We start from the raw sequence: 108,595 nt of genomic DNA on the forward strand, positions 1-108,595 counted from the left end.
TATAGCCTCCCTATACTCACAAGACGCATCTGAACCTAGAAAAAGGGACAGGCTCCCTCACACCCGTGAACATGTTACAGTCTTTCACAGCAGTCTAGCCGGGACTATATAGCATAATGCTATAACTGGTGGTCTATCGTTTGTCGACAAGCTTTAGGGCAGTTGATTTCCTGTATTTGGCCTTCCCTAGTTTTGTTTCAATTCATAAAATGCAACCCCCTAATACCTTGACCCCTGGGAAGCTCTAAACTAGGGTAGCATTTAAAGAGACCATAGTCAAGTGGCTAGGCCCATAAATGAAAAGGTTTCTTCCACTTTCCTGCTTGGATAACACACTAGATTTTATACCCTCTTAGAAACAAGACTAAACAAGGGAAGTCGGGAACCTACAACCAGTGGGCACAAAGGGAGTCACTAAACAACTAGCACTAGATAGCAGTTACTAGATTAACTCTTCAGGGCCATTTTCTTCAGGTTTTTTTTTTTAATTCCACCTTTCAATAAAATCAATGTGCTTTCTTAAATCAGTCAGCACACATTGAGACTATTTGCCAGCAATGGATAGTCCCGGTGTTTGGAAAACATAAGGGCATGTTCAGTCTAACTTTCTGGTAGATCGCAGATCACCACTTCGTCAAGCAATATTTAAGGTAGAAAAAGTTCTGAAGCAGACCGCGGAATCTGTGAAAATGTTTGCGAACCAGTCAGCTGCAAAGAATTAAACTAAAGCTAAAGACCTCTTTAGGATGCACAACACACACAGACTGGGTAATGTCATTCCTAGCACATTTTAATGGGTTACATGTTCATGGGATGACAATAAGGCACTGCTAATATTATAACTGAGAAACTAACAAATTAGGAGTTTTTTTTCATTGTAGGAGGATTTTTTTTTTGGTAACCAACCACATTACAGAAATGAGCTATTATGGCAGACAAAATCAGAGGATGTGATGCCTGTGCATTATAATGTAAACGGTTTGGACATTGAAAAAAGTTTACATTTTAATCAGAGTCATTTGACAACAGAAGGAATTACACAACTATGCCTGACAAGGGCAATAATCCAGCCGAGGCATCAAGTCCACGAGTCAATTATTGCAGTGTGTACATCTGCATAGATATTTTATTTTTTTGTACTGGATCAAGTGGGGAATGGCAAAAAAAAAAAAAAGATTTGGCTTTGACTTATTGTGCTTAAGTCTGTGGCATCTTCTGCCATCCAAAAAGAGTAAAATAAAATGTATATATAATTTAAATTTCATTAGTTCCTGTTTTCTTTTTATTTACCATAGCCACTTTCATATATAAATATATATAAAAGCATGTGTGAGATAGATGTGTGTACATATAATATTCTACATATATATATGCACATGCATACACAAACACATATATGCTGTTAACTTTTCAGTGCAAAAAAAAAATAGTATTGTTTGTCTCTTGCTTTCACAATCTTCTTCTATACAATGGATTACAACGGATTCTGGATTCAGTTATGAAATGTCTTATACTTGTACAGAGACAGAGGCTTGGTCTTTTTGTCCGGGTTTAAAATCCAAAAGTATATCGAATGCAGATCTTTGGATGTACAGTCATCTATTTCTGATGCCACATTAGGGGACAATGTTTACCTAGAAAAATAGGAAATAAATAAAAGAGATAAGTGTTTGTCACTGGGTCCTGGGTTGTTGACACTGTCGGCAGAATGGGTAAGACTGGCCGCTTGTAAACTTTTTATTGCATCCGGCACACAGTTCTATTATGCAACGATGGCCCCCAGTGCCGGCTGCCTGGTGGAATCTTCGAGACGAAGATATGTCACAAGGAAGGAGGAAAAACAGACACCTAATGGGCAACCAACATGGTCACAAGGAAGAGTGACCCCTGGAGAAAGCTGCACCTATTAAAAAAATAAATAAGTGACCCCTTAGAAAAACAACAGATAATCAGTCCTAAGGCTGGCCTACCAGACCCCCGGTGCCGTGTACCACTTGGCAGAAGACTGAAGAGGCTGAAGAAACTATGAATAAATGGCTCCTGGAGAATGACCAAGGACTGTCGCTGGCACCCAGAGTCTGGCGGAGAGAAAAATGTGGGAAAAGAAAAGGACTGTCCGTTCATGAGACCCTGCTGTGGAACAGCCACCCTGCTCCTGAGCCCACCTCCATAAGAGAGACTTCATGCAGTATGCAAATAAAGGGATGCTGGCTGATAAAGCTGCCGCCATCAGGTGACAGCTAGGGTTGTGGCGTGTCACGTGTGTAGTGGAAACTGTGGACTAGCGCTGATGCAAACAGAGGAATGGAGTAGAAGAATCCGGTCTACAGTGCTGAAGTGATGAGCACCAGTATGGCGCACCATGGCACTTGTTTTTTCGCTGCGAAAATGGGAAGAAAATGGCTGACATGCCATTGGTGCAGCATATTCCCCAAGGTATGTCCCAACGAAAGCCCAATACCATGGCCACCCACCATGCCATATAAACATATGTAAGTGTATTTAGAAGTTGTGTGGATAACAAATGAGCAGGCCTACAGGGAACGTTTGAAGGGATTCACTAACGGTTTCAATACTTGTAAACTAATTTTCTATTACTAGCCTTGACCCAAGAAAATGACCTAGGTACAAAATCTTAGTCATTACTTAACTCTAAGTAGCCATGAAAAAAGTTTAGCAGAGACCTCGGAGATGCATGCATTTTTACCGCGCTCAGGACACTTTAACACCAGAAAAAGAGGTCAGATGAACTGCAGTATTAGATTTCTTACCGGATTTCTGTCTGGTTTTCATTAGGGTTCTTATCTAAAGTGTCATTTGTTAATTCCAAGCTCTGTTTAGACTCTGCAATGCTATCCATCTGTGAGGTAGACGGGGCTCTATCTTCCACCCTACATAATAAGAAGGAAACATGAGGAGTGCAAACATGTCGGGATTTCAAGGACTTTTCTCACATATTACGACAGATTTATTAGTATTGTCTTAAATTCAGACAGCTTAGAATTGGACTAGAAGTGCAAAATTTATCACAGTGGCTCATGCTGGATAGATTTGGTGCACCTTTTAGACACTTCTGTTTATCGTAACACCACCTCTTGGTTTGATCATTTTAGTCCAAACTTTTTGTGCAATTTGAAGCATCTTAAGACGTGGCCCCTTTTCAGGCGAGTTGCAAACATTTATACTTTTTTGCGCATTTAATTGATAAATTCGTCTAAAATGATCTGCGCCAAAAAATAAAGGTGCAACGAGCCCCGAATTCCAGTGCAATACCAATTTTAGATCTGCCCCATTCGGTCACTGAATATCTGATCTGCCTCCTGTGTAATATAGAATGGATATAGTTTGTACACCCCTTTCTCACACACTAGATCCCATGCCAGTGAGTAATCAAGAGGGCTAGTCCACAGATCGAGTACGATTGCTGAGAAAACAGCAGTGTAAATGCATAACAGGTGGTTTATTAACCCCTTCCCGACATATGACATACAGTTACGTCATAGCCGGGAAGGGGAAATATGTTACAGCCGACACTTCAGAGTAACTAGCGGCATCGCGCTCGAGCACGATCCCGCTAGTTTAACTCAATACCAACCGCAGAATTTAAATAGTGAGAGAGAGGGGGACGACCCCCTCTGACAGTTCATCGCGCCCCCCGCAACGCAATCGCAGGGAGGTGATGGTTGTTACGGCTGCCTGGGGGCCTAATGAAGACCCCCAGGTCCGCCATCTTTGTACACCTATTAAGCCTTGCCTCTGACAGGGCTTAATAGATGCCTGTCAGAATCACAATATACTGCAATACATTAGTATTGCAGTATATCGTGCAAGCGATCTAACGATCGCTGGTTGAAGTCTCCTAGGTAGACTAATAAAAACAGTAAAAATGAGTTAAAGTTTTTTTTTGTGTAAAAAGACTATTAAAAGTTCAAAAAACTCCCCTTTTCCTATTTTCCCTCTAGAGCATAGTAAATAAATAAACATAATTGGTATCGCCGTGTCTGTAAAAGGCTGAACTATTACAATATATCATTATTTAACCCGCACGGTGAACGCCGTAAAAAAAAATAAAAAATTGTAAACGCCAGAATCTCTATTTTTTTGGTCACCTCATCTCCCACAAAAAATGAAATAAAAAGTGATCAAACCGTCGCATGTACCCCAAAATTTTATTACAGCTTATCCCGCAAAAAACAAGCCCTCATACCACTTAATAGACGGAAAAATAAAAAAGTTGTGGCTCTCGGAATTTGGCGACACAAAATAAATTTTCTTTTTTTTTTACACTTAGGTTTTTACTTGTAAGGGGATGTTCACACGGAGTATTTTGCCGAGTTTTTTGACGCGGAAACCGCGTCGCAAAACTCGGCAAAAACGGCCCGAGAATGCCTCCCATTGAAAAAGAAGCGACATGCCCTATCTTCGGGCGTTTCCGCCTCTGACCTCCCATTGACTTCAATGGGAGGCAGAGAAAGCGTATTTCGCGCTGTTTTATGCCCGCGGCGCTCAATGGCCGCGGGCGAAAAACGGTGCGAAAATCGGTGTGCAGGGAGAGGAAAATCTGCCTCAAAGTTCCAAACGGAATTTTGAGGCAGATATTCCTTCCCCAAAATACTCCGTGTGAACATAGCCTAAAAGTAGTAAAATATAGAAAAACCTATATATATTTGGTATCACCGTAATCGTATTGACCCACAGAATAAAGTTAACATGTTGTTTTAATTGCACAGTGAATTCCGTAAAAACGGTGCGCAAAAAACCATGGAGGAATCGCAGTTTTTTTCATTTTCTACCCCACAAATATTTTTTCCCCTGTTTCCTAGTACATTATACGGCAAAATAAATGGTGGTGCAAAAAACGACAACTCGTCCCCCAAAAATCAAGCCCTCATAGTACTATATCGACGGAAAAATAAAGACGTTATGGCTTCTGGAATGTGTGGAGGAAAAAACAAAAATGAAAATCTGAAAATTGTTTACGACGGGAGGGAGTTAAAATCAATGCAGTCCTGCAATCACCGAAATCCAGGTTCTCTCTTTATTACCTAGGTAAGCTCTAGTGGGGCATATGAAAGCAGACAAAGAAGGGAAACAATACTTTGAGACTGCACAAACAACCCCATCCCTTTTCAAAAGGAGACAAGAAGTCAGTGGCTAAAAATGTTTTCACCGTACCTGTTATCTTCTGTCACAGTTTCACCTTGCATAACAGGCTCAGCAGTTTCACCATTTAAAGCCAACCTGCAGATGGTTTCAACCCCAGGTTCACTGGAAGATGGTGTGATCGTACCCGTTTCTGCAGCTGAACATTGTGGGGCTGCTATACTTTCCTGGGAGTTAACCAGTGTGGCTGAGGTGTTCATGGTTTCTAGTTGTTTGGAGTGAGGGGGAGATTTGAGAAAAACAACAAAAAAAAACCACAATGACATGCAGGAAAATACCAGTTTATAATAATGTATATGAGCAGTATGAGCACTTTTTTCTGCAGGTCAAACCCCCATGCAAACAATATATCACAGCAGTATACACTCACCTTCTGTTATAGATGTATCAGATGAATCACCATTATTTACTTCCTGAGCTGAACAATTTTCTGATTCTATAGGTGCCTCGGCAGGGGATGTTGATTGGAAACTTGTGAAAAACAAGAGAGAACGTTCTATAATGACCAATAATAATAATAAAAAACAACAACATATCCTGACTGTCAACTAAACAGACAAAAAGGGTTAAAGAAGATATCCAGAGAACAAAACTTCCTGACCATTAATTTTAGGATATGAATTCAACTCACTTAACAATGTACTTTAATTTCCAATTCTGTGCAGAATCCACAGGTAAAAACCCTGTCACGCTATGCAGTCTCCTCCTACGTGACGTGAATTAGGGCTGCCTCCCATCCTGTATGTTTTGGCGCTTCGTCAATCAGGTGCCTGCAGGGGGTTGGCACTGTGACTACTCCATTCTTAAGCCAGCCCCCTTATTGGTACTAGCTCTTTTAGCAAGTTACATACAGAAGTAAGGGGTGGCAGATTCTTCCATGTAAACCCATTTTATTTAACTAGTAAGGAGATATAATATTATGTCATATGGGATACTGCTCAGGTCTGTCTGAATCCTATATAGTCGAAGGCAAACAGAAATACCCTTCCGTATAGTGAGAAACTAGACATGGACCTCCACAATATATACGTTGATCTGAGCCGCTAGGCATAATTTATAAACATGTTTGCTAACATCTTGATCAAACTGTATAAGCCCACTTGCCACTTTAAAGAGGCTCGGTCACCGGATTATAAGTGCCCTGTCTCCTACACAATCTGATCGCGCTGTAATGTAGATAACAACAGTGGTTTTTATTTTGAAAAACTCTAATTTTTGAGAAAGTTCTGAACAATTTTAGATTTATGCTAATTAGTTTCTTAATGCCCAACTGGCCCAATCAGCGTCATACACTTCTCTTCATTCATGGCTAGCTTCTTTCACTGCACAGCGTGATCACGCTGTGTTGTCACATACACCCACATCAACTGTACTGTAGTGCCTTGACAGTGAATAGACATCACCTCTAGCCAGGATGCAATGTCTATTCACACTTCAGTAAAGTTAATGTGGGTGTATGATCATGCTGTGCTGTGAGTACAAATGGACATGAATGGAGAGAAGTGTATGACGGTGATTCGTCAGCGTCATACACTCCTCTTTACAATGTCCACTTGTTCAAAAGTTTAAAAAAAACCCAGTTGGGCATTAAGAAACTAATTAGCATAAATCTAAAATTGTTCATAACTTGCTCAAAAATGATCATTTTTCAAAATAAAAACCACTGTTATCTACATTACAGCGCCGATAAGATTATGTAGGAGACAGGACACTTATAATCTGGTGACAGAGCCTCTTTAAGGCTGCCTCTTTCGAAGTGGGTCCCTAGTCTATCGGTTGCAGCACCGCATGGCGGCCACAGCCACCGCTCCAGCAGAGGGAGCAACCCAGAGGCCCAAAAGCACCCATGCTATCAGGCTGTGCCAAGCCTTCTTGGCTCTGGGCCACGTCCCCCACAAGTGCAGCTCTACAGCAACAGATACCACCACACAGCCCCACAACATGTGAACAGATGGAAAAAGCTCACCTTACCATGCGCTCCCACTGACCAACAGAGCACAAGCAAGAGCAGAAACGCTTATGAGGTCATTCCTAAATTAAAATCAGCTGGGTCAAATGTGTGGAGTGCTGGTGCCAAGTAAAACAAAAGAAATTGAGGACAATACACTATATAATATCAGTATAGTGATATCTGGGACCCACTTTAACCCCTTAATGACCGGGCAATTTTGCACGTTAATGACCAAGGATTGTTTTTTCACGGTCGCATTCCAAGAGTCGTAACTTTTTTTTTATTCCGTCGACATAGCCGTATAAGGGCTTGTTTTTTGTGGGATGAGTTGTATTTTGTAATTGTACCATTTTTAGATGCTTACAATATATGGATTACCTTTTCTTAACTTTATTTTTGGAGAGAATTGAAAATAAGCAGCTATTCCAGCATTAATTTTCACGTTATAAATTTACGCCGTTTACTATGGAGTGTAAATAACATGTTAACGTTATTCTATGGGTCGGCACGATTACGGGGATACCAAATATGTAAAGGTTTTATATGTTTTCCTATGTTTGCACAATAAAAAGCCTTTTAGAAAAAAATTACTTGTTTTTGCATCGCCGCATTCCAAGAGCCGTCATTTTTTTAATTTTCTGTCGATGTGGCCGTATGTGGGCTTGATTTTTGCGGGCCAATGTGTAGTTTTAATTAGTACTATTTTGGGGTACATAGAGAATTTTGCCGTTGTTTTTTGCGGTTTTTTTGGACGCCGTTCATCCGGCGGTTTAATTAATGTGTTAATTTTATTGGTCAAGTTCTTACGATCGCGGGGATACCATATATGTGTATGTGTTATTTGTTTTGACACTTTTACTGAATAAAGTTTTATTTGATTTTGACTGTAATTATTTTATTTTTTTTCCACAAACTTTATTTAACTGATTGACACAGGGGACTTCACTATGCGATGTGCCGATCACATATATAATGCTTTGGTATACTTCGTATACCAAAGCATTATTGCCTGTCAGTGTAAAACTGACAGGCAACCTGTTAGGTCATGCCTCCGGCATCGCCTAACAGGCAGTTGCTGAAGACAGACCTGGGGGTCCTTGTTAGACCCCGGCTGTCATGGAAACCCAACGGCGACCCTCGATTTGTTTGCGGGGGCGCCGATCGGGTGACAGAGGGAGCTCCCTCACTCTGTCAAACACATTAGATGCCGCTGTCACTATTGACAGTGGCATTTAATGAGTTAAACTGCCGGAATCGGAGCGCGCTTCGATTCCGTCAGTTGCAGCAGGAGCCAGGCTGAGTAGAACAGCCGTGCTCCTGCCGCTGATCGCGTGGGTACAGTGACAGTACCCACGCCATCACAGGACGGATATATCCGTCCTCCTGCGCCAACTAGCAGCTGCTGAGGACGGCTATATCCGTCCTTCGGCGTTAAGGAGTTGAGAGGTTGCCTTGAAGCGGCAAGTGGGTTCATACAGTTTGATCAAAATGTTAACAAAGAACCTCATGTTCACGTTTATAAATAATGCCTATCAGCTCAGATCAACGTATATACTGTGGATGTGCGGTCCATGTCTAGTTTCGCACAATACAGAAATACCCTTCAGTTAGCCCAAACCATTTAGAACATGCTGAAATACATGGACAATCAAGGCCTTTTGCATACGGCAGCATTACGGATCCGAGGGGTGCAAATCTGTAATGAGGTGCCCATATATTTGTGTGTGTGCCGCTTTGATTTTAAAGGAGACTGTTTTTTTTTCTCTCAGGAATTCCCATGAGAACGTGTGAGGAAAGTAAAAGTCACACGTAACATTAAAGAAATGCCACTAAGGGAGAGTACAGTGCCTCAAGAAGGGACCACTCGGCTCCCCCATGCATTGTGACGTAAAGGGTTCATGCACAAGACATTGTGAACCTGAGGACTTAAACCCAAAACAGCCATATACTGGTAAAGCTGGACTGCTGTATGTTTCATGCGTTTTCTTTATTTGACGTTACATTAAAGTTTATATAGTCAAACAGCGTTTTGGCTTGTGGCTTTATTCTTTAGTCTTTTTTTTTTTTAAAAACAAGGCATTCTCTGGGTGTGCTTTTTTATAGGACTTCAGAAACCCCAGAAAAAAAAAAAAAGGATGTACAAAATAACACAAACACAAAAGTTAGAAGTTTTCCTAAATCAGAATACGTAAAATTAGGTAATTATTTACTTATTTGGACAACGCATTTTCACTGGAAAATAGACAAAAGTATTCTACTTTATGAACATTCCCAGGATATATAATCTTCTGACAACACTTTGTTACTAAGGCGCAAAAGATAAAATCTACAATACCTGGTCTGTTTACCGGGATCTGTAAAGGCTGCCCAGTTGGCTTCACTACCGTTATTAGGTGCATTCTCTGCCCACACCGACGAACCAGTATCTTCGGACGTAACCGACGGGGAGATTGAGGCATCTGTAGATGTGGAATCAAATGTTGCTGTCCAGCCAGGGGCTGAAGAGGGGGAAAACAAATGATCTTCTCAAACCTTCTTCTTACAGAGTAATTACGCCAATATAATACAGTGTACATTAATAATTAAGATCTTCTTTTAGGTGGACACTCGAAGTCACCCACCTTCTGATGTTTCTGGTGCTGGATCGGTTGTTGAAGGATTAGTACTAGTACCACCCCCAGAATCCTCCTCCTCTTCATCAGAATCTCGACTATCTTCACTATCTGTGCTCCCACAACTCCTAAAAAGAACACAAAAAGCCCATACTTTTGCAAGGCAGAATGGATGCTATAAAAGCTAAATTAAAGCAATTACGTGTAGACCAATTTTGCTTGGACTTTAGATACAGGAACTTTTCTTCATGCCATCTCTTTAACCAACAAGAGAGGATACACTAAGTTTTTTTTCTACCAAAGGAGTAAGAAGATGAGCAATTGCACGTCATTAAAAGGAAATTCCCAGAATCGACTATTTTCCGCTATACACAGGATTGGTGAGAATTTTCTGATTGCTGGAGGCCCCACTACTGGCACCCCACAGATCGCGAGAACGGGGATGTCAAAGCCCCCAGTCCTCCTCATTGCACCTCCCGCAGTGAGAAGGAGCTTGAATGGAGTGTCGATCCAGCCTGCACCCGCCAATCTAATGAGCTGTGCTTGGCTATCAGTCACTCCTTTAGGCTTGGAATGAAGTGGCAGCGAGTGTACTCAACCGCCACTCCATTCAATGTCCTCCACGCTGCGGTCGAGCAGAGAGGAGTAACGGGGTGGAGGCGTAACCAGGTGGGGGAACTGGGGTTTCAGGATTCCCGTTCTCACGATTGGTGGGGATTCCAGTTGTGGGGTCCCCAGCAATCAGACAAGATAATTGTCGGTACTAAGAATACACTTAACTATTCAGTTCTGATGATAATGTGAATATATTTACATGAAGATATAGGCAAAAGTGAAATATATGAACTCTGCATATCTTGAACTTCTATTTTTAGGAGTTGTTGTGTGTCTCAGAATCTGCTTGGGTCACACATTTAGCCACAAACAAAGCAGAATGTTTTTTTTTGTTTTTTTACACACCGTGCTAGATTGTGATATAAAATTGAATAAAAGGCGCCCATGAGTGTAAAGTGCTGGGTGGCATTTTCACAATGTGCCAAGTATTTACTTTCCTAAAACATATGGGTATGGGGGTAAAATCAGATTTTTTTTAAATTCAGGTTTTATTCGTGTATGTCAAAAGTGTAAAAAATGGGGTGGGAATGGAAGCGTCTTTGCAGTCACAACCATCTCTATGTAACTTTTTATGGTGCCAGGCTCTATCCTCTATAACATCTGTTAGTATGAGTGGTACAATCTCTTCCAGTGTTGCCCTGTGGAGAAGATAGACTCCCACTCGCCAGTTACCTCCCCTGAAATTCAACAAGATTCCCATTTTGGCATTGCAAGTAATGATCCCGAGCACTGACTTAGGTTCCTCGGTGCCACTGGGGATGTATACTTTGAATACAGTCACAGTTTATTTGAGGTACCGAACAGAGACTTCTATAAATATGCCATTTAGTGCAATCCTTGAACTTTGAACCAGAGTCACCCGACACCCCATTTTTTTCGAACTCCCATTATATGACCAAGGGTATTTTGAAGGCATAACAAGCTAGGATTGTCCTCTGATTGGACGACCCATTACCCTTTATCCTTAGATGGGAAGCAGATCTCAAACGTATATTCCCTTCGGAGCAGTAGCAGTTTATCTTCTCCATTTCTAAAAAAAAACCTCTAGGTGCATCAACCCCTTGGAAGTTGCTAGGAAACCGCTCTATCATTGATATTATACGCCGTACAGATTGTCCAGGTTTTACCCAGGAGCTTCTAATAGGTGTTGGAGATACCATACAGAAATTGGCTCCCTGTTACATGTATGGTGTGACTGTGTTGCGATTCGGGATTTTTGGGAACAAATTAAGATTTTATTGGGCAGTTTATTACGAACCCCCTTCCCTTGGTACCCTAAACTTTGGAGGAATTACCTAGGGCAACCTAATGGTCATCTCCCATACGCTTACTGTAGCTAGATCCGCAGTGGCGCGTAACTGGAAGAGTAGATTAGTTCCGACTATTTCAAAAATAATAAATAAAGTAAAGTGTAACTTTAATATGGAAAGACAGATAGCGATTCGGATGGGTAACACCTCTAAATGTCTCTTTGATTGGGACGAATGGGTCCGATTTACAGCCGATTATTGGAAGACTGCATGACGTGAAGTGGACAATTTTTATTGTAATTGCTCTGTGACATACATCTGCTCATGAACAATAGGAGTTGATTTACTCTCAATATAGGAGTACTCAATCTTCTTATGATTACCATTTATATGTAGGCTGCAAGTTTTGATTGTTTTGTTGTATTTGACTTGTTTTTTTCATCTGTCTTGCCTTAGTTACCTAGCTCTTCAATTGCTTACTTTGTGAGTGTTCTAATATGCCATACATCACATGTAATGTCTTATTATTGGTACACTTGGCTGTTCATCTTTTGTATTGCTACAGTTTATAAATGTAATAAAAAATTGTAAGTTTAAAAAAATAATAATAATTGTACAAATGGTCATGGCTGCAAAATTGATCCATATTTTGAAATGGTTTTGCTGCAGTTTCGGGAGTACAATCTCGTTTCTGGCACTATATATATATATATATATATATATATATATATATATATATAGGTTCTGGATTTATAGATATTAAAGGGGTTTTCTCATATGGATGTCATGGAAAGGGGGATTCTCAGCTTGGGACGTCCCAGTGTCAGAGCAGAGAGATGCTAACAAATAATTTCCATGAATAGCTGCCATGTTGGCGGTTACTCAGCTATTTGCCATGTGTCATATGTCGAACCAGCAGCAATCAGCTAATAAGGAGCCTTTTTATGATTTGTGGCCTTGATCAATTTATTACCCCTTTTCTTTATGACCTATTTACACAATCAAGCTTAAGTGATACACATTACACTACCTGGTGCCAGTACTCTGCATTGTGCCTGAAGAAAATCGGATCTCTTTCTCCTGCCAGATATCTTCTCCATCTGAGCCTTCATCTTCATCGTCATCAAATTGCTGAATGCGCTCTTTGTAGCAAATTTCAAACAAATTGGAATTCGGCTGAATATATAGAAAGAGACCAATTGAATTCTTCTACCACAAATTGAATTTTTCTGTTTTTAAATTTTAAAAAAAACAAAACAAAAAAAAAAAAAAAAAACACGAAAAAAACCCAAAACAACTTACACTTTCCTCATCTGCATTCAGGGAGAATGTGATGTTGGCAGTTTTATCAAAGGGAGCACTAGAAAAACAAAACATTAGAAAATTAATCACAGTTACAGGACTTTTTGTTTTGTTTCGTTTTGCTTGTTGCCCAGCACACATTTCACTTTTTCATAATGCGTTTTAAAATAAAACAAAAATTGGTTAAAGAAAGAAAGAAAGAGGAATTGGCAGAAATGCTATTCTCTCATGCAGTGTCACTGATACCACCACCTCCTTAATATCTATGTAGTAAGTGTGAAACGCGTGTCAGAGCCAACGTCATGCAAAAACATCCATATCGTGCAAACGTGACAACTATTACCTCGCAGCAGCTGTTTTGGACTTCCAACAACAAAAGTAAGAGAGACAAAGATTTGCACCATGGAGATAATGCATACATTATATCACTAGATAAACCTGTAGAACGGACGTATTTGAGCTTTAAACGGTATAACGTTCTGTTACGCATACTATTAAAATTTAAACAAGGTTACATAAAAATACGAATACTAAAAAAAGATTAGAGGAACGCTTCTCTTTGTGCACTGGGAAAGAGATGTTGTTGGAAGGTCCATGAACGCTTTAATAGTATCAACACAAAATACAATGTGGCAATGAGAATGAATTAGGCTGTCTGAAGCCAAACATCAAGCAACAGATCAATGCTTGCCATAAAAAATAAAAAAAAGTGCAATAAACTAAAATCCATAAATTGGAGGCTGAAGGGTACATGTCACCGTGTAATGCCCTACCATAACTGTGTAAGCATGTTTTACCTCTTCAGCTGTCGAAAGTGAGCACTGCAGGTTAGAGAGAAAGAGAAAGAAATAGCAAACACATCAAACAAAGGTGGGGAAAAAAAAGTGGCAAAGCAACTCAACTACAGAGCCAACAGGTCAACGACAAAAATCTGGGCGCAAAGTGAGAGCGCAGTGTAAGGCATTCATTAATGTGCAAAAACTATTTTTATCAAATGTAATAATAAGAAAGATACAAAGTGATATAAGATTATTGACCACACATAGAGGTTTGATTTTAACAGGTGAGACATGTTTTCGTGAACCTACACAAATACATATGAATCTGGTAATTTAGCACTGGGAGATATGTCAGAAATAATGTTTTGTACAGCCTGTAAACAGGAGTCTATTGACCGATTTTTATATTCCTAACCCCTCTAATGTTATAGACACTAAATAAAACTTTGCATAGTAGAAAAACAGCAAAAACATTTTCTGACAAACTAAACCCAACTGATTTAACTATCATAGCACCATTTTTACTCAGCTATGAATGTCTCCAAAAGTGTTCAAAGGGCATGTCTTGTGTATGTTATTATAGTTTTTATTAACTATTTCAAACACACTTTTATCCTGTATTATCTGTATAGACCGTGTAGAAGGGTGCGTGGGCTTTAAAGCCCCATGCACACGACCGTATTTTTTCCCTCCCGTAAAAACTGGCGTAAATACGGGTCCTTTGTCACCCGTATTTAAGGGTCCGTAGTCACCCGTATTCCACCTGTTTTCTCTGCTTCTCTTTACACGTAGAGAGAGATATTGCACTGCAATAATCGGCAGCCTCTTCTCTCTATCAGTGCTGCATAGAGAGAAGGGGCAGCCCTTTCGGGCAGAGTTTCCGCAACGGAATTCAGCGATAAAAAGAAAAAGAAGTTCATACGTACCCCAACCGTTGTCTTGGTGACGCGTCCCTCTTTTGACATCCAGTCCGACCTCCCTGGATGACTCGGCAGTCCATGTAATAGCTGCAGCCTGTGATTGGTTGCAGCGGTCACATGGGATGAAACATTATCCCAGGAGGCCGGACTGGAGGAAGAAGCAGGGAGTTCTGGGTAAGTATGAACTTTTTTTTGCTGCAGGTTTTTGAAGGAAACATTAGAAATCTATATTGTGAGCGGCGCGCATGGTACCCACTGTCCAGCGTGCTGAAAGAGTTACTGCCTATCAGTGCAGCCCCTATGCCCTATCCAGCACTGATCGTTTAACTCTTTCAGCACCCTGGACAGTGACTACCGCTGGACAGCGAGTAGAATGCGTAGCAACGCTCCCGTAATTACGGGTGCACACACGTAGCCACCTGTATTTACGGGAGCCCCATAGACTTCTATGGGCCTGCCCGTGCCGTAATTACGGCCTGAAATAAGACATGTTCTATATTTTTCAACAGCCCAGGCATAAGCAAACGGGAAGGTACCTGTGGCCAATAGAAGTCTATGGGCCCATAATTACGGGCGTTTTTACGCTCGTGTGCATTGGGCCTAAAGCAGCTGCAATAAATAGAAGTAAATTGACAAATAAACTTCATAGATTATTAGTCTTCAGGAAGTGATGGAGTAAAGCCCCTTCCCCAGGGAACAGAAAAGTGACAGGAGCCTTATTGGTGTGTGTGTATAGAGTTACTATTTTGCCTTATCCAATACAGTTTATTAACTTGCCCGTCCTCTTAATAATGAGACTACTCTGCTCATACTGTCCAAATTTACACAGCAAAGTTGAGGTAAGCTACAGTAATATACAGCATCAGCCTATTGCACCTGCACCAGTGGTTAGTGTAAAAAAAATTAAAATACTCTTTTTGCTATTTTGATGTAAATGGGGGTTCCCAGTTAAGGACCCTCATCTATTAACTCCAGCAGAAAAAAAGCTACAAAGAGCGTCTTGCTATGGAGGACTTGGCACATTCATACATTACAAAGACAGGCCGTTGATTTGAATGGGAATTGTGTAATGCATCATTTCATTGCAAGGAAGTTTAAGACTTCCTGCTGGATTATCCCACAGATTACAGATGATCGGCGGTGGCCCAGGACCTAGACACCTTGTGATCAGCATATCATTGGTTTTTTTGAACGTCCTTTTAGGTTTCTAAAACGTTACAAGGCTTAGAAATTTAGCAGCAATTTCTCCCATTTTCAAGAAAATGTCCAAAACCTATTTTTTCAGGGACCAGTTCAGTTCCAAAATGGATTTAAGAGCCTTATATATTAGAAAGACCCCATAAGTCACCCTATTTTAAAAACGGCACCCCTCGAAATGTTCAAAACAGCATTTAGAAAGTTTCTTAACCCTTTAGGTGTTTCACAGGAATTATAGCAACGTGGAGGTGAAATTTATAAATCATTTCTTTTTTTTTTAGAAAATCCATTTTAATCCGTTCTTTTCTGTAACACTGAATGTTTTACCAGAGAAACGCAACTCAATATTTATTGCCCAGATTCTGCAGTTTTTAGAATTATCCCACACATTGCCCTAGTGCGGTAATGGACTGAAGCACCGGCCTCCGAAGCAAAGAAGCCCCGAGTGGATTTCAGGGCCTCCTTTTTATTAGAATATATTTTAGGCACCATGTCAGGTTTGAAGAGGTCTTGTGGGACCAAAAAAGTGGAAATCCCCCAAAAGACACCACTTGGCAAACTACACCCCTCAAGGAATTTATAGAGGGGTATAGTGAGCATTTTTACCCCACAGGTTTTTTGCTGAACTTAGTGGCATTAGATTGTGAAAATCTAAATTTTTTCCAATAAAACTTGTAAAAATTGATAATTTCTAAGGCATAAAGAAGAAAAAGCACCCCAACATTTGAAAATCAGTTTCTCCTGATTACAGCAGTACCCCATGTGTGGTAATAAACTGCTGTTTGGACCCACGGCAGAGCTCAGAAGGGAAGGAGCGCCTTTTGGAGCTCAACGTTTGCTGGAATGGTTTTCAGATGCCATGTCCCATTTGCAAAGCCCTGAGATACCAAAACAGTGGAAATGCCCCCAAAAGTGACCCCATTAGGGAGACTACAGACCTAAAATAATTTATCTAGGAGTATAGTGAGTAATTTGAACCCCCAGTTTTTTTTGCTGAATTTAGTGGCATTAGGCCATGTAAACTTCTATTGTCTTTTATTCTTTTTTTTTCACGGCATTCACCGTGCGCAATAAACTACATATTTCATTTATTCTGCGGGTCAATGCAATTACGGGGATACCATATGTATATAGGCCATGTATGTTTTACGGTGTTTGCACAATAAAATCGCGGTTTAGAAAAAGAAAAAAATTCGTTTTTGTGTCTCCATATTCTAAGAGCCACAACTTTATTTATTTTTCCATCAAGAAATCTGTGTGAGGGCTTGTTTTTTGAGGAACAAACTCGTTTTTGGTACCATTTTTGGGTACATGCGACTTTTTGATCCTTATTTATTCCATTTTTGGGAGGCTGAAGTGACTAAATATAGCGATTCTGGTATTGTTTTCTTATAAAAAAATAAATAAAATTACGACGTTCACCGTGCGGGATAAATAACAATATTTTCATAGTTCAGACAGTTACAGACGTGGCTATGCCAATTATGCATAGTTTATTTTATTTTTTTTCTAATAATAAAGGACTTTATAGGGGGAAAAGGGGCGATTTTTAATTGTATTACTTTTGCAACTTGTACTTTTTTTAGATTTATAAAAAATAAAAATAAATTCTCTATTGACCTCCGCATTTAGGGGGTTAATTGGCAGGGGTAACAGCTGTGATCCCACCCGATGCCTTCTGTCAGTGCTAAGGCTGCTAGTAGCAACCAGTACTGACAGATGCCGGGCTGCAAGGAATACCTGTGTGCTCCGTCAGGAGAACATGTAGATTAACGGGCTGCAGGCACAAGGACCAAAGCTGCAGCAAGATAATCTATGTGGGGTGGTGAGGAAGAGGTTAAAGCAATTTTTAGTGCGGTTATTGACTAAAAAACTTTACGCATCAATAAAAGCGTAAAAAAAAACCATGGCATTTCAAATTCTGCCTCAAATATCCTGAAGGAATTTTGAGGCAGATTTTTTTTCTGCCTGACAAAAAAACAGTGGTGTAAAAACAAGACTTCTTTAACAAAACCAGAGGTTTGCTATAAAGATAAACTAGTAGATGTAAATAAACTGCATCAAATGTATATCCTGCATATAAACTCATAAGTGATATGTATGGCTATATTAAGAATACTAACTTGACACTCTCTTCTTGCTCTCCAAACTCCTCATCGTTGAACCCAAAATGATCTATAAAAGCAGAAGTCATCTGCTGCATTTGGTAGTCAACAAAAGCCTGGAGACAAAGACAAATGCACATTATAAATGCATAGAAATTGGACATTCGGTGGCAATTACTTTATATCCAAATATTTAACTAGAAAAATTATTAAAAGTAAACTCAATAAATAAACTATGAAGCTTTGCATCGGAGCCTTAAACGATTTGTCCAAGATTAGAAAAAAAAAAGGTCTATTTTTTTAAATAATTTTTTTTAGCAGAAACGGCACCACTCCATGGGGTATGTTTGCTATTGCATCTCACAAAGAAATTGATACTAGGCAGGTCATAAGAATAGATAGGCAGCACTCACAATCCATGATCCATTTATTCAACCATTGCAAATATGAGAAAAACTGCAGTGTGAGCTGAAAATGTTTATTTTTATTACTCACAGTAAAATACTTTTCTCGTCATGTTCATTGGTGGCCATAGAAATTACCTGGGATACTAAAGAGGCTCTGTCACCACATTATAAGTGCCCTATCTCCTACATAATGTGATCGGCGCTGTAATGTAGATAACAACAGTGGTTTTTATTTTGAAAACCTATCATTTTTTAGCAAGTTATGAGCAACTTTAGATTTATGCTAATTAGTTTCTTAGACAACTGGGCGTGTTTTTACTTTTTACCAACTCGGAGTTGTTAAGAGAAGTGTATGACGCTGACCAATCAGTGACCAATCAGCGTCATACACTTCTCATTGTCTCAGCCCAGCTTCTTTCACTGCACGATCACGCTGGAACAATGAGAAGTGTATGACGCAGATTGGTCACTGATTGGTCAGAATCATACACTTCTCTGTACAACGCCCAGTTGGTAAAAAGTATAAACACGCCCAGTTGACAATTAAGAAACTAATTAGCATAAATCTAAAGTTGCTCATAACTTGCTCAAAAATGATTGGTTTTCAAAATAAAAACCACTACGGTTATCTACATTACAGCACCGATCACATTATGTAGAAGATAGTGCACTTATAATCTGGTGACAGAGCCTCTTAAAGAGGCTGTCACCACATTATAAGTGGCCTATCTTGTACATGATGTGATCGGTTCTGTAATGTAGATTACAGCAGTGTTTTTTATTTAGAAAAACTATCATTTTTGATGGTTATGACCTATTTTAGCTTTATGGTAATGAGTTTCTTAATGGACAACTGGGCGTGTTTTACTTTTTGACCAAGTGGGCGTTGTGGAGAGAAGTGTATGACGGTGACCAATCAGTGACCAATCAGCGTCATACACTTCTCCCCATTCATTTACACAGCACATAGCGATATAGCTATATCGCTATGTGCAGACACATAAACACACTATAACGTTACTCAAGTGTCCTGACCGTGAATATACATTACCTCCAGCCAGAACGTGATGTCTATTCAGAATCCTGATACTTCTGTAGCGTCTGTGTGATATTTACAGCATGGCAAGCGTAATCTCGTTTTAAATGACAGGTTACATCGTAATCTCGCGAGATTACGCTTGCCTTGCTGTAAATATCACACAGACGGTGTGGGGGAGTACTGCATCGGTTGAAACTGCCTCTTTACACCAATTGAAAAAGCTTTACCAGTGTTGTAGGAAATTCGGGATGATAAAGGCTTCCTAGCTTTCAGCTTTGTTAGGATAACCCACTCAGACAAATTGGGAGTGAGAGAGGTACCAGTAAGCCTTCCTCTTTGAGCTTCTTGATTGTATGGGAAGCTAAAATAGTCAGCTATCCAGTTGTCCATTCTGTTGACAGAGCTGGCACGTGCTTCTGCCCACCTCAGGATGCTAATAGTCTCTTAGTCTCGGACATGGTTGCAGGACTGCGGGTCCCACCATAATGTTTCACCCCCGTTGCATTGTCCCTCTGAACCCGCACGGTAGTGCCCATCAGAAGAGTCCAGCTTCAGAGGGACAGTAAGGATGGCTCGAAGTTCCAGGATGTTGATTAAAAGAGATGACCTCCTGGAGGGGACCATACACCTTGGAACTGTCCGAGACTTAAAGTAACTCTCCCCAGCTATCAAGACCTTCCACTTGAGTGGAAGGAAGGAGCATCCCAGGGTCAGATGGGAAAGAGCAGCCACAACCGGTGTGATTGTCTGACTGACAGGAGAGAAGAATTAAGCGAAGTTGTGGTCTTCTCCTATTGAGCCAGTACAGCCTATTAAACAGGAAGAGTGTGAAACTGGGCGTATGGAAGTTTCCATGGAGTAGACCATCAGGCCCAGCACCCTCATGCAGTGACAAATGGAGACCGGATGGAGGCCTTGGAGAGACCCAGGAATTCCCCTTACTTTACCAATCCAATGACTGACCTCAAGGAAACCACAGAAGCGTTACTGGCAAGGAACTGGTAAAATCACTCCCCTCCCTGGATGGCACGGAAGGTGATGTCGGTGGTACGGATGGGAACAAACTATTTGGTGGTAAAGAAACAAATTCTATTTTGTATCTTGTGGAGATGACACAGATGGGCACGGTCTCATATGCAGCGCTAGGTGCATGGTCTGAATGAAGGCATCTACTGGTATTCAGAGTCCTGCTTCTAGTAAGTAGGCCAAGGGATCAAGCAGAAGCGAAAGGAGTGAAATAGAGTGCCTTCCCTTTTATGGATGGGCTGAGTAAGAAGAACTGGGGAAGGTGGGAGCTCCTTCTGCCTATGTCCTCAGAAATAATCTTGTTTGGACAGGCACCATATAGGAGAGATCCTACGAAAGGAAGAGATGTCAGAGACTTTGTGTCCGCTGACCAGCATTTCATCCATCAAGTCAAAAGTATGGCTACAGAAAGTACAGAAGAACGGTCCATCAATCTGGCTGCAAATAAAATATGCCTTGCAGATGTACTTTCCTGCATTATAGGTTTGCAAGGCTATCTCGGCTAATTGCTCAGCAGACTCACCTAAAAAAATACCCTTATGGAGCCGTTTTGCCCATTCTGTTGTGGCCTTGCTAACCCAAAGAGGAGGCAAACATCGGCCGCAGGGCTGAGCCAGCAGCCCCAAAAGAGGACTTTGCAAAGGACTCCATCCTTCTGTCTTTGTGATTCTAGAAGGAGAATGTGTCTGCCATGCGGAAGGTGGCATTTTTTGCCAGATGGGTGGGTCAACTGCAAGAGAAGACGACCACTTCTTTAGACCCCATGCACACGGCCGTAATTTAGATCGGTGAGATGCTGGATCGAATCTTCTCATATTTGGAGGTCCTGTGCTGCTTCCTTCTATTGGTATTGCAGCCCAGGCCTATTCACTTCAAAACAAGCAGATCATTTTTTTCTAATGCTGGACAACATCTTCATATCTTTGGTGTTCAGATACACAAGATAATATTTTAAATTCAAAAGACTTTCAATGTCCAAAAAGATTCTTTGAAACTAGTAGAGGGCAGCAGAAACGATTACAATTCTCTGCAGTTGACCCTGAATTTCATGAAAAAGTTATAGACCATTTTTTACAGCAGTCAAATGTTTGCCTAGTCATAAAAACTGTCTGTAGTAATTTGATAGTCTGGAGATAAAGCACATAGCTTTTTATCTCTTTTTTTCATTTTATTTGGAGCAAAGTATATTAAAGAGGCTCTGTCACCACATTATAAGTGTCCTATCTCCTACATAAGGAGATCAGTGCTATAATGTAGGTGACAGCAGTGCCTTTTATTTAGAAAAACAATCTATTTTCACCACGTTAGGAGCGATTTTAGCTTTATGCTAATGACTTTCTTAATGCCCAACTGGGCGTGTTTTTACTTTAGACCAACTGGGCGTTGTACAGAGGAGTGTATGACGCTGACCAATCAGTTACTAATCAGTGTCATTCACTTCTCTCCATTCATTTAGTCAGCGCATAGTGACTGCGTTGTTCACTATGTACTGTCTTATACTGACACATTAACGTTACTCAAGTGTTTAGACAGTGAATAGACATTCCTTCCAGCCAGGACGGGATGTCTATTCACAATCCCTGCACTTCGTTAACGTTTGTTTGGTACTTACAGCAGAGCAAAGCGTAATCTCGCTGTAACCTGTTATTTACAGCGATATCTCGCGAGATTACGCTTGCTCTGCTGTAAGTACCACACAAACGTTACCAAAGTGTCAGGATTGTGAATAGACATCCCCTCCTGGCTGGAAGGAATGTCTATTCACTGTCTAAACACTTCGGCAACGTTAATATGTCAGTATAAGACAGCACATAGTGAACAACGCAGTGTAACTATGAGCTGACTAAATGAATGGAGAGAAGTGTATGACACTGATTAGTCAGCGTCATACACTTCTCTCCACAACGCCCACTTAGTCTAAAGTAAAAACACGCCCAGTAGGGCATTAAGAAACTAATTAGCATAAAGCTAAAAGCGCTCCTAACGTGGTAAAAATAGATTGTTTTTCTAAATAAAAAAGCACTGCTGTCACCTACATTACAGCACCCATCTCCTTATGTAGGAGATAGGGCACTTAATGTGGTGACAGCCTCTAAGTAAATACTTGGCAAAGTTTATTAAGAAACTGCAGATACTTGGCAAAGACTTTGCCTCCGGCATCTTGCACACGGAGGCGCCGTATGTTGGAGAATACCTTCATATGTCACTTAATGGCACATACGATTATTTTGCTATTAGATTCCGTACGCATGGTCGCTTAGCACATGGGAAGTTATTATGCATTCCATGCAGTGATTATGGTTTGCCTTATATATAAGGAAAATGTCTGTCACCTGCTGGAGAACTGCCTCTTGTGGAAAATTAAATTCCTTTAGGTCACTGTCTTCATCATCACTGGAGGAGTGCATATTTCTTGTGTTTACCTGTAGAAAAGAAAAGCACTTTTATATAAAACGGGGAAAAAGGCAAAAAAAAGTAATTAAGGGCCAAAATAGGACGAATAATAAAGCTTTAAAAAGAGAACACAAATAATCCATTAAATCTGACAATCAGTATCATACAGCTATAATGTTAGTCACTTTATCATGATAGATTAAAGCGCCACTGTCACTTTAAGGGTATGTTCACACTCCGTGGATTAGATGCGGATTATCCACAACGGCACACGAGCGTGACAGTTACATGCGTAAATACCGCACGTACATCTGCCCGTTTGCGTTGCGTTATTGTATCAGTGTGCTCTCCAAATGGCATATGTTTTTAAACGCATTCGCAAAGCACTTTTTTGTTAATGGAATTGATGCACAAATCACGCATCCGTGCACCCGTGTGCTGTGCTTGGTTTTCACGTACAACAGACACTGGCTATAATGGGCGCGTAGGTGCGGGAAAACGCACCAATATAGGACACGCTATAAGTTTCAGGCAACGGACTCTTGGCGCGTGAAAACTCACGCATGTGTGAACAGCCTCACTGAAATTAATCACAGGCTACAGCAAGATGGGAGGGACAAGTTGCCAGGGCATTGCCTGGGGGTTAATTATTGCCTTTTTTTTTTGTTGCCAACTCTGTTTTCCACAGCGGAGACTCACCATTGCATCACAATTTAGTACGCTTTTTTTCAGACAGAATTCTCTGCAGGCTCTAGGATGGATACGCTGCAAACTTTTACGCAGCGAATCCGCCCTATGTGCACATACCCCAAGGCTCGCTGCAAATTTTGTTGCAGAAATTTCTGTGACTAAAAATCTGTTCCATTGATCTGAATGGGTGGTTTGTGCAGCAAGCACAAAATATGCAGCGTGTCCAGGGACTAAATATGAATATTTACAATAGGTTAAATCTGTACACATATCAAGGAGAGGAGCCATGTCAGTCAGGATATCTTTCAATCAGTTTTGCAAAGCTCTTTTATAGGGACTACAGACAGGTGTGCAGCACTTCTACAGTGGGGACTTGCACAGCCACTTGTTTAACCCTTAATGGGCCACCATGGCAAGTGTACCTGCATTCTTTGAATTACAACACAAGTAAAAATACAAAAACTTACAAGGTCAACCGTGTTCTTCTTGTTCGTCTCTGTAAGCGATCCTGAGATAAAGTTTTCCCACCGCTCCTGCTGTTCATCCGGGAACTCTGAATATAAAGGTCTGCATTAAACTCAATTTTACTGTAAAATGAAAAAAATATATGAATATTTCAATAAAAAACTTGCAGTCACCTTTAATTAGCTGGCTAATGAGAGAGGTGTTGGGACCTTTTTCTGAACTTTGTACCAGTGCATTTGCGATTTTGGTTAGATGACCCATAAAACCTTTCCTCCGACCGCCTTCGGACCTGAAATATTAGTAAGTGTAAAGAAAATCAGCAATGAGTATATTTAATCAGTCCAGGGAATTGGAGATACTTAATGGGAAATCCACAATGAGGGTGCGGTTAGAACCACGTAAAAAAAAAAAAAAAATAAAAAAAAAAAACACTGCGCATCTACCGCGATTTCATACAATCGGCAATTGCGGTAAAACCACATGCGTTTTTTGGAGTTCTCTTTTCAACGCATTTCTGACTGCACCGCAACGTGCGAATGGGCCATAAATCCTATGTTACCAGTGGACTATGCAAGCATCGTTCGCGTTTAGCACAATTTCTATGTTATTGAGCGAAGTTTCGGTTGTTTTATAGAGCTCTGTGCCATTTTAAGCTTGGGATTAAGCTCATGGTTCCCTCTGCGACATGTAATTAGATTTTATGGGAATTTCACTATTAACCCCTTCTTGCAAAGTCACGTACAGTTACGTGATGGGCGCTAGTGTGTTAGCGGATCCCCACTTAACTGTACGCAATGGTGATCGAGATGGCTCAGAAGCTGCATGGTGTTGGCTGTAAAATACAGCCGACACCCCGCTGTATTGGCCAGGATCTAGCCTCCGATCCAGCCAATTAACCCCTTAGATGCAGCGATCAAAAGCTATCGCTGCATCTATGTGGTTTCTAGCGCATCGGCACCCGAGCCGTAGTCTCGGGGATGCCGATGGCTGCCATCACAAATCGGAGCCTTAACAATGGCTTCCGGTATGCCAAGTACACAAGTCTTTTAAGGCCACGCCCGGAGGCGGGGCCGAAAAGGCTTGCTATCCGGGCCAAGAAAATGGCGCAGGCTCACAACCTGAGCCTGCGCCATTAACCACGGGTGTCCGCTGTTTGTCACAGCTGGGCTCTGATCTGGCCGATTAACCACTTTGATGCAGCGATCAAAAGCTATTGTGGATAGAGCGAACCAGATTATTGCGAATGGCAACGATTGGCACCCACGGGGTTGCCGATGGTTGCTATGGCAACTGGGGGCCTAACAATGGCCTCCTAGTACAGAAGCCTAATAGGCTTGCTGTCAGTGAATAGCTGACAGCTCTAATACACTGCACTATGTAGGTAGTGCAGTGTATTAGAATAGCGATCAGGGTTTCACGCCTTCAAGTCTCCTGGTTGGATAAAAAAAAAAAAAAAAAGTTAGTTAATAAAAATATTGTAAAAAAATAAAAAAAAAAGTTTAAAAATAAATAATAACCGCCTTTTTCCCATAAGAAAAGTCTTATAATATGAAAAAACTGAAATTAAAAAAAAAAAAAAAAAAGCACACATTTGAACCAGGCAGCATCGAGCGGGACGATGAAAGCGGAGAGATGAAGACATCGCACCCCCTGCATAAAAAAAAAAGAAAAGAAGACCGAATGACTGTTCCCTTGCCAGTGATGCCAATTGTATCCGCGTCCCTTGGACGCGGCTACAATAGATTCCAGGGGCCTTCAATTTTGTCGTGGTTTTTGCTACGATTCGCCGCAAAAAGGCGACAAAACTAAGATGGTTGTCTTTGGGCGGCCATGGGCACCTTGGTAGCCTTGGGCCCTAGGTGGCCGCCAATAACAGACCTACGGGGATCCGCCACTGCATACATACCATTTATTCCTATGTCTAAATGCACATATCAACATAATTTTAGAGACCAAAAATCTGGTTTTAAGGTGAAAATTTTAAAAAGTTAACCTATAAAATACACTAATTAAACCCCTCAAAAAAGCAGTGCACCCCTAAACCCTATACATTTCCTGAAAGCAGACAACCTGACCATTGCAATGGTCTTAAAATATTGTTGGCGGCCATGTCCTCATTCACTTAACTTCGTGATAGACCGGAATATTTTTTTTTAAAAAGGACACATTAAAACATACATGCCTAAAACTCACAAACAGCAGAGGTTTACACAGAAAAACAATGTAAAAATAATAGTTGAAGGTGTGTAAAGTTCACACCACAAGCACCCACATCACCAAGACACCATGCAATATTTAGCCAACATCCACAGATGTATTAAAAATATATACTGCACATGGCAAACAGCTACTAAAATTGTCATTTTTTGAGAATGCACAAAATACCACGTATATAATTTAATACACACAAACATCTTTGCGCAACTTTGCATAAGCAATAAGCAAAAACTGCACAAAAATCCAACTTGGCAACTAAAATGCGTACCGCTTATGTAAAGAAAATATACTCTGCAAAAAACTAATATGTGAGTACATACATACCACCCATCTATGTTCACAAGTGCATGAAAATGAAATTGTGGATTTTATAGAAATATACATCAACCTATAAAAACCCAAAGGCTGTTTTTCACATATATATCGCTGTCGTTTTGACGCAATTTAAATAAAAATTATGCGAAAATGCTCTAATTAAAAAATTGCAGCACAAAAACACACAAATTGACCACAACGTGTGAACACGGCCGAACCCTAATCAATGATCGCAAATCCCTAAACCTAAATCGAATGCGTTAACAAATACTGATACATTTTTTAACCGGTAATAGTTGGAAAGGATTGTTTTACAGCGACCGCCAGTGGAAATGTCTTTTCTGACTGACCTCCGTCTTTTCCATCCATCAGAAATGTATTAGACATTCCTCTCTACGGATAATCATTATAGCTATGACCGTAGCGTGTACCGGGTGTTGCTAAAGAAGCAGGCAAATTTTACGCTGAAGATCACGTACAGACAGGATAGGGACAGTGTAAAGTGTACAAGCTTTATTGAGGTTTGTGAGTAGTGCAAATTATTTGACGCCGTGATCAGACTCTTGCGGACAGAGTCGTATAGTCAATAAACGGCCTAATTAGGCATGCAGGGGTGATTAGATGAGCTTCTGCTTTTTTTTTTTTTTCCCCCCCAGAAAAGGACTTCCCATATGTGGCAATCCGAGAGCAAGCACACCCTCTAATTGAGAAGGGGGGAGATAAAGTGAACAAAAACGTCATGTTACCCCCTGCCCTGTGGTCATCTACAGCCATAGAGGGAGAGAAGGAGAATCACAGATCCTCCTCCTCTCTCTGCATGCTGGTCCCCCTCTACTCCTCAATACATGCTGAACCAGGAGCTGCAACCATATGCAGCTCTCACTTCAGCCAGCTCTAGCTTAGTGTAGACCATGACTAGTGGCACATTCTTGGTCTTATTTTATAGCCGCACTAGAGCAGTTTGTAGCAAGGACTTATCAGATACATCCAAGGGTTCTAAACAGTTGGTTGTTTTTTTTAACCCTGAAATAAAATGGATTTAGTTGTTGTGATAATTCAAACACTTACTGTTCTCTCTCATTATCTTCCCATGCCGAAAGTATCCTCTGTAAAAGCAGGCATTTCTGTAGAAGCTGACATTGACATAAGTACATTATTAATAAATATGTCTGCATATCTATCCATGTGCTACACACACATATATAGATATATATATATATATATATATGCACATACACATTACATTCCTTTATAGATTCTCTCATACTAGGTACCAATTCTGCTGGGAAATGAAGCAATACACATCTGCTGAAATCTATAGATAATGGGGTCTTTCAGAGCAAGAGACACTCTTCACACCACCACTCTACCCCCATTATGTCAAAATACCTTAATCAGGCAAATGGGTTATCTATACTTAAACGTAAAACTCGGGGAAATTTTTAATAATTTGTCAAATTGCGCTACTAGGGTAATGTCATACCAGGGTCTTTAATTCTTTCACATTAGTCCATTAAACGCAAGTTTCCAAAATTGTTCGTACACTATCGGTCCCTAAAAAGGGGATTTCCATTTACCACAAATGTCCTTAAAGTGATGAGATCGATAGATAGAGATAGATCCCAAATTATTTGGACAGTGAAACAAGTTGTCATTTTAGCCATTTACCAAAACATATTAAATATACAGTTATATAATCAATATGGGCTTAAAGTGCAGACTCAGCTTTTTGTGTGTTTGAGGGTATTCACATCCTAATTTAAAGAAGGGTTTAGGAATTACAGCTCTTTAATATGAAGCGGCCTCTTTTTTTTTTTAAGGGACCAAAGGTAATTGGACAATTATCTCAAAAGCTATTTATTGGGCTGCATGGGCTATTTCCTAGTTAATCCATCATCAATTAAGCAAGTAAAAGGTCTGGAGTGGATTCCAGGTGTGGCATTTGCATTTGGAAGCTGTTGCTGTGAACCCACAACATGAGGTCAAAGGAGATCTCAATGCAAGTGAAACAGATCATAGTTGGACTGAAAAAAATAAAGAAATCCATCAGAGAGATAGCACAAATGTTAGGAGTGGCCAAAACAAGTTTGGTACATTCTTGAAAAAAAAAAAAAGAAGCGCACTGGTGATCTCGTGAACTCCAAAAGGCCTGGACGTCCACGGAAGACAACAGTAGCGGAAGATCGCAGAATCCTTTTCATGGTGAAGGACACTCTCCTAGAACTAGGTGTATCAGTATCTAAGTCTACCATAAAGAGAAGACTTCATGAGAGCAAATACAGAGGGTTCACCGCAAGGGGCAAACCATTAATCAGCCTCAAAAATAGAAAGGCAAGATTAGACTTTGCCAAACATCTAAACAAAACCTATATCGAGGACAACCAAAATCCCCCACCCCATCATCATCAGAGTCATATTTGTAATGTATAGTGTATGTTGGGGGGCGGGCATACATGGCCCAATCTACACATGCTGTGAATGGTGGAAACTCACCAAAATATAACTAAAAACCTACAAGAAGAAGGAGTCTATGAACGAATTGCATATATACTGACACATGTGACATAGTACCATACCAAAGTCTGTATAGCTTACTTACTGCCGGACATCCACTTTTCCATTCAGTGGCAATCATCTGTTTTTAATGAGTTTTTTTTATATTGTATTCAATAAATGTATATATTTTACATTGACACTGGTGGTTCATAAACTCCTTTTTCTTGTAGGTTTTTAGTTCAAACATCTAAAGAAGCCAGCCCAGTTCTAGTACAGCACTCTGTGTGAAAACCCCTTTAAAAGATATGGAAACCTTTGACATGGGGAAAAAAAAATCATTATTAGAATATATATATATATATATATATATATATATATATATATATATATATATATATATCTATCTATCTATCTATCTGCACTAAGTTTCAGGCTGCATTTTTAAGACCCCATTAAAGTCAGTTTGCAGCCTGCTGCTAGTTTCAGACTTTTATGTGGTTGTGTCCCTCCTAGTAATACATGCTGTCTATGACTCCCAGATGCAGCTACCTTTACTACCGTGTTTCCCCGAAAGTAAGACAGTGTCTTACTTTCTTTTTATCCCCAAAAGCCCCACTATGTCTTACTTTCGGGGTATGTCTTATATTGGAATAAAATTGTCGAATTATTTTTTTTCACAAACTTTATTTAACTGTTTTACTTTTTTTTTTTTAGTCCCACCAGGGGACTTCACTATGCGATGTGCCGATCGCATATATAATGCTTTGGTATACTTAGTATACCGAAGCATTATTGCCTGTCAGTGTAAAACTGACAGGCAACCTGTTAGGTCATGCCTCCGGCATCGCCTAACAGGCAGATGCTGAAGGCAGACCTGGGGGTCTTTGTTAGACCCCCGGCTGTCATGGAAACCCGACGGCGACCCGCGATTTGTTTGCGGGGGCGCCGATCGGGTGACAGAGGGAGCTCCCCCCTCTGTCAAACACATTAAATGACGCTGTCACTATTGACAGCGGCATTTAATGGGTTAAACTGCCGGAATCGGCGCGCGCTTCGATTCCGGCAGTTGCAGCAGGAGCCAGGCTGTGTATAACAGCCGTGCTCCTGCCGCTGATCGCATGGGTACGCTGTCAGTACCCGCGCCATCACAGGACGGATATATCCGTCCTCCTGCGCGAACTAGCAGCTGCTGAGGACGGATATATCCGGGGGCGGCGCGGAAGTGGGCAGGAGGCGGCAATACCCCCGTGTTTCCCCGAAAGTAAGACATATGTCTTACTTTCGGGGTACGGCTTATATTAGCCGACCCCCCTGAAACCCCCGATACGTCTTACAATCGGGGGTGTCTTACTATCGGGGAAACACGGTAGCTCTCATCAGCACAGCTTCATTCCTTTACTGCGTTCTCTCTACACTATAATTCCCCATCTGCTTTCCTCCCTGTCTAATCTGTGTGATCTGCCCTCACAAAACACTTGTATGTTTCCCCCGCTCTCCTCACTCTGATCTGCCAAGTACAACACCTTCCCCTCCCTGCTCCTATTTCCAAACAGAGGAGGGAGGGGAGAGCAGATGAGTTCGCCCCGACAGACACAGTTCTGCCGATTTATGTCAGGCAACCAGCTAGGTGAAGGAGTTACACAGGCACTCTACAGGAGGTAAAATAGTAGGACATTTGAAATGATTTAGAAAGTTGCTTAAAAGGGGTTGAACTACCAGAGCAATTTATCATTTATCCACAGGATAGGTGATATGTGTTTGATTGCTGGGACCCCCACCGCTCAAGAGAACAGGGATCCCGAATCCCCCTGTATGAACGGAGCGCGCGCAGGTCACTCATGCGCACTGCCGAGTGCTGTATTCGACTATCTCCGGCACTTATCACCTATCATGTGGATAGGTAATAAGTTGTTGTGGTGGGATAACCCCTTTAACTTTGCATTTAGGAAGCAATTGAGCAAAAAAAAAAAAAAAGGTTTCAGTGCAATTGTGTACATAACCTTTAACACCATAGACAATAAACTACTAAATGTTACAGGCTGTAACTGAGTCGTTTCCAAAAACGAACCCCCACCCCCCCCCCTCAGAGTTCTTTACTTATTAGTTGAAGCTGGACCTCAGACTTCCTGCTCTGCCCAAAACACTTCATATGGAGATCCCTCTGCTCTCTTTTATATCATTTTTCCTGCTTTCTGGCCCAAACACAGGATGAAGTAGATAAAATGGAGCAGAGAGCTCCCACTATTCCTTCTATTTGCAGAATGTATGCAGGGGGCAGGCAGAGCAGGGGACATTTGAGGGGCCGCCTCAGCCAATAGCTGCAGAGGAAACGTTATTTTGGTGACTTCTCCTGTACAGCCCAGTATCATGAAGCAGTTATTTTTGCATGTGGTTTTAAGGACCTGTAGTGTACAGGTCGAGTGGGGGCCTATTTGAATGCTCTTTTCAATACAAAAACGATTCTCCAAACGATTTTGAGATAGGATTTTTTTTTCGCTGAGATATTTAACGTTAAAGTTAGGATTACCCAAAATGTACCACGCGGAGGTCGCACAGTTGGATTTACATCTCATCGGGGTGCGAGATTAATGTGGGTCCCCTTGCCTCTCACTTTTGTGCGTGTGTGCGTGTGTTCCAGCCAACCAAAGCAAGACCGAGGACATGTATTATGTGTATAAAAAAAAAAAAAGAAGGAATAAAGCATTTACATTACTAGCCGCTTTACAAGTCAACATTTTTTGACATTCTTACATATTTGACAAGCAAGTTCTCCTCCACGTTGCTCTCGTTGGAATCTTCGATTGAACTTGCATTCAAAATTGTGGCGATACAAGCCTCAACTTGAGTGTGTAAAAAATTGTTGTACATGTACTTGAAGTACAGATTCTGAAAAAGAAAAACAATTTAACAAGGTGACAAAAAAACAAAGTCTGATTTCCTTATACATAGTCCGTTACACAGCACCAAGTGAGGTTCTAATAAGAGTAACTTACCAGCATGGTGTTGATGGAATCTAGTTCGATCAGTTCTTGGTTTAAAGCCCTGTTGTTTGCATTAACCGTGCTGGCAAGCAATTTCACCACATGGAGTCGAGTATTTCCTAATGGTGGATCGAGCACACCCCAAGTGGTCTGCAAGCTTTCCTTCTGGGGGAAAAAATATATATATAAAATTATATGGCGCAAGTTTAAATAGAGAAAAACTGGCATAAAGTTGGAAATTGCATCTAGGACAGGGATCCCCCCCCCCTCCCCCAGCCATGGTCCCGCCAGCTCTTAAGAAACTACAGCATGCAGCGGGCAGTACCACTGTTCTAGGATATTGCGGGTAAATCCACTTATACCGTATGTTTGGTATAGAAGTAATAACTTTGCAATAACGACAATATTGTTGTTTTTTTTCCTGTAGAATAAATACTTTCAGTTCCTGCTCACATGTAAAACTTAGTTTGAGTGATCATAGCGATAATCACCCAGGGTAAATGCTAAAAAATATGGTTTACGGTTGATGAAAATGGATCGGTATGCAAATATCACTTGTCAATGTAAATGGTATTTTAAGACTTTTCCTATTTAACTGCATTGCTAGAGTTATTGAATTTGCGTTTGAAAACGATCCTTGTATATAAAATAGTAGAAACGGGGTAACATGTAAATCTTCCACATGTAAAGAACTTGAGGCAGCAGGGGATCGGTAATCAGCGGTTAATAAAACCGGATGTGTGAAGCCCTTTTCAGTTTTGTGTTTAATTTAATAATCTGGAGTTAAAGGGCATGTGCATTTCTGTAAACAATTTTTTAATTTTTTATTGCTTCAATGCATCCAATTTGCAAATGGAATTAAATTACAGATAGTCTTGATTAAAATGAGCCTACCGTTATGTGGATACAGCACCTATGCAGGCCTGGGTGTCTCATGGCTACAAACTACAAATAAGGCTTGCGTACAATCAGATCCCCTGCAGTCATGTTTAAATCCTTGACGTAAGGGGCAGGAGGAGGGGAGGAATATATGGCTGCAGGATCAGGCTACACATTATATTTGAAATATGCAGAACATATAACCATTGTTAAATGGACACAAGACAAATAGTGAAGTAGAAGAACGGGGGGCATGTAATCTTCCATTTACAAAAGGTCAAATAATAAAATAATTTGTTTGACGAGTTTTAATTTCCAGTTAAAGGGGTTTTCCAGTCCTAAAAAATGGATGGCCTATCCTCAGGATATGTGATCGGTCTAGGTCCAACTTCCGGAAACCCCGCCGATCAGTTGTTTTGAAGGGGCCGCAGCGCTTGTACGAGGGCCGATTCCCCTTGATTTGTTGTACTTGCTCACTGTGAATCCTCGACACACTTGTAGCGGCGGTTCACAGTATTACAGTCTTTTCCCATTCAAATGGAGTAGGCATTTGCTTCCAGTTTTACCTTAGGAGGATCAATGAGAAGCTGATGAAAGTCCTTTAAACTCTGCTTGATGGCCAACAATGTGCCTAAGCTGGCTTGGGTATTGGAAGAAGAATCTATACCAGTAGGATTAATCTCCAGCTGACCCTCTAAATTACAGTAGAAAGCATTCAACCCTCCGAGTTCAGCTCTGCAAGAGAAACCACACATTTATTCACATGAAATACATTACTGTGAATAGAGACATTTAAATTACTACGGTTATTTCTCTATTGCATTAGGGCCTTTAAGAGGAGAAGGTGTTATTTTTTTCTGTTCTCTATGTGATACACACGGATTTCAGCGGTCTGTCACTTATTTGGCAATGTGCCGTAGTTTGAGTATTTAATAGTCATACTTGCGGCGCGTGGCCAATGATGCAAGCCACATATATTCATACCGCCGTTGCGAATTTACACTTTTTTCCCTATCACTGTGCATAGGATAAATAACTTTATATTTCAATCGTTTGAATCACTACACGGTTACCAATTCTGGTTTTTTTTATCGCATGTAAAAAAAAAATTGCGAGTGTATAGATTTATATTGTTTCAAACTTTATATTTTATCATTTTTAGACCCACTAGGGGACTTGAGCATGCGATGTACAACACCCTGCAAAACGTATGTATATTACTTATTTATAGAACACACCGTGTTGTCTTTGTAACATCATATTAAAGGCTATGTACACCTTTAAAAGTTTTTTTTATTAAAATGTATTGTGATTTTAAGCACTTTTTGAATTTACTTTTATTTTTTACGATACAGCTTCTATGTTTCCTGTATACAAAGAAGCTGTAGTATTCTCTCCTAGCCGATTCTGTCTTTCCATCTGAACTGACGGCTGTGTGTGTATCTGTCACGCTTGATCCACCTAATATTGATGACATCTAACGTAATGAACTTAGATGTGATAGATAAATAGGTGGACCTCGTGTGTCAGACACAGGATAAGCTCTCAGCCGAGTCATCAGTAAAGCGGAACTGATGAAACCTGCCGAGAAAGAAAAATACGGCTTCTATGTATACAGGATAGGGTGATAGATGCCACGATAAATTGCGACCGCAGCATCTAAGTGGTTATGCAGGGGTGGGGCTCCAAGTGGTTAAACGGCTGGAATCGGAGATATCTCCGTCCGTGGTCAGAGTAGCGTACCCGGCTCCATACATACACCGGTGACATCCGCTATACATATATGGCAGATGTCATCAAGGGGTTAAGGGCTAGCGTTTAAAACCAAAACATGATGCAGATAATGACAAAATTTACCTTGGCCTTCGAGGTTCCAATAAAGTCAGAAGTACTAGGATACCATTGACAATCACAGACTCGTTCCGATCGCCTTCAAACATGTTGCTCAGAAGCTGCTGAATAGTCTCCTGTCTGTGTAAAGAAATGAAGACCCTTAAAATGATCTATAAAAAAGGATGGTGAACATGATCTACAAGATATGTAAATCAGCTAAGAAAGAAAATCCTGCACGTAAATTATGACCGAAGACAAATATGCAAATTAGAATAGAGGGAGCAAACATAAGAGTGGCCCATATCTCTGGAATGGGGGGTCCAGGAAAAGAGAAAAACCGTGCTGGAATCAGGGGGACAGTGCTATTAACCCCTTAACGACATCCAACGTAATAGTACGTCGTTGTCGTTAAGGACTTAAAGAGGCTCTGTCACCAGATTTTGCAGCCCCTATCTGCTATTGCAGCAGATCGGCGCTGCAATGTAGATTACAGTAACGTTTTTATTTTTAAAAAACGAGCATTTTTGGCCACGTTATGACCATTTTTGTATTTATGCAAATGAGGCTTGCAAAAGTACAACTGGGCGTGTTTAAAAGTAAAAGTCCAACTGGGCGTGTATTATGTGCGTACATCGGGGCGTGTTTACTACTTTTACTAGCTGGGCGTTCTGACGAGAAGTATCATCCACTTCTCTTCACAACGCCCAGCTTCTGGCAGTGCAGACACAGCCGTGTTCTCGAGAGATCACTCTGTGACGTCACTCACTTCCTGCCCCAAGTCCTGCATCGTGTCGCACGAGCGAGGACACATCGGCACCAGAGGCTACAGTTGATTCTGCAGCAGCATCGGCGTTTGCAGGTAAGTAGCTACATCGACTTACCTGCAAACGCTGATGCTGCTGCAGAATCAACTGCAGCCTCTGGTGCCGATGTGGCCGACACGATGCAGGACCTGGGGCAGGAATTAAGTGACGACACAGCGTGATCTCTCGAGAACACGCTGTGTCTGCACTGCCAGAAGCTGGGCATTCTGAAGAGAAGTGGATGATACTTCTCGTTAGAACGCCCAGCTAGTAAAAGAAGTAAACACGCCCCGATGTACGCACATAATACACGCCCACTTGGACTTTTGCAAGCCTCATTTGCATAAATACAAAAATGGTCATAACTTGGCCAAAAATGCTCATTTTTTTAAAATAAAAACGATACTGTAATCTACATTGCAGCGCCGATCTGCTGCAATAGCAGATAGGGGTTGCAAAATCTGGTGACAGAGCCTCTTTAACGCAACACAGCGTACTGATACAATGTGCTGTTGATGCGGGCTCAGAAGCTGAGCCCGCACCATCGCCAGTTGGTTTCAGGTATATATTACAGCAGACACCCTGCTGCATGGCCAGGACTGGAGCTAGGCTCCGATCCGGCCGATTAACCCCTTAGATGCAGCGCTCAAAAGCGAGCACTGCATCTATTGTGTTACCTAGCAGATCAGAACCCCGCAGTGAAAATCACAAGGCTTCCAGCCACAAAAGAAAGATTGCGCAGGCTCAGAAGCGGAGCCTGCGACATCAGCCGCCGGTGTCAGCTGTATGTTACAGCTGACACGTGCTGTAAGGGAAGGGAGCTAGCGCTGATCCCTGTCATTAACCCCTTAGATCAAAAGCGATCGCAGCATCTAATGGTTTGTAGCGATCTGCAGACACGTTTGATCGTGAAGCTGCTGATCGTTACTATGGCAACCGGAGGCCTAACAATGGCCTCCTGGTCTGCCATGTACGATAGGTCCTGTCCCTGGGTGAGGCCTAGTAGGCTAACAGGCTTACTGTCAGTGAATGACTGACAGCTCTAATGCATTGCACCTCCCTTCTAAGCCCTGCTGTGGGTCCAAACAGCAGTTTATTACCACATATGAGGTATTGCCGTAATCGGGAGAAATTGCTTTTCAAATGTTGGGGCCTTTTTTGTCCTTTATGCCTTGTAAATATTGAAGCTTTCTATATTTTATTGGAAAAAATGATTTTTTATTTTTACATCCTAATTCCCTTAAAGAGGCTCTGTCACCACATTATAAGTTCCCTATCTTGTACATAATGTAATTGGTGCTGTAATGTAGATAACAGCAGTATTTTTTTATTAAGAAAAACAATCATTTTTAACGGAGTTATGACCTATTTTAGCTTTATGCGAATGACTTTCTTAAAAGACAACTGGGCGCGTTTTACTTTGTGACATTGTCAGACTATGGTTGGATTTCCTACAAATCCAGAACTTTTGCCAAACATAAGAGAATTCGAAATTTTAGACCATCGAGTGACTAACCCTTTCACTGCCAAGAACATATACATCAGGAATTAAAAAAGGTTCTTGCGACTAGGTTATTAGGGCAAAAGCTTAGATCTTGTTACTCATTAAAGCCCAATATATTTGGAGCACGGCACTCGTTTGAAGTCGGGGAGCAAGATGAAAAGCTTTATGTCTCTGTAGGGTTGGCGGGGGTTAGAAGAGCAGGTAGATCTCAGCCTGTTACCGTCATTTCTGCTTGTAGAGCCACCAGGTGGATACAGGAACTTTTCTTCATGTTATTCCCCCTGACCATCAGAGACCACATGTGCCTCATGGTTGTGACTTTTGGGGGGGGGGGGGGTTCTACTACAAGGGTGAGAATATGGGCAGTTACACATAAGATTGCCCGATATGCCTAATCAGGACCCGTGACTCGGGTGATTGCAGAGAATTATTTTGGTCTATTCCGATCTGGAGAATTTGTTCAAAAAGGTGCATGTACACAGAGGTATAAATGGCGTGTATGAACTCTGCACATCTCAGACTTTTACCCACAAACATGGAATTTTTTTATGCATTTCTTACACAATGTTACGCTTTGACGCAAAATTGAATGAAGGCGTCCCCTGCGTGTAAAGTGCTGGGTGGCATGTTTACAAAGCATAAGGTTTCTACTATGAGAAAATATAAAATGGTATGGGGGAGAGGGGGAAATCAGCTTTTTTTTTATTTTATAACTCAAGTTTTATTAGTGTAGGTCAAAAGTGTAAAAATTGTTGCGGCAGTGAAAGGGTTAAAGTATTTCTTTCAGCAGGTGGGCTGAAAAGTTTTATAAATAATAAATGGGTAAAAGACAACCTGTATCAGAAACAAACGACCCAATGCATATAAAGATATACAAAACATGTATGAAAAAGTAAAAGGAACTATAATATTCTATGGCCGCATAGGTTTCGTTTCCCGGGTATGATATGAGAAATAATAACAAGCAAACAAACGTGTGGAAAAAGAAAACACATTTCTAGCTTGGTAATGAATGATCGTTATTAGATGATGTATATATTGGGCTAGATCTAAAATTGCATGCCTTACTTCTCCAGGGTAGCCAGTAACTGGTCAGGCTCAGGGCTATCCTGAATCTGGATCATCTGCTCACGGCTCAGACGAATAATATCACACAGGGACTGTGAAGCATTGGAATGTTGCTGAAACAATAAAAACAATCATTATACAAGGAAACACGTACTTGCATGACACGATCTGAAGATGGCGCTACAAACACAAAATGCTGAGGCTCTGCTCACATTTCTTCTTTAGGTGCCCCACATATGCTGGGAAAGTGTGATGTATGCAACTGTATCGCTATAAACTTCCATGTCGAAAAATGTGTAGCGCACAGTACACATAGGTTTGCTTTTTTGTGGGATAGCTCTGCATTATAACGCATAGGTGTCTACAATTTTCAATAGCCTGAACTTAGAAAGACACTTTTGCTGTGCGCTGGGATAATTGGAGCCAAAAGATGCAGGAGAAGTGCCAGGGCCAGTCCCAGCCGAACATATACCAAAAAACGGAATCTGAAGCTTTCAAACTACACACAGATTCACATTAGAAACACATTTCTGATTTGGTTAGGATTTAATGAGAAACACAGTAGTGGTAAATATATATATATATATATATATATATATATAAAAAGATATCAATTATAAGAGATTTTTTGCCAAAACCTTCACTCCTCAAACTTTCTTTTACCCATAATGGCTCTCCCTGCACCTATAATCCATTTCACAGCAGATCAGACCTAGACACAATCTACAGAGCTTTCCCATATTTGAGTAGACGTCAAACTTTTAATCATAAAATCATTCTGTTGTGGCCTGCTACAACTTCAAGTGTGTGTGCGCACGCGCATATGTAAATCTCTGGGATAGATGGGTATATTCCAACCTTGTTGGAACAGTTTAGGGTTAAGCCCTTTTCTGTTCCAGCATGACTGTGCTCCAGTGTACAAAGCAAGGTCCATAAGGCCGGGTTCCCACATAAAGTAAGCGCTGCGGAATTTCCGCCACAGAATCCTAGTAGAGGAAATTTAGAAAATCCCATTCAAGCTGCGGGGGAAAAAAACCCAGTGTAAAGTTTAATAAATTCACCTGCAGTGCGGAATTTAAACCTGCAGCTGGTCCATTTATGCGGATTTCCTTTTACAGGTTTTCCCCAATGAATTAAATGGGGGTGAAAAGCCCGCAACAGAAAGCCAAGTGCTGCAGAATCACAGCGATTCCGCCGCTAAGATCGCAAATCAGGAAAATAAAAAAAATAAAATCATACTTACCCAGAATTCTCTCCTGCTTGCTACAAGCCGGCCTCCTGGGAGAACGGTTCATCCCACATGACTGATGCAGCCAATCACTGGCTGCAACGTCATCTTAGGAGGCCGGACCACACAGAGAAGAGAGGGAGGTGTTAAGTATGAAAGTTTGTTTTTTCCAGCACTGCTTTCCGCAGCAGGATATTCCGTCCGAAAAAACCACACCACATGGAAGGTGCTGCGGGTTCCAGGTCGGATACATAGCGTATCCGACCCGTGGGAACCCAGCCTAAAAAGGCATGGTTGGGTTGCGTTTGCTGTGGAAAAACTTGACTGGCCAGCACAGGACCCTGACCTCAACTCCATCCAACACGTTTGTGATGAACTAGAATGGAGATTGTGGGCCAGGCCTCTCATCCAACATCAGTGTCTGACCTCACAAATGTTTTTCTATATGAACGGGCTAAAATTCCCCAGATACACTCCAAAATCTTATAGAAAACCTTCCCGGAAGAGTGGAAACTGTTTAAGCTGCAGAGGAGGGACCAACTCCATATTAAATGTCTATGGATTTAGAATGGGATGTCAGAAAAGCTCCTCTTGGTGTAATGTCTAGGTGTCCCAATACTTTTGATCATATAGTGTATATTGCAATACGTAATGTGCAATAGACTAGGCATGAGGCCCAGCACCTCTAACTTAATCAAATATGGTCAGAGGTCACTGCCTCCCCCACCACACAGTGCCCCCACGCAGTCACTGCCTCATCCACACCAGTGCCTCCACACCACACAGTGCCCCCATGCCGTCACTGCCTCATCCACACCAGTGCCTCCACACCACACAGTGCCCCCATGCCGTCACTGCCTCCCCCACCACACAGTGCCCCCACGCAGTCACTGCCTCCCCACCACAGTGCCCCCACACAGTCACTGCCTCCCCCACCACAGTGCCCCCACGCCGTCACTGCCTCCCCACCACACAGTGCCCCCACGCCGTCACTGCCTCCCCACCACACAGTGCCCCCACGCCATCAGTGCCCCCACGCCATCACTGCCTCCCCCACAGTGCTCCCACGCCGTCACTGCCTCCCCCACCACACAGTGCTCCCACGCCGTCACTGCCTCCCCCACCACACAGTGCTCCCACGCCGTCACTGCCTCCCCCACCACACAGTGCTCCCACGCCGTCACTGCCTCCCCCATCACAGTGCCCCCACGCCGTCACTGCCTCCCCCATCACAGTGCCCTCACGCCATCACTGCCTCCCCCACCACACAGTGCCCCCACTCCGTCACTGCCACCCACACCACACAGTGCCCCCACGCCGTCACTGCCTCCCCCACCACACAGTGCTCCCACGCCGTCACTGCCTCCCCCACCACACAGTGCCCCCACGCAGTCACTGCCTCCCCCACCAGTGCCCCCACGCCATCACTGCCTCCCCACCACACAGTGCCCCCACGCCGTCACTGCCTCCCCCACCACACAGTGCTCCCATGCCGTCACTGCCTCCCCCACCACACAGTGCTCCCACGCCGTCACTGCCTCCCACACCACACACGCAGTCGCTTCCTTGGTCGCAGGCAGTTGTCGCACTAAATATGTATATATGGGGAGCGGTTTCTTATGTGCTTCTATTAACTCGCATACTTGGCTACCAACGTGGGACCTCTGATTGGCTTCAGTACACGTCAGAGTGGTGACACAGAGCTCAATTGCCAGCGTCTGATGTAATTTTGGGAGTTTAAAAGGAAGGTGTCATGAAATTTTTTTTTTTATCATATTGCTTTTAGTATGATATGAACATAAATTTGATTTAATGGTGTTCTTGTGTTCTACTTTTTTCTTACTTTTACTTCTCTATGGGGGCTGCCATTTTTTTTTCCTCTCTGTATGTGTTGATTAACGACACATACAGAGATGCAATACGGCACACACATCCCCATAGAGAATGCAAACGAAGCTAGTTAGCAAAGCAAAATCCAGCGCCATTTTCATGTGGACCGGAAGCCGCTGCCGGACAGTAAGATGGCGACTTCCGGCCATATGTTCAAGGAAGCAAAGATGCAAGGAATAGGAGCGGAGGCGGCGGCAGGAGCAGGTCATTTCGGTTTGTGTATGTGATGTGTGTATTATGTTCGTGTGATACTGTCTGATTATCACTGTATCTAATCCTCCTACACTGTGCAGTCTCTCAGAAAACGGCAGCACACAGCGTAGGAGGTTTGAAGATTCAACCCCCTCCTTCTCCTGGCACTAGCCAGAATAAGGGAGGGGGGATTGTGTGAGGACACCAGAGCGAGTGTGTCTACCCCAAGTTTGCAGCATAAAGCAATGAGGTTGCTTTACCACATTGACCATGCTGCAATCTTGGGAACTGCTCCCTCTAGTGACCAGCACATGGAAATGTATAAATTAGAATCGAATTTATAATATTTCCTGACTTGTAAAAAAAAATAAAACATTGTGTAATCACTTAAATAATAATTGTTTAACTAAAAAAAAATAAAAAATTCTAGCGACACATTGCCTTTAAAGACATAAAAAAGAGAACTTTTTCTTATGTACGGTTATTTAACTTTGGTACAGAGTCACCTTGAAATAAAATTCTCTCATGAAACGTGCGCGGATGCCTTTACAGGCCTCAATGACAACTGGAGGGGTGTTCTTGCACACTTTGGTTTGAGGTTGTTCTATCCTTAACCACTTTGAACTGGAGGCATTAACAGAAAGGTAATAAAACGCTCAAATGCTTGTCTCCTGAGGAATTTGAGTTTCAAGGTAATGGTTGATCTGGTGGAAAGGGGGGGGGGGGATGCTCTTTAAACGATTCATCTTTGATCCTCCAAACAGTTTATATAATTTAAGAAGACAAAAGCTGCGTAACTTGAAGGACCTTATTTTACATTTCATATCTAGTATCGGTCCAGAGTTACAACATATTTTCTATTCAGGAGCTCACGTCCCCATCATGTACTATTCTTTTATACTAGTTGTTACTGGAATCAGTCAACAGTGATGACAGATGCAAACTAACATCTTACCTGAGCTATCAAATGGTGTCTGCTGCAATGCATTTGGGCTGACATATCCACATCACACTACTGTACATGACTGCAGAGTATTCTCTGAACAAGACAGTAACCCAGCAGGGGCTGCTGAGAGCTCTGCATAAGAATAGACTGTAAAACATGGTCTGACTAAAGTACAAGGTAAGTAAAGTTCAAATGTTACTTTAGCTGCTTGCTTCTCACTAAAATATTATAGCGGAATGGTTATCTAAACTGCAAGGCTCATGCACACAAACTTATTACAGTTCTGTACAACCCGTCAATTGTATGGAGCTGCGATACGGTTCCATATCCTCCTATAGTCCATACTATACCTCTGTATGCCCCAGATTACACATGGAGGCTTTTTCTGTCATATTCACAAGTCCTAAGCCTGAGTGGCTTGAGCCCAAGTCTTGGCTGCAACACTACAAAGGTCTATGGTGCACATAATTCAGAAGTTGACGTGTCTAGGCACTAAAACTAGTTATGGATTTAATGTTGAGATGAGAAATGCACAAGAATAAGGGAGGGAGAGAATATACTTACATTATCATCTTTTGAAGTCTGGATCATTTCAATCAGCCTCTGAACTATTTTTTCTTCATTAAGCCACTGAGTATAAAAAAATGGGAGGAAATAAGTAACACTATAGTAACAAGGTATAAGAATTTCATCCAATAAAATACGCATTAAGGCTCTAAGCGCACATTGCGCATGAAAATGGTCACAAACGGAGGAGAGAAAAAGCCTGAGCTATACTCTCTCTTAGATTAAACATTTTTCTATACAAATCTTTTACCACATTGTCATTCAAGAGCTCTTCAGCTTAAGAGCTCGGTGGTTTCCCTAACTCCCATAGGAATCAATAGGGAGCGCCGCGTGGCCACCTCTCCATTCATTGCCGACCTGGATGCGGAGGATGCCTCACCACTCAGAGCCTAGACCCGCGTCTATCAGACATTTATGGCATATCCGGTGGCTATGCCATAAATGTCTTAAGTGGGAATACCCCTTCAACACCGACTTAAAATGAAGTTCCACCATTAACACTACCTGTGTTGGAAATACAGAATCTTGTGTCAGTCATGTATCTTCACTGTCTATTTTTTGCCCAGGTTCCTGCAGCTGATAAGTCTATTCTGCAATTTTGGCTTCCGCGGAGTAGAGGAAGTGAAGCTCATTAACACATTAATACCTGGTGCTATTTGATACAGAAGATTCCAAATTAATTAGCCTCATTAACACATGACACAAGGCCTTATGAGCCAAGCAGCACAGGTATAATGGTGGACATACACCATCATTAATATGCCATAAACATGCAAGCTTAGCGAATTGGTCCTGTTTATACCAGTAGGGATAGGGGAAGAAGTGGATTATGTCAGATTTCTCTGACCACTGGACTGCCTCCAAACAATAGATTGGCAGGTTCGGTCAAATTAAAGGAATTGTCCAGAATTAGAAAAACTCCAGCACTGCTGCTGTCACTGTCCATATAAGGACTGACATCGGCAGCAGTACTGGATCCAGCGGATGCTCTGCTGGGGAACTCCAGTGATAGGAAACCCATGAAGTCACTGACCAAATGTCGGGAGCAGTGCTGGTGTCCCGAGCAAAGCGCTAGCTGATTCTCTGCTCGGGGACTCCAGCAATAGGCAATGTGACAGCCAGTTGCGGTCATGCCATTGATAACACGCCGTCACGAACAGCACAGGAAGCAAGTCCTCAACGCAAGAGTGTCAGCGTGTCATCAATATTAGAAACGCTACAGGAATTCCGGGAACAATTCACCGGGTTTGACCTGCACCATTAAGTACCGAATTTTAAATGAAAGTACATTACTAAGTGAGTTCTTTTTACGTAAGAATATTAATGCAATGCAATTTTCGGATAACCTTTTTAATCTAAGGTGGAAACGTAAATAATTAGGATAAATGAACGTTACGGAGACCCATCTAATAGCCAGTGCAAAGACCCACTGATAAGGGTGAGTCTAGATCTAGAGGACTTCTTATAAAGCGGAAAATATGTAACTTTTTTGGGTTCGTACTTACATTAAACACATCCTGCCTCAGCTGAGGTTGTTCCACACATGTCAGAAGCCTCAGTAACAGATCCATGATCGCCGATGTGCCAATGTGCCGCAGCAAAAGGTTTACAAAGTCATCCTTTTTACGTAGAAAGGCTATAATCTGAAAAATAAAATATACTATGATTCACCCAAAAAGACAAACGAGCATGGCTATAAACAATGTGCAAACAGCTTACTTATGCAGTTTCACCAACTAGCTGTATTTGGAGGGCAAAGCAAAGGTACATTCCCAGGTAAGCTTGTGAAATGTAAAACACTTAATGAGGCGTATGCACATGTCAAAGTAGATTTTACACAACCACGTAAACAAGCAATCCTGTACCCAACCCTGGTATAAGGCTACAATAAAATAAAACATCTCAAGAACCTAAGACTAGATTAAACAGTTCACCTCAATTTGATGCGTTTTTTTTAGCATGAATTCCCTGCAGGTTCTAGGATGGATACGCGGTGTACTTTTAGGCAGCGTATCGGCCCTGTGTGAACATACCCTAAGGCCTTATTCACACGGACGTGTCCGTTTTGCACGCGCAAAAGCTCCTTGTGTCATCAGCGTACGGTGCGTGGCTGCGTGATTTTCATACAGCCGGCATCATGATGCTTTGTTTTTATGTTTACAAACAGAAAAGCACGAGGTGCTTTTCTGTTTTCATTCATTTATTTTACTAATGTAGCGCGCAGCACCCGGAAGTGCTTCCGTGTCCGATTTGCACGCACCCATTGACTTCAATGGGTGCGTGCTGCACGAAACACAGGCAAGTATAGGACATGTCGTGTGTTTCACGCAGCGCACATATGCTGCGTGAAATTCACTGACAGTCTGAACAGCCCCATTCGCTAACATAGGTCCGTGCGACGCGCGTGGTAGCACGGAGGAATAACACGTTCGTGTGAAGGCCTAAAGGGGCACATACAAGAGATGAAACTCTACTAAACCTGCAAATTTTGGTGGGATCAACCGACAATCTAATGCGGGCGCCTTCTCACTCTCCTCCCCTAAGAGAAGATGACGAATCCTTTGTTCCCATCGGAGATCAGCCACTGACAGAGGCGTCTGGCAGCAGCTTATTCCCCTTTCCCCAATTAAATAAACCTGAACACTTCAGACCATGCATGTAGGGTTGTCACGATACCAGAACTTGGACTTAGATACCGATACTTCGTGTAGTATTGCGATTGGAGATACCAAAACGATACTTTGCCAACAATAATGAAAAAAAAGAGCATGGCCCCTGCGCAAGGATGACACGCAAATTTGTGAAGCGTTCCATATTTTTGCATGTGGTGGACCTGACGGTCTGTGCTCTTGGGGTCCTGGAGTATGTGGGACGGGCTGACACAACCAAAGGCCTGATCTCAATGGCGTACAGGAGCTTACTGTCCAAACACTTGGGAAACCCAATGGTGCTGGTAAAAGCGAAATGGGAACAGGATGTCGGTCCATTAACAGAGGAGGAGTGGGAGGAGATATTAGCGTCCACATGTCACTTATCACTCAGTCACGCGCAGAGGCGATCACAACTCTTCCTAATACACAGAGTGTACCGCACCCCGTGGGTATTAAAACAGATGGGTATTAGAGCGGACGCTAAATGTCCTAGGTGCACGGAGGAGAAGGCGGACATATTGCATATGTTTTGGTCATGTGAGCCCATAGGGCCCTATGGGGGGAAATATTGGACCTGATTAAGCAGGTGTATGGTCGGGAATTGGCGGCAGACCCTAAAGTTATGTTGTTGGGAGCGGTGGGAGAATTGGAGAGTGACAGAATGGCAAGCCTGGCAATTGCCAAGATATTATATCAAACGAGGAAATGCATTGCTAAACACTGGCTGGACGCGGAGCCACCAAGGATGAGGGAAATTGTAGGAATGTTGAACTATAATATCCTGATGGAGCAGAAGATATTTTCTAAAAGGGGTACGGGAAAAAAAATTGAGAAACAATGGAGCAGATGGTTGGCCTGTCCTGAGGTGCTGTCACCTGACCTGAGCAGACTAAGGGCGAGAGTCGTCTGAGGACCTGGAGGTGACAGAGTCTGGAGCAAAGAAGGGGTGGTGGGGAAACTTGATAAGAGAAATGTGCTCTGACCAGGAATGGTACTAGAAACAAAGGGCGGAGATATAGTGGGGGGCTGTGCGGGGATTTCCTGATATGCTGTCACTATTGTATACGATGTTGGAAAATTGTAATGTGAATGTTAATGTGTTATTTCATTTCTGTGTTCGTATCAATAAAATTGGATTGATTTAAAAAAAAAAAAAAAAATGAAAAAAAAAAAAAGGTTCTTCCATTTCCTTATGTGGGGCACGAGGTGTGATGAATTTTGAACCTCCATGTGCCTCACATTAATAGTAATTAACCCCATCGTGTTTCTCACAGTCATAAGGGACAACATTGGGTTAAAGTGTGAGGTACATGGAGGTTCTCACATTAAGTGAAAGAAAGCGGTTTTTATTTTTTTTAATAGCGTAAACCTCATAAATGACGCTCTAAATGTGTTATTACGGTCGCGACGATACCAAATATGTGTATAGTTTATGCATTGAGACTTTTATTTTAATATTTATTGTAAAAAATGTTTAACATTGCTTTATTTTTTTTTTAAACTTTAATGTCCTGGCATATTCTATACATTAGCCTGTGTACTGATAGGTATGTCCTAACAACTGCCTGTGTACTAAGTATGCCCTAACAGGAAATATGGCCAGACAGCCCTGGGGTCCTTCAATGGACCCTGGGCTGTCTGCTCATATATGATACAGCCCTCAATCGCGATCCTAGGGGCACTCCCTTCTCATTTTCCTAATGCTGCGGTCAGCTTTGATCGCAGCATTCAAGGCAATAATGGCAGATAGGAGAGTTTTCTCTGATCTCCGCCGTTAGAGCAGGGCTGCGGCTGTGTAATACAGCCATTGCCCCGCTTCTGACAAGTGTGTGCGTACGATCAGCATAAGGTGATGCGGCCGGCTCTGCACTAACGAGCACCGGCACTGAAGACAGAACATGGTGGTGTCCTGCTGTCTGCCCGCCATGTTCTCAGTCTTCAGCAGTGCCGTTGTTCATTAGTCCAGCACTGGTCGCATCACCTCATGCTGACCGCGCACACTTGTCAAAAGTGGGTCAATGGCTGTATTACACACACGCAGCCCCGCTCTAACTAAATGCGTGTGTTACAATACTAAGCTGTGCGGCCACACAGCTTAGTATCGAAATACATGAATTAACGATATTGAACCATTTGAGGGTGCATGGCAACGAAATAGTATCGATATTTCGATGCATCGTGCAACCCTACATGCACATATATAATACAATCGGCAGGAAAAATAGGGGGAATAATGAGTATGGCAAGATCACAATTGGGGATGCTCACAAAACGGCGCTGAACAGTAATAGACACTCCAACCCCTCCCCCGCCGGGCACTAGCCAGAAAAAGGCAGAGGGGGTTGTGTGAGGTCACTAAGAGTGAGTCACCTTGATGCAATTGTGGGTACTACTCCGTCTAGTGGCCAACATATGGAAATATTAGAAAGAAAATATTACAAATTAATGACAATAGGGATCTATTTTCATCAAAGAATGTATGCATAAATATTAATAGAGAGGAAGAGGACTCATTCAGAATTATCAATATAGCCTATATAGTAAAACCTCTTTGAGAAGGCTACCAAAAATTGCATTAAAAAGTGGCCTTCTATGGGGTTGTCTTCCCAAAGCTGGGTAATATGCGTACTATATGGTGGAACTGAAAATCTGTCACAAGAAATGTGACAACTGCCTACTGATGGGTTTATTTTGGAGGAGATTCTGGCTTGGCTAAAATCCCTAGTCATGTTTCAAGGCTCTTCTACGGGTCGGACATTGACTTAGAGAAGCTGCCTCCAATAGGTGGCACTAGAGGGTTTTCCTTCTTCTGGAGGAGAGCTCATTTGTCCACGTTTCATGTACATTATATGTATATAGAAACTAACCAAATGGACAGGTCCCGTGTACACACATGGCAGGACGGCTTGCAATGCAGATGAAATGTGTCCTAAATGACCCAGCAATTGTGTAAGGCTGCATTTTATGAGCAGGAAATTAACACTTTCCTTCTGGATTTAAGGCGACAGGTTATCTTTAGCAGAGCATTGGATCTAATAAATCAAAGCACTTACACTGCTGGCAACATGCGCAATAACCACGCCACTGCTTTTCATTTGCCCAACAAGCTTTAGAGAATGATCGAAACAAAAACACCCAGCCTCAGTTCTAAGAAAGAGCGCAGGCAGCTTCATTTATTCTACGACGTCTCCAGACAAATATTTACATTTTATTACTTGCTATTGACCACATGTTCAGCTTTTTTCTGCACTCGTTTTTATACATGACGTCTATGTGACTGCTAAAGGTTACCTGTTCTGTCTTGCGGTTAATAAGGATGCCCATAACTTTGCTGAAGAAGCTGGCTAGCAAGGGATTCAAGTCGTCTTCATTTTGTAAGAAGCCATATAGTCGCTTGAGTAAAGACTCATCCTCTCCTAAGGCGTCATTAATTTGTGTTACATCTGCTGTCAGTATCTCACATGATACACTGGGATACCTAGATTTAAACAAAAAAAATAAAAATAAAATATGCAGTTTCCATATAGTAATTATTAGGGAGAGTAAACGCCAAGCTGTAGAGATATTGTATGCTTCTTACCATTTCATTTTTCCTATGCAAGAACCAATACATTTACATGTTCACTAGTGTATCATCTGTACAAGGATATCTGACACAAACTGCTATGTGGACCCCGAGGACCTCTTCACAAGCCCATATTACACTACCCAGGTCACCAATATGCACAGAAAGGGGTTCTTGATGGACAACTTTCTCATATTCTGTCTTATGGGAGTTCTTTTTAGTAACGAGACAAGAAGATCAAACTGGCTACTAAAGTCAATGTGTCAGTCCCTAGACTAATAATCTGCTCTGGAGATCTAAGCTTAGAGTTATTTATTAAATATACGAGCTTCACTATATTATTTTTAATATTTATTTTTTTCCTAAGGCCTCACGCACGCAACCATAGTGGTGTGCACAGCCGTGATTTACGGCTCAGACGGCCACGAAGTGTCACCTACAGGCCGCCCACAAATCGCGGGCCGTGCACATGGCCGCGTGCATTCATTTCTATGAGCCTGGACTGCAAAATACGGCCGTAATAAGACATGTCATATCTTTTTGCGGTCCAGGCTCCTGTGCAATGCACGGACCGTGGAGCCCACGGTCGTGTGCATGGGACCATTAAAACTAATGGGGCCGCAATTCACCCGCAGACTTGCAGGTGAATTGCGGCCACAAAAATACATTTGTGTGCAGGGGCCTCATACTTTAGGACATTTTAAATTGCTCAAAAGACAAACCCACCAAAAGAAAACAATATTGCTTTGCCCTGAAAGTCTATATTTCACTCAACCCCCATTCATTTTAAAGCCTCTGCTTTTAATCACCTTAATTTAAGAGAAACACTGGCACGTCTCTGTCCTTAGCGTTTGGGCAGACAATCATTTATGCCATGTGACGCCTGCTCCTGCCTAGTCTTTAAAGAGTAACTGTCGTTTCATAAAACTCGTGACATGTCATAGTGACCGGTCAGAAGCGTTGATCGGTGGGGGTTCGGGTGGTGAGACCCCCAATGATTGCTGAAGCGAAGGCGCAGTGCCCCTTCGGCTGTTATGGGATCACTTTGCCTCTTCTCGGAAAGTTGGGGTTAGCGGAAGACTGTCCATAGTAACCTATGAGCCAGTCTTCAGCTAACGCGGTCTCTCAGAAGTGACCCCATCACAACCAAAGGCGCACTGCACTCGGCAGAGCACTTCAGCCCCATCATTTCATAGATTTGTCACCTGCCGATCAAAACTTCTGAAATAGCACTATGACACATCAAAGTCTGTATGAAACGACAGTTACTCTTTAATACAAATATCAATGGTGACAGAAACCTAGTTAGTGGCTTCCCTCTGTCCCCGTTGTGATAGGGTTCCATCGTTTTGACTGCGTTATTGGTTCCGTCAAGAATAACGGAAACTCGTCACAACAGTGACAGACGGAAACCATTAGCTAGGTTTCCGTCGCCATTGATATCAATGGTGAGGGAAACGGAAGCTTAGGTTTCCGTTTGCCTTTCCGTTGAGAGGTTAACCCGACGGAAACCCCTCAACGGAAGGGCAACGGTGATGTGAACAGGCCCCAACTGCAACAACCCAATCTCACTCGAAATAATAAATGGTGGAAAGATAAACATGTTACATGAGAAAAACCATTTGTGAGGAAGTGACATTTGCTTACTTATAGCGCAGCTTCTCATCCGTGTCACTGGGCGGCTCCTGGGTAATGCAGGTGACAAGTTCTTCCATGTGCTGTGGTCGGACAATGAATTCCACAAGTTTTCGGTTGACTACTTTGCACTCTTGGAGCACATCTTCCTCATCCAGCAGTTCAAACAGCGTAACATTCTCTCTCTCCAGCAGGGTGTCCACATGAGAACTTGTGTGCAAATCAAATTTCCAAAACATGTCTCCCTGCAAAATAAACATTTCTTATTGTTGAATTTCACCGGCTACTTGTACTGGGTGTCAATTACTTAAGTGGATTCAGAAAAGCAGAAGAGATTGCAACCACCAAAACTTCCGCAAAGAGAAAAAAAATAAAAAAATTAACCATTCAATGGATAAGCACATACAACGTTGCGATGAAACAAATAGGAGACAGAACTATAGCTACTTATGAAGCGGTCAACACACTGGAGTAACACCGCCCTCATCCCCCACTGCCCGGCCCAACATGATGTACACATATATCTAACAAGACCCTCGCTGCTTTGGAAACGCACAGTTGCTAAACATCAACTAATAGGAAATGTTTGATTGCGTAAAAATAACTCGTTTGTCTGGACTTCTCCTTTAATGTGACTCAATATGACATATACATTCAACCATACATGGCTAAATAACGGCATTCACTAATTTAAAGCGGACCTGTCAGCTCCCCTGTAAATACCTGTATTCACCATAAAACAGTACTCAGCCTTTTTTTTTTTTTTTTTTTTTTAAGAACTCAATTGTGTGATTCCTTTGTTGATCCTCCTGGAAATGAATGACATAACTGACAGCTAGGCGTCACCATTCCCCTTGTCAACATGGTGCGTCCTTACAGCCTGAAGCTGGCAATGCATTACTCATTTTGAACGGACGAATGATAACGGAGTCCTCGTCCGTAGTCTCTAGCCCGATCAGGTGTTTTGAGGGGAACGCTTTGTTCGCATGCCAGTACATTAAGTTTAAAAACAAAAAAGTAAAAACAAAGTAATGTTAACCACTTCCTGACCAGGCCAACTTTAAAAGTTTTAGCCATGTGCCAATTTAAATGCAAATTGTTGTTCTATTATTTTTACAACCTACATCTATTTGGTCTGGTTTTTCTCAGAACCTATTGGGCTTCCATATGGTGCCAAAAAATTATAGAGATATATTTAACTTTTTTTTTTTTTAAATATGTAAGGAAAGAAAGTGGAAAAAAAATAAAATAAAAAAAAAGTTGAAAAAAATGTGAATGTGTTATTTTAGTTTTTTTTTTTTTTTTTTACATCTGGTACATGCCACTGGGTAAACACTCCTGAATTCATATTTGGCAACTTCTGCTGACTTCAACGATACCAAATGTGTGCATTTCTTACACGCTGGGCGCAAGGTGGCGCTTACAAAGAATGGTGCGCAAACTGGCTTTTAGAGAAAAAAAAAAATTCAAAGCTTGTTCGCTGACACCATACGACCATTACAGATGTTGTGACGTTTCCAGTCCACAACAACTGATGGCCTATCCTCAGGATAGGCAATCAATATCTGATGGGTCATGGTCCGACACCCCCGAACGGCTGTTTTGAAGGGGCCAAAGTACTGGTACGAGCGCTGCTTCCCCTCCATTTCCTTTACTGCTCACACTGTGAATCGTGGACACACTTGTAGTGGCGGTTCACAGTATTACAGTTTTCTCCCATTCAAGTGTATACTGTAATACTGTGAACCGCCGCTACAAGTGTGTCCACAATTCACAGTGTAAGCAGTAAAGGAAATAAAGGGGAAGCGACGATCGTATGAGCATCGTGTCCCCTTCAAAACAGCTGATCGGCGGAGCTGCGCGGAGACGGGCTACCACCGATCACAAAAAGTGATGGCCTATCCTCAGTATAAACCATCAATATCTGGACTGGAAAACCCCTTTGACACCCCAAAAATGATTATTTCATGGAATTTAACACCACAAAGATTTGAAAATCTGCCGTGTAAAATGTAAAATCTTATCTACTTGCCCTGTACTGTAATCCGCTGCCGACCTTGCCTGCGCAAAGCCGCAGGAAAAATTTGCAGTGAATCCGCCACATCCAACGTCAACCTAAGGCCCAGTTCACCCAGAGTTTTTTTAGGCGCTGACTTTGACGTGGAAACCGCATCGGAATCAGCGCCACTATACGACCAAAATTGTTTTTTCCCGGGTGGCTGGGAGGCAGAAAAAGCGTTTTACGCCAGCGGTCCTCAATGGCCTCGGGTGAAAAACACGGCAAGAAAGTGCAGGCAGGTCAAAATCTGCCTCAAAATTGTGTGAGAAGAAAAGAGGCAGTAGATTCACTGCCAGAAGTTTCAAATTAAAAAGAAACGTGATCGATGTGGTTTTCACAGCGATCTCATGCTCATGGACCAACAGATTGGTCCCAGATACTCTGCCCAGTGCTGTTGGCTACAGCCAGGGTACAGGGATGTTTGCACACGACCATGCGTGGACTCTCTGAAGTGCCGCCGTAATTAGTCTATATGGTGGACTTCAGAGACCCTGACCGCTGGCCGTAAAAACACAGCCAGCGGTCAGGACCCTGTTAAACTAGCTCACACAGAGGTGTCCACATGATCTTTGACCAGATAGTGTATTTATGGGGAGATTGCATGTAAAATAATCCACATAAAATGAAGAGGAAAAATCAAAAAAGGAAAATCACTAAAGAAAAGTGGTCTCTAAAACACTTCTATAAAATCTATACATTATTCTGAAATTCAAACCACCACACAAGCAGTGCATTTTCCACTGAATAAAATGTTAGACAGGTCATAACAACAGGATAGACAGGTGATAGGTCTGACTTCTGGGACCCCCACCATTAACCCTTTCAGGACCAGGGGTCATCGATGCCTCAATGACCAGCCCCATTTTTTCAAATCTGACATGTGTCATTTTATGCGGTAATAACTCTGGAATGCTCTTGCCTATCCAAGCAATGCAGAGATTGTTTTCTCGTGACATTGTACTTTATGTTAGTGGAAAAATTTGGTCAATAAGTTCATTGCTTATTTGTGAAAAACACCAACATTTTAAGAAAATTTGCAAAAATTATAATTTTTCTCATTTTAAATGTAATCTACTTGTAAAACAAATAGTAATACCACACAAAATTGTTGCTAACTAACATCCCCCATATGTCTACTTTATATTTGCATTGTTTTTTGAACATTATTTTATTTGATATGTGTTCAGACAGCTTATCACACATCTTATTTTACCCACCAAGCCGGCCCACGGCACATCACTTCCTTCATGGGCTACGCGCTGCCGACGTCGAAAGTAGGTGGTGGTCATAATAATGTGACTCGACTGTGTATATCTGGAGTTCTCATGGCTGCTGTTGCTAACCCTTTCAGATCCATTTATAGAATACAGGCTGCCATGACTGGAACACTTACTCTTGCTGACTGACCTACAAGGCGGAGGCAATTTAGTTTGCGACTCTGATAATGACATTAACCATGCAGTCTTCCTAAAACAGTCATCATCTCCTACCTGTGGCTGTCAGCGCATGCTGGGAGGTATAGTTTCACATCAGCTGGAAACATCCAGGTAGGAGACCCCCATCCTAATGTAAAACAGCTCCAAACCAGAGCTTCACTTTAATGAGGATATCCGGATACAATTGATGGTCCACCCTCCGGATAGGCCATCAATATGTGATCGGTGTGGGTCCAACTCTTTGCACCCCTGCTGACCAGCTGTTTGAAGGAGCTGCGGTGCCCTGGCAAGTGCCGCTGCGGTGCCCTGGCAAGTGCCGCTTCCCCTTCATGCTGTAAAAACAACTTACTTGTATCGGTGGTTCACAGTATTACAGCCTTCTTCCATTCAAGTGAGTGGGGAAAGGCAGTAATACTGTGATCCGCTGCTACAAGTGTGTTGGCGTTTTACAGTATTTAGCAGCGTAAGCGATGACAGGGAAGCAGCGCCTGCTGTAGTACCTTCAAACCGCTGATCGGCTGAGTATAGGCCATCAATTTTATTTCTAGTCTAGGACTGTCCAGTATCACCGAAAGGTATGAAACAACATCTCACTCAGTCTGGAGACTGCCACAGCTTTGACTGGGAGCAAGAGAGAAAAAACAAAATCATAGCAGCTTATCTGCCGTCTGTTCAGACTGTTTGCCATGGATGCGCTGCCTGACAACCTAATATAAAAGACTGTGGTCTATCTGATGTGACTCAGCTGTTCAGCTCAAAGGTGGATTGGCAATGTGCGGCCAGAAGAGAAGGAAAAAAGCAGCAATGGCAGTAATCATGCCACTTCTCATCTCAGGCTGTATTATTCAGATTGCACTAGAAATACATTTAGGTAAGGAACCCCTTCAAAATAACAATCAGCAATCACATAGTATTTATGTATTCTCTAATTGCACATTGTAAAAGTTTGTGGCCCAGTATGGAACTCCGCATGCATCTGTACAGTGTTCTGTCAGAATCCATATGTACGGAGATGTTCACCCCTAGAATAGTGAATCTGACAGAAAAATTTGAGGAATATAGAGGTACAGTAAAGGCCTCACGAACGTTTGTGGATGCCCTATTACAGCTCCGTACAAAATGAAGACATAATAGAGCCGCATGCAGAACACTGAGGTTTCTATACCACGACATTCTCTCCATACCTAGAGATGTGTAAAAAAAATACATCATAGAAAGACAACCTGATACTGTAAACCCCAGCAATCAGCTGTAATATGCGGGGTAACCCATCAACAGGTCTTCAATTCCCTTGCAGCTCCACCTCAGAGGAAATAACATTACAGTTCTCATTTGATTCGAGAAGCCGCCCATGTAATGCACGGACCCGCCATACATTCCTTGTAAACGTTCTCTGCTCCAGATAATATCATGAGGGTCTTCAACAGGGGGACCCCTCTATTTACTCAGAATTCCCTAAGGGCGTATTAGAAAATGGGTTTTAATCCAGAAATCCACTATAATATAGATATGTTCCCCTACCCAGGTGGCAGCTAAGTCTCACAAAACAATGTGCCAGCTAACCTCCACCCAGGGTGCAAATGAATAAACAAGTATTCACTTTTTTCCATTCTACACTTGAAAAGCCCTGTGGTCCCTTTTTGCTCTTCAAGTTTATTCAAAAGTGCTTGTCTTATCATATATGTCCTATTAGGGCATATGGACGTCATAGAAGGGGTTCCCTCAAAACTGAAGGATACAAAATTTGGCTAAGGCCTCATTCACACGACCGTGTCAGATTTTGCATCCAGAAAACACCTATGTAAGAGACCAGTGCTGCAACAGATTTGTGTTTGTTTTTCTCGTCCAGATGACATCTGCTTTTTTCATTCGTGGGAGGCCCATACAGTCACTTTCATCACAATTTTATTCCCAACCCTCAGAAAATACCCCAGCACAATCATAATATTGTACAGAAGCCAATTACTATTTCTTTCCAGCATAGAGAGAGCTTTGTCCTATTCCAAAACATTATAACTGTAGGAAGCATGAGTGGGAGCCTAAAAGGGGCATTATTAACAAGTAAGGCCTCATGCACACGACCGTAAAAACTCCCGTTATTACGGGTCGTAATTACGACCCGTAATAACGGGCTCATAGACTTCTATTGGCGACGGGTGCCTTCCCGTTTTCTCACGGGAAGGTGCCCGTGCCGTTGAAAAAGATAGAACATGTCCTATTTCAGGCCGTAATAACGGCACGGACAGTCCATAGAAGTCTATGGAGCTCCCGTAATGACGGGTGGCTACATGTGTGCACCCGTCATTACGGCAGCGTTGCTAAGCGACGTCAGTAAATAGTCACTGTCCAGGGAGCTGAAAGAGTTAACTGATCGGCAGTAACTCTTTCAGCACCCTGGACAGTGACTACCGATCAGTATAAACCTGTAAAAAATAAAAATAAAAGACGTTCATACTTACCGACAACTATCTGCTTCCTCCAGTCCGGTCTCCCGCCCGTTGCCTTGGTGACGCGTCCCTCTCGACATCCGGCCCGACGTCCTGGATGACGTTTCAGGCCATGTGACCGCTGCAGCCAATCACAGGCTGCAGCGGTCACATGGACTGTCGCGTCATCCAGGGATGTCGGGCTGGATGTGAAGAGAGGGACGCGTCACCAAGACAACGGCCGGGTAAGTATGAATTTCTTTAACTTTTATTACAGAAAGGGCTGTCCCTTCTCTCTATCCTGCACTGATAGAGAGAAGGGGCTGCCGATTAGTGCAGTGCTTTTTTTCCGCCAAAAACGTGCCCGTAAATACGGGTGGAATACGGGTGACACCGGACCCATATTTACAGGCACGGGTTCGTAAATACTGGTGCAAAACGGGTCGAATACGTGTGACACCGGACCCGTATTTACGCCAGTATTTACGGGTGGGAAAAAATACTGTTGTGTGCATGAGGCCTTAGGGGAACTATTACTCTCTGGGGCACAAAGAGGAGCACTATAACGGAGTGAGGCCTAAAGGAGACCCTATTACTGTGTGGGGAACTAAAACCGACACTTACTGCGTGGGGCTATACGGGGCACTTTTACTGTGTGGGGCACCAAGGGTGGCATTATTACAGTCTGGGACACTACGGATGAGGCATTTGTGCAGAGGTGGGGAAGGCACAGGAAAAGCGAGGAGCCAAAAGATGTCTGTGTGTCAAATTCTGCAGAGACAAGTTGTGGCCAGGAGTAGTCATCATGGAGGCCTCGGCCAGACGAAGAAGAAGAGGGAACTTGAACGACTCCAGCCAGAGAAGACGTCACTTGTGATGCTGGATGTAATTGTACCGTTTGGTCCTCAGAGCGCCTGTATCTACCACTATATGGTCACTATGCTGGTAATATTGGTCTTTGTATAGTGGTTTTTATTCAGTCAGTCGAGTGTTGCAAAACACATTAGTGTTTCTTCAGGAAAAAACACCTGACGATTTGACATCAGAGGTCAATCAGTATAATGTCAGAGTGCGTTCCGTGTGTCCGTTTTTAACGTCCGTAGAGAACAAGTGATCAGTTTTTCACATCAAGGAAAACAAAAATACTGCTTTTTTTCAGCCTCTCCTAGCAATCTATTAGTGAAAAACGGACCAAACTCAGAGAGCGTCAGTGCGGGGACCGAATTTTGACACGAATGGGATAGTGTAACGCGAGACTAGGACAAAACTAGTGCATGCTGGGATGTTCTCTGCACAAACCGACGGTCTGTGTGGAAAACGTGGATGAGCCCATTAACTTCAGTCAGTGTTTAGTCCATGTGCAGCCAGTTGTACACGCTGAAATCACACGGAAGTGAACATCACTCACCCGAATAGGTCCTTACAGCATGCGGGTACCATTCAGTCGCTAGGTAGTGGCAATGTGTGGAGGTATTATTCAGTATCAGGATGGTGGTATTAACAACAATATAATGGCTGTAAGGCCTCATGCACACGGCCGTGCCCATAATCACAGCCTGCATTTTCGGGCCGTTCTCCCATACAAAGTATGGGAGCACATCCCGTAAAAACGAAAAGGACATGCTCCGTAATTCCCAGCACAGTTACATGGCAAGGAAACCTGTACGTAGCGATTTGGAAAGGTGTCCGCGGCCAATAGAACCGGGCGGGTCCGTAATTGCGGACCATATTACGGTCCGCAATTAAAGAGATTTTTTACGGTCGTGTGCATGGGGCCTAAGGAATTTTTATTTTGGTCAGTCGGCCACGCTACTTTCTACAGGCGGCTCTAGGCATTTGTGGAGAGGGATTCTGCTATTGTATAACTGATAAAGAGGACTCATTGTGAAACATTAGGGAACCGGGCAACAAATGCAAACTCTGGCGTAAACCGAAGTGACTGGACTGTAAACATTTGGAGACAGAGCTCTGCCTGCACACGCTGCTCGTACATATTTATTCTCCTGCCCAAAATTCGAACCTTGTGTTCTATACCTCGAGGTTTCCATTTGCTCCGAACCTTCGTTGTAGAGTGTTAAACTTGACAGGAAAAAATAGAACCACAGGCGTTATTTTTCCCCATCAAAACGACAGGCCTCAGTGGAAACCGACAAACCCCAAACGTAAGGCAGTGGGGTCTGTCAGTTACCGCTGGTATCCATCGTACGACTGATTCGGCACTGCGTTGTGGCTTCCGTAGTAAACACGACAGTTAGCCTAACCAATAAATTATACTAAACTGCCCCTGTACTGTAACAACCTCTAATTCTAAATTGTTCCCTACGCGGAATTAATGGTTTTAAATTGTTCCTTACCTGAGCACGCTATAGAATGGCATCCAGGTGATTAGACACTACATCTCCCAGCACGTACAAACAGACGCAGGATTGTCAGGGCACACTGGGGTTTGTAGTTTCCCAACAGCTGGAAAACCACAGAGCTGCCATAAACTATATAGGAAAACATACCTTTGGACCTCTAACAATAAACGCTTCTACAATTGCGTGTCTTCCGGAGGACCAAGTCCCATGCAGGTACATCAGTGACCAGGCAGAACCAGAGGAGAAGTATTTTCGTATCATCAGCCACCCCTTTATAGAGTCCACCTGGTTTGGAGGTACGAATATTAGCAGAATACCTGACGCTTACTTGCCAGCATCTTTTACAACCATCTATAGCAGCGGAGATCAAACTACCACATACTGGGGCAATAAAAAAAAAGTTATCAAATAAAATGTGTTTAAAACCGTTACTGAATGTGGCGCTCAGCATGTACGCCAAAATTCTGGAGCATTTTGAATGGTAAATCTGCCCCTATGTGTTCCTCGGATATGGCTGCACATAACATTGTTTCCCCGTCTGCAGTGGAGAGGTGGCCACACACGACGGTGGCCGGAGTGACTCTCCACTGTAGTCCATGAGAGATACAGAATAAGCCATGTGAGCGCACCGTTGTTTCCAGATCACTTGTTTACCTCTCGTCACCAATTAGTTATTCTAAGCGGGGCCAAAACATTAGAGGAAGGGAAGAAAAAAAAAAGTCAATGAAAACATACGAAATTCCGACGTGTTTATGTAATACATGTGCTATATAAAGGACACTGCTGACATTTTTTTGCATGCCTTTCTTTTAGGTGCCTCAGTGCACCCATAGTAGTAATAGTAGCCAGTGTTACTTATTGCACTTGCGTCTCAGCCATAACTTCTTCATATAGGACAACGCGGTTCCTCGCTAGTGCATATTAGCAGTCCGATAGCGTTACAAGTCCGTTAATTACCATTTCACTAGAAAAAGGTGGTGACCGACACAAACCTACGAGGAGGCCCTTGTCCCACATCTGTAAAATCCAAAAGGGAACCACCCTGGTGAGCCCCCATTCGAAGGCCTATTTCTCACACAATGCTTTGATGCGTTTTCAGTTACTTTTTTTTGTATGGCGTTTTTTTCTCTATGACTTCACCATTAAAGAAGCTTGAAACGCATGGAGTCCTAGTATCGTTTTGTTTTCCGGATGTCTATCGAAATTCTATTTGCCTACCAGAAAAACAAACAAAATCAAAGCGGTTGACAAAGTATTTGGAAGTTTGGTGACCAGACCACTTTGATTTGGCCAGTAACGCACATGTAGCGGTCTATGGGTCAGATCACCTGTTGCGTGAATACTGCGGTTTTTCCACAACGGAATTTGTTGCAGAAAATCCACAGCAAATACAGTAGCAGCAAAGTGGATGAGATAAAACAAATCTCATCCACGCGCTGCGTAAATACTGAGCGGAAAAAAAGCTCAGAAATTGACCTGTGGTACGGAATTTTATTCCGCAGCATGTCAATTGTATTTGCGCAAACGCTGCTTATTTGTTGCGGGTTTTCCCCATTGAATTCAATAGGGAGGTAAAACCTGCAACAAATAACAAACGCAACACAGAATAAACAAAATAGAAAAATCTTAGGCGGGATTCACACGACCGGGTCGCGTCCGAGCCCGAGTGCCGGCCGGTAAAATCGGCCATTCTGCCCGGCCGGTTTGCATAAAGTTATGCATCCGTGCCGGGCAGATCCGGACAGTGACATCATCGGCAACTCCTGAAGGGGAATCCCCATTTGTTCGGGGATTCCGCTTCAGGAGTTTCCCCTGATGTCACTGCCCAGATATGGACAGAGACATCAAGCGCTCTGTCCAGGAGCGGAATCCCCGAACACACGGGGATTCCGCTCCTTCAAGGAGCTAAAGTGCGGCTAGCACATAGCAGAGCGGGGAGATACCACCCTACTGTGCTATAGTGGCGTCGCTACAGTAGTAGCAGCAGAAGCAGCTGCTGCAGCTGCTAGCGGCGCCATTAAAGGTGTCGCCGCGCCAGGGTGCTTTTAACAAGCAGGAGAAGGGAGCCAGCGCAGCGCTCCCTTCCACCTGCTGTACACCCCGGCCCTGCCACACCGTGTACAGCGATGCCGATGCCATTCGTCAGAATGGCATCAACTCCTCCTCCTCACATGCACTCTGCGCTGTGAGGAGGAGGAGATAGAGCGCAAGAGCCGGAAAACCCGGCCGTCACTCGGGACACATCCCGGTGATGGCCGGGTATTACCCGGCCCCATAGACTTCTATGGGAGCCGGGCGGCCGGGTACCCGGGCGAAAATAGAGCATGTCCTATTTTTTGACGGGCGGTTTTCCCGGCCGTCAAAAAATCGGTCGTGTGAATAGCCCCATTAGGGGTCCATTATTCCTAATGCAGCCGGGTGCCGGCCGATTTATGAACGGCCGGCACCCGGCCGGGAAACCCTGCCGTGTGAATGAGGCCTTAGGGTATGTTCACACGCAGTGACCAAAAACTTCTGAAAACAAGGAGCTGTTTTCAGGCGTAAAAAGCTCCCGATTATCAGACGTTTTTGTATCAACTCGCGTTTTTCGCTGCGTATTTTACGGCCGTTATTGGAGTCAATGAAAAACGCCTCCAAAAACGTCCCAAGAAGTGACATGCACTTTTTTCGCGGGCGTCTTTTTACACGCCGTATTTTGACATCGACTCGTGGGAACAGAGCACCATAAAACCCATTTAAAGCAATGGGCAGATGTTTGTAGGCGTATATGGGGCATTTTTTCAGGCGTAAAACTCCCGAATTACGTCTGAAAACAGTGCGTGTGAACATACACTTATACTTACCCAGGGAGTCTGTTTCTTCCTCCTGGCCGGCCCAATTACAGGCTGCAGCGGTCTCCTGGGATGAAATGTCATCCCAGGAGGCCGGACTGCTAGCAGGCCAGCTAAGTGCTGCAGTTTTCCGTAGCGTACATTCCGGGCGGAAAACTGCACCAGTTTGATGCGGTTTTTCAACAGGGATTCACTGTGGCGGAAAGGGCGGATATGCTGTGTGATTTTACGCAGCGTATCTGCCTGTGTGATTTCTAAGGGTATGTTCACACGCAGTGACCAAAAATGTCTGAAAATACGGAGCTGTTTTCAGGCGAAAACAGCTCCTGATTTTCAGACTTTTTGCAAGTGATCGCGTTTTTCGCGGCGTCTTTTAGGGACGTTATTGGAGCCGTTTTTCAATGGAGTCAATGAAAAACGGCTCCAAAAACGTCCCAAGAAGTGACATGCACTTCTTTGACGCGGGCGTCTTTTACAGCGACGCATAAAATTACACCTAGTCTGAACACAACATCGTAAAACCCATTGCAAGCAACGGGCAGATGTTTGCAGACGTAATGGAGCCGTCTTTTCAGGCGTAATTCAAGACGTAAAACGCCCGAATTACGTCTGAAAATAGGCCGAGTGAACATACCCTAAATGTCTAGATCCATTGATCACTGCTAAATAAATGCTGTAGGCAGTGGCGTTTTAGTCAGTCTTCAGTTCTCAAGGCTTTACACTTTATGCCACTGTGGGTGATTATGGGAAGGCGCTTGGCGTGACGGGATATCCTTACCGCGTACGGTTGTAAAGCAAACTGCCACGGATCCGCAGGTAGCACAGAAGATCATTAAAACCACGACAACCGCAAATGGTTCTTCCTGCACAGCCGACAACTGCACCTTCAGAACGCATCCTTAGGCAGGGTTACCACGTAGTGTCAACGATGCAGAATTTCCGCAACAGAATTGTTTGCGGAATTTCTGCAGCATTTACAGTAGCAGCAAAGTGGATGAGATTTAAAAAATGTCATGACCACACCGCGGGAAAATAACGCAGCGTAAACTTAAATAAATTGACCTGCGGTGCGGAATTTGATTTTGAAGCATGTCAATTTATTCTGCGTTTTTGTTGATTTTCTGTTGTGGGTTTTACCCATTGAATTCAACGGGGATGCAAAACCCGCAACAAAAAGCCAAGTGTTGCGGCATTAATCACAGCGATTACACTGCAAAAATCGCAACTACGGAAATGAAAAAAAAATCATACTTTGGCCTTATTCACAAGAACGTTGAATACGTCCATGTGACAGACGTTAAAACAACGCCCGTCACACGAAGCTACGCAATTCAATGGGGCCATTCAGACTAGGGATGCACGATGTATCGAAACTTCGATACTGTTTCGATACTTTGCATCCCCAAACGGTTCTATACCGTTATTTCATGTATTTCGGTACGAAGTTGTGCGGCAGCACGGCTTAGTATGGTAATACATGAATATAGGAGAGCGGGGCTGCAGCTGTGTGATACAGTCATTGCCCAGCTCCTGAGTACTGACAAAAAGTGCGCGCCGTCAGGATGATGCGATGCGGCCGGCGCTGTACTAATTATTGCCTGCACTGAAGACAGAACATGGCGGGCGCACTGCAAAACACCCCCCATGTTCTGACTTCAGTGCCTGAACCGCCGCTCATTAGTGAAGCGTCGGCTGCACCAACTCATGCTGACCGTGCGCGCACTTACTGTCAGGAGCGGGGCAATGGCTGTAAAACAGAAACCTCTCATCTCCGCCGTTATCCCCCCAGAATGCTGCGATGAAAGCGGACTGCAGCATTCAGGAGAAAATGAGAAGGGGGGATGCCCTTTGGATCGCATCACAGGGGATCGAGGGCTACACCATATATGGGGATACAGCCCAGGGTCCATTGAAGGACCCCATGGCTCTCCGACCATATTTCCTGTGAAGGCATTCTTCGGTATGCCCTTACAACTGCCTGTATACTATCTGTACACAGGCTAATGTACTGGCATATAGATCTATGCCAGTACATTACAGTTTAAAAATAAGTAAAAAAAATAAAGTAATGTTAAATTTAAAAAAAAAAACTAAAAACACACACATTAAAATAAGTCTCGATACATAAAATATGCACATATTCGGTATCGTCACGACCGTAATGGTACTTATAGCGTCATTCATGTTTACGCTTTTATAAAATTAAATAAAAACTGCTTTATTTCACTTAGGGGGGATTCACACGAACGTGTATTGGGTCCGTGCGGGCCGCGTGGTTTTCACGCGCCATGCACAGACCAATACAAGTCTATGGGGCAGTACAGACAGTCCGTGCTTTTTGCGCAGCGTTTGTCCGCTGCGCAAAAAGCGCGACATGCTCAATATCTCCGCGTATTTCGCACCCATTGAAGTCAATGGGTGCGTGAAAACCACGCAGGTCGCACGGAAGCACTTCCGTGCGAACCGACTGAAACAGCGCACCAGCTGTCAAAAAGGATGAATGTAAACAGAAAAGCACCACGTGCTTTTCTGTTTCCAAACAGAGTGTCTTTGAGATGAGCGAACCTGGACAACCGAACCGAACTTCACCGGGTTCGGCCGAACTCGTTTTGGCCGAACCCGGCAAAAAAATTTCCGGTACGCGACGTCAGGAGATAGTCACTGTCCAGGGTGCTGAAAGAGTTAAACTGTTTCAGCACCCTGGACAGTGACTTCCGATCCCAATATACATGAACCTGTAAAAAAAAAAAAAAAAGAAGAAGTTCTGACTTACCGATAACTCCCGACTTCTTCCTCCAGTCTGACCTCCCGGGATGACAATTCAGTCCAAGTGACAGCTCCAGCCAATCACAGGCCAAGCACAGGCTGCAGCGGTCACATGGACTGCCGCGTCATCCAGGGAGGTGGGGCCCGATGTCGAGAGGCGCGTCACCAAGGACGCGTCACCAAGGCAACGGCCGGGAGGGAAGTTCTCGGTAAGTACAAACTTTTTCTTTTAACAGGTTTCTCGATATTGTGATCGGCATTCACTGTCGAGGGTGCTGAAAGAGTTACTGCCGATCAGTTAACTCTTTCAGCACCCTGGACAGTGACTGACGTCGACTAGACTCATCTCTATGATGGTGGCTGCGCGAAAATCACGCAGCCGCGCATCATACACGGATGACACACGCAGCTGTCAAGTGGTTTTTGCGCGCGCAAAACGCAGCGTTTTTAGCACGCGCAAAAACGCAACGTTCGTCTGAATCAGCACTTATTGTGAGGCGTGATGAATTTTGAACCTCCATGTGTCTCACATTAATAGTAATTAACCCCATCATGTACCTCACACATTAACCCAATGTTGTCCATTATGACTGAGGAACATTATGGGGTTAATTACTATTAATGTGAGACACACGGAGGTTCAAAATTCATAATACCTCGTGCCTCACATCAGAAAACAGAAGAACTTTTTTTTTTATTATTGTTGACAAAAGTATCGTTTTGGTATCAAAATCGCAATACTAAACGAAGTATCGGTATCGAAGTCCAAATTCTGGTATTGTGACATCCCTAATTCAGACACGCAATGTTTTTCGCACAGCGTGTTTCTGTTGCGTGAAACTCACTGCATGTCCTATTCGTGTGCGGTTTTTTGCGGATCACGCACCTATTAAAGTGAAAAAAATGGGGAAAAATCACGGACAGCAGACGGTTGCTTGTCCCTGATTTTTCCCCATTTTTTTTCACTTTAATAGGTGCGTGATCCGCAAAAAAACGCACACGAATAGGACATGCAGTGAGTTTCACGCAACAGAAACACGCTGTGCGAAAAACATTGCGTGTCTGAATTAGGGATGTCACAATACCAGAATTTGGACTTCGATACCGATACTTCGTTTAGTATTCCTTGAAATGCAGAGAAAAAAAAAATAAAGAACCGTGCACCAACAACTGATGGCACACGGAACTGCAACACATGAAAAACGGAAACGCTCATGTGAATCTAGCCTTACCCAGAACGCCCTCCTCCTTCCTGCAGTCCATCCTCCTGGGATGATGTTTCATCCCATGTGACCTCTGCAGCCAATCACAGGCTGCAGCATCACATGGCCTGCATAATCACCGTAGGCAGCCGGACTACGCGCAGAGAAGACGGAGGAGGAAAGTATGAGCGCTTTCCCCTGCAGCGGAAATTCTGTTTGAAAAACCGCACCACAATGTGGTGAGATTTTTCGGATGGAATGTACTCCGGGTTCAAGGTCGGACATGCTGCATGATTTTTACGCAAAGTCTACGACCAATGGGAAACCGGCCTTAGGGTAAGTTCACACGTATTGAAAAATACCAGGCTGATTTCAAGAGAAAACGGCCTCTGAACCCAGGCATTTTTGGAGATGATTTTCAAAGCGTTTTTTTGGTTTGCAGGCGTATTTGAGCGTGAATGGAAAATCCGCTCCAAAAACACCTCAAAAAGTAACACCACTTCTTTTTACAAGGTTTTTTGTTTTTTAATCCTCATGTGTACAGCACGGGGTATTTCCCTTTGAAATCAATAGTAAACTGTTTGCAGGCATATTTCAAGTGTATTATGGAGCATAATTTTACACTCTAAAATATGCCTGAAAATAAGTAAGTGTGAACATACCTCAGAGGATCTTCACATGCAGCAGATTTGTTGCAGACATTAATTCATCTGAATGGGTCTTGCAGGAATCCATGCGCTTGCTGCGGATACCACTCCATTCACAACTATGGAACGGATTTTCAGTCGCAGAAATTTCTACAACAAGCCTGACGCGTGTGAATATATCCTTAGGCCGGGTTCCCACAGCTCGGATTCGACCTAGAACCCGCAGCACATTATGTCCAAAGAACTGCACCGCATTGTGGTGCAGTTTTTCAGACGGAATCTCCGCTGCGGAAAACAGCGCTAGAAAGAAAAAAAAAAAACTTTCATACTTACCCCAGCTGTAGTCGTGGCGACGCGTCCCTCCGTTGACATGCAGTCCGTCCTTCCTAAATGATGCTGCAGCCCATGTGACCGCTGCAGCCACATGGGATGAAACATCATCCCAGGAGGCCAGCCTGGAAGAACAGAAGATAGTGTGGCTATGACAACGCCCAGGTGGTAAGTATAAGGTTTTGCTGTGATTTTTACAATTCCATGGCGAAAGCCCCAACAGAAAAGCAACGAAAACGGACATGCTCAGATTTCAAATTAATTTATGATTGTTTTTTGCTGCATCATGGACATGATATTTTCAAAATCTCATTGACTTTGCTGCTACTGTAAACGCTGCAGAAATTCTATACAGAATTCCGGTGCGGAAATGCCACATTTACGCTACGTGGGACCCAGCCTTAGGATTTCTTAACACAGGGTTTTTTAAATGTAACATGTTTTTAATGAGATTTTTTATTTACTGCCATTTTGTACACACAGAAAAAACACCAGTGGATATCGCAATTTGAAAAAACCGCCACTGACCCCAAAAATGGCATAAATCAAAGCGCTGTGTAAGTAAGCGCTCTCATATTTTACCATAGACTTTAACCCCTTAACGCATTTTCACATACACGCCGGTCACAGAAAGGATCCCCTTCCCGCATGTACATAATGGTGATTGCGCAGGCACAGAAGCTATGCCTGCACGATTACCACGGGAGCCCAGCTGTGACTGACAGTCGGGCTCCCGCCGCAACAGCCGGGATCGGACATAACTCCGATCCTGGCCAATTAAACCCTTAAATGCTGCGGTCAATAGCGACCAGGGCATGTAAGTGGTTTGACAGAGGTAGGGGGCTCCCTCTCTCAACTATCGGTGTACAACGAACGACGGCCGCCAACAAGTTGCCCCCAGGCCTGCCATTACTGTATTATCATTAGGCAGTGTTAGAGACACGTCCTAATTGACTGCCTGTCAGTTTAAGGGTATGTTCACACAGCCTATTTTTGGCCGTTTACGTCCGAAAAATAGGAAGCAGACAGAACGCCTCCAAACATCTGCCCATTGATTGCAATGGAAAAAACAGCGTTCTGTTCTGACGAGCCGGTTTTTTTACGTGGCCGTTTTGAAAAACGGCCACGAAAAAGAAGTGCAGGTCACTTCTTGGGACGTAAAAAACGCCACGAAAATCGTGAGTGGCTTAAAGAACGTCTGAAAATCAGGAGCTGTTTTCCCTTGAAAACGGCTCCGTATTTTCAGACGTTTTTGAGTTTGGGTGTGAACATAGCCTTACACGGACAGGCAGTAATTCTTGGGTATCCCGAGTATACCAGTATCAGCTGTCAGAAAATTGCATAGAGAAGTCCCCTAGTGGGACTAAAAAAAAAATAATTAAATACAATTAAGAAAAGTTCATTAAAACATTTTTTTCTAGAAGTAATTTTATTATGTAAATGTGTAAAATAAATAAATATAAATATATGGTATCACCGCGATCGAAATAACCCAAACAATAGAGCTAACATTTTATTTAAAAAAGGTACGGTAAACAGCGTACTAGAAACGCAAAACAAACACGGGCAGAATTGCTTTTCTTTCCTTTTCCTTTCCCCCCTCCAAAAAACAATGAAAACGACATCTTGTCTGCAAGAAACAAGCCCACATATGGCTACATCGACGGAAAAACGTATGGCTTTTGTATTGCGGCGATGCAAAAACAAATTATTTTAATTCAAAAGTGTTTATTATTGAGCAAAAGTAGTAAAACATAAAAAAATAAATATTTAGTATCGTTGTAATTATACCGACCCATAGAATACAGGCAACATGTTATTGATGCTGCAAAGCCAACAGTGTAAAGTTAAAACGCAAAAAAACTACGTTGGAATAGCGGTTCTTTTCAATTCCTTTCCAAAAGTAAGCGAATCAATATATTATAAGTACAGAAAAATGGTGCCATTGAAAAATTCAATTTTTTACGCAAAAAACAAGCCCTCATAACGCTAGGTCGACGGAAAAATGTAAAAACAAAGAACATTAAAGAAGCACTCCACTTTTATGTTTTATTGCACCTTCCATACGTACATTGGTGTTTGAGCGGGGTGATGTGTGCAGAAATACTTACCGATCCTCGCATCTTGTCTTTTTCGGGACCAGCGCCGCTCACGTGATCTTCATTCTGACTGGTCTAGAATCCCTGTGCTTTTGAGTACACCGGAACTCAGGCTCTCAATGCATTCCTATGGGAGCCAGAACGAGGGCAGCAATTCCAGACCAGGTCAGAATGAAGATCAGGTGAGCGGCGCTGGACCCGAAAAACGACAAGATGCGAGGATCTGGCAAAGCGTGAAAAACACATGGCAAACGCAAAGCACACGGATGCAAGACGCAACGCACACGGACAGATTTACGTGCGTTTTTTTACGCGTGTAAATCTGTCACGCCCGTGTGAATATACCCCAATGGTGATGGAATAACAGCCCCTACCAGAGACCAAAAAGTGACAGGGCAGAAGCGTACAGAGCCTTATCTGTGTGTATAGCGCAAACGCCCTTTTACACGGGCCAATGATCGGGTGAAGGGGCATTCATGAGACCGCTTTGCCCGATCATTGACTGGTGTAAAAAAGGAGAGCAAACGCTCGTTCATTGGCTGATCGCATCTTTTATACGGCCAAAAAACGGTGGCTAGTTGGCAGCACTTCTCCCTGTGTAAACAGAGATTTGCTGCCAACATTATGCAAATATATGGGGACGATTGTTCGTTTCCATACCAACGATCACAGCTCTGTTTGAATGGAGCACCGATTCACAAGTTGTATTGTTGATCACCGCCCCCTGTCCCAGTCTACACAGCAAAGTTCACAAACTGCAGAGACAGGTGTCGGCCTAATGTGACCTCTTTAGCAGCAGTGTGAAAACTGGAATAGATCAAGATATTTTTTACATATGGATGGTCACAGTTAAAAATATGTTTAGAAGAAAAATCTAAATTGAAATCATGTCATTTTCTGAAGGCACATTCCTTTAAGAAAGTGTCAGTGCAGCTCCTAGCAACCAATCAGATTCATGCTTTTATTTTCAGGAGAAATTTTGAAAATGAAAAGTTATCGCCTTGATTACTACGGACAACTCTACAACAGTATTTATACATAAAGCCTGTTACGTTTCAATGTCTCACAACTTAAATCAAAATACATGCTTGCTGTCAGTGCATTGTAACCTTCTTGTTTACATCCAGAGGCAAAAAAAAAAATACTATTCATCGTCAGCAAGCAGACTTATAAACTTGCAGAATTTGCCGTTGAATACAAACTACTGCTCCCTGTTATCAGCCACTTTAGACTGGAGAGAGGCTGACTTTAGAGTTATTCAGATAACTCACAGGTCGTCAAGAAAAATCCCTGCCCCCGCGATCACTACTTTATCTGCAGGTGAAGGGTTATGTAGTGTCACATACAGTCAGTTGAGAAGAGGCGCAGGGCACGATGGGTAGTAACGTGTTTCCAGGCCGCAGCGTTGCTAGGTGATACGCAGCAGGCAGTGCCAGGACGGTAGGGGTTAACTGCCGCGAACAACTTCTCAGAAGGCGACGAGCCCATGCGTGAGAGGCCCGTTTGTGCAGACACTTACCCTGTGGCGCCTCTCCCGGGACACTGGACGTTCAAGACAGGCGCAGCGCCGGCGGCTGGACCCCCTTTCCCCAGTCAGGGAGTACAGGGGAGTGGACAGGAGACGCGTACAGACACGGCCGTGGCTGCTGTCACACAGGGGGGGGGGGGGTATGCAATCTCTGGAAGGACGGCACCAGCGGAAAGACCCGACTCTTCCGCTTCCGCTCACAAGGACTGCGGGTGGGAGGAGGGGGTTCCGGTGTTCTTCACTTCAGCTGACCTGCTGGTGTCGCTGTTTGTGTGTTGTGGAGCCAGGGGTCGCCTTGAAACTTTTGGGCGGTGCAATGTCGTTGGGAGAGGCGGGACTTCCGAGACATCTGGGCGGGAAAGTAGTTCAATGTGCACGTGACGTCACGGCTGGGTAGCGCAGTGGGTATGAGCTGGGAGCTGAGATTGTCGAGGTCGTCGGTTCAATCCCTGTACGGTCAGTCACGTGCAAAGTGTAATATATTTCGTGTTTTTAGGACGAAGCATCTTTTTTTTTTCATGATCACATTTTCAAGAGCCAAAACTTTTACATTTCTGTCTATACAATGTTCGTATGTGAATTTTGTTTTGCGAACGAGTCATATTTTTAAATAGAACCATTTTAGGGTGCAAATAAATTATTAATTAACCTTTATTACATACCTCCCAACCAGTGGCGGCTTAAGTAGACGATGGGCCCTGGGCTGTTACCCAAACTTGGGCCCCTCTTGCCCCTCTGCCGCACCGTAACTATTTTTAACACTACCTTTTTGGGCAAGCATTAACAAACGGGTGTTACGATTCCCCTTGTCACAGGGCTGTGTCCCTACATACTGAGAGTATCACACTGTACATAGTGCCACACACAACCCCCTGTACATAGTGCCACACACAGCCCCCTGTACATAGTGCCACACACAGCCCCCTGTACATAGTGCCACACACAGCCCCCTGTACATAGTGCCACACACAGCCCCCTGTACATAGTGCCACACACAGCCTCCTGTACATAGTGCCACACACAGCCCCCTGTACATAGTGCCACACACAGCCCCCTGTACATAGTGCCACACCCAGCCTCCTGTACGTAGTGCCACATACAGCCCCTGTACATAGTGCCACACACAGCCCCCTGTACATAGTGCCACACACAGCCCCCTGTACATAGCACCACACACAGCCCCCTGTACATAGTGCCACACACAGCCCCCTGTACAGTTCCACACACAGCCCCTGTACATAGTGCCACACACAGCCCCCTGTACATAGTGCCACATACAGCCCCCTGTACATAGTGCCACACACAGCCCCCTGTACATAGTGCCACACACAGCCCCCTGTACATAGTGCCACACACAGCCCCTGTACATAGTGCCACACACAGCCCCCTGTACATAGTGCCACACACAGCCCCCTGTACATAGTGCCACACACAGCCCCCTGTACATATTGCCACACACAGCCCCCTGCAGAAATTACACACCCCCCATAGATAGCGCCACACACAGTCCCTGTACATAGTGCCACACACAGCCCCTGTAGATATTACACACCCCCATAGATAGTGCCACACACAGCCCCTGTGGATATTACACACCCCCATAGATAGCGCCACACACAGCCCCCTGTAGATATTACACAACCCCCCCGTAGAGAGCATTACACACAGCCCCCTATAGATACAAATGAATATCCCCCCAAACGGAAATCTTTAGCAAAGTTTCCATCACCATTGAGATCAATGGTGATGCAAACGGAAGCTAAGGTTTCCATTTGCCTTTCCGTTGAGGGGTTAACCAGACTGAACCCTTCAACGGAAGGGCAGCGGTGATGTGAAGAGGGCCCATGTGCATGTGTGATACTGTTTGTTGGACCCTGTATCTAAGCCTATGGTAGGCTTAGATACAGGGTCCAGCAGACAGTATTCTTATGCAGTATAAGCTGGGGCCCTGTATCTAAGCCTAACACACGGTAGGCTTTAAAGATTGTCCAGTCCCTAAAGATTGATGGCCTATCTTCAGTATAGGCCATCAATAGCTGATGGGTTGGGGTCCGACACCCGGGACCCCGCCAATCAGCTGTTTTGAAGGGGTTGCAGCCGCTCGTACGAGTGCTGCTTCCCCTTCATTTCCCTCACTTGCTCACACTGTGAATCGCTGACACGACCGTGTCGGTGATTCAGTGTGAGAAAGTGACCGGAATAAAGGGTAAGTAGTGCTCGTGCCAGCGGCTGCAACCCCTTCAAAACAGCTGATTGGCGGGGTCCCGGGTGTCGGACCCCAACCCATCAGCTATTGATGGCCTATACTGAAGATAGACAAAATAGACGAGGAGACAGCACTTCCAACATCATGTCAGCTTTTTAATCACCCGTGCGACGTTTCAGTCCAGCAGGACTTTTCTCAAGCAGAATACCGACCAGCAGAATAAAGTAAAATTGTAATTTATAGCGCATTTTGAACGGCGTACAAAAAAGAATAAAAAACATTATGGGAATTGCTGGTTTTTGGTCACCTTGCTTGCCAAAAAATGAAATAAAAAGTGATAAAAAAAATCGCATGTACCCCAAAATGGTACCAATAAAAACGACAGATTGCCCTCAACAAATAAGTCCTCACACCGCTCTGGTGGAGAAAAAAAAGTTCCGGCTCCCAGAATATCAGAATATGGTGATTACATTTTTTTATTTATCAGTGCGACACTGGCCACACATCTGTGGATTATTATTTATTTAGCCCATTATTATACCCTCTTATTATGCCCTGATGTACTCCGCACAGATTAAATATGCCCCCACATTATAAACTGAAATACCAGCAAAACCCCAAACAGAACTGCCACTAAGCAAAATCTGCGCTACAAAAGCCAAATGGCGCTCCCTCACTTCTGAACCCTACAATGTGCCCAAACCGCAGTCTACGTCCACATATATGGCATATGGAGAATCCGCTTAACAGTTTGAGGTATTTGTCTTCAGTGGCACAAACTGGGCACAACATATTGTGCACTAAAATGGCATATACCTGTGGAAAATTGCAATTTTCACTTTGCACCATCCACTGAGCGTTCATTTCTAATAAAAAAAAAAAAAAACCTGTGGGATCAAAATGCTCACTACACCCCCTAAAAAATGCCTTGAGGGGTGCAAATTCCAAAATGGGGGTCACCACTTGGAGGTTTGTTTTACTATTTGACCCCACAGCCCTGCAATTGTGGGCTAATGCTGCGAAAATCACCAAAATTGGCCTCACATGCGCATTTGCTCTTTCACTCCTAAGCCCTGTCATATGTCCAGACAAATGATAAATGCCTTGAGGGTTGTAGTTTACAAAATGTGGTCACTTCAGTGGCACAAACTGGGCACAACATATTGTGCACTAAAATGGCATATACCTGTGGAAAATTGCAATTTTCACTTTGCACCATCCACTGAGCGTTCATTTCTAATAAAAAAAAATAAAAACCTGTGGGATCAAAATGCTCACTACACCCCCTAAAAAATGCCTTGAGGGGTGCAAATTCCAAAATGGGGGTCACCACTTGGAGGTTTGTTTTACTATTTGACCCCACAGCCCTGCAATTGTGGGCTAATGCTGCGAAAATCACCAAAATTGGCCTCACATGCGCATTTGCTCTTTCACTCCTAAGCCCTGTCATATGTCCAGACAAATGATAAATGCCTTGAGGGTTGTAGTTTACAAAATGTGGTCACTTCTCAGGGTTTTACACTCTGCTCTGGCACCTAAGGGAGCTCTGCGAGCGCGACATGGCGCTTGTACGCCTGTCCAGCAAAATCTGCGCTCTAAAATCCAAATGGCGCTCCTTTCATTTTGTGCTCTGCCATGTGCCCAAACAGCAGTTCAGGGCCACACATTGTGAATTGCCGTACTCAGGAGATATTGGGTAACGAATTGTGTGTTGTTTTTCCTCCTATTTCCCCATGTGGAAATACAAAATTGGGCGCAAAACTACATATTTTTTTAAAATATTTTTTTTTGCATTTTCACTGCCTAATTCTAATACAATCTATGAAACACCTGTGGGATCAAAATGCTCAATACACCCCTAGATGAATGCCCCGAGGGGTATAGTTTCCAAAATAAAATCACTTCTCAGGGGTTTCTACTGCATCGGTACCTCAGGGGCTCTGCAAATGCGACATGGATCCCAAAAAACAATCAAGCAAAATCTGCATGCCAAGTAGCACTCCTGCAATTCTGAGCCCTGCCTTGTGTCGAAACAGCAGTTTATTACCACATATGGGGTATTGCCGTACTCGGGAGAAATTGGTTTACAATTGTTGGGGTGCTTTTTCTCCTTTATTCCTTGTGAAAATGAAAAAAATTCAACATTTTAGTGGAAAGAATGTAGACTTTCATTTTCACTGCCTAATTCCAATAAATTAAGCAAAAAAACAGTGGGGTCAAAATGCTCACTATACCTCTAGATAAATTCAATGAGGGGTGTACTTTCCAAAATGGGGTAACTTTTGCGGGGTTTGTACTGTTTTGGCCCCTCAGGGGCTTTGCAAATGTGACCATTCCACCAAAACTTGAGCTCCAAAAGCCAAATGGTGCTCCGTCCTTTCTAAGCCCTGCCGTGTGTCCAAAAAGCAGTTTATTACCACATAATGGGGAGTTTGCTTTACAAATGTTGGGGTGCTTTTTCTCCTTTATCTATTGTGAAAATGAAAAAACATGAGCTAAAACTAATTCCAATAAATTCTGCAAAAAACGTGTGAGGTCAAAATGCTAACTATAAGCCTAGAAATATTCCTTGAGGGGTGTAGTTTCCAAAATGGGGTTTCCACTATTTTGGTCCCCCCAGGGCGTTGCAAACACAACATGGCACTGAAAACCATTCCAGCACAATCTGCTGTCCAAAATCCAAATGGTGCTCCTTCCATCGTGAGCCCTGCCGTGGGTCCAAACAACAGTTTATTACCACATATGGGGCATTGCCGTAATAGGAAGAAGATGCTTTACAAATGTTGGGGTGCTCTTTCTTATTTATTCCTTACAGACTAATTCCAAAAATTAGTTAAAAAAAAAAACTGTGGGTCAAAATGCTAACTATACCCCTAGATACATTTCTTGAGGGGTGTAGTTTCCAAAATGGGGTCACTTTTGGGGGGTTTCCACTGTTTTGGCACCACAAAATCTCCGCAAACCTGACATGGTGCCTAAAATATATTCTAAAAAAAGGAGGCCCAAAATCCACTAGGTGCTCCTTTGCTTCTGAGGCCTGTGTTTCAGTCCATTAGCACACTAGGGCCACATGTGGGATATTTCTAAAATCTGCAGAATCTGGGCAATAAATATTGAGTTGCATTTATCTCGTAAAACTTTCTATGCTAAAGAAAATTTTTTATTACCAATGAATTTTGCCCAAAAAAAAATGGAAATTGTAAATTTCACCTAATTTGCTTTAATTCCTGTGAAACGCCTAAAGGGTTAAGAAACTTTCTTAATGCTGTTTTGAATACTTTGAGGGGTGTAGTTTTTAAAATGGGGTGATTTATTGGGACTTGCTAATATATAAGGCCCTCAAAGCCACTTCAGAACTGAACTGGTCTCTGAAAAAAATAGCCTTTTGAAATTTTCTTGAGATTGTGAGAATTTGCTGCTAAAGTTAGAAGCCTTGTAACATTCTAGAAAAATAAAAGGACTTTTAAAAAATGATGCCAACATGAAGTAGACATATGGGAAATGTAAACAAGTAACTATTTTGTGTGGTATTACTATCTGTCTTACAAGAAAATACATTTAAATTTAGAATAATGCAAATATTTGCAAATTTTCTCTGACTTTTTGGTGTTTTTCACAAATAAACACTGAATATATCGACCAAATTTTACCACTAACATAAAGTACATTGTGTCACAAGAAAACAGTCTCAGAATCGCTTGGATACATAAAAGCATTCCAGTGTTATTACCACATAAAGTGACACATGTCAGATTTGAAAAAATTGGCTGTGGTAAAACAATAAAAAGTTAATGTTAATGTATAAATAAATTATAAAAATAAAGCTACACCTACTCCGGAATACTCTTCCGAACTGAGGTCCTTGCGTTTGTCATTGCAGTCACTGCTGGCAACTCAACATGATATTCATCTTAAACGTTTACAAATGAACACCTACGTACCCAACAATCGAGCTGGCGCTTTTTTGGCCAAAAGGATAAAACAGCTTACCCCATCTTCTCGTCTTACTCACCTTATTGATAACCAGGGTAATAAAATAATAGATCCTAGGCTGATAGCTGGTCAGTTTCAAGCTTACTACAGCACCCTATATAACCTACATATGGATGATAATGCTTATCAACCTTCACAGTCGGAAATTGCGGACTTTCTTCTTTCAGTTCCATTGCCCCAGGTTTCTCAGCCTCAACTAGTAGCCATATCGGCCCCTTTTTCTGAACTCGAGGTACTTAACCCCTTAAGGACGCAGCCTAGTTTTGGCCTTAAGGCTCAGAGCCCATTTTTCAAATCTGACATATTTCACTTTATGTGGTAATAACGTCGGAATGCTTAAACCTATCCAAGCGATTCTGAGATTGTTTTCTCGTGACACATTGGGCTTCATGTTCGTGGTAAAATTTGGTCGATATATTCAGTGTTTATTGGTGAAAAATTGTAAAATTTAGAGGAAATTTGGAAAAAATAGCATTTTTCAGAATTTAAATGCATCTGCTTGTAAAACAGACGGTTATACCACCCAAAATAGTTACTAGTTCACATTTCCCATATGTCTACTTTAGATTGGCATCGTTTTTTTAACATTATTTTATTTTTCATGGACGTTACAAGGCTTAGAACCTAAACCGCAATTTCTCATATTTTTAAGAAAATTTCAAAAGCCTTTTTTTTAAGGTACTTCTTCAGTTCTGAAGAGGCTTTGAGGGGCCTATGTATTAGAAACCCTGATAAAACACCCCATTTTAAAAACTAGACCCCTCAAAGTATTCAAAACAGCATTTAGAAAGTTTTTTAACCCTTCAGGCATTTCACAAGAATTAAAGCAAAGTGGAGGTGAAATTTGCAAATTTCATTTTTCTTGCTGAATTTCAATTTTATTCAATTTTTTTTCTGTAACACAGAAGGTTTTAACAGAGAAACACTACTAAATATGTATTGTCCAGATTCTGCAGTTTTTAGAAATGTCCCACATGTGGCTCTACTGCGCTCGTGGAATAAAACACAAGCCCTAGAAGCAAAGAAGCACCTAGTGCATTTTGAGGCCTCTTTTTTATTAGAATATATTTTAGGCAGCATGCCAGGTTTGAAGAGGTGTTGAGGTGCCAAAACAGTAGGAATCCCCGAATAGTGACCCCATTTTGGAAACTACACCCCTCAAGGAATTCATTTATGGTTTTTGTTACCATTTTGACCGCACAGTTTTTTCACAGCACCTATTTGAATTGGGCTGTGAAATTAAAAAAATTTCATTTTTTCCAATAAGATGTCATTTGTGATCAAAATTTCTTATTTTCACAGGGAACAAAATACCCCATTTTGTTGCCCAATTTGTCCTTTGTGCGGCAATACCCCATTTGTGGTGATAAACTGCCGTTTGGGCCCATGGGAGGGCTCAGAATGAAAGGAGCGCTATGTGTTTGTTGGAGTCCAGATTTTGCTGGATTGGTTTTCGGGTGCCATGTTGCATTTACAGAGCCCCAGAGGTATCAAAGCAATGGAAACCCACCAGAAGTGACCCCATTTTGGAAACTACACCACTCAAGGAATTCAAATAGGGTTGTTGTTACAATTTTGACCGCACAGTTTTTTCACAGCACCTATTTGAATTGGGCTGTGAAATGAAAAAAATTACATTTTTTCCAATAAGATGTCATTTTTTATCAAAATTTCTTATTTTCACAGGGAACAAAATACCCGATTTTGTTGCCCAATTTCTCCTGAGTGCAGCAATACCCCATTTGTGGCGATAAACTGCAGTTTGGGCCCATGGGAGGCCTCAGAAGGGAAGTAGCGCTGTGTGTTCTTTGGAGTGCAGATTTTGCTGGTTTGGTTTTCAGGTGCCATGTCGCATTTGCAGAGCCCCAGAGGTATCAAAGCAATGGAAACCCACCAGAAGTGACCCCATTTTGGAAACTACACCCCTCAAGGAATTCATTTATGGGTAATGTGACCATTTAGACACCATAGTTTCTTCACAGAACTTATTTGAATTGGGCTGGGAATTAAAAAAATAAATAAATATTCCAATAATATGTCGTTTTAGCTCAAAAATTCTTATTTTCACAAGAAATAAAATACTACATTTTGTTGCCCAATTTGTCCTGAGTGCGGCAAAACCCCATTTGTGATGATAAACTGCCGTTTGGGCTCATGGGAGGGCTCAGAAGGAAAAGAGCGCTATTTGTTCTTTGGAGTCCAGATTTTGCTGGATTGGTTTTTCGGTTGCCATGTCGCATTTGCAGAGCCCCAGAGGTATCAAAGCAATGGAAACCCACCAGAAGTGACCCCATTTTGGAAACTACACCCCTCAAGGAATTCATTTATGGGTGTTGTGACCATTTTGACCCCATAGTTTTTTCACAGAACTTATTTGAATTGGGCTGGGAATTAAAACAAAATTAATTTTTTCCAATAATATGTAGTTTTGGCTGAAAATTTCTTATTTTCACAAGAAATAAAATACCCCATTCTGTTGCGCAATTTGTCCTGAGTGCCGCAATACCCCATTTGTGGTGCTAAACTGCCGTTTGGGCCCATGGGAGGGCTCAGAAGGAAAGGACCACCATTTGGCCTACTGGGGATTTTCTAGTGCGAAGTCATGTATGTAGAAGCCCCTGAGGTACCAGTACAGTTGAAACCCCCAAGAAGTGACCCCGTTTTAAAAACTACACCCTTAAGGCATTCATCTAGAGGTGTAGTGAGCATTTTTACCGGAGACATACACCCCATAAACTGTAATATGGGTTCTCCCGGGTATGGCAATACCCTCAATGTGGCTGTTATCAGCTGCTTGGGCACACAGCAGGGCTCAGAAGGGAAAGATAATGGGGGATAAGCTGCGCGGAGTGCATCAGGGTAAGTAAAATTGGGGTAAATTATAAACCAAGGGATGTATGATAAATTTTAAAACACTCTTTCATACAGAGCTCTGGTTTTTCGGGACACGCGTTACATTGATATATTGTGTCCTCCCTTATACCCCTCTTATAGCAGACTTTGCACCTCTTTTGACTTTTTCCCTTCTTGCCAGTTTGGGGAACTTCTCCTGGAAAGTGCTGCCCTGGTGCGATGCGTGTGGCCTCGCTTCCAGAAGTACTGGGTGACCCCCCCTTCCTGGTCCCTAAAGATTAGGTTCTTGATAACCACCTCTTGAAATTCCAGGAAAGTTCCCCTCTGGGCTGTACATCGACGTAGCACATACACATTGTACAATGCCATCTGTATGATGTGCACGGCCAGCTTCTTATACCACACCGCATGGCGCTATAGGGCTTCAGGACTTGATCTGACAAGTCCACCCCTCCCATGTACCTATTGTAGTCCAGGATGCAGTCTGGTTTAGGGGTCTCTGTACTGGTACCTCGTACAGGTACATGGGTACTGGTGTGACATCTCTCTTGTCCTTGTACTTGACACACAATATGTTGCTGCTAGAATGTGCCCTGCGCTGACCCCTTCTTGTTTGGCCTGCAGAGTCTTAGGGAGGCCTCTCAGATTTCTTCTAGCAGTGCCGCATGCCGCAGGACTGGAAGCGAGGCAGTTGAAGACTGGGACGCCGGTATAAAAATTATCCAGATAGAGATGGTAACCCTGGTCCAGCAGTGGGTGCACCAAATCCCACACAATTTTTGCATTAACTCCCAGTAAGGGGGGGCATTCTGGGGGCTGAATAGTGGTGTCCTTCCCTTTATATATCCTAAATTTGTAGGTATACCCTGATGCACTCTCACACAACTTATACATCTTCACACCATACCTTGCCTTCTTACTCGGCAGGTACTCGCGGAATTGAACCCTCCCTTTAAAATCCACCAAGGACTCATCAATAGAAATACACGTCTTGGGGTGTATGCTTGGGAAAACCGGGCACTGAAACGGTCTAATAGGGGTCTCCGTTTATACAAACGGTCAAAACTGGGGTCATCTCGGGGTGGGCACGGCTCATTATCAGGATAATGTAAGAAGCGAAGTATTACCTAATTTATTTAGTTTTTTTAGGTTCCAGTTCAGTTCTGAAGTTGCTTTGAGGGGCCCATATATTAGAAACCCCTATCAAACACCCCATTTTAGAAACTAGACCCCTCAAAGTATTCACAACAGCATTTAGAAAGATTATGAGCCCTTTAGGTTTTTCACGGGAATTTAGAGCAAAGTAGAGGTGAAATTTAAATTATTTTTTTTGTCATAAAATCCTCTTTATACCATTTTTTTTATAACACAAAAGGTTTTATCAGAGAAACGCAACTCAATACTTATTGCCCAGATTCTGCAGTTTAGAGAAATATCCCACATGTGGCCGTTGTGCGGTAATGGACTGAAGGAGCGGCCTCAGAAGCAAAGGAGCACCTAGAGGATTATGAGACCTCCTTTTTATTAGGCACCATGTCCGGTTTGAAGAGGTCTTGTGGTGCCAAAACAGTGGAAAACCCCCAAAAGTGACCCCAATTTGGAAACTAGACCCCCTGAGGAATCCATTGTAGTTTTCTTGGGGTGCATGCGACTTTTTGATCAGTTTTTATTCTATTTTTAGGTGGCGTGGTGACTAAAAAACAGCAATTCTACTATTGTTTTTTTAATCTATTTTTTTTTTTACAGCGTTCACCGTGCGCTATAAATGACATATTCACTTTATTCTGCGGGGCGATACGATTACGTCGATGCCAGATGTTTATAGGTTTTTTTTATGTCTTATGGCGTTTGCACAATAAAATACGTTTTGTAAACAACCATTCACTTTTTGTGTACCTTATTCTAAGAGCCAGAACGTTTTTATTTTTCCATCAAGAAAGCCGTGCGAGGACTTATTTTTAGCGTAACGAACTGTAGTTTCGATCAGTACCATTTTTAGGTACATGCGACTTTTTGATCTCTTTTTGTTCCATTTTTTGGGAGGTGAAGTGACCAAACAATTGAGATTCTGGTACGGTTTATTATTAATTTTTTTTACGGCGTTCACTGCGCGGGATAAATAACGAAATAATTTTGTAGTTCAGGCCGTTACGGACGCGGCGATACCAATTAGGTATAGTTTATTTGTTTGTTTATATATTTTTATTAATAATAAAGGACTGATAAGGGAAAAAGGGGGATTTTTACTTTTATTACTTTTATTTTCTTATTTTTACACTTCTTTTTTTAACTTTTTTCTTACTTTATTACTTTGTCCCACTAGGGGACTTGAGGGCAGGAGGCCCTGATCGCTATTCTAATACATGCGAAGTGCAGTGTATTAGAACTGTCAGCTACTCACTGACAGCAAGCATAGTGACTTCGTCAGGACCCACTAGGCTTCCGTCGATGGCAGAGCCGGACGCCATGTTTTGGTGTCCGGTTGCCATAGCCACCATCGCCAGCCGCTATTGCGTAGCAGGCTGGCGATTGTAGCTTAACCCCTAAAAAGCCGTGATCACTATTGAACATGGCTTTTAAGGCTTTAATCAGCGGGGATACAGCGATCGGTTCCCGCTGTAGGAGCTGCGGCAGCTGCTGTACGAGACAGCAGCTGTCACAGCTCCTGTATGTGTCGGGAGGACGGCCGAAATGGGCGTTACTCCCGCGACGTAATAGTCCGTCGCTGAGCGCTAACGATACAGTTAGCGCGACGGATTACTACGTCGCTGAGCGCGAAGGGGTTAAAGCAATATCATCGCTTAAACTTCATAAAGCTCCAGGTCCGAATGGATACACGAATAATTACTATAAAGAATATTCATAGATATTAGCTCCCCAGTTAGTGCAGATATTTAATAAAGCAGCACAGGAGGGTGCTTTTCCTATGGAAATGCTTTTGGCTACAGTAGTTACCCTACCGAAGCCAGACAAGGACCCTACGCTCCCAGCGAATTTCAGACCAATTTCTCTTTTAAATACAGATATTAAAATATATGCAAAAATGCTTTCACAAAGATTGTATCATATTATCCCTCAATTGATAAACTTTGACCAGGTTGGATTTGTGGCGGGACATCAGGTCTCTGATGGAACTCGGCGGTTCATGAACCTGATCCAGTGCGCGGAGACCTCTCGAACGCCTTCTCTGCTTCTTTCCTTGGATGCAGAGAAGGCGTTCGATAGAGTACATTGGGGTTACTTGTCCCAACTTTTTGAGCATTTTGGCCTTAAGGGACGTATAAAATCGTCAATATTGGCACTACACTCGTCCCCCTCGGCAAGAGTTTCCTCCGCTGGGTTTCTCTCTGAACCTTTTTTAATAAAGAACGGCACCCGTCAAGGTTGCCCACTTTCCCCAATCGTGTTTGCCTTAGCAATGGAACCTCTAGGAGAATCAATAAGACTTAACAAAAAAATTCAGGGCATCAAAGTGGGAACCAAAGTCCATAAAGTCGGTCTTTATGCTGACGACGTGCTTTTGGTGGTCTCCGATCCTATGAATTCTCTACCTGCTATCCAAGACACGCTTTCCCAATTTAGCAAAATTTCATATTACAAAGTTAACTCAAATAAATCTAAAATGATGGGGATTGGATTAGATCAGGTAAAGAAAACTTCTTTAATTGAACGCTTTTCTTTTGAGTGGAGTGAAGAGAGCATTACATATTTAGGTACTTTTATCACAAGTTCGAGTGTGACTTTATTTACCTCTCGAAACTTCAAAAGTTGCTTATGGATTTCATATGGGCTGGTAAAAAACCTAGGATTCGATTTTCTACTATGTCCCGTTCTTGGTCCTCAGGGGGGATGGGGGTACCTGATATTAGGCGATATTATCACTCTACGGTTCTTAGTCAGATTTATCATTGGTGGGGTAGTCATAACGAACTGAAATGGGTAGAAATTGAGAGGGCCACATTGGGGGCTCACCTAATTTCTCTTTTGTCACTAGATCGTTCTAAGCGCCCGTATAGGAACACAAACATGCTTTCTATGGATGCCTCCATAGCTTCTTGGCAATATCTGATTTCACATACTCCTAAGTCTGAATGTTTCCCCCTCCGGCTATTACCTCTCCGGTACCTTTCCTCCTATGCACCGGAATTAAATATATTAAAATGGGAGGCAGCCGGGGTTGAAACGATCGGTTCCCTCTACGATCTAAAGGGAATGTTGCCCTTTAATAAACTGGTTGAAATATATGTTATACCTACTCATGATTTGTATAAATACTTTCAGATCCGTCATATTTTAAATAGTAGGAATCTGTATGGGCGACTATTCCCAAGAAGTGCATTTGTGGCTTTCAACTCCGCTGCGCCTAAAATGAAGTGCATTTCATGGTTTTATTCTACCATTTCTAGCGTTCAGAGATTAGATAAACCAGGGTATTTGCTTAAATGGGAGGCAGAACTGAATGTGGTTATCACCTTAGCAGAATGGACCAGGCGATGAATTGGGCTTCTAAAATTTCTAAGGGAGAGAGTCACAGAGAAATAGCACATAAAATACTGCTTAGATGGTATAGAACCCCATTACTGTTGAACAAATTTAACCCTTCTTACTCTCCCCTTTGTTGGAGGGATTGCGGCATGTTAGGCGACTATATGCATGTGTGGTGGAACTGCCCTTTAGTCTTTAGCTTTTGGAAAGCTACTTTCGTATTTTTGTCCACCATCCTACATTATACAATACGCCCCTCCCCTGCATTGGCACTGTGTTTTGTTGGTCTGGCTGACATTCCCAGAGATCTAAGGTGCATAACGGGGCATGTCATTCTTGCAGCTAGATTGTTGATAGCCAGGACTTGGAAATCTTCAGACCTCATTACTATCACCGAGTTAACCAACCTTGTCCAATTTGATTATACTATGGAAAAAATGGTGGCGGTTCACTCTAACTCATATGGGAAGTTCCTAAGTGATTGGATGTTATGGACAGTCTATAATATTTCAAGATTATTCCTTTCTTAGGTTAGGTTATAAATAGTGGAAGCCTTTCAAATTGACTGGCGCAAGGACATCAGGATACAGCTGTAAAGATTATTGATATTTTGGAGTGTTAGTCAAGCCCTTTATCGGATCAATTAAATTATTAATTAAATTATGCATTTTCGGTAGAAAAACAACCCTTCAGATATCTAGTAATAACTGTCCTTTACTATGTACTACGTGTTATCAATGTGTGATAGGTGGGACTATCTCTCGGTACTCTCACCAATTGGCAGGGATAGGGGCTGTGGATCCTTTACTGTAGTACTGGACAAAGAACTGTATATATATGTGCTGCTAGATTGGGTACTGCAGCTCCGCCCCATTTGGAAGGCTATGCAACCAATGTTATATTTCACACATATCTTATCTGTAATGGAAAAAAATTTGGTTGTAAAGATTTAATAATAGTAGGTAATTGACCTATAGTAGAATTTAAAAGTTATAGTCCCGTACTGTCAATTATACAGTTTATAATTAGCAAAACTGTATTCGGGAAAAATCGTAACTGCCTGCCCTTTTTGTACTGTGTATCCTTCTTCCCTCTCCCTCCTTTTCTTTTTAGGTTTTCCCCTCCCTTTTTTTTTTTTTCTTCCTCTCTCTTTCTTTGCTTAATGCTTTTATCATATTTGTTTAAATAGTGGAAAAGACAACTTAATACTAATTTGTATCTAGTACATGTCATGGATGTGTATGTAAAAACTAATTTGTTTTTGTTTTTCTGTTGCTATGTTTGAAAATAACAATAAAAACAAAATAAAAAAATAAATAAAAAGTTAATGTTTAAGGCCTCATTCACACGGCAGGGTTTCCCGTCCGGGTGCCGGCCGTTCATAAATCGGCCGGCACCCGGCTGCATTAGGAATGATAGACCCCTAATGGGGCTATTCACACGACCGATTTTTTGACGGCCGGGAAATCCGGCCGTCAAAAAATAGGACATGCTCTATCTTTGCCCGGGCACCCGGCCGCCCGGCTCCCATAGAAGTCTATGGGGCCGGGTATTACACGGCCATCACCGGAATGTGTTCCGAGTGATGGCCGGGTTTCCCGGCGCTTGCGCTCTATCTCCTCCTCCTCACAGCGCAGAGTGCATGTGAGGAGGAGGAGTTGATGCCATTCTGACGAATGGCATCGCTGTACACTGTGTTGCAGGGCCGGGGTGTACAGCAGGTGGAGGGAGCGCTGCGCTGGCTCCCTTCCCCTGCTTGTTAAAAGCACCCTGGCTCGGCGACACCTTAGATGGCGCCGCTAGTAGCAGCAGCTGCTGCGGCTGCTACTACTGCAGCGACGCCACTATAGCAGAGCGGGGAGGTATCTCCCCGCTCTGCTATGTGCTAGCCGCACTTTAGCTCCTTGAAGGAGCGGAATCCCCGTGTTTTCGGGGATTCCGCTCCTGGACAGAGCGCTTGATGTCTCTGTCCATATCTGGGCAGTGACATCAGGGGAAACTCCTGAAGCGGAATCCCCGAACACATGGGGATTCCCCTTCAGGAGCTGCCGCTGATGTCACTGTCCGGATCTGCCCGGCCCGGCACGGATGCATAACTTTATGCAAACCGGCCGGGCAAAATGGCCGATTTTACCGGCCGACACTCGGGCTCGGGAACGACCCGGTCGTGTGAATCCCGCCTAAAAAAAAAAAAAAGTGGTTTTATTTTGTAAAAGTGTAAAAAAAGAAACAAAATTACACATAAATGGTATCGCCGCGAGGTGAACGCCGTAAAAAAAAAACGCAAAAAAGCCATGGCGGAACTGCTATTTTTTCCATTGCCTTCCAAAAAAGTAATAATAAAAGTTAATCAATAATGTACCAATGAAAACTGCGTTTTGGTCCGCAAAAAACATACCCTCATACCATTACATTAACGGAAAATAAAAACGTGTATGTCTCTTGGAAAGCGACGATGCAAAAACAAATAATTTTAGTTCAAAAGTGTTTTTTAGGGTATGTGCACACGATAACTCCAAATACGTTTGAAATTACGGAGCTGTTTTCAGGAGAAAACAGCTCCAGAATTTCAGACGTTTTTACAATGCACGCGTTTTTCGCGGCGTCTTTTACGGAGGTAATTGGAACTGGTTTTCATTGGAGTCTATGAAAAACGGCTCCAATTACATCCCAAGAAGTGTCCTGCACTTCTTTGAGGCAGCCGTAATTTTACGTGCCGTCTTTTGACAGCAGCGCGAAAATGACAACTCGTCCTCACAGAACATCGTAAGACCCATTGCAAGCAATGGGCAGATGTTTGCGGACGTATTGGAGCCATATTTTCAGGCGTAATTCGAGGCGTAAAACGCCTCCATTACGTCTGAAAAGAGGTCGAACCCACAAATGTAATGCTCCAGATTCTCAACTAACTCAAAGGAAGGTCAGTTTTATAGCTCCTCTAAACAGCAAATCTGTTTACAGCGGCGCTAACATAATTGCACAAGGGTTTTCAAGTGTTTTCTAATCATCCATTAGCCTTCTAACACAGTTAGCAAACACAATGTACCATTAGAACACTGGAGTTCCAGTGGTGGGTCCCACCAATCACAGTACGTTTTCTTGCAGGGCGGGTGAAACATACAGGATACAGGCTCTGATCTGTTAGTTGGTGTTTAGTAGTTGGAGAGATCAGAGCTTGTATCGTGTAGTTTGTGAAAATTGTGAATAACCCCAAATTTTCATTTCCCCTGTTCCCCACCGCCTCCCAGTGTATAAGGGAGATATTTTTTAATCACAAATAATAATTTGATTTAGTTCGTAGGTAGTTGCTCGTCTATGTCAATTCGTCGCGTCAGTCAGTGTCTGTCAGTGTCAGTTAGTCTGCGTCAATCCGTTGTCAGCGTCAATCCATTACTGTCAGTCGCGTCACTTGTGTCAGTGTCCGTTAGTCAGCATCAATCCATTGTCAGTGTCAATATGTAGCGTCCGAGTCAGTCAGCCTCAGTGTCCGTTAGTAAGTTTTACTAAGTGCTATAAAACAAGAAAAACAAAAAAACGTTGTTAAAGTTCTCTAAGCTACGTGTGTGTAAACACTACATATATATATATATATATATACGCACACACACACCCAAAATGTCAGCGAGACTTTACACCGCTGAATAGACGTATGCCATGATCGCGTCTGATACGGACTCCGCAAGTGGTGAGTAACCTTAGTTCTTTCTCTCTTCCTCCTCCAGTGACAGTGAGGAACCTCCTCGTAGTCGCAGGAGGGTTAGTGCCCAGGTTCTGCCTGACGCTGAAACTGCCCATCTGCCTGACCCTGGTACAGTCAGCAGTGATTGGTCAACCCCAACCAATTACAGCCCCGAAATGCCAGAATTTACTGCTGCGGCAGGCATTCACGTACAGACAGAAGGGCTGCCTATTATTGGATTTTTCAAATTATTCTTGACAGACAATTTGATCCAGCTCATGTTTGATCAAACTAACATTTACGCACAGCAGTTTATTTCGGAACACCCCAACGCCTTTCATGCCCAGGCCAATCGGTGGCAACCGACTAATTGTGAAGAAATGCACAAGTATTGGGGGTTAGTCCTCAACATGGGTCTCACTAAAAAGCCAGAAGTAAGATCCTACTGGTTCACGGACATTCTCTATCATTTTCCGCTGTACCGCAATACTATGTCCAGATCCCGCTTTGAGGACCTCCATAAATTTCTTCACTTTAGTGACAATTCCCAATGCCTCCCTGCGGATGACCTAAACTTCGATAGACTTTCTAAAATTAGGCCCCTCATTAACATTTTATCCCCAAATTTTTCATCAGTCTACACCCCACAAAAAGAAATATTTATAGATGAATCCCTGGTGCACTTCAAGGGTAGGCTGAAGTTTCGCCAATATTTACCAAATAAGAGCTCCAGGTACGGGATAAAAATGTACAAGCTGTGTGAATCGGACATCGGATACACACACTCTTTCCGGATTTATGAGGGGAAGGACAGGACAATACAGCCACCAAATTGTCCCTCCGTCCTGTCCACAACAGGGAAGATAGTGTGAGACCTCCTGCACCCACTGCTTGATCAGGGGTACAACTTGTACTTGGACAACTGGTATACAAGTGTACCCCTGTTCAAATGTCTAAAAGACAAAAAAAACAGTGGCATGTGGGATGGTGCGAAAAAATCAGAGGCACCTTCCCAAGACCCTCATCAGCCAATCCCTGCAAATTGGTGAAAGCAGGGCATTGCTGCAGGATGGGATCCTGTGTCTCAAATTTAGGGACAAAAAAGAGGTCTGTATGCTGACATCTATACATGACGCCAGCTGCACCCCTGTCCCTACACGTGGATTCACATCATCAACGATGTAGCCTGTGTGCATTAGGGCATACAATAAATTCATGGGGGGGGGGGGTTGACCTGGTGTTGAAACCATATGGTGACATGAGAAAGAGTAGAATCTGGTAGAAGAAATTGTCAGTGTACCTTGTCCAGCTGGCACTATATAACTCCTTTTTAATTTTTAGGAAAGCTGGCAATCTGGGTACATACTTGGAGTGTCAGGGATCATTAGCCTGTATATTGCTTGCAAAAACATTATTACTTTATATAAACTAAATATCAGTATATTACACAAAGAACTTAAATGTATGTAACAAGATGGAGTCTGCATAAGGAACACGCCTATGGAAGACGCCGCCCCTGGAATGCAAGAGGAGTGTACAGATGAACTCACAGCTGAATAGAGCCAATGGGGCTTAAGCACGTCCCACCTTCCTACAGAGAAGATTTTTTTGTAAACTCTTTGTTCAATAAAAGTTACTTGTACTTCCTACTTCACTGAGGGAGGATCTCTACCAACATTTGTCTGTCTGGTACATGTCTTCCATGCATGCCCTCAGTTTCCAATTTACAGAGGTGGTTATTCGGTGTGGAATAACAGGGAGAAGGAAATAACCCTGACAGGAGTACCAAGAGAAAATTATAAAATGTATTTTATTTGGAGACGAGGTGGGGGAAATGTCTGCTGCTCCAAGTAATGTTTGCCGAATTGTTCCTGGCCAGCACTTTCCTAGTGAAGTGCCTGCTACAGCAAAAAAAAGGCAGGGCACAGAAAAGGTGCCATGTCTGCACAAAAAGGGGTATCCGTAAGGATACCACATATCAGTGCGACACTTGCCCATCTAAACCCCAACTGTGCATGAAGGAGTGCTTCCGCATCTACCACACCTCCCTGGATTAAAAATGTTATACTTTTAAAACCCCCACCCCTCCCTTTATCATTCTGGTCTTTTACCCATTTTTTAAATTGGACACTCTAAAAAAAACAAAAAACCCTCAATATACCCCTAGATGAATACCTAATACTCTAACAAATGTGTATGATCTGCACAATTTTTTCAGGCCTATGCTTGTGGCTAAAAATCATCCAAGTAAAAATAAGGCCTCAAAACCCTTGTGGTGCTCCTTTACTTCCAGGCACTGCTATGTGTCCAGAAAACATATTTAGACCACTTTGGGGCTATTTCTAAACTCAGAAGAAAAATCCCAATAAACATTGAGGTGTCTTCCTGCACTTACATGCTGTGTCTGAAAAATCTGACCCTTAAATGACGCATTTGTGAAAAATGTAACAATTTATTTTTAATGGCAGAATTCTACTAAATTCAGCCCCAAAAAATATGGGGTCATAAAAGTGATCACACACCTAGATAAATTCTTTGAGGGGGCAGTTTCCAAAATGGGGTCACTTCTTTGGTGTTTCCACTGTACTGGTACCTCAGGAGCTCTGAAAATGCGACATGGCACCCGAAAACCTTCCCAGCAAAAGCTGTGCTTCAAATGGTTCTCCTTCCCTTCTGAGCCCTGCCGTGGGTCTAAACAGCAGTTTATTACCACATATGGGGTATTGCCGTAATTAGAAGAAAATACTTTACAAATGTTGGGGTGTTTTTTCTCCTTTATTCCTTGTAAAAATGAAAAAATTCTATGCTTTTTACAAAAAAAAAGTAGATTTTCATCTTCACAGACTAATTCCACTAAATTCTGCAAAAAAACTGTTGGGACAAAATGCTAACTATACCGCTAGAAAAATTCCTTAGGGGTGTAGTTTCCAGAATGGGGTCACTTTTGTGGGATTTCCACTGTTTTGGTCCCTCCAGGGCATTGCAAACATGACATTGCACCAAAAACTATTCCAGCAAAATCTGCGCTCCAAAATGCAAAAGGCGCTCTTTTGCTTCTGAGCCCCGCTGTGAGTCCAAACAGCAGTTTATTACCACATATGGGGTATTGCCGTAATCGGGAGAAATTGCTTTAGAAATGTTGGGGTGTTTTTTCTTCTTTATTCCTTGTAAAAATGAAAAAATTCTATGTTTTTTCAGAAAAAAAGTAGATTTTCATCTTCACAGACTAATTCCACAAAAATACTGTGGGGACAAAATGCTAACTATACCCCTTTAAAAATTCATTTAGGTGTAGTTTCCAAAATAGGGTCACTTTTGGGAGTTTTCCACTATTTTGGCACCACATGACCTCTTCAAACCTGACATGGTGTCTAAAATATATTCTAAAAAAAAGGAGGCCCTGAAATCCAGTAGGTGCTCCTTTGCATCTGAGGCTGGTGCTTCAGTCCATCAGCGCTCTAGGGCCACATGTGGGATATTTCTAAAAACTGCAGAATCTGGGCAATAAATATTGAGTTGCATTTCTTGGGTAAAACCTTCTGTGTTACATTAAAAAATGTATTACAAATGAATTTCGGAAAAAAAAAAAATTTGTAAATTTCACCTGTACTTTGCTTTACTTCCTGTGAAACGCCTAACGGGTTAATAAACTTTCTGAATGCTGTTTTGAATACTTTGAGGGGTGCAGGTTTCAAAATGGGGCATTTTATTGGCACTTTCTAATATATAAGGCCCTCAAAGCCGCTTCGGAACTAAACTGGTCACTGAAAAAATAGGCTTTTGAAATTTTCGTGAAAATTTGAGAAATTGCTGCTAAAGTTCTAAGCCTTGTAACGTCCCGTAAAAATAAAAAAACTTTCAAAAAATGATGCAAACATAAAGTAGACATATGGGAAATGTTAACTAGTAACTATTTTGTGTGGTATTACTATCTGTTTTACAAGTAGATACATTTAAATTTAGAAAAATGCTAATTTTTACAAATTTTCTGTACATTTTGGTGTTTTTCACAAATAAATATTGAATTTATCAACGAAATTTTTTCACTAACTTAAAGTACAATATGTCACGAGAAAACAATCTTAGAATCGCTTGGATAGGTAAAAGCATTCCCAAGTTATTATCACATAAAGTGATACATGTCAGATTTGAAAAAATGAGGTTATTTTACCATTGAAAACAATTGGGAAAATTCGCAGCACATCCTTGCTCTTTGAGCAGCAAACATTGACGTGCTGTGGATTTAAACATTTTCTGCAGCGTGTCTACTTTGCTGTATTCCTGCATCCCGTTGCAGATTTTACACCCACAAATCTGAATGGAAAATCCACAGCAGTACATGCGTTAAAAATAATAAGATTACACTTTCCGTTAAATGGTTCTCCATGAGCCCATGACAGCACCAGTAACAGACTGCCTCCTTCCAGAAATTGGGGATGGGGGAAAACCATCCTCTGTAGCAATATTTATTGATATACATATTGATTTTATTGATATACACTTTAGTGAACTTACTATATACACAATAGTAAAATCTATTGACATATTTCATAAAGGGTGTTATGCCAGCGGTCGATGACCACCGGCACATCCCACTTACCGGCAGCCGAGACCGCAGGACTGTATCTTCATGTCGGCGTCTCCCTCATCAGAGACGTCAACACACATGGCTGCAGTGCTCTCCTGTGTCCTGTAGGGTGTGCGCGCGTGCTCACTCCTGGCCTTAAAGGGCCAGCGCACCTGTCTAAAGTTTTCCCAATCAACCCAGTAAAACCCTGGACATTAAAAAGGGCTCTGCCCTTCCTCTCCTTGCCTGAGTGTTGTTTGTATTCCGGTGTTCATCTATGGAAATGGTCCCTTAGTTGTATCCTGCTCCCAGTGTTGCCGTGTCATGCTTCCCATATCCTGTTGCTGTTTGTTCCTGAGCCTAAGCCTTTTGTTGGAGTCGTGTGTGCCTCATCTGCCACGTCTGCTGTCATCTGCCACGCCAAGCATCATTTGTGCCACGTGTTTGCTACTTCGAGTATATGCCAGATCATCTCCCCAGGTACTCTTATCCGAGAGACTGTTATTGACTGTTGTTTGGCCAGCTTCTTCTCCGCTATGGCGGAGTGGCCTACTTGGTTCACATACCCCACATGCTCGATCAATTTCTGCAGCTGCATCTCTTCTGACCCTCCGTCAAGAAGAAACCACGGTTGGGGTTTATGCTATCCAGTTCCGTACCCTGGCAGCGGAATTTGCCTGGAACAATGAGGCTTTAGTTGCTACCTTCTGGCAAGGACTGTCCCCGCAAAGAAAGGACGAGCTTGCCGCTTGTGACCTCCCATCCTCCCTGGATGCACTCATTTTGTTGGCGACCTGGATCGACATGAGAATCAAGGAACGGGCTCAGGAGGCCCGCGGAGACAGAAAGCTCCCCAGACTGGCACCCAAGTTCAAGTGACCTCTACTGCTCTCTTCTGTTGTTCCACCTGAGGAACCCATGCAAGTGGACCGACTCAAATTACCCGACCAGAAGAAACAGCGTAGATAAACTTCTGGACTATGTTTGTATTGCGGCCATTTTGAAGGCCATTTTGTACGTCGATGTCCTCCGACCCGGAAAACTTCAGCACCTAGGGTTGGTAGGAGAGACAACCTGAGGTGGAATGACGCCAACTACCAAATCTCCCAAATTGTGCATTTCAGCGACCATTGTTACTGGTAAGAAATCACATAACGTCTCTGCCTATCTGGACTTTGGAGCCGCTGCAAGATCTAGTAGATAGTCTCCATTTGCCCACGGTTCCTCTAGAAAGACCCTGGCAGTGGCTTCTGTGAATGAGCAACCTCTTCCTGATCCTATACTGTTCATGACAAAACCGCTTAGACTCCCAAGTCAAAATCCTCCTCGCAGAACAGATTGTTTTCTGCTTCCTGTCTAAAGCCATCAATCCTATTCTGCTGGGCCTGCCTTGGCTTAGTTTGCATGCTCCGGTTCTTGACTGGAATTCCGGAGAGGTCCGCCAATGGGGCTCTAAGTGTCTCCACCGCTGCCTGCCACAGGTTCAGCCTATCCAGTCTCCTCTGCCTCAGTCACTCTCTGGACTACACATGTAAAGGATCTGCCAGGCACTTCTGTGTATACGCCCATGGGTAATCAGTCTGCACCTGGTTCTATGTCTCTGAGACTGACTCCATCTTCCACCACTCAGGATGGCAGGCTTAGGAGTGGGAGAGCCTATCGCAGCCTGGCCAGACGGAGCTAGTTCCGCCCTCTGTCTATTTATACCTGCCTTTCCTGTTCCTCCTTTGCTTGTGATTCTTCTCGTGTGGTTTCCTGGCCTTGCTGTAGCTCCTAGCTTTTGACCTTGCTTCATACTACCCCGGCTTTCTGACTACTCTCCTGCTCTGCGTTTGGTACCTCGTACATTCCTGGTTTGACTCGGCTCGTTCACCTCTCTTGTTGCTCACGGTGTTGCCGTGGGCAACTGCCCCATTTCCCTTGCTTGTGTCCCCTTGTCCGTTTGTCTGTCGTGCACCTACTGAGCGTAGGGACCATCGCCCAGTTGTACCCCGTTGCCTAGGGCGGGTCGTTGCAAGTAGGCAGGGACTGAGTGGTGGGTAGATTAGGGCTCACTGTCTGTTTCCCTACCCCCCCTGTCGCTACAACACACACACACTATGCTGGTTTCGCAGACTTCTTCAGTAAAAAGGAGATAGAAGTTCTTCCTCATCGTTTCTATCATTGCCCTATTGGAACTGCTCCCAGACATCTCACCTCCTCGTGGACGAGTATATCCTCTCTCCTTGCCAGACACCCAGGCCATCTCGGCCTATGTCAAGGAAAACCTTGAGAGGGGGTTCACCCGAAAATCTTCTCCGTTCTTTTCCGTTAAAAAGAAAGATGGATCTCTTCAACACTGCATTGATTACCGTGGTCTTAACCAAATCACAATCAAGAACAAGTATCCCTTGCCGCTGATCTCGGAGCTCTTTGAACGCATTCGTGGAGCCAAGATGTTTACCAAGCTGGACTTATGCGGGGCTTACAACCTGATCCGGATCCATCAAGGTGACGATTGGAAGACCACATTCAACACTGGAGACGGACACTACGAGTATCTCGTGATGCCCTATGGTCTGTGTAACGCTCCAGCAGTATTTCAGGAATTCGTGAATGACATCTTCCGGGATCTCCTCTATGTCTGCATGGTGGTATATTTGGATGACATCCTAATCTACTCATCAGATCTGATGACCCATCGGAAGCATGTTTGTCAAGTCCTGTTGCGGCTAAGGGAGAATCATCTGTTTGATAAACTTGAAAAGTGCATATTTGAGAAGAAATCTCCGCCTTTCCTGGGCTACATTGTCTCCGATCGTGGATTCAGAGAAGGTGAAGACTGTCTTGGAGTGGACACGTCCTCAGGGCCTTCGGGCTATACAGCGATTTATAGGATTCGCAAACTTCTCATCGCTAACTGCTCCCATCTCTGCCCTTACTAAGAAGAGAGTGAACGCTAAAGTGTGGACCCCAGAGCCGGAGTCCGCTTTTATCAACCTCCAGAGTGCCTTCACTTCAGCCTCAATTCTTCACCATTATGGTGTATCTCGACAGTTCTGTTTAGAAGTTGACGCTTCTTCTGTTGGTGCAGGTGCACTTCTGTTTCAGAAAAACCCCAAGGGTAAGGCAGTGGTGTGTGGCTACTACTCAAAACTTTTCTCTCCTGCAGAGTGTAATTACTCCATTGGGGATCGGGAGTTACTGGCCATCAAGTTGGCCTTGGAGGAATGGAGACATTTACTGGAGGGCGCCATACATCCTATCATCTACACGGACCACGAGAATCTTACCTACCTCCAGTCTGCTTAAAGTTTAAATCCTCGTGAAGCCAGGTGGTCGTTGTTCTTCGCCCGATTCCCGTTTGTGCTCCACTACCGTCCCGCTGACAAGAATGTGAGGGCCGATTCTTTGGCTCGATCGTTTGGGACAGATAACGCTGAAGAGACTCCTCAATATATTATACCTGTAGATCCTTACAGGATTATTTCTGTCAATCCTCTTCAAATTCCTCCAGGGAAGACCTTTCTAGCTGACAGAAAAAAAAATCTACGCTGGCGACACAGTTCCAAACTGGCTAGGCACTCTGGCATTCGTAAAACATGGTACCTCATTGCTTGTCAATACTGGTGGCCCATGCTGTCTAAGGATGTTGTGGACTTTGTCTCTTCCTGTACTATCTGTGCCTCTAATAAAACTGCCCACTCCAGACCTGTTCGCCTACTTCAACCCCTACCAGTGCCTGATGCCTAGTGGCAACATATTGCAATGGTGTAATGATAGGGGTAGGGAAACGGACAAGTGAGCCCTAATCTACCCGCCACTCTGTCCCTGCCTACTTGCAACGACCCGCCCTAGGCGACGTGGTACAACTGGGCGGCGGTCCCTACGCTCAGTAAGTGCACGAGACAAACAGACAAGGGTACACAAAGCTAAGGGAAATGGGGAAGTTGCCCACGGCAACACCGTGAGCAACAAGAGAGGTGAACGAGCCGAGTCAAACCAGGAGTGTACGAGGTACCAAACGCAGAGCAGGAGAGTAGTCAGTAAGCCAGGGTCAGTATGGAGCAGGATGAAATAGTCAGAAGCTGTAGCTGGGCCAGGAAACCACACAAGAAGAATCACAAGCAAAGGAGGAACAGGAAAGGCAGGTATAAATAGACCGAGGGCGGGAGCTAGCTGAGTCTGGCCAGGCTGCGATAGGCTCTCCCACTCCTAAGCCTGCCAGCCTGAGTGGTGGAAGCTGGAGTCAGTCTCAGAGACATAGACTCAGGTGCCGACTGATTACCTATGGGCGTTAACCCCGAAGCTGTGCCTGGCAGATCCTTTACAGTACCCCCCCCCCTTTTATGAGGGGCCACCGGACCCTTTCTAAGTGGACCTGGTTTATTGGGGAAACAAAGGTGGAACTTCCTGACCAATACCCCAGCGTGAACATCCCGGGCGGGTACCCAAGTCCTCTCCTCAGGCCCGTATCCTCTCCAATGGACCAGGTACTGGAGGGAGCCTTGGACCATCTTGCTGTCCACAATCTTGGCCACCTCGAATTCCACCCCCTCAGGGGTGAGAACGGGAACAGGAGGTTTCCTCGAGGGAGCCAAGGACGGGGAGCAGCGTTTAAGGAGGGAGGCATGAAACACGTTGTGTATTCGAAAAGATGGGGGCAACTCCAGTCGGAAGGAGACAGGATTGAGGACTTCAATGACCTTATATGGCCCAATAAACCGGGGAGCAAACTTCTTGGACGGGACCTTAAGGCGCAAGTTCCTAGACGATAACCACAACATATCCCCGACCATAAACAAGGGGTTAGCAGAACGTCTTCTATCAGCCTGAGTTTTTTGTACGCTCTGGGACGCCTCTAGGTTCTTCTGAACCTGGGCCCAGACTGTGCACAGTTCCCGATGAACGACCTCTACCTCGGGATTAATGGAACTACCAGGTGAAACGGAGGAGAACCGTGGATTAAACCAAAAATTACAGAAAAAGGGGGAGACCCCTGACGAGATACTGACCCGGTTATTAAGGGAAAATTCGGCGAGGGGAATGAATGAGACCCAATCATATTGACAGTCAGAGATAAAACACCTTAAATATTGTTCTAAAGATTTATTAGTCCTCTCGGTTTGGCCATTAGTTTCAGGATGGAAGGCAGAGGAGAAGGACAGATCAATCTCCAACTTTTTACAGAAGGCTCTCCAAAACAATGAAACAAATTGTACCCCTCTGTCGAAACAATATTGACAGGGACCCCATGGAGACGCAGGATGTGTTTGACAAACAAGGTAGCTAACATCTTGGCATTGGGTAGTTTCTTGAGGGGCACAAAGTGGCACATCTTACTGAAGCGGTCTACTACAACCCACACCACCGACTTGCCTTGAGATGGAGGCAAATCGGTGATAAAATCCATGGAGATATGGGTCCAAGGTCTCTGGGGAATGGGCAAAGAACGTAGTAAGCCCGCTGGTCGGGACCTGGGAGTCTTGGACCTAGCACAAATTTCAGAAGCGGCGACGTAGGCCTTAACGTCTTTAGGCAACCCAGGCCACCAATAGTTTCTGGCAATGAGGTGTTTGGTACCCAGGACGCCTGGATGACCAGATAGTGCGGAGTCATGATTTTCCCTAAGTACCCTTAGCCGGAATTGCAGGGGAACAAACAGCTTGTCCTCAGGAAGGTTCCCGGGAGCTGAACCTTGATCAGCCGCAATTTCAGAGACTAAATAAGAATCAATAGAAGAAATGATTATACCAGGAGGCAAAATACAAGCAGGATCTTCCTCCGAAGGAGGGCTGGCCATGAAGCTACGCGAGAGTGCATCGGCCTTAATATTTTTAGACCCAGCCCTATAGGTAACCAAAAAGTTGAATCTGGTAAAAAATAGCGCCCATCGAGCTTGTCTCGGGTTTAGCCTCCGGGCAGATTCTAGGAAAACCAGATTCTTGTGGTCGGTAAGGACCGTTACCTGGTGCCTAGCCCCCTCCAGGAAGTGGCGCCACTCTTCAAATGCCCATTTAATGGCTAAGAGTTTGCGGTTGCCAATATCATAGTTACTCTCAGTGGGTGAAAACTTCCTGGAGAAGTAGGCACAGGGACGGAGATGGGTGAGGGACCTGGTACCCTGGGACAAGACAGCCCCCACTCCCACCTCGGATGCGTCAACGTCCACGATAAATGGCTCCATTTGGTTGGGCTGAACCAGCACCGGGGCCGAGATAAAGCACTTCTTAAGGACCTCAAAAGCCTGGACAGCCTCAGGAGGCCAGTGGAGGAGATCAGCACCTTTGCGAGTGAGGTCCGTAAGAGGCTTAGCGATGACCGAGAAGTTAGCAATATATCTCCTGTAATAATTAGCGAACCCCAAGAAACAATGTAACGCCTTCAGGGAGGCAGGTTGGACCCAATCCGCCACAGCCTGGACCTTGGCGGGGTCCATGCGGAATTCATGAGGAGTGAGGATTTGACCCAAAAATTGTATCTCCTGTACCCCAAACACACATTTTTCTGTTTTCGCAAACAGTTTGTTTTCCCGAAGGACCTGGAGCACCTTCCTGACATGCTCAATGTGGGAGGACAAGTCCTTGGAAAACACCAGTATGTCATCAAGGTACACTACAAGAAATACCCCTAGGTAATCTCTTAAAATCTCATTTATGAAATTCTGGAAGACCGCAGGAGCATTACACAACCCAAAGGGCATGACGAGGTATTCGAAATGACCTTCGGGCGTGTTAAACGCAGTCTTCCACTCATCCCCCTCTTTGATGCGGATAAGGTTATACGCCCCCCGTAGATCAAACTTAGAGAACCATTGGGCCCCCTGAACCTGATTAAAGAGATCAGGAATCAAAGGAAGGGGATACTGGTTCCTTACAGTGACCTTATTCAAGTTACGGTAGTCAATGCATGGCCTAAGACCACCATCCTTCTTCCCTACGAAGAAGAAGCCAGCACCTACCGGAGAAGTAGAGGGGCGAATGTAACACTTGGCCAGGCATTCCTGGATATACTCTCTCATGGCTTCACGTTCGGGACAAGAAAGATTAAATATCCTACCCTTAGGGAGCTTAGCTCCTGGTACCAATTCGATAGCGCAATCGTATTCTCTATGAGGAGGTAACACTTCGGAGGCCTCCTTAGAGAAAACATCAGCGAAGTCCTGAACAAACTCAGGTAGCGTGTTCACCTCCTCAGGGGGAGAAATAGAATTAACAGAAAAACATGACGTCAAGCATTCATTACCCCATTTGGTAAGCTCCCCAGTATTCCAGTCAAACGTGGGATTATGCAACTGCAACCAGGGAAGGCCTAAAACCAAATCGGACGATAGTCCCTGCATCAACAGTACAGAGCACTGCTCCAAATGCATGGAGCCAACAAGGAGTTCAAAAACAGGGGTATGCTGTGTAAAATAACCATTAGCAAGAGGAGTGGAGTCGATACCCACTACCGGGACAGGTCTAGGCAAATCAATCAAAGGCATAGCTAGAGACATAGCAAATTCCACAGACATGATATTAGCAGAAGACCCTGAATCCACGAAGGCACTGCAGACCTACCACCAAAAGAGACCTGAAAGGGAAGCAAGATTTTATTACGTTTCATATTTACGGGAAATACCTCCCCGATGATCACTTAGGCGCGGAAGTTTTCCGGCTGTTTATTCTTACGCCTAGGACAGGTGTTCACTTGATGCTTGTCATCCCCACAATAGAAGCAGAGACCATTCTTCCTGCGGAACTCTCTACGTTGTCGGGGGGACACAGAGGCCCCGAGTTGCATAGGTACCTCCGAGTCTTCCGTGGAAGAGCGAAGCAACGGGACCTCGGGAGGCATCATGGGGGAGTCAGAGGGAAAAACACAAAAACTTTCAAGTTGTCGTTCCCTGAGACGTCGGTCAAGTCGTACCGCTAAAGCCATAACCTGGTCTAGGGAGTCAGAAGAGGGATAGCTAACTAGCAGGTCTTTCAGGGCGTTCGACAGACCCAACCTAAACTGGCACCTTAAGGCAGGGTCATTCCACCGAGAAGCTACGCACCACTTCCTAAAGTCAGAACAATACTCCTCAACAGGTCTCTTACCCTGACGTAAGGTCACCAGCTGACTCTCGGCAAAGGCAGTCCTGTCAGTCTCGTCATAAATGAGTCCGAGAGCAGAAAAGAAACGATCAACGGAGGAAAGTTCAGGGGCGTCAGGAACCAAGGAGAAGGCCCACTCTTGGGGCCCTTCCTGGAGCCGGGACATAATTATACCCACCCGCTGGCTCTCAGAACCTGAGGAGTGAGGCTTTAAGCGAAAGTAGAGCCTACAACTCTCCCGAAAGGAGAGAAAAGTCCTCCGATCCCCTGAGAACCGGTCAGCCAACTTGAGGTGGGGTTCAAGAGGTGAGGTGAGGGGCACTACCATGGTAGCGTCAGGCTGGTGTATCCTCTGAGCCAGGGCCTGGACCTGTAGGGAGAGACCCTGCATTTGCTGGGCCAGGGTCTCAAGGGGGTCCATAGTAGAGACAGGGACCAGGGTAGAATAGGTAATAGGCTTGTGATTATGTAATGATAGGGGTAGGGAAACGAACAAGTGAGCCCTAATCTATCCGCCACTCTGTCCCTGCCTACTTGCAACGACCCCCCCTAGGCGACGGGGTACAACTGGGCGGCGGTCCCTACGCTCAGTAAGTGCACGAGACAAACAGACAAGGGTACACAAAGCTAAGGGAAATGGGGCAGTTGCCCACGGCAACACCGTGAGCAACAAGAGAGGTGAACGAGCCGAGTGAAACCAGGAGTGTACGAGGTACCAAACACAGAGCAGGAGAGTAGTCAGTAAGCCAGGGTCAGTATGGAGCAGGATCAAATAGTCAGAAGCTGTAGCTGGGCCAGGAAACCACACGAGAAGAATCACAAGCAAAGGAGGAACAGGAAAGGCAGGTATAAATAGACCGAGGGCGGGAGCTAGCTGAGTCTGGCCAGGCTGCGATAGGCTCTCCCACTCCTAAGCCTGCCAGCCTGAGTGGTGGAAGCTGGAGTCAGTCTCAGAGACATAGACTCAGGTGCCGACTGATTACCTATGGGCGTTAACCCCGAAGCTGTGCCTGGCAGATCCTTTACAAATGGACTTCATTACTGACCTTCCTCCTTCGGCTGTATTCACTACTGGCTGGGTGGTGGTGGACCCTTTTTCTAAGATTGCGCATTTCATCCCACTAGCGGGTCATCCATCTGCTCCTCATCTGGCATATTTCATCATACAGCATATCTTCTGTATGGACTGCGGCCTAGTGGGTCCACATACCCCACAGACGTGACAAAGGGTGGGAAGGTGGAGTGGTCATTGGCTCATGGAAAACCGATTATCGCTGAGTGTAATCTCAGAATTTCCCTTATGCCCATGACAGCACCTGTAATGACGGGGTAGGGAGACTGACAGGTGAGCCCTAATCTACCCGCCACTCTGTCCCTGCCTATTTTCACGGCCCATCCTAGGCAACGTCGTACAACTGGGCGACGGTCCCTACGCTCAATATGTGTACGACAGACAAACAGACAAGGGTACACAGAAGCTAAGGGAAATGGGGCAGTTGCCCACGGCAACACCGTGAGCAACAGGAGTAGTGAACGAGCCGAGTCAAACCAGGAGTGTACGAGGTACCAAACGCAGAGCAGGAGCATAGTCAGTAAAGCCAGGGTCAAAATGAAGCAAGGTCAATAATAATAGCAGGAGCAGCAGAGCCAGGAAACAGGAAAGAATCACAGGCAAAGACAAGCAGGAAATGAAGGTATAAATAGACCGAGGGCGGGAGCTAGAACCGTCTGGCCAGGCTGTGATAGGTTCTCCCACTCCTGAGCCTACCAGCCTGAGTGGTAGCAGATCGAGTCACTCTATCAGACCTAGGAGCAGATGCAGACTGATTAACCACGGGCGTCGACACAGAAGCTGTGTCTGGCAGATCCTTTACAGCACCAGTGAGAGAAAAAACTAGATAAATTTAAGGTAGGACAGATGCCTGAAGCACTTTCCTCCCAAAGGCTAACTACTTGTAAGAATTTTGATCAAGTCTATAATGCCTAAAAAAGGTATTAGGCGAGTCCCATGCTTTGCAGATCTGATCTATAGAGGCTTTAACACTCTCTGACGATTCGGTAGCAATTTGTCTCGTAGAGTGGACGCCAAACCCAGAGCCAAGGAGTAGGCCAAAGCTATAGTATTCACTATTCACCTAGTATTCACCTAGAAATAGTCCTACTAGTAACTCTCTCTCCCCCTGTTAGAACCTTGAAATTGTACTAACAGTTAAAAGGATTTCCTCTTCCTTAGTGACCTCAATATACCTAATTCTCCTAACATCATGTATGTGGAACTTCTCCTTTTCACTCTTAGGATATTGGCATGAGGAGAATAAGATAATCTCATGAGAGTGATTGAAATCTGAGACTACCTTTGAAAAAAGTCTGGATCTGGACCAATTACCACTCTATCCTCCAAAATGTCAATATGGGGGTGAAATGGCAGTCATTTTCCCCAATCTCATTGCAGATGTAAATCGCTTTTAAAAAGGCTCTCTCAGAAGCCAAAACTTTAAAAGGCCTTTCCCACTGTTACGTCTATGGCCGCAGCCCGTCGTTCTGACTTACCCTCCGACGGCCGCGGCTATGGACAAGTGAGTTCTCTGCGGCGTCTCCCTCCTGTGAGACGCCGGCACTGACTTCCTGGACCTGAGACTGTCTCCCGCAGGGCGCGCGCACGGCCTTAAAGGGCCAGTGCGCGCACAATTGCAGGAAGTCTGCAATCAGTCCAGAATGCTGCTGGACTATAAAAAGGGCTCTGCCCTCTTGATCATTGCCTGAGCTTTGTTGTGTACCTAAAGTTTGTCTTGCAAATGGTCTCCTAGTGTTTTCCAGTTCCCAGTGTTACCTGTTCCTGCTGCCTGTACCCTGTATCCCCGCTACCGTGCCTCTGTGCCGTCTAGAGTTGAAGTCAGGTTGTGTCTTCCACTGCATCTACTGTGTCACACCCCGCCGGGTGTCCGTCTACTGCTGAAGCCTTATCTTCAGCTTGAATCACCGCTACTGTCTACATTGCCTCAGGTACTTTTTACTTTTATTTTTTGTAACAATTTTAATAAAAGTAACAAAGAAAAAGTCCACTAATGAATTGATCAATAAATTTATAAACGACCCTAACAATTAATCAATTAGTATCTAGAATTAATAGAACTGTAAAATATAGGAATAAATTATTTTATCTAAATGTGTGTGTATCTGTATATATTACGTATACATAATCAATTTAATCTTTACAACTAATCAATTGTTGAACGACTAATAATTAATAACTTTATGAACGACCCTATCAATTATTTGATATGTAGGATTAATAAAATTAATAATTTATATGAATGTTTGCATATATATATATATATATATATATATATATATATATATATATATAAAACGTGTGCATATATCTATACATTATAGATATATATGTAATTAATTAAATCACAACTAAATTATGACAACCCTAATAAATAATAAATTTATGAACAACCCTAACAATGAATTAATGTGTTTAGAATTTACAGACGTGTAAAATATATGAAGAGATTTATATAAGATTATGTGTGTATACGTATATATTACATGTACGTATATATCTATATGATGTTATAGATATATAACATCCCTAATTATTAATTTTTAGTATTAAGAAATTTCAAATATATGTCTATATATAATATATGTGTGTGTGTGTGTGTGTGTGTGTGTGTGTGTGTGTGTGTGTGTGTGTGTGTGTGTGTGTGTATATATATATATATATATATATATACGTGTGTGTGTGTGTGTGTGTATATGTATATATATATATATACATACACACAAACACACAGTATATATATATATCTATGATTTTGTAGATATATATACATTTATTATAGGCCCTAATTGATTATCAATTAATTAATCAATTGCCCTAATCTGAGTACTATCTACCTAAACTATAACTAGCGGCCTACACTAAACTATCTATGTGGAGGTGTTTTTTGTGTTTTTCAGTCGGTGTGTCTTTATAGGAGACATACAGCAGCTGCTCGGCACAGAGCTTCTGCTCTATCACTGTCTCAGAAGGATCTGACAGGGAGGGAGGAGAACCATTGTAACGAACAGCACGAAAGTTTGTTGCTGCAACAAACTTTGCTGTGAACACCATGATAGCTTTATCATGGTGATCACGTCATCAGGACCGACACCAATCCGGTCCTGATGTCTTCTCTCAGCACTTAGGCTGCTAGTAGCAGCGTGTGCTGAGAGATTCAGAGCACAGGGAGAGCGCTGTGCACTCTGTTCTGACACCACGTAGATTAACGAGCTGCAGGACAAAAGCCCAGCACTGCAGCCCGTTAATCTACGTGGGCTGGTCGTGAAGGGGTTAAAGGAACAGTGTCACGAAAAAATTTTTTTTCTACATCAGTTTGATTTTAGTGTTTTATTAAAAACGTTTATATTTATTTGTGTGTTTGTGTTTTACTTTTTTTTATTTTTTCACTTTTTCTTCCCTATGGGGGCTGCCATTTTTTTTCCCATTTCTGTATGTGTCGATTAACGACACATACAGACATGGAATACGGCAGCTACAGTCCCATAGTGAATGCGAACGGGGCCCGTTCCATCCACTATGCTGTACGCCGTCTGAGTGGGAACGGCGCATGCGCCGCTCCCACACAGTCTAAGTTGAACTGTGCGACGTCCGGCGCCATTTTCCTGTGGACCGGAAGTCGCGGCCGGACAGTAAGATTACTACTTCCGGTCGCGGCTTCCGGACTTGTGCACTTGGAGCGGCGGTAGCAGACGGAGCGGACGGACCGGAGGGAGAGGCGGCGACTGGAGCAGGTAAGTTATTTCTGTGTATGTAAGTGTTTTACTGTGTGTTTACTAGTGTATGTAAACCTACTACACTGTGTGTTAGCTCAAAAAACGGCGACACACAGTGTAGGAGGTTTGACCGTTCAATCACCTCGTTTCTCCCGGCACTAGCCAGGATAAAGGAGTGGGGGATTCTGAGAGCTCACTAGAGCGAGTGAGTTTTCTCAAATTTTGCAGCATAAAGCAATGTGGTTGCTTTACCACATGCAATGCTGCAATTTTGGGAATTGCTCCATCTAGTGACCAGCACTGGGAAATATTATAAATTAGAATCTATTTTATAATATTTCCTGACTCGTGAAAAAAATTTAAAAAATTAGAACAATGTTTAATCACCTATACACTAATTGTTTAACTAAAAAAAATATATATATATTTTCTAGCGTCACATTCCCTTTAATGTAAATAAATGCGATAAATGTTCTTAGTGGGAAAACCCCTTAAAGTGGAATACTATCCAAGGGCTCAAAGGGAGGCTTCGAGAGTCAGAGCAGATATCTGTACATTAATAGTACTGGGTCTTAAAATTGTATTTAGACCTTCCTGTAGGAAATCCAACATGTCTGAAATTTCTGGTCCCTTAAGGATGTCATGAAGAAAAGCCCTCAAAATTCCATAGTATATATCTGATGTTACCTTCTCCCTACTAGCTAGCAGGGTGGATATTACCTGAAGAGAAGAAGCTTTCTACTCAAGACGTGTCTCTCAAGTTCCAAGCTGTCAGATAAAGCCATCCCACCTCCGAATAGAAGAGGGCCTCTGAAACGACAAGGCCATGTCGTTCTGGCAGTACCAAGGGTCTATTAGGGATAGTCTCCTGAGCCAAGTAAACCTAGTCAAAATGGAGCTATTAGGATCACCCTGGTACCCCATCTTCTCCATTACCCTTTGCAGAAAGAAAAGAGGGGGGAAATGCATAAATTGGGGACTCCTCCAGGATTGGGAAAGAGTATCCACCCAATCAGAAAATCCTTAGGATCTAAAGAGAAGAATCTCGTTTGTACTGGTGGCAAGCAGATCTAGAGCAGGACTTCCCCACAGGAGAGAGATTTGTTCGTAGCAACCACTTCCCCTGACACAAGTGTAACGACTCGAAAATCTGCACTTCTGTTCTCTGAGCCTCTCTGATGAACATCAGAAATGAATAGATCTGATCTTTCTCCTATCTCTATTAGCTAATGACTAATCGCCATCAGAGATGGGGATCTTGTCCTTCCTTGTCTCTTTATATATGCAGCAGCAGCACTGTCTGAAAATACATTTACATGTTTTTTCCTAATGACTTTCTGGGATAGAGACAGCGTAAGGATGATCGACCTCAACTCCCTTGCATTCTCAGACACCCCCCAGAGAGGATTCCATTTTCCCTGAGGAAAGAATTCTGAGTGCCCCCCCAACTTGAAAGACTCACAACTGCGGTCACTACCAGAGAATTCTTGTTTATCCACTGAACCTCTCGATAGATTGAGGATCTAAACACCATCCTAGGGAGGTTTTACATGAGGGAGTGAAATTAGAAAATCCAGGAAAGAGATGGAGCCCCATCCTAATTTGCCAGGAACTCCGACCTGAAGAGCTCTGGAACGAAACGGTGCCCACTTTACTGCCGGAACACAGGTGGTCATAAACCTAGAGATGACATGGCTTTCATCAAGAATGCTGCTGGCCCTAGTTTCCATGATCATCTTCTGAATAACCATCTCTCTGTGAAAGTGGTAGGAAACGCATCCGACATCTTGACTATGAGGGTATGTTCACATGCAAACTCAAAAACGTCTGAAAATACGGAGCTGTTTTCAAGGGAAAACAGATCCTGATTTTCAGACGTTTTTTAAGCCACTCACGATTTTCGCTGCGTTTTTTACGGCCGTTTTTGGAGCGTTTTTCTATAGTCAATGAAAAACGGCTCCAAAAACGGCCCAAGAAGTGACCTGCACTTCTTTTTTGCGGCCGTTTTACACGGCCGTTTTTTTTTAAAAAAATGGCCCGTCGGAACAGAATGCCGTTTTTCCCATTGAAATCAATGGGCAGATGTTTGGAGGCGTTCTGCTTCCGCTTTTTCGGGCATTTACGGCCCGGAAAACGGCCTAAAATAGCCCGTGTGAACATACCCTGACAAAATCCATAGAAAAGTACTTTAAGCAGAGGCCCTATTACACAATTTTGGCTGGCGCTCGTTTGCCCCTGTCACAAGGAGCTATGTATGTGACGAGTGGTCGTTACTCCGATCGCTCGCCCCCTTCATTATTATCATGTCGGCAGAGCGTCTCCATTTACACAGGGAGATGTGCTGCCAACGATAATATTTCAGGTTTTTTAAGACAATATGATCAGCAGATGAACGAGCTCGTTCATCTGCTGATCGCTGCCCTGTTTACAACGTTCTATGAACGCGTGTCTGCCCTATAATCGCCCAGTGTAAAAGGGCCTTAAAGAGGCTGTCACCAGATTTTGCAACCCCTATCTCCTATTGCAGCAGATCGGCACTGCAATGGAGATAAGAGTAACGTTTTTTTTTAAACGAGCATTTTTGGCCAAGTTATGACCATTTTTATATTTATGTAAATGAGGCTTGCTAAAGTACAACTGGGCGTGTATTGTGTTTGTTACATCGGGGCGTTTTTACTTCTTTTACTAGCTGGGCGTTGTTTATAGAAGTATCAGCCACTTCTCTTCACAACGCCCAGCTTCTGGCAGTGCACAGACACAGCGTGTTCTCGAAAGATCACGCTGTGTCGTCACTCACTTCCTGCCCCAGGTCCTGCATCGTGTCGGACGAGCGAGGACACATCGGCACCAGTTGATTCTGCAGCAGCATCAGCGTTTGCAGGTAAGTAGCTACATCGACTTACCTGCAAACGCCGATGCTGCTGCAGAATCAAATGTAGCCTCTGGTGCCGATGTGTCCTTGCTCGTCCAACACGATGCAGGACCTGGGGCAGGAAGTGAGTGACGTCACAGCGTGATCTTTCGAGAACACGCTGTGTCTGTGCACTGCCAGAAGCTGGGCGTTGTGAAGAGAAGTGGCTGATACTTCTATAAACAACGCCCAGCTAGTAAAAGAAGTAAAAACGCCCCGATGTAACGAACACAATACACGCCAGTTGTACTTTTACTTTAAACACGCCCAGTTGTACTTTAGAAAGCCTCATTTACATAAATATAAAAATGGTCATAACTTGCTCGTTTAAAAAAAACAAAAAAAAACTTTACTCTTATCTCCATTGCAGCGCCGATCTGCTGCAATAGGAGATAGGGGTTGCAAAATCTGGTGACAGAGCCTCTTTAAGGATTTTTCCCAATTCACTTCTCACCCTAGTTTGGTCAGGATTCCGGTCACAACCTTCTTCTGACTCCTGAGAGTTTCCACGGATTGACCTATGAGACAACCGTTGTACAGACAAGGCACAATAATAATATCTCTTTCTTATATGTGCCATCAATTTGGTAAATATCCTCAGAGCCTGGGCTAGAGCAAAAGAAAGAACCTGGTGCTGCAGACTAAAGACTGAGTAATGGGTTTGTATCGCTACTATGAGAAATC

The 108,595-nt window shown here is 43.4% G+C and overlaps 1 protein-coding gene and 1 non-coding gene across 4 annotated transcripts; one reads left to right on the top strand and one right to left on the bottom strand.

Moving 5' to 3' along the window:
- Positions 1-769: 769 nt before the first annotated feature.
- Positions 770-70,702, bottom strand: PPP6R1 (protein phosphatase 6 regulatory subunit 1). Of its 3 annotated transcripts, XM_075839922.1 has the most exons (25): positions 70,361-70,702; positions 59,114-59,251; positions 50,698-50,930; positions 48,777-48,963; positions 44,340-44,477; positions 42,832-42,897; positions 38,012-38,124; positions 34,661-34,774; positions 33,370-33,538; positions 31,937-32,089; positions 31,695-31,829; positions 27,516-27,580; positions 24,089-24,204; positions 23,918-24,003; positions 22,700-22,789; positions 17,913-18,010; positions 13,691-13,714; positions 12,894-12,951; positions 12,622-12,767; positions 9,736-9,854; positions 9,450-9,612; positions 5,534-5,634; positions 5,176-5,368; positions 2,772-2,891; positions 770-1,634 (listed from the first exon to the last, which is right to left on the bottom strand). In XM_075839922.1, the coding sequence occupies exons 2-25, from the start codon at positions 59,225-59,227 to the stop codon at positions 1,631-1,633; spliced, it is 2,805 nt and encodes a 934-aa protein (XP_075696037.1). In that variant the 5' UTR covers positions 59,228-59,251; positions 70,361-70,702; the 3' UTR covers positions 770-1,630. The 3 variants fall into 3 exon arrangements, with proteins under 3 accessions (XP_075696037.1, XP_075696039.1, XP_075696038.1); XM_075839924.1 differs by lacking the exon at positions 59,114-59,251; XM_075839923.1 differs by lacking the exon at positions 13,691-13,714 and having other exon boundaries at positions 70,361-70,701.
- On the top strand, positions 45,545-45,654 carry LOC142662767 (U6 spliceosomal RNA). The gene has a single exon (XR_012850982.1). It is a non-coding gene; the product is annotated as a U6 spliceosomal RNA (small nuclear RNA).
- Positions 70,703-108,595: the final 37,893 nt, after the last annotated feature.

This window comes from Rhinoderma darwinii, chromosome 10 (assembly GCF_050947455.1).
Source record: "Rhinoderma darwinii isolate aRhiDar2 chromosome 10, aRhiDar2.hap1, whole genome shotgun sequence".
In the NCBI taxonomy this organism is placed as follows: Eukaryota; Metazoa; Chordata; class Amphibia; order Anura; family Rhinodermatidae; genus Rhinoderma; species Rhinoderma darwinii.

What these genes read in the sequence shown, in the direction of transcription:
- PPP6R1 (XM_075839922.1), bottom strand. Translation starts at nt 59,227, where the DNA reads ATGATACGAAAATACTTCTCCTCTGGTTCTGCCTGGTCACTGATGTAC. An exon ending in AAGAGGCAGTTCTCCAGCAG is followed by an intron (nt 18,011 to 22,699) that starts GTGACAGACATT and finishes CTTTGTCTCCAG; the next exon opens with GCTTTTGTTGACTACCAAAT. An exon ending in GATCCCGGTAAACAGACCAG is followed by an intron (nt 5,635 to 9,449) that starts GTATTGTAGATT and finishes GTTTTTCACAAG; the next exon opens with TTTCCAATCAACATCCCCTG.